Source organism: Peromyscus maniculatus, chromosome 8 (assembly GCF_049852395.1).
Source record: "Peromyscus maniculatus bairdii isolate BWxNUB_F1_BW_parent chromosome 8, HU_Pman_BW_mat_3.1, whole genome shotgun sequence".
Lineage (NCBI taxonomy): Eukaryota > Metazoa > Chordata > Mammalia > Rodentia > Cricetidae > Peromyscus > Peromyscus maniculatus.
The window spans coordinates 4038549-4180591 of NC_134859.1; the positions used below are offsets into that span (position 1 = coordinate 4038549).

At 44.0% G+C, this 142043-nt stretch overlaps 4 protein-coding genes, 1 non-coding gene and 1 pseudogene across 15 annotated transcripts in view; all 6 read left to right on the top strand.

Annotated features, from left to right (window-relative positions):
* The first annotated feature begins 454 nt into the window (after positions 1 to 454).
* On the top strand, positions 455 to 35417 carry Gspt1 (G1 to S phase transition 1). 2 transcript variants are annotated; one of them, XM_006983895.4, is made up of 15 exons: positions 455 to 1332; positions 11371 to 11412; positions 11515 to 11556; positions 12334 to 12561; positions 13862 to 13895; positions 20333 to 20410; positions 23008 to 23188; positions 25333 to 25487; positions 25653 to 25793; positions 27237 to 27330; positions 28607 to 28687; positions 31569 to 31742; positions 32822 to 32911; positions 33336 to 33504; positions 34924 to 35417. In XM_006983895.4, the coding sequence occupies exons 1-15, from the start codon at positions 993 to 995 to the stop codon at positions 34974 to 34976; spliced, it is 1902 nt and encodes a 633-aa protein (XP_006983957.1). In that variant the 5' UTR covers positions 455 to 992; the 3' UTR covers positions 34977 to 35417. The 2 variants fall into 2 exon arrangements, with proteins under 2 accessions (XP_006983957.1, XP_006983958.1); XM_006983896.4 differs by having other exon boundaries at positions 558 to 1332; positions 12337 to 12561.
* An 11803-nt stretch (positions 35418 to 47220) lies between these two features.
* Positions 47221 to 50754, top strand: LOC143274523 (tubulin alpha-1B chain pseudogene; annotated as a pseudogene). Its single transcript, XR_013053156.1, has one exon. The product of XR_013053156.1 is annotated as a tubulin alpha-1B chain pseudogene (transcript).
* Positions 50755 to 54838: 4084 nt separating this feature from the next.
* Rsl1d1 (ribosomal L1 domain containing 1) lies at positions 54839 to 69396 on the top strand. Of its 2 annotated transcripts, XM_076577847.1 has the most exons (9): positions 54874 to 55062; positions 55698 to 55837; positions 57671 to 57806; positions 60114 to 60262; positions 60339 to 60440; positions 62742 to 62835; positions 62917 to 63039; positions 67335 to 67598; positions 68533 to 69396. In XM_076577847.1, the coding sequence occupies exons 1-9, from the start codon at positions 54964 to 54966 to the stop codon at positions 68776 to 68778; spliced, it is 1353 nt and encodes a 450-aa protein (XP_076433962.1). In that variant the 5' UTR covers positions 54874 to 54963; the 3' UTR covers positions 68779 to 69396. The 2 variants fall into 2 exon arrangements, with proteins under 2 accessions (XP_076433963.1, XP_076433962.1); XM_076577848.1 differs by lacking the exon at positions 55698 to 55837 and having other exon boundaries at positions 54839 to 55062.
* Positions 69397 to 86030: 16634 nt separating this feature from the next.
* Zc3h7a (zinc finger CCCH-type containing 7A) lies at positions 86031 to 127734 on the top strand. 7 transcript variants are annotated; one of them, XM_076577850.1, is made up of 24 exons: positions 86063 to 86184; positions 93066 to 93130; positions 98608 to 98709; positions 100025 to 100064; positions 101951 to 102148; positions 104863 to 105021; positions 105236 to 105316; positions 105404 to 105442; positions 107235 to 107268; positions 107477 to 107760; positions 110240 to 110453; positions 111534 to 111598; positions 112134 to 112320; positions 112724 to 112885; positions 113888 to 114084; positions 114874 to 114974; positions 116018 to 116199; positions 117196 to 117272; positions 117995 to 118128; positions 118529 to 118634; positions 121437 to 121545; positions 123484 to 123617; positions 125030 to 125193; positions 126830 to 127734. In XM_076577850.1, the coding sequence occupies exons 3-24, from the start codon at positions 98642 to 98644 to the stop codon at positions 127017 to 127019; spliced, it is 2925 nt and encodes a 974-aa protein (XP_076433965.1). In that variant the 5' UTR covers positions 86063 to 86184; positions 93066 to 93130; positions 98608 to 98641; the 3' UTR covers positions 127020 to 127734. The 7 variants fall into 7 exon arrangements, with proteins under 7 accessions (XP_076433964.1, XP_076433965.1, XP_015857917.1 ...); XM_076577849.1 differs by lacking the exon at positions 93066 to 93130 and having other exon boundaries at positions 86031 to 86184; XM_016002431.3 differs by lacking the exons at positions 86063 to 86184; positions 93066 to 93130 and adding an exon at positions 86293 to 86404.
* On the top strand, positions 94257 to 94428 carry LOC121831942 (U1 spliceosomal RNA). The gene has a single exon (XR_006075534.2). It is a non-coding gene; the product is annotated as a U1 spliceosomal RNA (small nuclear RNA).
* Positions 127735 to 132989: 5255 nt separating the features above from the next.
* Txndc11 (thioredoxin domain containing 11) overlaps positions 132990 to 142043 on the top strand; it is a 70345-nt gene continuing 61291 nt past the window's right edge. Inside the window, exons 1-2 of one of the 2 annotated variants that reach the window (XM_006983900.3) lie at positions 132990 to 133361; positions 138138 to 138354. In XM_006983900.3, coding sequence (XP_006983962.2) covers positions 133114 to 133361; positions 138138 to 138354 — 465 coding nt within the window. In that variant the 5' untranslated portion in view covers positions 132990 to 133113. Of the gene's footprint in view, positions 133362 to 138137; positions 138355 to 142043 lie in introns of those variants that run through there. The other variant, XM_042283526.2, reaches the window with a different exon arrangement.

The window sequence follows — 142043 nt, forward strand, 5'->3', positions numbered from 1 at the left end:
ATTCGTAAATCTCCTGGCAGGGAGGAGGAACGGATGGAAAAAAGTTTAGGTGAGGGCTTTTAATGACTAGTCAAACATAACGTGAGTCATGGAAGTTTCCAGTTAACAATCCCTTCTGCCGTACATTCTGGGGCCATTCCTTTATGAGCCACACTGCAGTTTAAGCTGTAACATCTCACGGTTTTACTGCCTCTTCCACAAATGAATACATAAAAGGAAAGACGCTCCCCGCCGGCTTTGAAATGTAGGGCAAACTCTGGTAGGGGGTGGCGAGAAAAAGAACACAGTACAGAGACTGAGAGACAGAGAAGGCAGAAAGGGTGTTCAAAGTGGGAAAGAAAAAATGTCCCCCTAGGTTAGGCCTGCTGTCCATGTCCTTAGCGGCTGGGCTGGGTCCTCGCCGCGTGCCCCAGCCGAGCACGGCCCGTCCCTGCCCCGTCCCTGCCCCCACCCTGCGACAGATGGGAGCGCCGACCGGCACCAGACCTCCGCCTCCTCGCGCTGCCTGCCGGGACCTCCAGCCGCTTCCGGTGACGCTTGCTCGCTGAACTCCGACTCCCGTCGGCCCTTGAGAAAACCGCAGCCGGCCTGCGCGGGTGCTGTCGGAACCTGTAGTTTAGCTGTCGGCAGGGCTTCGTAGGCGGAAACGCGGGCTAACATAGCCGAGAACTACCGAGGCGAAGGTACGGGTGGTAGCGAGGGGTCAATCCACGCCAAGCGTGGGGTTGGCGGTGAGGCCGGCGGCGGTAGTTGGGGCTGGGTGGGAGGAGATCCTTTCGCACACACGAGGAGGGTTGAGCTGCTGTCGCTGCGGTCGTGAGTGCCCAGTCTGGACTGTAGCTGACGCCCAAGACGCCGAGGAGTGAGTCGTTGGCCGCCGGCCCCTCTGTCTTGCCGTCCTCGCTGGGTCAGCGCGGCCTGCTCCTCCCCGGTCGGCCGCCCCCGCCTCCATTTCCCGCCCTCTCTTCACCACACACACGGCCCCCCCGATCATGGATCCCGGCAGCGGCGGAGGCGGCGGAGGCGGCGGTGGCGGGAGCAGCAGCAGCAGCGACTCCGCTCCCGACTGCTGGGACCAGACGGATATGGAGGCGCCCGGGCCAGGGCCTTGCGGCAGCGGCTCCATAGCTGCGGTGGCCGAGGCCCAGCGTGAGAACCTCAGCGCGGCCTTCAGCCGGCAACTCAACGTCAACGCCAAGCCCTTCGTCCCCAACGTCCACGCCGCAGAATTCGTGCCGTCTTTCCTGCGGGGCCCGGCCCAGCCGCCGCCATCCCCAGCTGGCGCGGCCGGCGGCGACCACGGAGCGAGCAGCAGCGCGGGAGGCCCTTCGGGTAAAGGGCCGGGCTGGATGTTCCCAGGGCACGGGCGGCGGGCTGGGGCCGGAGTTCCGCTGCGGCTTGGGTGGAGAGGACGCGCGGCCCGGCCGGCCCGCACGTGGGCCGCTGACAGCGGCGCCGGCTGGTCTGGGTGGGGCACCTCCAGTCCCGGCGCTGCCCGGCTTGGGGCGCCCGGGCGAGGAGGAGCGGAGACCCGGAGACCCGGCGAGCTCGCCCCTGCGGTTCACCCGCAGACACAGGAACCGTATGGGATCGGGCAGGCCCTTGGCCAGTCAATGCCACGAGGCCCAAAAGTGGGGACTGATGAGGTCTGAAGTCCCGCAGGTGGGAGTGTGAGAGCCTAGGAGTTGGGGGACAAGGCTTGTGTCTTCTCCTGACCCTCAGAGCCGCTCCCGCTGCAGTTTCTACTATTGGAACTGTAATTGCGTTTTAAATATCTGTGGCACCGGCCGACCTGAAGGAATCCCAAGATGCATTGCAGGCTTGCGATCCGCCAGGAACTGTTGGCTGTCAATACAAAGACCTTTTTTCCACTCTTAACGTTTTGAAAACTTAAAAAGCTCAAAAAAATGTCAGATCCCTCAGTAGTAACATGTAGAAGGAAACTTAAATGACTTGTGTGAGGTTTTTAGGTGGTATTCAAGACCTTCCTTCTGAGTGGCACGTTTAGACTTTAATTGCTTTAAAAGTGTTGACCTTATACGGGCTGCTTGCTAGAAAAGCTTAGTTTGTGTTCGTGTGTTGATTGGTAGTCTAGTCTGTTACTTGGGACACTTGACTGTTTCTGATAACTTAATAGTTGTCCCGCACAGTAATTACTAGATAGACTCTCTCTCGTTTCTAGTTTCAGTCTTTAAACATCTAGTTGCAAGCCAGCTGTGTGATTGGTAGCCTGCTTTCAGGTGCTGATTTTGTACCAATGTCCGTTGAGTGAACTTAAGTATGCCTTCCTGCTGGTGCTTATTTGAGAAACTATGGTATTGTCTTAAAGAGAAAAAGGAAAGGGAAGGAAAAAGGCTGACTCTCCTGTAATTATTTAGCAGGGAGGTTGGTGGGCCAGATCGTTTGAGCTCATTTCAAGTGAGAGTATGTTGTTAATTTCTATGTTTTGGGTTCTGGACTAGCCTGGTATGGTGGTACTCCTAGGTATTATAATGGAGGCAGAGGCAGGAGGATGCTTGGAGAAAGCTTAGAGAAAAAATGTCAGGATCACTTAGCCTCTCTCTCCCAGGGTTGGTGGTGCTTGTCTGTAACCCCGGGACTCAGGAGGCTCAGACAGGGAGATCTTTAGGTGAAGACTACTGGAACTATTTGGCAACATCCTTCTCAAAATAATAATAATAAGTAAAAGTTCTCTTGGATTTGAGTTTCTTGGGGAACTTTTGCTTCATTTTGCTCTCCGGGAGTGAAAGGGTGTTTAGGGAAATGCTTTTGTGAGGAACATATAAGCACAGATGACACGTTTGGTGGGGTGGGGTGGGGGTGAACAGTGAACTTTGGGGCTATTTATGCAGGATGAATTTGACATACTTACTGCCCTCCCCAAACCCTGGGGATTTGACTTTTTTATTGACTGGCGTCTCTTTTATTTGTGTGGTTGTTGTATTTCCTTTCAAACAAGGAAACTCAACTTCTTTTTGTTGTTTTGGAAAGAGTTTCTCTGTGTAACAGTCCTGGCTGTCCTGGATCTGGCTCTGTAGACCAGGTGGCCTCAAACTCACAGAGATCCATCTGTCTCTGCCTCTCAAGTGCTGGGATTTTAGGCAAACACCTGGCTTAAAATTTTTTTAATTGTTGTGTGATCGCAACACTTGAGAAACTGAGGTAGGATAATTTCCATGAATTCCAGATTCACCTGGGCTAGATAGAGTAAGAACCTATGCCCGTCAAGGAGAAATAATAATAATATAAACTTTCTTTTTATGGTGTCTGAATATTGCCTAAGTAGAAATCTAGAGCTATGTGGGACTAAAGTTTGGGAACTTTGGCTCGAAAAAATGTTGCCATCAGTGGATCTTGCTTGGGGAAAGCAGAGAAAAAAAACAAAAGGCAGTAGCATCTAGCCTGTAACTCGCTAAGGGGAACCCAAATGTGTTGATGGTGAGGAAATTGTCCATAAGGTATGTGGCCTGTTTCCGTGTTATCAAGACAGTCTGTGGTTGGTGCTTGAACGAGGAGAGCTGTCAAAGGGCTGAGGAGGGCCTAGAACAACCTTCAGGCTGTGCCTGTGGTGACAGCTCTCTCCTTTCTCCTGGAAACAGCATGAGCTGTCTTTTTCCTCTTTGAAATGCAGTGCTGCCTAGACAAGTAGTGGAGGAAGGGGCTTTGGTGCCAAGAGTCTTCACTGTTCCTGGAAAGGCTGTTAGATATGCCTGTCCCCAGCCATCCCGAGTCAGAGCTGGGAACTCGGGGATAACCTTGTTCTCTGAAAATGTGAAAACACCACATTCCTAACAGTGATTAAGTAGAACTCATTTAAGTGTTAGTAAGCATAATCCATTAAGTCCAGTTTTCTGCAGAGCCAAGGAAATGGGGCTAGTGACTATCAATGAAAATAGAGGTCTTAAAAATGACTGGAAAGTTTTTACTTAGGTTTTAGTATATTCTCAAAGTTAAGCAACCATTATCACTTAATGGATTTTTATTTGTATGTTTTGAAGACGAGGTCATGTTGCCTAGGCTGGTCTCCCCATTGCTACACTCCTTCCTCCTCTACCTCCCAAGTGCGAAGATTACAGGCTAGCTCCACCACATGCAAGTTACAATGGTGTACATGATGTCAGGGCTCAAACCCAGGGATTTGTGCATGCTAGGCATACATTCTTACCAGCTGAGCTCCATCCTTAGTCTTGTTTTGGATTTTTTTTAAAGGCAGGTCTCACTATATAGCCCAGGCTATCTTCTCAGTCTTCCTGCCTGAGCCAGAGGCTGTGAAAAGTTACTTGTGCTTGCCACTGTGCCTGCCTGGCTTTCTGATCACTGGACAGTTTCAAAAGGTTCTTCTTTAAGGCTAGAAGATTAGAGAGTATCCCAAATACACATAATGGTTATTTTCTGCAGAATTCATATTTTATTATGTTAACTAGTTCCTGTTTAAGACTGGATCGTCTTTTATTTTTAATGGTGCTGATGGTGAAACCCTGAGCCTCTTGTACATGCTAGGCAAGGACTCGACCATCTAGCCACACATGCCAGCCTAAGAGAGGTAGGTAGTGTGTGGGTGTGTATGTGTTGTACCTGTGTGTGGGGTTCATGGAAACTAGAGGAAGACATCGAGTGTCCTACTTTATCACTCTGTGCCATACTCCTTTGTGATAGGATCTGTTATGAACCGGGAACTAGGCTGGCTGGCAGTTTAACTCCAGTGAGCTCCTGTCTCTGGTCCTCTGGTTTCCCCCAGCACTGAGGTTATATACACCTGTGCCTATAGTAGTACCACACTGCCTTTTTAAAGTGAGTGCTGGGGATTTGAACTCAGTTCTTAAATAGCAAGTTCTCTGACACATCGAGCCATCTGCCCAACCTATGTGGTGTTTTTGTTTTTGGTTTTTTGTTTTGTTTTTGTTTTACAATTTAAATGTCTGCAGGAATGAAGATGTAATGACACTGGTAGGCCTTGTTGGAATATTAAGTAGAGGATAGTAGGAAAACATTGGTGATAAGTATTGTTACTGGAATGTCACAGTGATGGGGATTAGATGTTTGGTGTTTGGTTCATGTTTTCACACATATGGACAGTATGAGGATTTAGGGAGCATTAGCTAGTATTAGGTTGAGTGGCTGTTTAAACTGAGATTTTGACTGGAAACAAACCTTTGGAGCATGCTTTATTTAGTATTGTTAGTATATAGTTTATTGCAATGTTGTACTTTTTATATTTTACTTCTTTGAAATGGTACAACATGATCAGGGCAGGCAAGATGGCTTATTAGGTTTAACAACAACAACAACAACAAGCCTGATGACCTGAGCTTGATTCCTGGAACCCACATAAGTAAGTGGAAAAGAGAGAAACAACTCCACAGAGTTGTCCTCTGACCTTCACACACAAGTTGTGGAATACACACATGCACACACACACACACACACAGTAATAGTGAAACAACAAATTTTGAAAGTAAAATTATTAGGGCAGCTGGGGACATAGCTCAGTGGTAGAACACTTGCCTGGTAATCAAAAGACCCCAAGTTAGAGTTAGATCCTTGACACTAGAGAAACAGTGTTAAATTTTCAAGACAAGTTAGGGAAATACTGTAAAGAACAGCTACAACCTTGATTTGCTTGTCTTTATTTGCCAGGGAAGAAATAATCTTAAAAGTGTTAAAAATAGAATTATCTTTCTGGCTGAAGAGAAAGGAATGAAAAAAGACTCAGTAAACTTTTGGGGTGAGTTAACATAGTAGAGTGGAATTTTTTGCTCAGCTATCCGTTCTAGCAGTGAACAAGCATTTGCCTGTCTACTGAATGTAGGATGCTGGGCAAGGCATTGAAAGGAGGCGCTGGTCGGAACATCAAGGTAATGAATTATGATCTTTGAAAGAGTCTAGAAAGAAGCCAGGTAAGTTTACTGTAGTGGAAGACTACAGAAGAAGTGCAGACATGCAAAGGATGTGGAGGCAAGAGACTGGTGAAGATTCAGGATCCCTCAGTAAATGGTTTCAGTCTTGTTCTCCCAGTCATAAGATGTGTCTGTTTTCTGCCAGGTTTTGTTCTGAGGCAGGATCTTACTGTGTTTCCAGGCTGGACCAGAACTCAACTCTCCTCGCCTCAGCCTTCCAAGTGCTGGGGTTACTTTTAATTTTTCCAGGAATTTGACAAAGTGGAACATTACCTATCTTACTATTTGATTCTTTCTTAACCAAACAGCAGTGGGTTTGGGTACCTAAAAGTTTTGTCCTTTTTCAGTGGATTTTAACTAAGAGCTTGGCAGTAGATATAGTTTATTTATTCATAAAGAGCTTTGTTCTAGTAAACTAGTAAAAGGAACTAGTTACTGTTTCCCACCGTAATTCTTTTTTCAAGGGGAAAGAAAGAAACAGTAAGAATTTCCTAAGCATCTTCCATTACTATAGCTTATTTCCAAAACAGGTTACAACTAGGTGACTGAACGTCATTTCATTTGAAGTGAAGAAAAAAAAAAGTGCATATAACTGAGCAATCTGTGTCCATCTTTGGGTAGTTAATTTTGGTAGTAGGACAATGTTTTCTGTTTTTGTCAATAATAATTTCTATTATTGACACTATCTGGAGTGGCTCTGGCTTATGTTATTTTAATATACTTTTGTTTTTGAAGTAGATGAGACATAAAGTTGTAAATAAGACCTTTTTATGATTACTTGAAAAAATGTAGTAGAGTTTTTTGTTATGCTACAGAAAGTCTTATCAGGTTGATACCAGGCATTGCTTTAATGATATAATCAATATGTTCTTCGAACATTAGGGCTGAAAATGACTCCAGCAGAAACACAGCCTCAGTCTTGGATACGGAAATTGAAGCCTAAGCATGCTAAGTGGTTGTCTGAAGTCACTCCCAGAGTTAATGACACAGTCGAATCTGGAGTCCTGATTTACCAGCTACTAGTTTCTTTCTGCCATACCATGCTGCTTAATAGTGAAGAAGGGAATGCCTATAGCCAGTTTCTATAACCAGCATAATTTTCTGACAGACTAGCCCTGGAATTTGCCTTTCTAATGTTTCCATTCTGAAAGGTTTTGTAATAAGTGCAGGACTCTGAAATGCTTGTTGTAAATTTATGGAGTAGTCACTACAGTTTACCACTTAGTCTCGGCAGTATCAATGCTTGGATACTGCCAGCCCATTTTATAGATGCCAAAATTACAGGTTAAAACACCTTAGCAGGATTATGCCCATGAATAAATGGAGGAACGGGTTCTGGTTTCAAGGCTTATTTTAGTGATAGTGACTGCTAATTACAAGGAAAGGTCCTTATAATTTAACATCAAATAATCTCAGGCAGGTGGTAGTGCATGCCTTTAATCCCAGCACCTGGGAGGCAGAGTCAGGTGGATCTCTGTTAGAGGCCAGCCTGATCTATAGAGGTAGTTCCAGAACAGCCAGAGCTATGTAGTGTGAGACCCTTTCTCACAAAAACAAACAAACAACAACAACAAAAAAAAAATCAAACAGTCTCTAGTTTTCAAAACCAGGCCCATTGGTCTGATTTCCCACATCTCTTGTCTTACTGCTGTAGTTTCAATACTATAACTACCTCTTTCTGCATTCAAGAAATAGTAGATGGCAAATAAATAAATGAATGAATGAATGAATGGAATAGTAGATGGCTTTGAACAGGTTTCTTTGCCTTTGTACCTGTGCCCTTCCCCTCTCCCACCCCTACCGCTTCCTTTCTTCACTTTGAGTCTGTTCATGGTGCCCCAGGCTAGCCTTGAACTCAAGGGTTCATGTGCTCATCCTGCTTCCACATCTGAGTACCTGGGATTTCAGGTCTCATTACTTTACTTTGCATTTGTTTGTTTATAGGGTCTTACTGTGGTAGCTCTTGCTAGCTGTGAACTCATTGTGAATCCCAGACTGGCCTCAAATTCAGTGATTCTCCTGTCTCTCCCTCCTGAGTGACAGTACCAGCTTGCTACAATGTCTAGCTGCATTTCCATGTTTTGAATGTTTGAGAATTAAGACGAACCATGGTGTTTTTCTGTGTTCAGCAGACTTTGTTCTGTTGTCTTTCACTGTTTTCCAATATTGCCTATAGCAGAAAGATCTCTCAACATGCAATTTTGGTGAGATAGGTTGGTCTCCTTGAGGGCTGGAGATGTTTAGTTTCTTATTTAAGGGATACTTCAACCTCCTGAGTAAGGCACTTCCATAACCCTCTATTAGAAAGCTGTCATATCCAAAATGGTTTTTACTGTACTCATTCTTAGTAAAAAATCAAGCCAGGTGGTAGTGGTGCAGTCTAATCCCAGTACTTGAGAGGCAGGGGCAGGCGGATCTCTGAGTTTGAGTCCAGCCTGGTTTACATAGTGAATTTTAGGACAGCCAGGGATACACAGAGAAACCCTGTCTCGGAAACAGAACAAAACAAGAAATTGAGTGAATGCATGGAGTGGGGTAGAAAAAATTCAGGGACCTCAATGAAGCTAGGTCTTGGAGGCACATAACTATAATCCAGGCATGAAGATTGCCACCAACTTCAAAGCTAGCTTGGGCCACTTGATGAGTTTATGGTCAGTCTGAGCTCAAAGTGAGACCCTGTCTTTACAACAAAAACAACAAAAGGCAAGGGCTTGCCATGTAAGACTAACAACCTGAGATTTGAGCCCCAGAACCCATGTTGAAAAGCCAGATGTTAGGGTGTGTATCTGTAATCCCAACATTACTATGCAAAGTGAGAAGCAAAGATGAAAATCACCCCAATCAATAGTCCAGCAGATGTAAGAGAGACCCTGCCCCTCAGTAATGGGTAATGCAAGAATCAACTCTTAAAACATTGTTCTGACCTGCATGCATGTGCATGTTCCCACTATAGCATCTGCTTGTGCATATTCTCTCTCTCTCTCTCTCTCTCTCTCTCTCTCTCTCTCTCTCTCTCTCTCTCTCTCTCTCTCTCTCACACACACACACACACACACACACACACACACACACACACACACAAAATCAACCAATCAGTATATTCATACATACTTGCCCTGGCTTGGTGGCTTAATCTTAAATCCCAAACACTTGGAAGACAGAGGCAGGCAGATCGATCGATCTCCTTGAGTTCAAGGCCAGGCAGAGCTAAGACCCCGCCTCAGGGTCTTAGAGAGAGAGAGAGCGCAAGAGCGCGAGAGCGAGCTAGCTATACAGAGAAACCCTGTCTCGAACCTCCCCCCCCCCAAAAAAAAAAGACAAAAAACCAATGAACATAAAATAAAAACAAATCATTTTTTAAAAGTTAAATGTGCTAGCTGGGTGGTGGCAGTGCACGCCTTTAATCCCAGCACTCAGGAGGCAGAGGCAGACAGATCTCTGAGTTGGAGGCCAGCCTGGGCTACAAAGTGAGTTCCAGGACAGCCAAGGCTACCAAAGAGACCCAAAGAAAACCAACAACAACAACAAAAATTTACTTCATGTGCATGAATTTTCTGTGTGCATGAATGTTTGTTCACCACATTGGTGACTGTCACGTCACCTGGAACGGGGTTTGGTGATGGTTTGGTGTTTGGGTGACTGCCTCACCATGTGACTGCTAGGAATCAAACCCGAGTCCTCTGCAAGAACAAGTGCTCTCACCACTGAGCCATCTTTAGCCTCTTCCTCTTTATTTTTTGAGACAGGGTCTCTCACTGAACCTGGGGCTCACTGATGAGACTGGCTACGCCAGCATTTTCTGGATTATAAGCATGTTCACTACACTGGGCTTTTTATACTTGGGTCTTCATACTTGAGCAGCAAGTGCTTTTCAGACTGAGCCATATCTCCAGACCTAGGGGAATCATTTCAATTTGGGACACAGTTGTTCTACCACTGAACTGCACCTCCAGTGAACAGCTCAGATCACCAGGCTGTGTGGCAAGTGCCTTTCCTACTGGGCCATATTGCCAGCCCTTCTTTTCTGCTTTTCTTTTTCAAGGTCCAGACTGGCCTTGAACTTTGACTCCTCCTACCTCAGCCTCTGGGGTGGCTGGGGATTACAGGTGTGTACTACCACACCTGGCCTTGCTTTTCCATTTTGAAGAACAATTTAAGGGTAAGGAAAAATTACTTACTCACCAGAGAAAGTCAGATAGTGATCTTGGGAAGGAGGCAGTAAATAACAGAGTAGTGGTAGGACCCTAAAACGGAGCTAAATTCCTGGGTTGGAATCCTGCTGGTTTATCAATTAGAGTGTTGAAATGATAGACATACTGAGAGGACTGAATAAGTCAGCAGCTGTCACTTGTCACTTTTCACTCTCAATGGCAACTGCTACCCTCAGCTCAATTCTACCAATTAACACTTACCAAATATCTATTATGGGCAGGCAGGGACCCAGATCACACACATGCAGAGGGCCCAGACTGGTCCCATACAGGCTACCAAATGTGGGTCCAAAGTCGGTGAACTCCTATGAGACCAGTGGTGGCACACGCCTTTGATCTCAGCACTTGGGAATCAGAGGCAGGCAGATCTCTTGAGTTCAAGGCCAGCTGGGTCCTCACAGTGAGTTCCAAGACAGCCAAAGCTGCACAGAGAAACCCTGTATTCAAACAAACAAACAAACTAATAACTTGGAGACAGAGTTTCTCCATGTAACTCTGCCTGTCCCAGAACTAGCTATGTAGACCAGGGTAGCCTTGAACCCAGAGATCAGCATGCCTCTGCCTCCTGGGATCACATCAGTCAAGAATCACCTTTTCTGAATATGTTAATGTTTGTATCCCGGAGGCTTCAAACAATTGCCATTTATCTTAGTATCAAATTACTTGGGGATTTGATAAAACATGGCAATTATAGCCTTTTTGGGTTGGTGGATTATCAGAAGAGAAAGAGAGAAGAGGCATATTGAATAAGTACAATCCAAATAATAATATTTGCTGTGGACTTTGTGTTACATTGATAATATCTGTGAAGGAAAGATTTGGAAAGTAGGACTAACATTTTAATACATTTCCATTATTGAAAGTTGGCTGCTTGTCAATAGAGTTTTTAAATTACCATTTTGTGTAAGTGCAGGGGTGAATATGCTATGGCCCATGTGTGGAGGCCAGAGGACAGCTTTGTAGAATTGGGTCTCTCCTTCCACCTTTCTGTGTGGGCTCAAGGGATTGAACTCAGGTTGTCAGGCTCTTTACCTGCTGAACCACCTTGCTGGTGCCCAGATTTCTTTTCATTGTCTGCAGTTGATAGAATTTTGAAACATAGGCTAAACAGACTTCTGATTTGAAAACCCAAATTAGCTGACATTGTTCTGAGTTGCTGAGGTGTGTGGTATGTTTATTGTAATTCTACTTTTATTATATATCAAAAGCTAAGTAAATAAGATAGAGCTCAATTCCTAATAGAACTTATTTTTCTTAACCAGCACCTGTGGAGGCTTCTCAAGAACAGTCATTATTGTGTGAAGGTAATTTTTTTTTAATATCTAAGTAAGAAAACATTAAGTTGTCTATGATGTGTAAAATTAGATACTTTTTATGAATATGTATTGTTTCAATTTTTCCTCTAGGTTCAAATTCAGCTGTTAGCATGGAACTTTCAGAACCTGTTGGTAAGAATTTCTGACCATATTAATACAGTAATAGGAAACTTCCAGATTTAAGATGCACATGTACATGTTCTGATGACTGAAATGTCTATGCTTACACCACGATTAAATTTTTGATATTAGAATTTTAACACAGCCTAGACCAATTAGTGACTGTGAGTGAAGTCGAGTAGAAGTGCTAGCTAGTTTAAACATAGTGCTTCTTCCCTTGACTTTGTTTCTTGAGGCTGGATCTTTGTAGCCTTAAAACTACTAGCCCTATTGCCTCTATTTTCAGAATGCTGGGATGAAAGGCATATCCCATCATGCCTCGTCTAACATTTCATCAAAATTTCCATCCTTTAAAAAATAACTTTAGTACTCTTAAAAGTTTCCTATTTCCCAGGTGATAATTAAAGTTAATGCCAAAAGTTCTTATTTACACAGGAAACTTATCTCCTAAATTCTTTCACACACCTTATTCTGATTTTTATACTTTCCTTTTCTTCCCCACAGTCAGAACATCGTGATACTGGAATAGGTGCAGTTGGGAATGATGGCTCTCTTGTTTACATGTAGTCTACCCTTAGGAAACGACACCATACTATATAGCTGTGTGTTAGGTATAGGCTCTGGCTCTGCTGTCAGCAGTGAGGCCAGCTTGAAAACCCAGCCATCTTTGCCTGTGTCATAGGTGTCAGAAGAGGGACCTAAGTGACTTGTATTTGCTGCTTTAAGGACTGTTTAAAGTGCAGGCAATTCTATTTTTTCAAGATACTGATTTAAAATACCTTTCTTCAGTAGAAAATGGAGAGACAGAAATGTCCCCAGAAGAATCATGGGAGCACAAAGAAGAAATAAGTGAATCAGAGCCCGGGGGTGGCTCCTCAGGAGATGGAAGGCCACCAGAGGAAAGTACCCAAGAAATGATGGAGGAAGAAGAAGAAATACCAAAACCCAAGTCGGTGGTGGCACCCCCAGGTGCTCCTAAGAAAGAACATGTAAATGTAGTATTCATTGGGCATGTCGGTAAGTTGTCCTCACAAGTCTCATAAACAATGACCAGAGTTATTGGGGACATCAAAGTGTAGAACATCTTGTTTAGCTACTTGGAGATATAAAAGAGTAAAACTGAGTCAAAGTAATGAATTTTAAATATAAAATGCTCTGTCCACATGCACACACAGTGAGAGTTGACTGCAGGGTCACATGTCTTTACATGCTTTGGGTGTTTTTTGTTTGTTTTGAGACAGGGTTTCTCTGTATAGCCCTGGCTGTCCTGGAACTCACAGATCCACCTTCTCTGCCTCTGCCTCTGCCTCCTGAGGGCTAGGACTAAAGGTGTGTACCACCACTCCAAGACGGTTTTATGTTTTTTAACTTGCTTCAGCTGACCCAAAAAAAAAAAAAAAAAAAAACACTAATGCTTTGTTCTTGAAATTTGGGCAGATCAACTGTTTTGAAATGGCATAGAAACTGGAAGAAAATAAGCTTCAGAATGTGTGTAATGGATAATTAGTTTGTATCCAAGAAATGTGCATGTTTTTTTTTCTTTAGTTGATATGTTCCTTTTAATGGGATTAATGTTTTTACTAGTCAGCTTAATTTTGTATGAAATAAGAAATTAGTAATTCAGAGGAAATTCTGGGTGTTTTGCCAAGTAACTGGTTTAGTCAAACAAACAAGACCTTGCTTAATTATATGATTTCTGACTTGTCAAATTGTGAGAAGAAAATATCGAATTCTGTGTTGTCTCTCTACCTTGAAACAGGGACTCACTATGTAGTAATCCAGACTGGCCTTCAGCCCATGTTCTTCCTGCCTCAGCCTCCTGAGTTCTAGGATTGCAGATATACCCCACGAGGCTTGACCTATCTCCCTCTTGATATCACACTTTTTTTAGAGAAGAATAACTTTGAAATTTGTAAAGAAATTCCTATCCTGTTTCTTTAAAGTGAGAGATGCCTTTAATTCCAGCATTCTGTAGGCAGAGGCAGGCAGATCTCTGAGTTCAAGGCTAGCCTGGTCTACAGAGTGAGTTCCAGGACAGCCAGGGCTACACAGAGAAACCTTGTCTCAAACAAAACAAAACAAATTACTTCTTTATCAGGAAAGCATTTCTCAGTCATCATTCCCCTATGGGGAATCTTAGCCTCATTCATTGTACATGGGAGAGGGTCCCTAGAAGTTGATCCTGAAATTCCTATTACAGCTCAGTTGCTTTTGCAAGACTTGACTGTGCATGCTAAAAAAAATCCCTGTAGTTATATTTATATATATTGGTGGTTGTTTTTAACCTATGTTCCCATATTTTTGCTGTTCCTTTTAGATGCGGGCAAGTCAACCATTGGAGGGCAAATAATGTAAGTCTCTTTTATCTAATGGTAGAGTTAATCTGGTTGGATAAATTTCAGACGTTGTAAGTGTTCATTTTGCCAGACAGGGGAGATAAAAATTGGTCAGCACTTCAAGTTAGAAACTTTAATCATAAATCATCTGTGTAGGGAAGGCAGAGGTTGAGTAATTTTTATTGTAGTATAAACATTAGTTTTTAATCACTGTCAGACTCTCATGCAACACTGTATTTCTGAAACAAAGCAAAACGTGGTGTGTGTATGTGCTTGTGTGTATGTGTGTGTGGTGGTGGTGATGATGTTTGCACATGAATAGCTGGAATTAAAGGTGTGTGCCACTACCTGGCTGCTGCTGTGGCTGCTTCTCCTCCTCCTCCTTTTTTAATAATTTTTTTTTTTTTAAATTTTATGTGCATTGGTATTTTACCTACATGTATTGTCTGTGTGAGGGTGTTAGATTCCCTGGATTTGGAGTTGCAGACAGTTGTAAGCTGCCATGTGAGTGCTGGGAATTAAGCTCAGGTCCTTTGAAAGAGCAGGCAGTGCTCTTAACCACCAAGCCATCTCTCCAGACCCCCCCTCCCCCTCTACCCTGTTTTCTTTTTGGCAAGGCATGGTGTTGCGTATCTTTAATTAATCCCAGCACATGGGAGACAGAAGCAGGTGGATCTCTGTGAGTTCAAGGTCAGTCTTGTCTGTATGTAGAGTTGTAGGCTAGCCAGAGTGGTATAATGAGACCTTGTCTGGAAACAACAACAAATTTTTAAAGATGTTGTTTTTGTATGTATATGCATTTTTGTATGAGCAACCATCCATGCAGGTGGTTGGGGAGGCCAGAAGAGGTTACTGAATCTCCTTGGGACTAGAATCACAGGTGGTTTTAAGTTGACTGTCGTGGATGCTGGGAATGGAACTGGGTCCTCAGCAAGAGCAGCAAGTGCTCTTAACTGCTGGTCCATTTCTCCAGGCCTTCTTAAAACTTTATGAAAATATAGAACCCAAGATTACAGAAAATCTTAGTTGGCTTGGAATACACAGATGGTCCCTGGCTGTAACTGGAAGTCATACTTTGAGCTTAGCTCTTTGCCTAGGTGGCCTGATCCTCCTTTATGATGCTGACAGTGACATTGTGATAGCTCCCAGTCACTATCACCAAGCTAAACAGTCCTCTACGGTGTACTGTTGCTAGTGTCAGCTAAATAGTTGTGTTTGTGTATGTGTGTGCACGCATGAGTGTGTCCTTTTGTGTCGGCACTTTAATATTAAGTGGGCTTTGTGTCAACTTGATTTTGCCCGACTTGATCTGAGTTTGTAGAAGGGAGTTAGGCTAAGCGATGACGTTAGGTAGTTTAGGTGTTTTATTATTTTTTATTTTTGAGGAAGCATGTGTGCCAGGGTGGCCTTAAACTCAAGTATGTAGTCTAGGATAGGATGATTCAGAATTCCTGATCCTTCTGCTGTTCTACCTCCAAAATGCCTCAATAAAATTATTTTGGTTTTTGGGGGCAGGATCTCACTGTGTGTGTAGCCCTAGCTGGCCTTGAACTTGTCCTCCTGCTTTTGTTTGCCAAGTGTAGGGATTAAACACCATCATGTCTGGCTAAAAGGTATTTTTGACTGGTGATGGAGTAAGTGAGAATCATGGCAAGGTGCAGTGTATCTATAATTTTCTTGGAGTAATGAAAGCTAGCTTTCTGTTTTGTTTTTGTTTAAGATGTATTTATTTTTTATTTTATATGTGTGTGTGTTTACATAATGTGTATGTGCACTGTGTGCATGCCTCATGTCCACAGAAGTCAAAAGAGAGAGTCATGGTGGTGGCACACGCCTTTAATCCCAGGCACAGGCAGGCATATCTCTGTGAGTTCCAGGCCAGCCTGGTCTACGTTCTGGGACAGCTGGGGATGTTATACAGAGAAACTCTGTCTCAAAAAACAAAAAAAGGAAAAGAGTCATATCACCTGGTACTAGTTACAGATGGTTGTGAGCCACTGTGTGGGTGCCTGGAAATGAACCTGGGTTCTCTGCAAGAACAACAAACATTTTTAACCACTGAGCCAACTCTCTAGCCCCCACCTTCCTGTTTTCATTTGTCCCTAGTGCTGGTGATCCTACCCAGGATCTGTGAATACCAAAGAGCTCTGCCACTGAGCTATATTCCCAAACCCAAAGTTTGATTTTGACTCATGAATGAACTGTTCTTTCGATCCTGAAATGTATGTGGATTTTTTTTTTTTAATTTTGTGGAGCTGAGGACCAAACCCAGGGCCTTGTGCTTGCTAGGCAAGCAGTCTACCACTGAGCTAAATCCCCAACCCCAAAAGGGTATTGGGTCCCCTGAAAGTAGAGTTATTGATGGCTGTGAGCTGGGACTTGAACCTGGGGCCTCTGGAAGAACAGCTAGTGCTCTTAACCACTGAGCCATCTCTCTGGCCCCTGTAGGTGGATTTAATCAAAGGCAAGTAGCCTGGCCATCATTCCAAGATTTTTTTTTTCCCAATCAAAGAAGGGTGGTGGTGTGATAGTGTGTGTATACACTGATTAAGCTTCCTAGTAATGCCTGCTGGTTTTTATTCAATCCAAATCCAAGCCCCCGTCCCTCTCATCTCAAATATTACCTACATAATCACCTACAGTATGATGTTCTTCACAGTCTGAATGTTAAAACAAACAAACAAAAAAGTGAAAAGGTCACCCTAACTACAGCCTATGCATGTGTGTTGGTCTGCACATGTGTTTGCATATATGCAGAGATCCAAGATTGGTATTAGCTTATGCATTGAGGCAAGGGTCTCAATCATACCCAGAGCTCTCTGGTTTGGCTAATCTCACTGGTCATCTTACTCTCAGATTCTGTCCCTGCCTGTGAGGCTGGACCAACTGGCATGGCAGACCTGCCTCTCCCACCTGACAATTACATAGGTTCTGGGGATCTGAACTCCAGTTCTCATATTTGTGTGACAAGTGCTGTAACCACTGAGCCATCTCCCCACCCCCAAATTTTAGCATTTTATACAAGCTACCTACTTGCAAAGACACTGACTGACCTCTAGTAATGCATTCTGGTATTGACAATTTTTTAAAAATCTTTTTGTGTGTGTGTATATGTATTTGTGTGTGTGCGTGGGTGTGGATATGGAGCACATGCATGCCATGTTGTGCTTATAGAGGACAAAGGAAATTCTCAGTCTTCACCTTCCTCCTTGGGTGAGATAGGGTCTCTTGTTGGTTGCTGTGTATACCAGCTAGCTGTCCTTCCACCCCAACTCCCCAGCTTCCCGATCCCTATAAAGGGACGACTGAAGTGAACGATAAGCAGCACTGGTTACCAACGGAAAGGTAACGAGGCATGTCCAAGACTGCCTAGTAGCAGAGCTTTATTAGGAAGAAGAGAGGTGTGAGAGGGATATAAGAGAACCAGGCCTGGGAAGGAGCAGAGAGAAAGATGATGAGGTTGGGGGAGAGAGAGCAGAGCAGAATGGGAGAGAGAGGGAGGGTCTGCATCAGGCTTTTTAAGGGTTCCCTCCCAGTGAGCACGCACAGGTGGGCTTACGGAGCTATATCACACATGCGAGTCATCATAAGACGCAAGACCTTTTGCTTAACTCCTGAACTGCTCATGTGGAGTAAGGGTAGAATTCTAACGATGACAATGACAGACGTGTGTATGCGCTGCTGTGTCTGGGTTCTAGGGATCGGAACTAAGGTTGTTGAGGCTTGTGCAGCAAACCACCTACTGAGCCACCTTCCCAATTTCATACATTTTTATAATTACTTAAAAGTCCTAAAATTGGGATTTCTTCTCAAAATTTGGACCTGTTCGTTCAAAGTTGGTCATCAGAGAACCCAAGGGCATGCTTTTGGGTTGCCTAATTGATAGTCCTCAGTAGTAATCCTGCTATTGTAAATGTCCCTTAAACAGACATCTTCAGTCAGCTGAGAAGGTTCTGCAGTTGCAAGTGGTACACCTATTTGATGGTGTTTTAGACAGTATGCTTTTAATTGATAGGCTGTAGTTAGGGTGGCCTCTTCACTGCTTTGTTTTTTTTTTTTTTACATTCAGACTGTGAAGAACATCATACTGTAGGTGATTATGTAGGTAATATTTGAGATGAGAGGGACGGAGGCTTTGATTTGGATTAAATAAAAGCTAGCACACATTACTAGGGAGTATTCAGACAATAGCCTCACATTGACAAGAGCTATTTTAAAATTATCTCACTTTGAAAAGTCATTTGACAGAACTTCATTGCTTGCGCATTAGAATTTATACACATATAAATTAGGGGATAGGCCGGGCGGTGGTGGCGCACGCCTTTAATCCCAGCACTCGGGAGGCAGAGCCAGGCGGATCTCTGTGAGTTCGAGGCCAGCCTGGGCTACCAAGTGAGTTCCAGGAAAGGTGCAAAGCTACACAAGAGAAACCCTGTCTTGAAAAACCAAAAAAAAAAAATAAAAAAAATAAAAAAAAATAAATTAGGGGATAGATATTACATATAATGATCTTAATATATCCTGAGGAATCTTTAATATGAAAATTTTTTGTCTTACATGTTCATTTGCATGTGGGTACATGTGTGTTGTTCTTACAGAAAGATACCAGAAACAATACAAAGTTCCCACAGTCCCTTTATTCAGTTTAACCCAATGTGAAAATCATACATAAACTATGGTCCAATAATCAAACTGGAAAACCAGGGCTAGGGAGATAAATTGGTGTCAAGAGTACTAACTCAGCAACCATGTGTAAGGTCTTGGGTTGAGTCCTCAGCACTGCTTACAAAAAGAAAAAAATACCAGGTGATGGTGGCGCACACCTTTGATCCCTGCCTACATTCAGGAGGAGGCAGAGATAGGCAGATCTGTGAGTTCATTGCCAGCCTTGGTCTACAGAGTGAGTTTCCAGGAAGCCAGGACTACACATCGAAACCCTTTCTTAGAAAAATAAATAAATAAATAAATAAATAACAACAACAACAGCTTGGCCTTGGTTGGTGTTGGTTGTCGGTTGGTGGTCTGCACGCCGGGTGCAGGGTGCCATCATAACCGTCAAGTTTGCATTGCAACTTCTAACGCCAACAGCACATCTGATCGTCATTTGAAAATTAAACAGCAGATCTTTATTGAATGTCACCAATTTTTCCATTGTTATGTTCTTGAATTATATATAATATACCATTAGTATATCTCCATAGCCCTCAATCTGTAACATTTCCAGTTTTCCTTCCTTTATGGTCTTTGTCATCTTTAAAAAAAACAAATGATTTGCATTTGTGTGTATGTGTTCGTGTGCCTACTTGTATTATATATATGTATTATGTGTATACATGTACTTGAGCAGGCTAGACGAGGATGCTAGCTTTCCTGCAATTGTGGTTACAGATAGTTGTGAGCTCCCATGTGGGTGCTGGGAATCAAACCTGGGTCCTCTGCAAGAGCAGCAGTTGCTCCTAACCACTGAGCCATCTTTCCAGGCCCCCCTTCCCTTTTTAAAAAATGTATGTGTATGGTAATGCCCCAGGAGACGAGAAAAGAGTGTTGGCTCTCCTGGAGTTGGAGTTACAGGTGACTTGAGCTGCCTAATGTGAGTGCTGGGAACTGAACTGAGGTCCTCCTGAAGAAAAGAAAACCTCTTAACTGCTGAGCCATCTCTGACCCCTGGCCTTAGTAATTTAAAGAATGTGAACTGGTTATTTCATATAGTGTTCTGTGGTTTGGACAGGACTGATACTTTCTTGTATCAAGAATATCACAGAAGGGGCTGGAGAGATGTCTCAGAGGTTAAGAGCACTGACTGTTCTTCCAGAGGACCCAGCTTCAATTCCCAGCACCCACATGGCAGCTCACAACTGTCTGTAGCTCCAGCTTAGGGGATCTGGCACTCTCACACAGGCACACATGAGGGCAAAGCACAAATGCACCAAAAATAAAATACAAGAAGAATATCACAGAAGACATAATGTATTTTGTGTCCTGTGGGGATGATGCTATCAACTGTGTTTTACATACTCAATATAATTTACAGAGTATTGATTCGAGCTCAAGTCATTACTTTTGTAAGGTATTGACTGTGTTTTTCACTGTGAAGTACTTTTGTTCTCATCTAATAATTTGAAATGGTACAAATATCCTTTTTATATTATACTAGCTCTACAAATAGCACATTGACTTTAAAAGAGCTGGAGTTTTTGGCTAGTGAGATGACTTGGTGGCAAAGGTCATCAAAGCTAACCACCTGGACTCAGTCCCTGGGACCCACATGATGGAAGAGGAAGACTGCTGCAAATTGTGTGATTTCCACAGAAATAAATGGGTGCAGTTCTTTTTCTCAATAGCCATTTTTCTGTGCTTCAGATTCCCTTCAAGTGCTTGAACAGTTTCCTTACTGTATTGAGTCACTAAAATGTATTCTTCTTTTTTTATTTTTTGTCTTTAACTGTTTTCAGGTATTTGACTGGAATGGTGGACAAAAGGACACTTGAGAAATATGAACGAGAAGCTAAAGAAAAAAACAGAGAAACCTGGTATAGTAAACTTTTATGATACTAGAAGTTACTTTTAAGGAAACACGGAAAAATTCCTCCCAAGTGCTGGAATCAAAGGAAAAACTTTAATGTTTTTGTGGTCTGTTCAAATGCATATTTTCAGCCAGGCTCAGTACTACAAGCTTATGGTCCCAGTACTCTGCATGCTTGACGTCAAGAGTTTGAGGCCAACCTGGGCAACATAGTGAGGCCCTATCTCAATAGAAGTGATTTAAAACAAATTTTTGACAGCTAAAATACTGTATAATAAAGGCAAAGTTTTCTTTTTCTCATATCATAATGTGAGATGATGACTTCCTAACTCACACAAAGAAGATTTGGGCCGGGCAGTGGTGGCGCACGCCTTTAATCCCAGCACTCAGGAGGCAGAGCCAGGTGGATCTCTGTGAGTTCGAGGCCAGCCTGGGCTACCAAGTGAGCTCCAGGAAAGGCGCAAAGCTACACAGAGAAACCCTGTCTCGAAAAACCAAAAAAAACAAAAAAAAAAAAAACAAAGAAGATTTGGGAATCATCTAAACATCTAGTAGTAAGAGAACTGTTTAATAAATTTTAAGACATCCATCTAATTGAGTTGTATAACCATTAAAAGATTCTATTTATATTGCCAGGCAGTTGTGGTGCTCACCTTTAATCTAGCACTCAGAGGCAGAGGCAGGCAGACCCTTGAATTTGAGGCCAGCCTGATCACAGAGTGAGTTCCAGGAGGGTCAGAGCTGCACAGAGAAACTGTCTCGAAAAATCAAAGGGAGGAAAAAAGTTTATATTATGAAATTTATACTAAGCAGGACTAGAACTTAATATTGCAGTGGTGTTTGGAGAAAAAAGAACTATGATTGCACATAGAATATGTAGTCATTATGTCAATAAGTGCTGGAAGAAAAAAGAAAATCATCAATGGTAAGAGAAAAGATCCTCTGTGTCTGTGTTGGTGAGCACACGTGCACACGCATGCGTGAAGGTGCTTCATGGCCTTATTTTGTTTTTTAAAATTATACATTTTGGGAGTGTAGGTGAGTAGTTCAGTGAATGCTTAGCTTGTATGAGAAACTTGGGTTAAGTCCCTGGCACTTGAGAGAAGTTTGCAGCCCTTATCTCACTGCAACACTAATGCTCCTCTTCAGAAAGGACCACGTTTCTGTATTCCATTGTTGTTGTTGAGAAAGAGTCTCTGTAGCTCTGCTTGGCCTGGAACTCAGTATGTAGACCAGGCTGGCTTCAAATTCAGAGATCACCTGCCTCTGATTCCCAAATGCTGGGATTGAAGTGGTGTGCCAGCATGCCTGGCAAATGGGAAGTCTTAATTAGTATTAGACTAAAAAAGATTACAAGCTGTTACTATGGGTGTTTTGAAACAGTTTCTGTAGAATTAAATAATTCTCACACAGTGAAGTGATATCAGAGTTTTTGTTTTGTTTTGTTTGTCGATACAAAGTTTCTCTGTTTAGCCCTGGCTGTCCTGGGACTCACTCTGTAGACCAGGCTAGCCTCAAACTCACAGAGATCTGCCTGCTTCTACCTCCCAAGTGCTGGAATCAAAGGCATATGCCATCACTGGTGCATATCAGTAGTTAATAGTAAGTAACCAGTGTTCCAACATGCTGTGAATGGTGGCCTTGTGGAGAAATAGGCTTTTTTTGAGATGAGGTCTCATTCTGTAGCTCAGATTGGCCTCAAATTTAATTGTAGGTAGTCTTCAAATGATTACAGGTATTAGCTTACAGGTATGAAACATGCTCTGGCTTTAATATCCTGTTTTTTGCAATCATTGTATTCTGTTATATAATTAGAAAAGTGAAATAAGGAGGTGTTGACTTCACTCTATGATACTGGAATTAGTTGTATTAGTTATTTTTCTACTGCTGTGATAAAACACCATGACCAGAAGCAGCTTCTAGAAGGAAGAATTATTTGGGCCTACAGTTCCAGAGGGATACAACAAATCCACATGACTGAGAGGCATAGCAGCAGGCAGTCATGGTGGCTGGAGTAAGCAGGCTGAGAGTGAACCTGAAGTAGTGTAAGGCTTTAAATCCTCCAAGCCAGCCTTAGTGACATACCTCGTCCACAAGGCCACACCTTCTAAGTCTCCAACTGTGGACCAGAATATCCCATGCCCAAGACTTCGGGAGACATTTCATATTCAAAACACAGCATTAATATTATGACTCACCTTTGTTTTTCCTTTTCTCTGTCACCTCTTCTTTTCTTTCTTACAGGATTTTAATGGGTAGCCGGGATGGTCTCAAACATTCACTATCCTCCTGCCTCAGTCTCTGATACTGGAATTAGAGATGTATAATACCACACCCAGCACTTAAGTAGTCTTTCTCCCTATGTGGTCAGTTTCCTTTTATGAATCATGTTGCTTATGGACTAGCCCACTATGTATGTATAGGCTCTGTTTGCATCATAACAATGTATATTTAATTTTCTTGGTTTTATCTTACTAGTCTTCCTTATGACACAGATGAATAGTGGAGATGAAATTGGATGTCACATTTAGTTACATGCTTCTTGGTAGAAGAATATTTTTAATGATAATCATATTTTTTTTTTTTAAAAAAAATATCCTCCAGGTACTTGTCTTGGGCCTTAGACACAAATCAGGAGGAACGAGACAAGGGTAAAACGGTAGAAGTGGGTCGTGCCTATTTTGAAACCGAAAAGAAGCATTTTACAATTCTAGATGCTCCTGGCCATAAGAGTTTTGTCCCAAATATGATTGGTGGTGCCTCTCAAGCTGACTTGGCTGTACTGGTAAGAAAGACATTTGGATTCTGGGCATTTTGTTTTTGTCTGAGCGTATTTATTAATAGCACAGGTGTTCTCTCTTTTCTTTCCCATTGTAAGGCTTGAACCCATGGCCTTTCTATATTGCTGTGCAAGTGCTCTACCACTGATTTGTGAAATAGGGTCTCACCATGTAACTCTGGCTGGCCTGGAATTTGACGTGTAGACCAGGCTCGCCTCAGACTCAGATTTACTGAGTCTGATTTAAGGTGTACTCTACAACCTAACTTTAAAATTCTAATTCACCCTCAGGAAGATGTAGTGCATTATAACACTATACATAGTCATAATATTCATTTATGTCACTCTTATCTCCCAAGAACTCTTTATAGTTTTGTCTCTTCTTCTCCCTGCCCCCACAAGGTTTCTCTGTGTTGTTTTGGAGCCTGTCCTGGACTAGCTCTGTAGACCTCAAACTCACAGAGATCCTGTCTGGCTCTGCCTCCCAAGTGCTGGGATTAAAGGTGTGGGCCACCTGTCTTTTTTTTTTTCTTCTTTTTTTTTTGGTTTTTCGAGACAGGGGTTTCTCTGTGTAGCTTTGCGCCTTTCCTGGAACTCTGTAGTCCAGGCTGGCCGAGTTGCTGGGATTAAAGGCATGCACCACCACCACCACCACCACCACCACCACCACCACCACCACCACCACCACCACCACCCGGGTTTTTTTCTTTTAATGCTGAGCCCACAAAGATTGAAATTAACCCTGTGTATCTCCTTCCCTTTCTTCTTGCTGGGTAGTACATACTGTCGTCAAACTTACTATCCTCTTATCTCAGACTCTTCAATGCTAGGGTTACAAGTATGCATCAGCACACATTCATTTTGATTGTAGTATTAGAGATTAAACCCAGTGCGGGCTGCAGAGATGGCTCAGTGCTTGAGAGGACATACTATTCCTGCATAGAACCTGAGGTTCTCTCAGGTTCCACATCAGGTGGCTCACGATTACCTGTAACTCAAGCTTCAAGGGTATCATGCTTCTGGCTTTAGCAGGCACCTGCACTCACCTCAACTCACCTTCATGCACACACAACAGAGATTGAACCTGGGGCTATGAAACTGTTAAACACATATCTCCTCACATCCTTTATGTGAAAAAAAGGTATTTGAGGCATGTGCCACTACCATCCAGGCCAAAAAGAAGGTATTTGAAATGTTTTAACTGTATGCACATATCCTGGATTTATGGGAGTTGAAGGGTTAGAGAAAACATTGTTTATTTTGATACTTGGCACAGCCCATAGAAACAACTCTACCAGGGCTGGAGAGATGGCTCAGAGATTAAGAACACTGGCTGCTCTTCCAGAGGTCGAGTTCAAGTCCCAGCAACCACATGGTGGCTCCCAACCATCTGTAATGAGATATGGCACCCTCTTCTGTCAAGCAGGCAGAACACATAATAAATAAATCTTTTAAAAAAGAAAGAGAGAGAGAGAGAAGAGAAGAAAAGAAAAGAAAAGAAAAGAAAAGAAAAGAAAAGAAAAGAAAAGAAAAGAAAAGAAAAAGAACTCTATCAGGCCGGGCAGTGGTGGCACACACCTTTAATCCCAGCACTCAGGAGGCAGAGGCAGGCAGTTCTCTGTGAGTTTGAGGCCAGCCTGGGCTACAGAGTGAGTTCCAGGAAAGGCGCAAAGCTACACAGAGAAACCCTGTCTCAAAAATAAAAAAAGAAAGAGAGAGAAAGAGAGAGAGAGAAAGAAAATAAATAACTCTACCAATGAGCCACACCTACTCAAACCCAAACCCTCAAATCTTTAAGCCATTTTGTCATGCTCACTGTATAGTACGTGTGCTTCCATTATCTTGGAAACGTGTGTGTGTGTGTGTGTGTGTGTGTGTGTGTGTGTGTGTGTGTGTGTGTGTGTGTGTGTTGTTTTTTTTGAGACAGGGTTTCTTTGTGTAACAGTCCTGCGGGTCCTGAAACTTGCTATGTAGACCAGGCTGGCCTTGATCTCTCTGAGATCCTGCCTGGCTCTTCCTCCCAAGTGCTGGGATTAAAGGTGTGCACCTCCACTGCCCATTGGAAACTTATAATGTTTTGCTGCTAGATTTGGTGTGTGTGTGTGTGGATCTGAATATATAAGAATAAATTACTTGATTTCTTGGAATAGGTAATCTCGGCCAGGAAAGGAGAGTTTGAAACCGGATTTGAAAAAGGAGGACAGACAAGAGAACATGCAATGTTGGCAAAGACAGCGGGTGTCAAACACTTAATCGTGCTTATTAATAAGATGGATGATCCAACCGTGAACTGGAGTAACGAGAGGTAAGCGTGGATGCTTTCCTGGCTGTTTACAGGCATGTTGGTGAAGAAAAAGGATGTTTTGTTAGTGTTTGCATTGTTTATTCCAGTTTTTCTAAGCTTTCATTTGTTTACTGGTGAAACCTAGTACTCAGTTGGCATAATTGTGTTATTTCTAAATATTCATAGATATGAAGAATGTAAAGAGAAACTAGTACCATTCTTGAAAAAAGTTGGCTTCAATCCAAAAAAGGACATTCATTTTATGCCCTGCTCAGGACTGACGGGAGCAAATCTCAAAGAGCAATCAGATTTCTGTCCTTGGTACATGTGAGTAACCTTTTATTACTTTTTTAAAAGGGGGATGGGCATATCTAAATAGTAACTGAAAGAAATTTTGTCTGTAGTCTTGGTTTTAAAAATACCAGGATCTTTGACTTCTAAAATGCTTGTGTGTGTTTTTTTTTTGTTGTTGTTGTTTTTTTAATATGTGAAATACGACGGGGTGTGTGTTGTATACTTATGTGTGTATTGTGCAAGGGTATGTGTGTTGTATGCTGTGTGTGTAATGTGCATGGGTGTCTGTGGTGTATGCAGTATGTGTAAGAAGATGTGCTTTGCCCATGTTTATGTGTGTACAGGCCAAAGGTGTTTTTGTGAGTTTTTCACTAAGCCTGAAACTACCTGATTTGGCTAGAGTGCCTGGCTAATGAGCCCTGGGATCAGTCTGTCTCCTCCCAGTGCTGGGATTACAGATGCATGGCACCACCTGGCTTTTACATTGGTGCTGGGTGCAGATTCATGCCCTTGTGCTGGCATAGCAGGCAGTGTACTCAGTGAGCCGTTTCCACAGCTCTCTGTATTCTTTGAGTCAAATGAGTTCTTTTTGTTTTTGTTTTGAGACAAGGTTTCTCTGTGTAGCTTTGTGCCTGTCCTGGAACTCACTTTGTAGACCAGGCTGGCCTCGAACTCACAGAGATCCACCTGGCTCTGCCTCCGGAGTGCTGGGATTAAAGCATGCACCACCACCACCTAGGTTCCTATGAGTTCTTTATGGGGGCTTTGGCCTATAACTCAAGTCAATAGATTGCTTGTCTTACAAGCATGAGGATTCTGAGTTCAGTTTCCCAGGAGGGTATGTCACAGTACATACAATTAGGGGACAGAGTTGGGCGTGGTGGTACATGCCTATAATCTCAGCATTTGAGGACTCAGGCAAGAGGTCTGAGTTTGAGACAAGTCAAGAAGACCTAGCAGAATCGTCCTCGTGTGGTTAGTATTATAACGTAGGCTGTACAAGTCACTTTTTTCTAGTCATCACATAAATTTATGGGGAAGTTAGGCCAGCATGGCTCAGCAGGTCAAGGTGCTTGTGCCAAGCCTCATGACTTGAGGTCTTTCTCCAGAGCCCAGACCATTAAAGGAGAGAACTGACTTGTGCAAATTGTCCTCTGACTTCCACATCCATGTACTCACACACACAGACCAACATCCAGTGTGTTTGTAGTTGTTTGTTTCACTGTGTTCTGTTTTGAGACAAGAATCTCACTATGTAGCCTCAGTTAGCCTAGAACTTCTTAACCTCTCCTCTGAACCTCCCAAGTGCTGGGATTACAGGGTGGTGTCACCATATCTGGCCAAGTAAGGTATTCTGTTTTATTTAAGTTTTCTGACATGTTAGTTTCATGAAATGGAAATATATAAATGAAAAAAAATGTGCATATTTTAAAAATTACTGTTAACTTTCTTTAATGGATATTGTTCTGTTCTCAGTGGCTTACCATTTATTCCATATCTGGATAATTTGCCAAACTTCAATAGATCAGTTGATGGACCAATCAGGCTGCCAATTGTCGATAAGTACAAGGTACCTCAAATATTAAAGTTAATGGATTTCAGGGGAGTTGAAATCATTGTGTTTTGTTATAAGTTATAAAAAATGTATTAAGAATAATGTTTATTGTCCTTTTGAGTGCTTGCATATGGAAGATATGATTTACTCAACAAGCTTAACTTGTATATTTTCAGTAAACTAGTCATTTTTTTAGCTGCAGTACTGATACAATGAAAAGGCTGTTCTGAAAATTTTTTTCACCTTACAAATTGTAGATATTGATAAGTAGCCTTGTGCACTAAGTTGTAATAGCACCAATACATGAGGGCTTATGTTGTCAGTGTGCACTTCTTGGGTGTGGTGGTGCATGCTTTTAATCTCAGCACTTGGGAGGCAGAGACAGGTGGATCTTTTAACTCAGAGCCAGCCTTATCTACATAGCAAATTCCAGGCTAGCTAGGGCTACATAGTGAGACCCTGTCTCCAAAAAAAAAAAAAAAAAAAGCACACTTCAAACCCCTACAAAAAAAATCCACTTCATTGGTTTCAATTGGATTTTCCACTTTGTTATTTAGGTACTTTGTTTTGCAATACAGGGTCTTTAACCTAAGGCCTTGTGCAGATCAGGGAAGATGTCTGCCAGTGAGCTCCATCCCAAGCCCTCAACTTAATCTTTTAAACTCTGACAGTACCAATTCATGTAATATTTACCTACTTTTTAAAAGTCTTTTGTCCTTCAATTAGCTCCATTCTAAAGTTTACAAAAAAAATAAGTTTCTAGATCTGTACAAACAATTCAGATCTTCCAACATAAAATTCTGTGGTTATCTGCATGAAGCTTTCTTCTTGAACCTTGGGCATTCTTTGTTATTTACTATAATTGTACCAGGCCTAAGATACAAATTATTATGGGAGTATTTATCACCTCCTCTGTGTTTAAGAATAATCATAAGGGGCTGTTGAGAAGGCTCAGTGGTTGAGAGCACTGACTGCTCTTCGAAAGGACCTGGGTTCAATTCCCAGTAACCACGTGGCAGTTCACAACCATCTGTAACTCTGAGATCTGACACCCTCACACAAATATACATGCAGGGAAGACACCAATGCCCATTAAATAAAAATAAGTAAATTATATATAAAAGCAAAAAGATTAGACTTAAAAAAATATCATAAGCATTCTGCCACTTATTAAACTAAAGACTTTCCTTGATAGATAAATCCTATAGAATTTCACTTGGGGCAGTTCACTTGCCAGCACTAAAAGTCTGTGTGTTTTTTAATTTTTTTTTTTTTTTCTAAATTTCAATAGGATATGGGGACTGTGGTCCTGGGAAAGCTGGAATCTGGATCTATTTGTAAAGGCCAGCAGCTTGTAATGATGCCAAATAAGGTAAGAGTTTATTTAGCATGTGTTCATATGGTCGCTCTTGAAAATATCGGATTCCAAACTTTTCAAAAACTTAGGAATTTCCACTAATTTTTATAAGTAATAATTATTTTATTAGTGCTCAGTGTGAAATATAAGAACACATGAGTTTCTTTTACTCAGTGGCAATGGAAGGGTCAGCTGGTCCTTCAAGCATGTTAGAGCTAGAAAGTGCACTGTGAAAGTTTAAAACTATCAACCTGTCCCATCATTGATATGGGCAAATCAAAGATTTGGAGTGATTGAGGAAGTGCTTTAAAGGTTGACAAAACAGATGATTAAGACAGCGTGGAAGAAAACTCAGGTTCAGCCCTGATGTGTCTCTGTGTCTGTAGTCTGGGTCATTTAGATGCCACAAAATAATATGTCTAAGACTATACATTCAGGAATTTTTAAAAATCTTTTGGGGTTTTGTTTTGTTGTTATTAAACACCACCACCTCAGGCTGAGGACATGGCCGTGGCTAGGCAGGCACTTTTTTATCATAGAGTTAAATCCAAAATTCCCTAAGGTCATTTCTACTAGGTTATATCCAGTTTTGAGGCCTGTTTAGATAACTGAAAAAAAAAAAAATTTAAGTTGGGTGTGGTGGCACATGCCTTTAATCCCAGTACTTGGGAGGCAGAGGCAGGCTGATCTCTGAGTTTGAGGCCAGCCTGGTACACAAAGGGAGTTTTAGGACAGCCAGGGCTACACAAAGAAACTGTCTTGAAAAACCAATAAAGAGGAAAAAAAAAAATATTTAAGGGCTGGCTGGGTTGTTCAGTGGGTAAAATGATTGGCCCTTGCTACAAAGAACCCATGTAATGGTAAAAAGAGACAACTACTCCACAAAATTGTCCTCTGACCTTTTCTTCTCCACCTGGGCTCTGTAGCATTCACCACACACACACACACACACACACTCACCACACACACAATGAAAAACAAAACTCTTCAGTTAGTGGATTTTAAGTTAGATTTTGATGATTTCTACTTTGAGGTATTATACAACTATTCCAAGATACAAGTTGATGTTTTAGTGCTTTCAAGGTAATTACCGTCTGTTAACTCTTGCTTTTATACAAATAATACATGTATTCCTGGGTTTTCAGTGCCCGTACATATCACCTCTCTGTCTTTCCCATGCAGGGCTGTGGTATTTTATCAGTGAAACAAAAGAGTGATGTAAGAGAAGATATCTCCGGCAGTGACATACATACAGTACATATATTAACAATACTGCTGTGCTGACCATTGCAGCACATGACTGTCTAGTTCTTTCCCACAAGGTTATCTTGCACTCATTACACAATGTGCTTTTTTTTTTTTTTTTTTTTGAGACAGGGTTTCTCTATGCAGCTTTGCGCCTTTCCTGGAACTCACTTGGTAGCCCAGGCTGGCCTCGAACTCACAGAGATCCGCCTGGCTCTACTTCCCGAGTTCTGGGATTAAAGGCGGGTGCCACCACCGCCCGGCTCACAATGTGCTTTTAAAAAGAGATTTACCTATTTTTATTTTGTATATATGAATGTTTGGCCACATCTGTGCATCATGTACACCTGGTGCCCTGAGGAGCCAGCAGAGAGTATTAGCTTTCCTGTAACTGGAGTTACATGCAGATAGTTTTGAGAAACCAGTTGGTGCTGGAAATTGTTCCTGGGTCCTTTGTAAAAGCAGCAAGTGCTCTTAACCACTCTACCATCTTTCCAGCCTCAACAATGTGCTTTTAAAATTCAATAAAATAACTTTGAGAAACACATGCTTATTTCAGGATTGACCTGCTGTGGGAAATAAGTTTTTAATTCTGATATTTACATCTAAAGTGTTAAAAATCCAGTATTAAGTTTGGTATTTGTCTTTCTGTCCTGTGGCTAATTAAAGACCCTGAGAAGCAACTCAAGGGAGGGGCTGGGCAGGTGACTCAGCCCTTTAAGAGTACTTGATTCACCCACATCAAGCAGCCCACAATGGGCTCTTTAACTCCAGCTTCAGGGGGACCCTATGCCCTCTTCTGGCCTCCGCAGACATTGCATGCACAGCATTCACACTCAGACATGCATACATAAATAAAAGTAAAATTTTTAAAAGCAAAATCAAGGGGGCTGGAGGGATGGCTCAGTTGTTAAGAGGACCTGTGTTCAGTTCCCAGCACCCACACAGTGGTTCCCAACAAAACCTAACTCCAGTTCTAGGAAATCTGCTGTCAGTTCTGACCTTTGAAGGCACCAATGGGGCATATACATGCATACATACATGCATACATGCATGCAAGCAAGACATCCATCTCAAGGGAATAAGGTTTTCTTTCAGCTCTTAGTTAAGCAGGAGAGTCAAGGCTACAGACTGAGGCAGCAGGTCACAATGCATCCGCAACCAGGAGGAAGGATGAGTGCCAGTGTCAGCTCCCTTTCTCCATTTTATAGTGCGGGTCCCCAGCTCAGGGAATGATCCCACCACAGTAAAGACGGTCTTCCCTCATCAGTTCACTTGGGGTAATTCTATCCAAACATGCCTCACAGGGTGCCTGGGCGTTTGCCTTCCTGAGATTCCAGATTTTGTCAAGTTGACAGGACTAACCATCACAGTGTTGGAATTTTGAAAATGGAGTTTTTATTCTGTATTCTATTTAGAAGTTGTTAGAATGTGATATTACAAGTTGTGACAGTTTCAACTTTGTATCGAGTAGTGGAACACTTGTCTGACATGCACAGGGCCCTGGGATTGAGCCCTTTCCTTTCCCTCTAAATCTTTATTTTGGCTTGGGAATTTGTAGCTTCTTAACAAGTAAACATTGGGGTCATTTTATGTCCTGTATAATTCAGCACATGTTTAGGCAAACCTCCAACTTTGCTTTCTTTTTAAGCACAATGTGGAAGTTCTTGGGATACTTTCTGATGATGTAGAAACAGATTCTGTAGCCCCAGGGGAAAACCTCAAAATCAGACTGAAAGGAATTGAAGAAGAGGAGATTCTTCCAGGATTCATCCTTTGTGATCTTAATAATCTTTGTCATTCTGGACGCACATTTGATGCCCAGGTAAACAAGTCACCACATTCATCTTCTTGGTTGTTAGAAACTAAGTGGTTAGAATTTCAGTGCCTTTGCCCTGAGTATTTATGTATGACATGCCGCATGACCAGTATCAGAGGAATTGAAGTAGTCAAACTCATTTGTACATCAAAACTATATTATCTCACAGTTTCAAGATGCTATAAGAATTTATTAGGTGGGATTTTTGTAAATTCCATTTTATTTTTTGGTTTATTGTTAAAATTTAGAGTATTATTCACTTTGTAAAGGCGACAGTGATAAATCGTCAATAAGTTTAGTTTAAAATGTCTTTGATTTCGACTACAGCATAGTTTGCTATTCCAGAGCCAGTATGTTTCTAGACTTGGGTCACACTTACCTTCTTGGGAGAGTGACAGCAAAACACGGATGCTCCGACAGAACTCTGAGTGTGCTTAAACTGGGACTGGCGAATGGCTCTGTAGTTAAGATTTCTTGCTGCTTTCATAGAGGACCCGGTTTCAGTTCCAAGGATCTGCAGGTTACAACCACCTGTAACTCCAGTTCCAAGGGATTCAGCACCCTCCCTCTGGCCTCCCAAACAGCAAGCATGTGTGCATATGGTACACGTACAAACATCCAAGGAAAACACACATACACATAAAGAAATCTCAGCCCTTTTCCCTGAAAAGTATGACTAAGTTTACTTTTGTTGTTTTTGTGTTTTGTTGTTGTTTTTAATGCCAAGTACATACACTTAATAACTGGGCCTTGGGTATTAAAAAATGGATAAGCTATGTGAAGATCACATCTGGGTAACTGGTGCGAGGTGATTTGTTACATTAGTTCATTGGGTAGTAGAGGGTGAAGACTTCTCAACATCTGCCTGTTGAACTGAGATATAAACCAGGCACTTGCCAGTTTCTAGACAGTGGAATGTTGAAGGGGGAGCTTTGCTACGTAGGGCAACTTGAGCTATCCTTTTAACAAAATAACAAGGTATGACATATTAAAAGTTAGTGATTTCTGTTGCTTCTTGGAATATTATACCTTTAGAGCATTGAAGATAAAGTTGTGGGGGTTTTGTTTTGTTTTTAATTTGACAGATAGTGATTATAGAGCACAAATCCATCATCTGCCCAGGCTATAATGCGGTGCTGCATATTCATACCTGTATCGAGGAAGTCGAAATAACAGTGAGTTTGTTTTTAGGATAACTGGCTTGTTTAATTTTGAAGAATGCTGTATCTTGATAATTTCTGATCAACAATACAGATACATTTACACTTTTTTTTCTCTCTCTTTTTTTTTTTTTTTTTTGGTGATGGGGGTGATGGGTGTGTCATGGTACACGTGGAGTTTGCTCTCTCCTTCCACTTTCCTTTTGCTCTGGCAATTACACTCGGGTCCAGAGACTTATGTGGCAAGTACCTTTACCTGAAAAGCTATCTTGCTACCTGTCTATGTAGCTTAGGCTGGCTTGGAACTCATGATCCTCCTGGCTTGGCTTCTCAAATACTAGGATTACAGGTATTCAGTACATGCCCAGGTTACATTTTATTCTTAGAGTTACTTATATTTAACATTAAATTTTATTTCTTTCCCTCTTTTATTGGCTAGGCCTTAATCTGCTTGGTAGACAAAAAATCAGGAGAAAAAAGTAAGACTCGACCCCGTTTTGTGAAACAAGATCAAGTATGCATTGCGCGTTTGAGGACAGCAGGGACCATCTGTCTGGAGACCTTTAAAGACTTCCCTCAGATGGGACGCTTTACCTTACGAGATGAGGGTAAGAGGTTTTCCCTGTCTTTGATCCAGTCAGGCTTTAGTAGTCAGCATTATCTGAGTACTGTCCAAATTACAGCTGGTTCGAAGAAAATCCAGGTGTTTGTGCTGTAATAGTCAGGTGTGATAAGTATATTGAGTTGAATATATTAAACAACAAATGGAATTACCATATAGTACCAGTAATGCTGCTCTATAGACTTAATTTTAACATGTTATAATAGTACACTTGGAAAAAAAATGAATTTACTAAGACGTTTCTAGAATGAAGGCTTCTATAGTAAATAAGAATACAAGGGCTATACGACTTGTTTGTTTAATATGTAATTCACATCCTTGGGGGCATCCATTTCTACCTACCTTTGATTGATGCAGAATAGCTGTAGTTTTCCTCTAATGGTCTGAACATTCCTTGGTATGAAAACGAACTGATTGGAACATTTCTTTGTGGGCTAACGTTTCTATCTATCTTTTAAAGATGAGGTCTCATGTAGTCCAAGCTATCCTCAAATTTACTGTGTGGCTTATGATGATCTGATGATCCTGAACTTCTGATCCTCCTGCCTCTATTTCCCAAGTGCTGGGAATCAAAGCCAGCAGTACCTCATACATTGGGGCAGCGCTCTACAGGCCTGCTGTTGTTAGAGACTGGGTCCTCTAGTGGAGCCTATATTGGCCTCCAATTCACTGCAATCCTGCTGCCTTGGCCTCCTGAGTACTAGGATTACAAGGGTGAATTCCTGTCTGGCAACTAGAAAACTATTCAGACCTTTGCAGTTCAACAGAAATCCAGATAAATATTTAACATGGTAGTGTTCAATATCATTAAGCCATGGTAGAGAATACAGTATAAAAACTGTTGATTTTTACTTTTTTGTTTTTCGAGACAGGGTTTTTCTGTGTAGCTTTGCTCCTTTCCTGGAACTCACTCTGTAGACCAGGCTGGCCTCGAACTCACAGATATCCGCCTGGCTCTGCCTCCCGAGTGCTGGGATTAAAGGTGTGTGCCACCACCGCCCGGCTGATTTTTTACTTTTTTTCCCCAAGCTTGACTAGGTCATGGTTTCACTTTAAACACCTTATCTTCCAAATTTGTTGATAGTGACATTTGTTATACTTCATAGTTTAACAGGATTTTTTTTTTTTTTGAGGCATCATTTCTATGTAAGGCCCAGCTAGCCTTGAAATCAAGATCCCAAGTGGTAGGATTACAGTCATTTGGACTGTGCCCAGCTCTAAATAATCTTAGTTAGCCATTAGAGCCTGATGAAATCTACTATGGTTTGGGTGAATAAAGCTTTTCAGTCAGGAATTTGCACAAGGACTATATTTTGTTTTGGTTAGTGAGGCTTAATATAGTTTAGAACCTTGCTGTTAACCACTGAAAGGTGTTGTTTTGTCTGTTCCAAAATTTCATTTCTAGGTAAGACCATTGCAATTGGAAAAGTTCTGAAACTGGTTCCAGAGAAAGACTAAGCATTTTCTTGATGACCCTGCACAATACTGTGAGGAATATTGACTGCAAAAGCCTACTTCACACCGCCCTCTCTTCTTTTCTGCCCATCGACAAACCTCTCCCCATATTTTGCAGAGAAACTTCACAGCAGAAGTCCACATTATGTCAGCTTTCTCATATTGAGAGCTCTGCTATGCCACTGTTGAATTTTCCCCAAGATTTTGCCCCCCTTTCAAACTTTGCTTCCCTGGACAGATTTGGCAATAGCTTTGTAAGTGATGTGGACATAATTGCCTACAATAATGAAAACCAACACGAATTTTTTTTTTTTTTTTTTTTTCATTTTCCCCTTAGGCATAGTTAGCCTTTTTCCCCCCCCAGGCAGATCATTCTGAGTGTGCGAGTGTGTGTGCACATGTTAAAAAGACAACTACCATGTTAATAAAATATTCAATTTGAAACCCTTTTCGGTATTTGAATTGCTTTTGAATACTGTTTTTTATCTCAATGTAACATTGTTGCATTATCTTTTTAACTGCCAAGTAATTGAATACATTTTATTACTTGGATTTTTCTAAACGCTCCCTACCCACTCACTTTAAATGGGGCATTTACAAACACTGCTCAAGTTTGAATTAAAGGAAAGAATGTGTTGCTTGATCCCTTATTTTGATGGTTAATGCATACATAAACACCTTTGTGCAACTGTGACACTGCTTTGTGAACTAGGTATATTGGTTATTTTCTGCCAATTTATATCTTAGTATGATTTCTTAAACACAGTAAGTTGTTTGAAAGCAAGCGAACACATTATTGTCACCTTTCTAAGTATAGCTTAATAAAACTGTCCCCTCCAGACAATTCCATTAGCTTGTTACATGAATGGAAGTCACAGTAAAGAAAGCATGCTGAGACTGGCCAACACCCGTTAGTTTTTCTGCGAGTTGCATGCATCTAGTATAAAACCCCATCAGTTACACATGCCAGTGCCACAAGTTACTCACTTTGTCGGTAACTTTAAAGGGTGGAAGAGCCTTGCTTCTTCATGCCAGTTCTCAATCCAGTGACTAAATGAGCACAGAGTCATCACAAACTTCTCACAATAAAATGAACAGTAACAAGTAGAATCAAGCACAGGATAGCTTTTAGCTCAGTTATTTGAGTTTTCTTAAATAGAAGCTGTAAGTTGCTAACCGTGATCCACAGTGCAGCATTGTAGTGTGGTGGATTTAGTTCAAAGGGTAACTACTACAGGTATGCCAGACATTTTTTTGTGAGAATAAATGGGAAGTAGAAGAGACATCCTGTGTTTGTTAGAAGCCTCCTTCAAGATGAATGTGTGCTTCCATTTATGAGATTTGGCCTCTTTTACATTGTGATTTCCAAGATTCTTTTTAACTGTACGTTTATTGGCATGGCTCATTCCTGGATTCTTGCTCCCCAGAAAAGAAAAGCCTAGCCAACTGTATCTCCTCTCCAGTTACAGAACAAAACACAAAAGTCTTTTCTGAACAATGAAATGCCAATCGCAGAGATGAATGAGTTGCTGTCTTATAGACAGGGCCAAGGGAAGCCCTCCAGTTTTGAACTACACATATGGCTATTAAATTGCATGAAATTGAATTTTTATGATGCCTGCAAATATCTGGGCTTTTATCTTTCTGTGACATTTGGGAGCTCTAATGAGATCAAAATGGTTTTTATATTTCCATGCTAATAAAATATTAGCAAATGCTTGAGTCTTTATGAATCTTTAGAACCTTTAAGTTACTGAAATTATTTCCAATGATTTCCCTTTTGAAATTAAACATTTTTAAAAACAATTATGTCTGCTGTTAAAACACTTACACTGTTAAGATTGTTATGTGCATGTTTCCAGGATTCTTAAGTGAAATGGCTTAGGCAGCACTTGTGAAAGACCCACCTCTACAAGATAACATAAGTACAAAGGTTATTGTAAATTATTTTCATTGGAATTCTATCACATCAACAGAATTAACACCATACATTTTAGGACCTCGAAATTTGAAAAACCTATCTCTAATTAGACTTCACCCATTTTAAAATAGTTTTTATATGTCATTTGAATGAGATAAATTGTCTAAACTTGGAATGTGTGCAGATGTTGGATTTTTAAAGAGCAATACAGTTGTGTGCTATCATTCAGTCTTTTGCAAGTGTAAACTTTTTATGTGGTTGACAATGCAAAATAGGATAACTACACATTCTGGATATTAAAGATCTTATGTTTTTTCAACTATATTTAACATAGGCATGTAGCATCATGATTTGGTGCCCCCCATTTTACATTAATGATCACCACACAACTTTTATGCTAGGTTATTTAGTTTAATCTTTTAAGTGAGCATACATAATTTTAAGTGATGGCATTTAAAAATATCTTAACTGTCATCTTTTTCTGTGAAAGAGAAAAATAACAGCATTTTTTTGTTTATACATAATTTGCTACCTAGTGTGTGTGTGGGAGTCTATATAAATCCAAACCACAAGAAGTTGGGTTGAGTGTATACTGCTGAAATTCAATGACAAATAACTGTTTGTAAATGATTAAACACATATTTCCCCCTTGTTTTTAATTAAAAATCTTGAAGTACACGATAATTACATGTAAAAACTTTGTAAACTGAAGTACAAGCTATTCAGTGTAACAAGATAATTCATCATGTCTGCTATTTATGAGAACCACTTAGATCTACTTTACAGTGTGCGACTTTGAAAGTTATATGGTTGAACAATTCCTGTCATCAGTTGAAGTGCTGCAAGCATTTTGGCTTATACTTGGAACCAGATGCAGTTTTATAACTTACGAATCCAAGATGAACATTTGGGGGGGGGGGTCAGCTCTAGTCCCTTTTTCATCTCCAGGAACACTAGTAATTGCTCCATGATCTTGGATGACTGTTTACACATGACAGCACTCTAGCACCTTTTGCTCACTGGCATGCTCTTCCTCACTGCTGCTTTATGAATGATAACTTCATTGCCTTGGGTAGATCTTTAGGTAGTCAAGGGACAAAGCTGTAGCTTTCACTGTTAGAAACGTCCAACCTTTATACCATTTGTGAAAATTCCGGTTACAGTACTATATCTTGGACTGTAGAATGAGTAGATGTTATATTCATTGTTGGCCTACCTTACTAGAATAAACTGCAACTAATCCTCTCACAGATCTATATGTAAAGTAGATAGAGAGCAATCAAGTGGATTTGGGGAATGGTTACCTTGAAATACTGTATTGATTTCTTCCAGCTAATTTTTCAGTGATTCTAACAGATGCCATCTGATTATTCATGATCTTGTTTCTTTAGAAATCTTGTCATGGCAGCAACTTGGTAAATAGGTATAATTACATATGCACAATTCATGATTTAATAGGTTTAAATTTAGCTATTGGCTAAATTAGATCTTAGTGTGTAGAATAGAAAGTGTTATTTTCCAGTAGTAATTCAGTGGGTTGCATCTGAACCAATTTATTGCCAGAATTCAGATAGGGTAGATTTGATACTTGATGGGTTTAGTTCTGGGATATTCTTAATATTTAGAATCCTAGAACTCAATGAGTCTTCCCTTCAATAAATATACTTCTCACATACCTCTAATCCTATGCTTCCTTGAAACAATAATATGCTAGCCAAGTTATTTACTAAGGATTATCATGAGGGCGTGGAAGTATGGGGGTAGAGATTTAAAACTTGTTTTCCGGTGCAAGGGAAAAGTAAATAGTCACTAAGCCTGATTAGGCAGAAAACATGGTTTTCTTAAAGCAGTTCCAGAAGAGTATTGCTTTTTTTCTGCCTTGTCACACATGCCACTGTGCCCTTTAAATCTTGACCTGGAAACCTCAGGTTTGTGGACTGCATGGGTGGACGGCTTTTTGTGCTTCCTGAGGCACCCACCCCTCTGCTAGGCACATTAGCTTAGTGCTTCAGAAGTCAGCCTGAGTCCTTGCTACCTCCTTTCCTGCTGCCCGGGGAAGAGTGTCTGTGCTGGAGCTAGAGCTCTGGCCCTCCTCAGGTCATGGTCTTCACCCCCATTTCTCCCACATGTATTAGGTGACACTAAGCTCTGAGCCTGCGAGTCTGCATTTGAAGGGACGTGTTGGGCTCAGAAACGTACACACTTCTTAACTAGTTTCTCCTGTTTGTATTAAAGGAAATGAGGATCTCTCAGGCTGGGACTTAGTGACTAATTTTTACTGAACTGGTTAATACCTAGAGCCCATTTTAAAAGATAATAAGATGAATGAGAACTGGCTAGGTTTGATGGGTTATTAGCCTAATTCCAAAGCATGAATGAGTGTTCTAGGTAGGAAGGAAACCCTCTTCTTATGATTTGTAGCTACCTACTGTGCCTGATTTGGTGCCTGTGTGAGGATTAAGCCCTTAGTCTGCTCTTGCAATTACTCAAATGACTGAAGTTTAATAATTTTGTTTTGTAACTAAAAATTGTCATCTTCCCTTTTGATGTGCTTGTCTCTCTGTTTATAATCACCTGCTGTACTCTGTGCTACTTTCTCTATGATATTTTTGTATCAAGTATTGGAAATATCTAACAGACTTATTGGATGGACCTAACAGGCTGTTATCTCAGAATTTAAAAAAAACGTTTGTTTGGTGTGTGAGGCTTTTGTATGGTTATATGACAACCTTACAGAACAAAAATAGCCCTCCAGGAAGGGTTAGAAAAGATACTTGATAATAAATAACATCACATTGTGTGGTTTTATGTGAATACAATTGGAGAAATATCAGTGATTATTCTGTCCAAGCTATGAACCTCTACAAATTCAGGATTTTTAATAAAGATCAAGAGACCAAATGCATGTGCCCTTCTTTATTGTGCAGGGTGAGTAATTTAGCAGACCTAGCATACACAGTGGTTAACTAAATGACAACAGTATGTTTCTTTGTACACTCATCTTTGGTGAGGGAAGGTTGAGACAGGTACTCACTATGTAGAAAAAACTAGCCTCAAACTTGTAGTGATCGTACAGCTTCTGTTTCCTGATTTTTGTGGGATTATAGGTAGGTATCACCATAGTCCAGTTCATACATATAGTTCCTTTCATGAGACACGGTGAGGTCCTGCTTTAGCTGTCTTTACACAAAAGGTCAGAATTTTGGTCATGAGTCTAGCATTAAACTAGTCTTAGCTTAAACAAAATTTGTGAGCAAGAATGTGGTAAAGCAGGGCTCTTCAAAGTTCTACACAGGGGCTAGAGAGACTGCTCATTAAGAGCACTTGTTTGTTTCCACCAAGTCAGTCTGCTTACAACTGCCTAATGTCAGCTCCAGAGGATCTGACGCCTCTGGCCGCCTCAGGCATGTATCTCTCTCACACACACAAAGTATTAGACAGTTCTAAAAGGGGGCTGGGGAGATGGCTCATTGATTATGAGCACTCTCTGCTGTTCCAAAGGTCCTGAGTTCAATTCCCAGCACCCACATGGCAACTCACAACTGCCTGAAGCCCTCTTCTGGCGTGCAGATGTATATGCTGACAAAGTACCCATATGAATGAATGAATAAATAAATCTTTATTTAAAAAGTTCTAAAGAAACCATGTTTGTGACATTTCCCAACAATTACTCCATTTTTCTTTTTGTTTTGGGGACATGGTCTCATTATGTACCCCCAGCTGGAATGGAATTTGCTGTGGAGAGCAGGCTGGACTTGAACTTAGGAAGATTTGTCTAGCTCAGTCTCCCAAGTGATTGATTGGACTTTTACCTTGTTTTCAAAGACAGTATCATGTACTCTGGCCTGGCCTGGAACTTCAAGTCCTCCTGCCTCCACTTCCTAAATGCTGGGATTACAGGCAAGTACTACTGGTATTCAAGGGATCAAACTCGACATGCTAAAAACACTGCCCAATGAGCTGTAGCTCTTTTTCCATCCTGTGGGTTTCTGTTCAATGACTAGGATTCCAACAGTCCACCAATACATAGAACTGATTCCTTGTTAACAAGAATTCTCTTACTTTGATTAATTTTGTCTTTGGGCACCACACAGGAACTGTATGTAGTGGGCACAAGACTTGCAGTGGAGTGTTTTAGAGCAAGTTGTTTCTGGAACTTAAAAGGAAAATCAGTTTTAGCATCTTTGGTTTTGTGAAAAATCCATCTTTTTAAATTTATTTATTGGTTTTTCAAGACAGGGTTTCTGTGTGAAGCAGTCTTGGCTACCCTGCAACTCACTTTGTAGACCAGGCTGGCCAGACCATACCAAGCTCCCACAAGCAGGACCCAAGGTGGCTGTTGTGGGACTGAGGCTCTGAACAAGCAGAGCAGACACAAGAGGTTCTTCAGAGCAAGTTTTTTACTGGACAGCACAAGAGAAACTGACCGGTCAGGGACAGCAGTACAGACTCGGGCTGACTGGGTCCCCATACGTTCAGTTCAGCATCCATGAGTCAAGATTCCAGGATTAGGGGTCAGGGGTTTTCCCCTGTGTTCCCTCATTGTCAACACACAATTCATTTGTTCTTTCTGTTGTTAGCAACAGTGTAATGTTTTTAGAGAACTAAGCATGCATAACAGACTTTCTGTGGTTTAAGGAGCAGGTAGGTCAGCTGTTGGAAAGTTCCCAGCTCTCCTAGGACTTTGGGAACTTGAACTTTGTTTCACCCTAAAAGTAAAAAGGAGTCTGAAGTAAAAATGGCAGTACTTAGGACAAGGTGCTTTTGCCTGCTCCCAACATGGCTATTAGCTCAGATGACTTCTACACTATCTGTATAACTGAGACCACACCAGATCCTCCCCTAGGCCCCTAAGATGACACATGTAGCCCATCTCTAGAACCCATCTTCATGGAAGAAGTGAAATGTGCTTTGAGAAGAGTTTCAAATTATGCTTCCTGCCGGGCGGTGGTGACGCACACCTTTAATCCCAGCACTCAGGAGGCAGAGGCAGGCGGATCTCTGTGAGTTCGAGGCCAGCCTGGTCTCCAAAGCTAGTTCCAGGAAAGGCGCAAAACTACACAGAGAAACCCTGTCTTGAAAAACAAAACAAAAATCCTGTGCACATGGGATTGTGTTACACCAGGAAACTTTTTTCCAAATGGTACTGTATTCAAATATGCCTAAAGTAAATGGACTGGTGCCAGTCTCTAGAAGTTTGAACACATACTGGCTACTGAGTCACAAACTAGATTTCCTTCTTGCCTCCTATGGATCACGACTCTGTTGACCCTAGTGTTTGCAGAGACTCCACATCAAACTGCTACCGAGGAGTAGCTTACTAGGTTGCAGTCATGTAGCTTGTTTAAATTGGCCTGCTTTTCTGAATAATTCAGCAAAATATAACTTGTCTTTTTCTCTTTTCTAAGTACACTTCTTTCAACACTTGGGATTTTTCTCCAACATTTGCAACTTCCTAATTTTTTGTTTTTGTTTGTTTTTTGAAACAGGGTTTCTATGTAACAGCCCTCGCTGTCCTGGAACTCCCTTTGTAGACCAGGCTGGTCTCCCAAATTCAGAGTTCAGACTACCTCTGCCTCCCAAGTGCTGGGGTTAAAGGTGTGCACTACCATGCCGAGCTTACTTTTTTTTTAAAAAAAAAAAAAACTTCTTTATGTGTATGAGTGATGAGTGTATGCCCATGGTCAAAGAATCATCTCATTCAATCTTTAGAAAGAACCAACTTTAGATTCTTCCTAGTATTTAGTGAGACCTGGACACTGAAACACTTGAAATGACTTTAAAGTCTGCTTTCTATGTTTACCATGAAGGAAATGGTATTAACAAAAGCTGCCAGATTGTTGTATATAGAAATGCCTACTGCAGTGCTGGGCTGGGCGTGGTGGCTCGGGCCCTTAATCCCAGCACTCAGGAGGCAGAGGCAGGCAGATCTGAGTTTGAGGCCAGTCTAGTCAACAGAGTGAGTTATAGGATGTCCAGGTCTACACAGAGAACTCTGTTTCAAAAAACAAGAGATAGATAGATGGGGGGTTGTGGGGGCAGCACTGTAGCTGAACGAGTCACTGCAACCCTAATTTCAGTTTGTGTATGAGGCTGAGGTAATTGGATTGTTGAAACAAGTTCTCTGTAGCTTGGGCTAGCCTCAGCCTCCCAAATACATACAACAGACACATACCACCACACAGAGTTCCTCCAAACCCACCATAACTGCACTGATGTCTTCCCCAGATATTTTACCGTCTGTATTCTGCAGTGTGGACTAGGCATTACCACAACTCTACCAGGGTTACATCCTAGTCCATGCATTTTTACGAATAATTTGTGTACTTCACAAGCACAAAACCTGAGTTCAGATCCCAGGCACCTATATAAACACCGAGGCAGGGCGGTGGTGGCGCACGCCTTTATTCCTAGCACTCAGGAGGCAGAGGCAGGTGGGTCTCTGTGAGTTTGAGGCCATCCTGTTCTACAGAGGGAGACCCAGGACAGGCACCAAAACTACACGGAGAAACCCTGTCTCAAACACACACACACACAACAAAAAACAAACAAACAAAAAAACCACTGAACATGCATGCAACTCTATTATCACTATAGTATTCTTTTTGTTTTTTAAGACATGGTTTCTCTTTGTAGTCCTAGCTGTCCTAGAACTCACTGTAGACCAGGCTAGCCTTGAACTCAAAGATCCGTCTGCAATTAAGGGTGTGTGTCAACACCGCCCGGCGATAGGATTTTTAATATGTGTAATTTGGAATTCAATTACTATCTTAATTTTAAAACTTCATTATTTTCTTTTTAAATTGCGTTTTATATGAGGAGCTTGATAAACATATCATGGCACAAATGTAAAGGTGAGAGGACCACTTGCTAGCAAGTCAGTTTTCTTCTCCTAAGTGGGAAAAAAGTCAAGCCATAAAACAGGTAGTGGGTGCACTGCCATATCACTGGTCCAAACTCCATTACTTTTTCTTTTTTCAGTTTATCGGGACAGGATTTCTGTGTAGTCCAGGCTGTCCTGGAACTCCTATGTAGACAAGGCTGACCTCGAACTCAGATTCACCTGGCTCTGCCTCCTGAGTAGTGGGATTAAAGGTGTGTGCCGCCACCATCCAGCTCCAAACTTAATTATTTTCAATGGCAGAAATAATACCATATTATATGCATAAAGAGTTTGTGTAGTATCTCGTGCTTGATAGGTTTTATTTTTTGTTTTTTTGCATTTGTTTTTTGTTTTGGTTTCTTGAGACAGAGTCTCACTATGTAGCTCTGGAACTCACTATGGAGACCAGGCTAGACTCGAACTCAGAGATCTACCTGCCCCTGCCTTCTACGTGCTGGAATTAACCACATGTGCCACCACATCCAGCTATGTTTTTGGTTTTTTAAGGGTAAGTCTTATGTCTTATTTGTTTACGCAGTGATCCTCCTGCCTCCACCTACCAAGTGCTGGGATTAAATAAAAAATTCTGAAAGAAAAGGTAGAAGAAACATCAACTGAAGAAAATGTTATGACTAGTTATGAGTCCACAAGCCTTTAATTCCAGGCACTCCAGAGGCAGGCAAATCTCTTGAGTTTGAGGCCAACCATGTCTATACAGTGAGTTCCAGGCCAGCTAGGGCAAGACACTATCTTGAGAGAAGGTGGGAGGAAGAGGAGGTAGGAAGGAGGGAGACGGACAGAGTAAGAACGAGAATGGATTGTAGGCTGTGGTTGTGAAGGGCCAGGTTCCTCCCTCGTCCCCACTGCAGCCATCTAGGCCTGACTCAGTATTGACCCCCACCCCCTCCACTTACATTACCCTTCCTATGGGAAAATCCCTTAGAAAATGACCAAACCCAGTCCCAGGAGCTTGAGGTCAAGATGCTCCAGGTAACTGCAGCTTTTTGCTTCTATTAAACTCCTTGCTTGCTCTACATCTGCAGCTGCCAACCAGGGTACATTTTTGCCTTTAAAAGCTCCCTGCAGAGGCCAGGCATAGTGGGGAAATGCCTTTAATCACAGCACTCAGGAAGCAGAGCCAAGCAAATTTCTGAGTTCAAGACCGGCCTGGGGCTGGAAAGATGGCTCAACGGTTAAGAGAACTGGCTGCCCTTCCAGAGGTTCTGAGTTCAATTCCCAGCAACCACATGGTGGTTCACAACCATCTGTAACGAGATCTGCTGCCCCCTTCTGGTTTGCAGGCATACATGCAGACAAAACACTGTATACATAATAAATAAATCTTAAAAACAAAAAACAGGCCGGGCGGTGGTGGCGCACGCCTTTAATCCCAGCACTTGGGAGGCAGAGGCAGGCGGATCGCTGTGAGTTCGAGGCCAGCCTGGGCTACCAAGTGAGCTCCAGGAAAGGCGCAAAACTATGCAGAGAAACCCTGTCTCGAAAAAACCAAAAAAAAAACAAAAAAACAAAAAACAAAAAACAAACAAAAAAAGAGCCTGGTCTACAACGTGAATTCCAAGACCGTCAGGGCTACACAAAGAAACACTGTCTCAAAAACACAAAACAAAACAAGTAAAAATAAAAGCTGCCTGCAGAAAGCAGTTGGGGTTGCTGGTGAGAACTGTTTCTCTGCAAACAGCTGATGGCTGACTTAATAATGATTCTCAAATTCAGACTCAAGTTTTTGACAAGTGGTCCTTGGGGTCTTTGCCCCCATGAAAGCTCAGATGGTAAAGTGACTGCCTATCAAGGAAGAGGCCTTGGTTATATTCTAGAATCAAAAACAAATAAATGAATAAATTTATTTAGTCTTCAATGAAGTGCTTCCCTAAGATTACTTTGAGTTAATTTAAAAACATGAATAAATTTTATGTTTTTAGTTTGTCCTAAAATATTAACCAGTGGGGGGCGGGGGTGGGGGTGGGGGTGGGGGTAACGGACTTCCCTTAATAATTCAAAAAGTTACACCACAACAAGAACAACAACAAAAAAAAGCAGTAAATCTCTGCAGATTATTGCTCAGATTTCAAAATAGTTCTCTTGGGGCTGGAGAGATGGTTCAGCAGTTAAGAGGACTGGCAGCTCTTCCAGAGGTCCTGAGTTCAAGCAGATGGTGGCTCATAACCATCTCTAGTGGGATCTGATGACCTCTTTTGGCATAAAGTCATACATGCAGACAGGGATTCATAGACATTAAATAAGTCTTATTTTTTTAAAAAAGAAAAAGCCGTGTGGTGGTGGTGGCGGCGGCGGCGCACGACTTTAATCCCAGCACTTGGGAGGCAGAGGCAGGCGGATCTCTGTGAGTTCGAGGCCAGCCTGGGCTACCAAGTGAGTTCCAGGAAAGGCGCAAAGCTACACAGAGAAACCCTGTCTCGGAAAACAAAAAATAAATGAATGAATGAATGAATGAAAAGAAAAAAATAGTTCTCCTGAGAGTTGGTGGTACCATACCCCTCTAGTCTAAGTACTCAGGAGGCAGAGGCAGGGGGATCTCAGAGTGGATTCCAGGACAGCAAGGGCTACAAAGAGAAACTGTCTCAAAAAAAACAAAACCAAACCACCACCACCACCACCACCACCCCTCCTAACAGGCATAAAAATTTTAAGGATTAAAAAGTTCCTTGGGGGCCGGGCAGTGGTGGTGCACACCTTTATTCCCAGCACTTGGGAGGGAGAGGCAGGCAGATCTCTGTGAGTTCAAGGGCAAGCTGGTCTACAAAGAGTTCCAGGACCTCCAGGAAGGTTACACAGAAACCTGTCCTGGAGGGGGAATTCCTTGAAACCATGAGAATAGTTTCAAATTCAACAGATCTCTGGACACAGCGCCATCAGCCCATACCCTAGTAGTTGGAAGGTAGAAACAGGAAGATCAGTAGTTCCAAGTTAGCCTCAGATAATCCACACCAGATTCTGAGGCAGCCTGCATTACATGAAACCCTGTCTTAACAACTGGGACCCCAACACAAAAATAGAACCAGATTGTGAGGGGCCAGGAAAAACAAGTATTTTAAAGAATTTCACTACAGAAATACCAAAATTTTAAAACCACTGCCACACAAGGATTAAGACCCAAGAGAAAGGGCTGGAGAGATGGCTCAGAGGTTAAGAGCACCAACTGCTCTTCCAGAGGTCCTGAGTTCAATTCCCAGCATCCACATGGTGGCTCACAACCATCTGTAATGAGATCTGGTACCCTCTTCCAGCCTGTAGGCATACATGCAGGCAGAACACTGTATACATAATAAATAAATAAATATTAAAAAAAAAAAAAAAAGACCTGAGAGAAAAACAAACAAAAAAAGCCCTGAGAGTACAGGCTGGGCTGTTACAGAGTTTGAGACAGCAGGAAAGGACCACAGACTCAATCCAGAGTATAATTAGATGAGTTTATTTAAATTGCTAGCAGGTTGACAGCCTTAAAGCCAAATCAAAGGCATACCACCCAAAACAGATTGAAGGAAGGGTTTTTAAAAGGCAACACCACAATTACTTAATTCTTCTGCGGATTTGTAGCTCAAATGTAAAGGCCCACTATGCTCTTAAAGGGGATGGGAAGTACATTCTAATAAGTTCAGACCAGCTGGCATAGAGTCCAGTATTACAGGCTTGGCTATAAAGGGAAGCTGGATAATTCTAAGTGGAAGAGATTTACCAAGTACCTGTTCCTTGGGAATCTCTGGTAGGGTAGTAGTTGAGACAATAGAGAGACTGACTGACCCCCTACACCCATATAAAAGGGAGGCCTGGGACTTAGACAAAGCTAACAATCTCTTCCCAGGCTGGGGTGTGTATAATTTATCCACTTATGCAGTAACTTCAAGGTCTTGAGCTCAGGGGCATCATCAGGGTATAAAACTTGAAGTCCATTCTGCAGCAGGGTTGAGACTGAGTCCGTTACTGTAGCCCCTTGATTGTGATTGTGGGTTGATTTACTACCATGGGTGGAGTGGCCTAAGAAGGGAGGACAGAGAAAGGAGACAACCAGTCCCTGGTAGAGGCAGCCAGTTCCTTCCAGGACCTACAGGATTGGCTAGGTGGGATGGTACCCTTTTCCGTCGAGTGAATTCTATACCAGGACTGTTTCTTAGTTTTCTTAAATTTAAGCACAAATCCCCAGGTCGGGCCTGGAAGCCAGTATTTTGAGCTCAATTCATTCCAGGTCATGATCTTTAAAGTGAAGGGGTTGCAGGTCCCAGGTCTGCAACCCTGAGGATATACCTGTTGACTGGAGATAAACTGGTCTTCATGTCCGCCCTGGTGAGACTCAGTCTCACAGCCTGGGATAGAGCAATGATAATCTCTTTTCCATGTATGACAATAAATGAATAAATGAAAGAATGAATGAAAGACCCTGTCTCGAAAAACCAAAAAAAAAAAAAAAAAAAGAAAAGAAAAAAAAGAATGAATGAAAGAATAAATAAATAAATAAATAAATAAAATTATGACATAAATTTATGACAATAAAACACAGGCTGGGCATGCATAAAATGGTGAAGACCAGAAGGATGTTTCTAGCATTTTGGTCCCACACCCTGGGTGAACTGCACATAAGTTCAATGTTATCCAAGAAATCACACAGGTCGCATCTAAACACAGGTTGGGAGGTGGCATTCTGGAAAACACCTCTTACTTTCCTATCTGCAGTTGGAGACAGTTCCCAATCCCAAACTTCAACACTTTTAGTTGGCCACATATGGGAGTGACCTACCAAGATCTCCAACCTTACTATCAGTCTGAGTTCAAGGTGAGATGAGCCGCTTAGAGGACACTTGGAGTTTGTATTACCTTCCATTTGTCACCTTTCTTGTGGCTGGTTGTGTCCACCTTAGATGGGAGTGTGGATCCAAGCTGCAGTCCCCACTACCTTGACGCGGCGCCCCCCCCCCCCCTGTCAGGATCCCAGGATAGTCCCTTCTAGGAAGGTCCTGGAGTCTTGCCAGGTAAGTGGCAGACCCACACCAAGTCCCCAGGTTGGAAAGCTGTGTGCTGGTTCAGTCAAGGGTGGTGCAGGCCATGGGCGTGATAGATGACTCTGAGTGTCTCTAGTTGTCTGCTATGGTGCCTGTAAGGACTTGAGGAAGGGATGATTAGACAGTTCAATAATCTGTGGCCTTCCCTTGACAGGAATAAGGAGGTGGTTGGCCAAACATTTCAAATGGGGTCAGCTTGTCATGGTAGGGGCTGGATCTGATCCTAAAACAGTTGGGAGAAATTCTGTCCACCCCTTTGCCAGTTTCTCCCCACAATTTAATTACTGTTTCTTTAATAGTTCCGTTATTTCTTTCTACCTATCCTAAACTCTGTGACCTATAGACACAGTATAATTTCCATGTATTCCCATAGTTTTAGCTACTCCTTGAGAAACTTTGGCCATGAAGGCCAGGCCTTTATCGGACCTCAAAAAGTAGGGAAGGCTGAATCGGGGAATGATCTCCATTAGTAACCACATTAGCTGTTACTGAGCTGCTGAGAAAGTCTTCTTACCTGAAAAAGGAGCTATGAAAACTAGCAAATAGCCTTGTTGCGTTACTTACCTGTTGGAACGGTGTCTGCTTCTGTCACCCTCACTTTCTAACCTGTAGCTACCATGTATGAGTGCATCTCCAGCCAAGTTGGTCAGGGCGGTGTCCAGATCAGCAATGCCTGTCGGGAACTCTACTGCTTGGACCTAGGCATCCAGCCTAACAACCAGAGGCCAAGTGACAAGACCACTGGGAGGAGATGACTCCTTCAACTCCTTCAGTGAGACAGGCGCTGGCAAGCATGTACTCCAGCAGGCAGTGTTCGTAGCCCTGGAGCCCACAGTTATTGATGAAGTTCGCACTGGTACCTACTGCCAGCTCTCCCAACCCTGAGCAGCTCATCACAGGCAAGGAAGATGCTTGCGGCCATTACACCAGTGGCAAGGAGAGAATTGACCTTGTTGTCTTGGACCGAATTCGCTTACTGGCTGACCAGTGCACTGGTCTTCGGGGCTTCTTCGTTTTCCAGTTTGGGCGAGGGAACTGGCTCTGGGTTCACCTCCCTGCGGATGGAGCGGCTCTCTGTTGATTACAGAAAGAAGTCCAAGCTGGAGTTCTCTATCTCCCCAGCCCCCGAGGTTTCCACTGCTGTGGCTGAACCTTACAATTTCATCCTCACCACCCACACCACCCTGGAGCCCTCTGATTGTGCCTTCATGGTAGACAAGGTCATCTATGGCATCTGTCCTAGAAACCTCGACATTGAGCACCCCACGTCTACTAATCTTAACCATTTTATTAGCTAGTCAGCTTGTGTCTTCCATCATTGCTTCCCTCAGATTTGATGGAGCCCTGAATGTTGATCTGACAGAATTCCAGAAACCTGGTGCCATACCCTGTCATCCACTTCCCTCTGGCCACATATACCCCTACCATCTCTGCTGAGAAAGCCTACCACGAGCAGTTTTCTATAGCAGACATCACCAATGTCTGCTTTGAGCCAACCAACTAGATGGTGAAATGTGACCCTTGCCATGGTAAATACATAGCTTGCTGCCTGCTGTACCATGGTCACGTGGTTCCCAAAGATGTCAATGCTGCTATTGCCACCAGCAAGACCAAGGGCAGCATCCAGTTTGTAGATGCCTCACTGCCTTCAAGAAACATGACACATTCTTATGCTTGGGTCCCCCTGCCATTTTCTTTTCTTTCCTCCCCAACCCCGTTTTTCAAGACAGGGTTTCTCTTTGTAGACCATCCTGTCCTGAAATTCAGAGAGATCTGTCTGCTTCTGCCTCTTGAATACCGGGAATAAAGGTGTGTGTCACCACCACCTGGTTGTTTTCAAATATTTCTGTTTCTTGACTCTTTTTCCTCCTAATCCACAATGCAAGATTTCTTTATGGCTCTGTTTTTGCTCTATACTACTTGCAAATTTATCTATTTCCAGAGCTGTCACCCTCCCTATGACGATGACTGCTAAGTTCCTTTTGTTTTCCTCAGAAACATTTTTTTTTAAGATTTAATTTATTTATTATGTATATAGTGTTCTGTCTGCACGTATGCGTGCAGACCAGAAGAGGGCACCAGATCTCGTTACAGATGGTTGGGAGCCACCATGTGGTTGCTGGGAATTGAACTCAGGACCTCTGGAAGAACAACCAGATGCTCTTAACTGCTAAGCCATCTCTCCAGCCCCCTCAGAAACATTTTTCTCCACATCCCAGAATTACTTAAGATATCACTGGAACTTTAAACTTGAAATAGTAAAAACGAATATTTTAAAAATTATTTTTATTGCATTTTCTTATGTGTGTGCATTCATGTGGGCACACCCGTGCCACAGCTCATGTGCTAGAGCTCACACGTGGCAATCAGAGGACAACCTGCAGGAATCTGGTTTCTCCTTTCATGATATGGGTTCCTTGGGTCACAGAGGTTTCCAGGCTTGATGGCCATTATTTGTACCTGCTGAGTCACCACCTCACCAGTAAAAAGAATCCATTCAGACAATCTCCAAATCTGTTCCCTTTAATTTTCATTTTCGAATTTTATTAATACCATCCATTTGTCCAGCAATTGAGGCTCAGGAATTTGAGAATAATCTAGGTTTCCATCTATCTCCAAGGTTTTATTTTCTTTTGTTTTGAGATGGGTTTTGTGTAGCTCTAATTGGCCTTAAACATTCCAGGTAGCTGAGGCTTACCTTGAAATTCCCAATTCTATAATTCCAAGTGCTGATATTAGTGATGTGAGCCACGAAACCCACACAGCAAACTATTATTCATCGCATTTAGGAGTGAAGTGAAAAAAGCTAGATATAATTCTCATATTTGTCTTAGCAGTACCCAATCCTGAGAAGGAAATACAAGAAGAGAAGCAGGTTGAGGAGATGAGAATGAGTTTGTGGTAAAACCTGGTGAATGTGAGATGTGAAGATTCAAAGTCACACTTACAAGGAGGACCTCTAAATGCTTGAGAGCTCTATCTGACTGTTGTTTTCTTTTTTAAAAAATTTAACATGATTGCTTTTCTCAATTTTAGAGAAGATGTTTAAATAGTTCTGTTGAAACTTTTCATAGTTTTGTGTATCATTCAACTTTTTTCTTGCAGCACTGAGACCCATTTGAAAGGCTGGGCCCCAAGGCCGTTTGGTTTGGCTCTGGGTGAACAGAAGGGACTTGCAGCCGAGTGGTAGTGGTTTCACTTGTGGCCTAGCTCTGGGGTGTCGCCAGTGTTTGCTGCCTCCATTTTGAAGGCTATTTGAGCTTCAGACGCCTGCTGTCTAATTTTTAGAGAATAAGATTGTTCCTTGCATTTCGGAGTATTATGTGACCTATTTTTGCAGAAGGTACTGTTACATTAAGTGCATCTGTGTATCCTGGTTTAAAAAAAATGTAATCTTTTTTGAAATAAACCTTCATATTCTGTATAGTTGCTAAAAAAAAAAAAAGATTCAAAGTCACACAGCTGAATACATAAGTGGGCTTAAAACCAAAAGGACTGTAAACTACGGACTGTAAACTTCTATCAAATAGCTATTGATAGAGAACAAATCACTCTGGTGGGACAGCTAAAATTAACAAAAACTCACTCCGTTTTTGTAAAGAAGCAGGGAACAGCACAGCTGGATGGTTCTGGCTTGGAGTCTCTCATATGTCTGCCAAGAAAGCTCTACTTCTAACTTCAAGTGTGTGTTTACTAGCTGGTGGCCAAAGCAGCCTCACAACATGGCATCCGGTTTCCCTTTCCCGAGGGCTGCCTTGCACAGGAATGAATAAGGGAGTTATAAAGAGAAAAACTACACACAAGAGTGTGTAGTGATCAGGGGTCTAGTTTCAGAAACGACACCAAGAGCATTGCTCTGTGGCTCAGATGGCCTAGAACTCACTGCCATTCTCTTGCCCCAGGATAACAAGTACCATGTCAGGCTTGACAGCCTACCATCACCTTTTCAATACTGCATTAGAGAACCAATTCGGGGGCTGGAGAGATGGCTCAGAGGTTAAGAGCACCGACTGCTCTTCCAGAGGTCCTGAGTTCAATTCCCAGCAACCACATGGTGGCTCACAACCATCTGTAATGAGATCTGGCGCCTCTTCTGTATACATAATAAAGGGGAAAGAGTGTCAGCTCTTTCCCCTTCAATACCACAGTTAGATTAACTTTATTAAAGCATAATCCACCACTTTTCCTTTGCTATTAGTATTCTTATGATTTCTCTCAAGTGAAACCATAGTTGGATAACTAGTTACTTTGTCAGTTTTTAAAGCCTCATATCCCATCCCTCCATTTTGCAATTCTCTGGCTTTAGTCACTTACTGTTTCCAAACATCTTCATGCCATTTCCTTGGCTCAAAAGTATGGTGCATGAGGCTGGAGATGGCCCAGCAGTTGAGTGTATTGGCTGCTCTTCCAGAAGACCTGGGTTTGATTCCCAGCACCCACATGGTAGTTTACAACCATCTGTAATTCTAGTTCTAGATCCAACACCCTAGAGGCTCCACCAGCACTGCACACATGTGGTCCACAGCAAAACACCCATACACGTAAAATAAAATAAATCTCTTAAAAAAAAAAAAAAAAGGTCTGGTTCTCAAACTTGCATTCAGGCAGCAGAACACTTTATACCACCAATGAATGCTCTTTAGAGTGTATTAGGAAGCCTGGTTAGCTCAAGCGCAATGTACAATTCACTACAATATGCTAAAAGTCCATCTTATACTAGATTCTAAAACAGACAAGTAGAAGTAGATGCAAATGACTTTTTTTCAAAATGTCTTCTACAAGTTGACTTAAGACAAGATCCTTATTAGACACTAGCAGAACATTATTCTTTCATAGAAGGAGTGCTTCTGGAAAACAACTGACAATGCAGAACATTCGACTCCCATTTCTTCAGCTCTCAAAAAATGTAGCTGTGCTGGTACAGAGTGGTGGTAGGGGAACTCAGTCAACTCTTGTAATCCTAGCATCTGGGACGTAGAGGAGAAGGATTGCGCCGAGTTTCAGGATAACCTGAGCTAAACAGCAAGATCTTGACTGAAAAAATAAAGTAAGTGGAGCGTGTTGGCGAATGCCTTTAACCTCAACACTTGAGAGGCTGAGGCAAGAGAATCTCTGTGAGTTCTAGGCCAGCCTAATCTACAGAGAAAGTTCCAGGACATCCAGAACTGCATAATAGAGAGACCCTGTCTCAAAAAACCGAAACAAAACAAAATAAAAACTCATGGTATTATTCAGAGCTTCCGGTGCAAGGACAACCTCAAAAGATACTATAAGGCAAGGTAAGAACAAAGGGTAGGCTCGGCAACTACTCTTTTTTTTTTTTTTTTTTTTTTTTTTTTTTTCGGAGACAGGGTTTCTCTGTGCAGCTTTGGAGCCTGTCCTGGAACTCACTGTGTAGATCTGGTTAGCCTCGAACTCCCGGAGATCCGCCTGGCTCTGCCTCCCTTGTGGCTGGGAGTGGGCGTGCGCCACCACCGCCCTGCTCAACTACTCTTAGTTTAAAAAGAAACCTCAATTGTATCTATTCGTAAAGAGGAAAAAAAAAAAATAAAGTATGCTTCCGACGGTCCTGGAAGGTTCTAGGAGGTGGTGTCCTCCGCGAGAGGGAGAGAAGTAGAGAGGAGACACTCCGGAGTACTCCCCTCCGCGTCATGCCGCCTTGACACCAACTGGCAGTCCAGGGGCTTACCTGAGCCGACGCTTCGGAGGCCGACTCCTCTTTCCGTCCCTCACACGCCTGGGATTCGCGGCTCCTCAGTGTTGCACCGGAACACCACCAATTGGGGAAAACGACGCCCGAAGCCACAACGGGGCGGAGGAGCCACGGCTTCCTGCTCTTCAGGGGACCGCACGGGGTTGAGGACAGGGCTCTCTCCCGCTGTCCTCCGTGGAAGAGCGACACGGCTTGCATAGACCTGGCGCCTTAGGAGAGCCGGACGGAAGGAGCGGCGCAGGCTCGGGGACGACTCCCGCCCCGCCGGCGTCCTCACCAAAGACTACCCGGGAAGGAAGCCCGTGTGTCGAATAGCGCGTCCTTCAGGAAATGACGCAAGATCCCGCCCTTGTTGGCCCTACCCCTTGGTTTCCGGTTCCGGGGCTCTGGCCTGCGCGTGCGCAGGTATTCCTAGCTCCTGGGGTCTGCACGAGGCAGTCATGGAGGCCTCACCGTTCTCCTCTTCCCCGGACTTGGCCGACACGGCGACCGCCGTGCGAGCGACCCCGGCCGATCTGGAACATCTGGACAAAGAGCAGGCGAGTGATTTGGGCGTCAGCCATCCGGAAGCAGAGTAGTTAGGGCCCGCGTGAGGCACAGGGTGCGGAGCGAGAGGCCTGGAAATCCAGAGCGGCCCGAGGCTGGGCGGGCGCCCCGGAGCCCGAAGAAGGTCTCCGAAAAGGCACCGCGGCGGGTGTGCTTCCCTCAGGCCTATGGCCTGTTTGCTTCCTGTTGAAAGGGGGCTCCTCTGCGCTCAATTCTGCAGGATTACGGGACATTTGTACGTGCACGTGTGAAAAGTAGCGTGCTCAGGGCCGGGCACATGATGCTCAATAACTCCTCCGAGCACTGTGCGCTTTTCCTGATTGTTCCTTCTCGTGGAGGGCAGAAGGAAGCATCGGTTATAGCCTGTTCTCTTTAAGTAGAAAGGACATCTTATGAACAGATTCCAGAAGCAGGGACTTGGGTGTTTTTCGTGGATTCTTAAATTGCACTGAGTACAAATTCTAAGAGCCCAATATGCTGATTGATATTTGCCCAGTAAAAAGAGGAGCAAAGGAAACAAATATGTTTGTGTGTGTGTATGTGTGTGTTATACACACACATACACACACACACACTTGGGAGCAACGGTTGACCTAAATTGAGAAAATTGACTTATTTCTGTCTGCAGATTAGAAAGGCAGTGGAAGTTCTGTTTGCACACTCCAAGTCAAGAAAAAAGAATAATGAGTTACTTTTGAATGAGAATGAGAATTTGTTTCTAATGGTGATACTATGGAAAATTCCAGAGAAAGAACTGCGGGTCCGAGTGTAAGTTCTAATTTATCTGCTTAGATCTTTTTGGCTTTTCTTCCTTTTGGGAGGGTGGGGGGTCTCATTACAAAGGCTTGCCTGGCCCTCAAAGGAATAGATTTGCCTCTGCCTCTTGAATGCTGGGGTTAAAGGTGTCCACCACATGCCAGCCTTGTATGTGAATGTGTACCACATATGTTCAGTGCTTGCAGAGGCCAAAAGAAGGTGTCAGATCACCTGGAACTGGAGAGACAAGTTTTGAGCAGCCCAGTGTGAGTACAGGAAACTGAAATCAGATCATCTGGGAAAGCAGCAAATGCACTTAACTGCTGAGTGCCCTCAAACCTGCTTGGGAGCCCTGTCTCCTTTACCTCCCTATATTGTTTTATAAGATATTTAAGTTGCATTTAATTGGGGGAAGGTTGGGTTAGTGAGATGCACACATGTGGAGGTCAGAGAATAAATATAAATTCTCCTACCATGTTGGTCCTGGAATTGAGCTCTGGTTGTCAGGCTTGGCATCAAGCATGTGTCTTTACCCACTGATTCATCCGGCCTGCCCATATGTATTTATATTCTTAGCTATGTTGGGTCAGATTCCTCTGATGTAGAGTTGGTAGATTTAGAAGGAAAAAGAATACAAATAAGCATGTTAGTGTAAGTTGGTCCTGAACAAGATTTGAGAGCCTTTTACTGAGAAAAAATAATTTGTGGCCACTCTGAAACTTGTTACTTGACGAAGTGTTGATATAGATTGTGTGATAACCTGCTTGCTGTGCTTATCAAAGCAGTATGTAGGAGTATAGCTTGTTTTTCTCCAAATATGAGGGCTCAGGGAGGTTTAGAAAAGAAAGACATTTTTGATTCCCAAATATTTATGTGTGTACAGGAGCCTGTGGGAATCAGAAGAGGATCAGATCCCCTGGAACTGAAGTTACAGATGGTTATAAACGGCTGTGTGGGTGCTGGGAACCGAACTTGGGTCCTCTGGGCCATTCCTCCAGCCCCCACATTGCTTTAACACATAGGTCCGTAAACATGTTTTCAGGTATATGAGCATGGAGGCGAGAGGACTTCCTTGGGAGCGTCATCCACCCCCTTTTTAGGCAGGTCATTTGCTTGGAGCTCACCAACTAGGTGGACTAGTTGACCACTGAGCCCCGTGGATCCTCCTGTAATCATTCACCTTCCCTGAGATAACTAGTGCTCATCACCAGGCTTCTCCTTGATGTGGTTCAGGGGATGAACATGGATCCTTGTTTGTACAGTAAATACTTTAAGCTATCTCCCTGGGGGGTGGAACCAAGGTCTTTGCTGTGCTAGGTAACTGCTCTACCAGTGAGCTATATTCCCAGCCCTCTATTTGCATCCTTTATTCCCATATCTTTGCTCAATTTTTCACATTGGCGATTTCTGTCACTTAGGGGAGGTCCTTTTTTCTCTGTTCATCCCCTACCTGTCTTAAATTGACTTTGGGGGGACGGGGAACGGATAGTTTTGGCATTCCTTCCTCTGTCTCTTAAAGCTTGGATTATGGGCATACCATCACCACACCTAACTTGCTTTTATTCAGAGCAATATTTGCTAAGTGGGGAAAAAAATGAAAGTGTCGCTGACAGAGTGGCTCAGGTAAAGATGCGTGACACCAGGCCTAGTGACCAGAGTTCAAATCTCTTGGTGCACATGGGGGAAGGAGCGAACCGGTTGCAGAAAGTTGTCCTCCAAACCCACATATGTTCAGCCACATCCCCCACTCCCCAAACATTATTTTAAATGAAAATGTGTATGTTTTGGATAATACACATTCTCTGAAATAATGCTTTGTTCCTTGTCTTTTGTCATGTTTTACAGGGCTTTGCCTCATAGTATTCTATCAGATTCGTCAGAAGTCTGTTTGTTTACCAAAGATGACTGTGAATCACCTGAACAGACAGAATGTTTCTATAAAAAGCTTTTGAAAAAGCATGGAGTTAATAGCATCTCTCAGGTAGGAATACTGTTACTACTTTGAAGTCCTTCCAGAGATCTAATTGAAATGAAATATGATACACTGCTATAATTTATGGGGTTTTTTTTTTAGGTCTGTTTTTTTTATTGTAGTTTATTTCTTTATGGCTATGTGTGTGTTTGTAAGCTTACATATATGTACCGTGTGGATGCAGGTATACTTGGAGGCCAGAAGAGGGTATCCAATCCCCTGGAGCTAGAGTTACAAGTGGTTGTGAGCTGCCTGATGGATGCTGGGAAATAAAACCCAAGTCCGTCAAAAAGCGACAAGTGCTCTTAACTTCTGAGCCATCTCTCCAGCCCGTTTTCTCTTTTTAATCTAATTGTCATGGTTTTTGGTTGGCTGTATTACATTTTGCTTATGATGAAGGGGCTATTCAGATTTGTGGCTGAAAAGCTAAATGCATATCAGATTTTATATCTTTTTGGTTTTTTCAAGACAGGGTTTCTCTGTAGTTTTGGTGCCTATCCTAGATCTTGTTCTGTAGACCAGGCTGGCCTCAAACTCACAGAGATCCGCCTGGCTCTGCTTCCCAAGTGCTAGGATTAAAGGCATGTGCCACCACCGCCCGGCCAGATTTTATTTCTTAATTTTAATTGTCTTGAGTGCAGTAGCTAAGGAGGGTGGGGGCAAAGTGGGGGGTATGGAATTCCTGCAACCAGAGTTGCAGAAGGTTATTTCCATAGGTGCTGGACATTGGATTTGCGTCCTCTATAAGAGCAGTCAGAGCTCTGAACCTCTGAGCCATCTGTAGTCCCATTGCACATTATTTAGAAAGATAATTGTGTCAATCCTTCCATACTTGTAGAGCATCATGTATCTGCCTCTGGCTCTGTTTGTGATTATGTGTTTTATTACTCTCTGGTTCTCTTTTATTTTTTCCTGGTAGTAGGAATTGAATCCAGATTCTTACATATGCTAGGCTAATGCTCTATCCCAAACTTGCAGTGTAGATCAAACTGGCCTCCAACACAGAGATCCTCATTCATTAGAGGGATTAAATAATTCCAGGCTAGTATTAAAGGTATGCACCAGGTGCTGCCTCCCCACCCCCACCCCAAATACATTTGCTTTTTAAAAATGTGTCTGGTTGTTTTGTCTGCATGTGTCTGTGCACCTGACAAGTGCATATACCCACGGGGGACAGAGCAGAGTTTTGGATTCCCTGGAGTTGGAGGGAGGTTCACATGGCTGTCAGCCACTGTTTGGGTACCGAGAATCAAACCAAGGTCATTGTCAGAGCAGCCAATGCTCTTTGACCAATAAGCCATCTCTCCAGCCCCTGTTTTACTTTGTTTTGAGGTAGCATCTTGCTCAATTGCCAAGTCAGCCTCAAAGTTAACATTCTCCAACCTGAGACTCCTAAGAAACAGGTTATGTCATCTCTTTCTCGGTCTGGCCTACATACTGGGGTTTTGTTCTGTGTAGTTGGAGATTTTTGCTCATTTTGGGGGGCCCATCATCCAGATCCTAAATAAATCACACGGAAGCTTATTCTTGATTATGAATACCTGGCCTTAGCTTGGCCTAGTTTCTAACCAGCTTTCCTTGTTTTAAATTATCCCGTCTACCCTTTTCCTGTTCTCTAACTTCTGTAAATGTTACTCTTACTGTGTGGCTTGCTATGTAGCTGGGTGGCTGACTCCTCCATCTTAGATCTTCTCCCAGTTTTCTGTATATGCTCTCCTCTATATATGTGTGTGTATCTGTGTGTCTGTGTGTGTGTGTGTGTGTGTGTGTGTGTGTGTGTGTGTGTGTGTGTGTGTTATATCTTCTGTATATACTCTCTCCCTGCCAGACCCACCTGTCCTTTCTCCTGTCTTGCTATTGGCCAGTTCTTAGACCCACAGGTGTTTTACACAGGCACAGTAACACAGCTTCACAGAGTTAAACAAATGCAACATAAACAAAAGTAACACCATATCGAGCAGTGGTGGCGCATGCCTTTGATACCACCACTTGGAAGGAGAGGCAGGCGGATCTCTGAGTTCAAAGCCAGCCTGGTCTATAAAGCAAGTTCCAGGACAGCCAGGACTGTTACACAGAGAAATCCTGTCTCAAAAAAACAAACCAAAAAAAAAAAAAGGTAGCACGCCTTGAAATACTGTACTCTAGTCCCGGGTCCCCAGCATTTGGCAGTGTCTTGCACATTTGAGGTGCTCAGGGATTCACTAAACTGAGAGGGGTGTGGCTCTACAACCAACCTGAATGGGAAGTGTTAAATATTTCTTCTCTTGTTTCAAGTTCTTAATGTTTTATGGTTTTGTTCTTGTTTCTCTTTTCTAGATTATCCCTTTTAAAACTTTAAAAACAGAATATAAAGCCTATGAAGCCAAGCTCCGCCTCCTAGGTAGCTTTGATGTCTTCATTACTGATGAAAGAATTAGACGGCACTTGCCCACACACATAGGAAGGCATTTCTATCAGAGAAAGAAGTAAGTTTATTTGTAGTGACTGGACTTGAGTGGTATGGGGTTTTGTGTGTGGTGTTCTGATATCTGTGTTTTATAGAGTTCCAGTACCTGTAAACCTTCTGGCCAAGAATCTGTCCAAAGAGATTGACCGCTGTATCACAGGGACTGTCTTAAACATCTCCAAACATGGTTCTTGCAGGTAACAAGAAGAACATCTGTGTGTACCTTTTGAAACTTTACATGTCATGGTAACTGAATCCATTTATTTCTTTAAAGGGTGGTGTTAATGAAACCAGGTCCTTCTATTAAAACCTTAAGAAATGCCAGATGGTGATGGTGCATAGCTTTGGGTGGATCTCTGAGTTCTAAGACAGACAGAGGCAGGCAGACACACACACACACACACACACACACACACACACACACACACACACACACACACGGCTCCTAAGAAAAATTCTTTCAGAAGTAACTTTAACAAGTTCGTTGTCATCATTGTCTGATTTTCCTGGGTAGATAGATGTGAACAAATATGTATAAATATGTATTCACCCCAGGTGGGACACCAACCATAGAACAAAGAAATGATTCTGCGAGTCTGTCTTGATAAGCAGCTTAGAGCTGCGCTGGTGACATTAAGTGCCGAAACTTGTCTGGCTCTGCACTGCTGGGGTCCAGCTATAGGCAACTCCTTGGAAATTGTCTGCTGCTTACATAGCCTTAGGGAGAGCCCCGTCTGTCACACACCTATGCAGACTTGTTGGAGGCATGTTTCAGCTGGCAGGAAGTAGCTACATCCCTTTATTTCATTCTCACCCAGGGTCCTGAACTAGGTACAGCCTTACATCTAGGCTAAGGAAAAGACATTTGGAGTCAACAGGACAGTACAGGTTTAAGGCACCTGGCGTGGGAACTTGTTTTTGATCCCCGGCACTCGGTAGAAGGAGAGAACTAAGACCTGCATGTTGTCTTCTGATCTCCAACAACACACAACACACACACAAGATAAAATTACCTCTAGGGGACTCAATGTCTTAGGGCTAAAAGTTCACATGCATACACACACACACACACACACACACGTAATTTAAAATAAGCCAGGCATAGTGGCACATTCCTCTAATCCTAGCACTGGGAAGGCAGAGGCGGGTATATCTCTGAGTCGGAGGCAAACTTGGTCTACATGAGAATTCCAGGTCAGCTAAGGCTATATACTGAAACCCTATCTCAATAAAATGTAATAAAATGCTGTTGTCATAGGGTCTCAGTATATAATTTTTCTAGCCTAGAACTCATAGAGATCCTCTGGCCTCTACACTGAACGTTGGGATTAAAAGCATGCCTCCCCCCCCCCCCCAAAAAAAGGTATTTGTGCTACTGTGCCCAGATTTTTTATTTTTTTTATTTTTTTTATTTTTGGTTTTTCGAGACAGGGTTTCTCTGTGTAGCTTTGCGCCTTTCCTGGAACTCACTCTGTGACCCAGGCTGGCCTCTAACTCACAGAGATCTGCCTGACTCTGCCTCCCGAGTGCTGGGATTAAAGGTGTGTGCCACCACCGCCCGGCCAGATTTAAAAAAAAAAAAAAAAAAAAATTAAGTAAGGATAGTGATTGCTTTCCAGCCGTACATCATCATCAATGACTGTCAGTGTGTACCTCCTGCCTACAAGAGGGGAGCCCCTTGATTGGTTGAGTAAAGTAACTAAGAAGAGTTCTCATTGGGTCTGGCCTCCTACTCCTTCCTTGGTTATAGGCTGATGTCAGAGTCACAAAGAAGGTTGGAGATAGCAAGTATAGTGGCTCACATGGTCCTACCACAGATGCTGAGCCAAGAGGGCCTGTGTTGCATAGTGAGTTTGAGTTTCTTGAATTATTTATGTTCTCTCTGCTTGGCACAGTGGCTTCCTGTCTTCTTCCCCTACACCAACAACTGTGCACATGCACAGTGGACAGGCCGCTAGTAGCTGACTAGAGGGAAAAGGAGCTAGAAAGAGCTGCTGCTGACACGCCACAAAATGCCACTACAGTGAACTCGGGTGAGGGAGTGGGCTGGCAGGCTGGCCCAGTGCTACAGGAGCCTCCTGAGCTTCCCAGTCATTGTCTGTTCCTGTCCCTTAGCTGCCTGGATGGGCTTGATCTTTGATAAATAAAGTATGTTATTCGTGAGAGGTGAGAACTCTTTACTGGAGAAGGACCCGTGTAGATTGGCATGAGCACTATGAGGTAGCAATGACCCTTTTGGATGATTCTGCTCAGAACAGCTTTGATGACCAGCATTGTGGATGTCAGGGCAGTTTCTGGGGTAATTTCTCTTAATGTACTGAGTTAGTTCACTGAGATAGAACTCCCACCCTCGGGTTCCATGGCTGGAGCTCAGGTTGTCAGGCCTGTGTGGCAAGTTTCTTTACGTCCCAAGCAATCTCATTGTTCCACCTGTGTGATTCTTTCACGGAATGGAGTTTTAAAATCAAAGTTAACAGTTGTTATTCATTAACCTCTAGTACTGTACGTGTTGGTCACACTGGAATGGAGACTCAGCACGTCATTGACAACATCCTGGCTGTCTCAGAAATGCTTTCAGAAAAATTACCAGAGGTACAGTATGGCAAGCATAAGTCTTTAACGTTTAAAAGAAACAGCAATGTATGTGTAGATGACAGGATTTCTTTGTTTCAGAAATGGCAGAGTGTGAAACTCTTGTTCCTGAAAACTGAGAAGTCAGTTTCCCTTCCCATCTTTTCCTCGTTTGTCACGTGTCAGGGGGAAAAGATCCTGACCTTCCGTGGCGTGAGGAGAAAGGTTAGTATAAGTTAAAATATTGGGTGGGCATAACAATCAAAGTATTATATAAACCAGGTGGTGGTGGGGCATGCCTTTGGGAGGAAAAGGGAGGCGAGTCTATGAGTTTGAGGCTAGTCTGGTCTAGAGAGCAAGTTCCAGGATAGCCAGGACTGCACAGAGAAACCCTGTCTCAGAAAACATAACAACAATAACAACAATGAAATGTAGCCAAGAGAGCACATAGCAAGTTCAGTCTTGTTCTGCCATAGTGAGTTCAGTTGTGCTATGTTACAAGACTCAGTCTTATTTTATAAGACTCAGTTTTAAATCAATTTAAGACCATAGCTCAGTGGTAAGGCATGTGCTTGGCAGGTGGGTTCTCTCGGGGAAAGTTTATTTATGTGCATTGATCTTTTGCCTGCGTGTACATCTTTGAGAGTGTCAGATCACCTGGAATTAGAGTTACAGTTGAGAGCTGCCCTGTAGGTGCTAGGAATTGAACCTAGGTCCTCTGGAAGAGCACTAAGCCATCTCTTTTTTTGTTAGTTTGGTTTGGTTTTTGGAGACAGGGTTTCTCTGTGTAGCCCCCCAGCTATCCTGGAACTTGCTCTCTAGACCAGGCTGTCCTTGAACTCAAAGAGATCCACTTGCTTCTGCCTCTGCCTCTGCCCCTGCCAGGGTGTTGGGATTAAAGGCTTGTGCCGCCACCACCCAGCTGACCACACATCATGAATGTGTTTTGAATATCTTCCCTCGTTGTTCTTTTATCTTAATTTTTTTTTTTTTTTTTTTTTTTTTATGGCTGGAGAGACAGCCGTGGGTGCTGGGAACCGAACTCTTATATTTTTGGTTGTGAGCCTAGCCTTTAACAGCTGAGCCATCTCTCCAGCCCCTTTTATCTTAATTTTTGAGACAAGATCTTATGGTAAAGGTCACTGATTGGCGAGACGAGCTGGCCAAGAGCTCCAAGTGTCTTCCTGTCTGTTCATTCACCCACCTACAATTAAGATTACAGGTGTCAATCATAGCACCCAGTTTTCTATATGGATCCTTGTGCTTGCATGGTACCCTTTGCCAACTCAGCCATCTCCCCCAGCCCCCAACTTAATTTTGATGTATGGGTTTAGTACTGCAGATGCTGTTTCCAAAACAGCATCTCCTCCCCTCCCCTCCCCTCCTCCTCTCCTCTGGAAAGGATGGAAAGTTGATGTGGAGATTAATATTGTTTTAGAATAGTATTTGTGAACTCTTTCCACTGTGTTAATTGCTTCTACTGAGTTTTTAGTTTTGGTGTTGTTTCATGTCTTTGTTCATAGAAGTTACGTGTTGTCTTAGTGTTCTGCTGCTGTGAAGACACACCACAATCATGGCAACTTTTTTTTTTAAGATTTATTTATTTATTCATTCATTCATTCATTCATTTATATGGTTACTCTGTCAGCATGTACATCTATACACCAGAAGAGGGCATCAGGCAGTTGTGAGATGGCATGTGGGTGCTGGGAATTGAACTCAGGACCTTTGGAACAGAAGTGAGTGCTCATAACCACTGAGCCATCTCCCCAGCCACCCCATGCAACTCTTAAAACATTTAATTTGGGCTGGCTTTACAGTTCAGAGGTTTAAATGTCTATTATCTGCATGGCGGGGATCATGGCAGCATGCAGGCAGACATGGTGCTAGAGGGGTTGAGAGGTCTGCCTCCAGATCCCACCTGCAGCAGCAAGAGAGACGCTGGGCTTGGTGTGGGCTTTTTGTTTCTTTGTTGTTGGGGGAGGGGTTGTTTGTTTTGTTTTTTGAGACAGTTTTTCTGTGTAGCCTTGGAGCCTGCCCTGGAACTCCCTCTATAGACCAGGCTGGCCTCAAACTCACAGACATCCGCCTAACATTCTACCTAACAAGTGCTGGGATTAAAGGCGTGCACCACCACTGCCCTGCTGGCTTGAGCTTTTGAAACTTCAAAGCCGACTCCCAGTGATACACTTCCTCCAACAAGGCCCTATGTTCTAAACCTTTTGAATAGGGCCATGCCCTAAGGACTGAGTATTTAAAATAGAAGAGCCTCTTATTTCAAACCACCATACATAGTTCATTCTTTTCTACGTTGTCTGTTGTGGGACATTTGATCACACTGTGAACCCCCAATTTGCATTTGTGTTCATTAAAATCAACCTTGGGTCAAGAGGCCAAGTTAGCAACTAGTTGATGAAAGTAATCATAGAGAATCCTAGGGTGTCTGTGAGACGGTAGAGACACAGGAAGTAGTAGCGAGGGACTTAGTGGAGTGTGGGTTCCTTTGGAGGAGTGGAAGGACACACGCTCTCAGAGATGCCACCTGCAAAGAGAGGTCAGCTAGTTGCTATTCAACCTCAGATTTCACCTCAGTCTTTAACTCTCTTACTGATAAATAGAACAATAGAGGTTTAATTAAAAGCTGTATTTGGCGGGAGCGACATAGCCTAAAGAATTCTTGCCAGACTGAGGGCTAAGCAGCTGGCAGCTGCCAGAGAAGCAGGCTGGTAACTTCAGAGCCGCATTTGCTGGGTAAAACAGCAGCACGTTTGTATTTTTGGTTTTGGTTGTTGGTTTGTTTTTTAGTTTTTTGAGACAGGGTTTCTCTGTAGCTTTGGAGCCTGTCCTGGATCTCTGGAGACTAGGCTGCCCTCAAACTCACAGAGATCCACCTGGCTCTGCCTCCCAAGTGCTAGGATTAAAGGTTTGTGTCACTACCACCCAGCTAAAATTTCTATTGGCCCTTTGTTTGTTTGTCTGTTTATTGCTTTTTTTATACAGGGTCTCACTATGTAGACCAGACTGACCTTGAACTCAGAGATCTATCTGCCTGTGGTGGTGTTGGGATTAACGGTGTGACCACCTTGCCTGGGTCCTCATCTAGCTTTCTAACTTTTTTAAAACTTGAAAGTGCAGTCTAACAATATCAAGAGCAAGCCTTTTGATACTACAGCTGGTTGTCTCCTTAGTCAGCTGGCAGTGAAATAGTAACAAGTTACCTCACACTTGCTTGGGCATCTGCTAAATGCTTTAGCACTCCCAACCTGGTGACAGAGCTGTGGGAGCTTCGATAGCAGCAGCTGGGTGAATCAGCTCTACAGATAGCCTTTCTTCCTCCTTCCTGCATGCTCTTTATTATCTTGGTTGCTATTAGAACCTAGTACTAAAATTAGGGTTGGGCTTCCCATAGCCACTGAAGGACGATTCCAACTGGCAATTAGAAAATTCCAGTTCTTTATCACTGCAGTTGACAGTCTATAAAGAAACAGGCCGGGCTTTTAATCCCAGCCTTGAAGGTAGAGCCAGGTGGATCTCTGAGTTCAAGGCCAGCCCGATCTATATAGTGAGTTCCCAGACAGTCAGGGGTACGCAGAAACCCTGTCTGGAAACAAAAACCACAAGTAAGAAGGTACAGATAAAGGTACACGAGTAATTGGCATTTTACCTGTGTGGCAGAAGCCTTGAAAGTACAGAAAGATGGATCCAATGGGCTCTGGCCAGTCAGCCTAGTGTAGCCAGATCGTGAAGTCCCAGATCCCAACAAGAAAGTAGGTGGCAAGCTGGGTGGTGGTGGGGGCACATGCTCTGAGTTCAAGTACAGCCAGGGCTACACAGAAACCCTATATCAAAAAACCAAAAAAAGAAGAAAGTGGTGGCTCCCGAAGAGCCGCCGTTGACCTGTGGTGTATACTTACTTAAAAGATAGATGGGTCAGTAATAATTCAGACCGGGCCAGGGCTAGTGGGCATGGGTTCTGCTTCCTTAGTGTAAGTACTAGGGTTTAATTTCTCTCCTTTACCCTTCATCCCTCATTGGCATGCAAGCATTTTGATGATGGGTATTGAACTGTCCCCAATTCTTTCTTTTTGTTTGAGATAGAGTCTAAGTCTTAACTTTAGTATGGAGGTAGACCAAATTGGCCTTTGAATTTGCCATCATCCTGCCTCAGCCTCCCAGGTAGCCAGGATTACAAAGCGTGTGCTAACATTCTGATGTTACTGTTTCAGGTTTCAACTACTGTGTGTGTGCATGGACAGCTAAAAGTCGAGGTAGACAGCCAGTTGTGGTAGAGCATGTCAGTAATGTTATTATGTGGCAGGTATGTAGGAGAGGTTTAAGTTAAAGACCAAGCAGCTTGGGCTCCACATTGAAACACCTGTTACCCCCAAACAAGTAGAACTGGGGTTTAAGTGCTTGGAAATGGGGCATTCTGTTTGCATGGGGAAAGGATGCAGCTTCTCAGTCTGTCATCTGTTTTCTGTGGATGTTTTTCCTGCTCATCTGTTACCTGGTATTGGTAGGAACTAAAGAAAAAAATGAAGCATGAAAAAGAAAAGCTGAAGAAGAAAAACAAAATGTCAAAGAAAAAATCCAAGGAGGCTGCATCTCTTCTAACTCAAGATGACTTAGCACGTGAAGCCAGCAGCGCTCCCGTGGAGGCCCCAAGATCCCAGAAGAAAAAGACCAGCAAAGGAAAAGCGCAACCCGAAGGGACGGACGAATGTGACGAAACAATTCCACAACTGGTACCAATAGGAGAAACGCCAGACAAAGACAATGTGGAGGTATTTTTGTGGGTATTAGTAGCTAGTATGCATCAGGCAAAAAGTGCTAAGTGATGGAAGTTTTAGAGTTAATCAGGAAGGCAGATACTGATTTACTTTATCCTGGAGTATCTTGAGTAATGTAAAAGGCCTGTGTTACTTTATTACAGGGTATCTTCTAGAAGTATATCTCACATATGTGGGTATTCATTGTACCAGGTACATAAAGTGGTCAATCCATGGGGCCCCTCAGTGTGCTCCGAACACATATAAGTACAGGGTGTGTCTGCTGCTGGCACAGTACAGCATACTGGTTTAAGGTTTTTGTTTTTGAGACAGGGTCTTGCTATGTTAGCCCAGGCTTACCTCCAAAGTATTAGGATTACAGATTTGTGTCACCATACCAGGCAACTTTAAAAAAAAAAAAAAAAAAAGCAGCCAAGAGGTAGTAGGGCATGCCTTTGATCCCAGCACTCAGGAGGCAGAGGCAGACAGATCTCTGTGTGTTGGAGGCCAGCCTGGTCTACAGAGTGAGTTCCAGAACAGGCTCCAAAGCTACACAGAGAAACCCTGTCTCAAAAAAACAAAAAGTAGGGAGGGGTATATTCTAAAATAAAAACTGGTCAGGCGTTGCTGGTGTGCTTTTAATTCCAGCACTCAGGACGCAGAGTTCAAGACCAGCTAGAACTGCACAGAGAAATTTTATCTCAGAAACAAACAGAAAACTGTATGTGCCTGTAATTCAGGCTGAAGCAGAAGCTGACCCCAGCCTGGATTGCATAATGAGTTCCAGCCAGGGGAGACCCTGTCTCCAAAAGAAAAAGACAGAAAACAGATATCTGACAATAGAAAGGACATTCCTCATTTCACCATTCCGAAGTTACACTTACAAGGTTACAGTCAGAATTGTGGCTCCTTAAGTTTGATTGTGAAATCTTGTTCTTTGTTGTTCTAGATGCAAGAAAATGTCACAGGGAACAAATCTCCAAAAAAGAGACCTGATCCAAATATACTTCAGGGCAAGAAAAGGAAGGCCCTACCATCTACAGGGACCCCAGAAGCTTTAGGGTCTGGGACCCCTGGGAAGAAGACAAAAAGAGATTTGCGGGAAATCAGAAAGCCAGAGGCCAAGTTCTTTACTCCCAGGAAATCTTCCAACACACCCAAAAACAAAAAACCCCAAGTGGCCCACTCAAACTAAAATCAGGTTCCTTGGCCTGAAGGAACCATCAGGGTTACCCTACGAGCTTTTCAGGAATACTTAGACAAGGTGTGGTGACACCCACTGTGGGACGTAGAGATAGGCAGGACTGTGTGGGTCGAGGCCAGCCAGAACTAGGTGGTGAGACCTCGTCTCAACAGACAGACAAACTTGGCCAAGACTGGGTATGCACAGCTACATCCCTAATACTCAAGCCAAGGCCAGAGAGGCATGAGCTTGAAGGAAGCCTGGAGTTCAGCAAGAATCTGTCTTGAAAGGCCAAACTTCATTCCTGGGCTTGGCGGTATAACACTCTCCTAACATATGCACGGTCCTGTCTTCAATACCCAGAACTGTCAAAAATGACCATACACCACATAACAAAAGGTCCTCTGGTCCCGACCCCACTGCAGCCTTTTTTTCAACAGTGAGTCCTAGACTCAATATTTTTGTAAAGTTTCCAGAGATGATTCTGAATTAATGTTTCTGTTTGTAAAAACTAGGGGTTTGAGGCAAAGAAAAAAATCTACTTTTTATTGTTCAGTGTATTTGCTGATAAGAGTGCTTCTGTATGTTTGTGATTTTCTAATTAAAGTATAATATCTGCTTGTGGGTAAATGGCATTGTTGTGGTGTTTCGCATCTCACCTGACTAACTTGAAGACATAGCAGCATCTTTCCATCTGCATGGGAGAATTTAGTCACTTAGACTGTTAAACTAGCTTATGCAGACATTCTAAATAACCAGTAAGGGGATTGATAAGAATCAGGTACAACAGGGCTGAAGAGATGGTGTTCAGAGGTCAGGAACACTGGCCACTCTTCAGAGGACCCAGGTTCAATTCCTAGCATGATGCCTCACAATTGTAACTCCAGTTCCAGGGATCTGAGGCCTTCCGGCCCCAGGCACCGGCACAGAAATGGTGCCCAGATGTGTGTGTGTGTGTATATATATATGCAGGCAAAACACCCAAACGTGAAGAAAAATCTTTTGAGAAGTCAACTACAAAACTACAAATTGGAGCTGAGAGGTTTCTTGTGTGTCCTAGATGGTTGTCTGGTTAGTTTTAATAATGAGCTAGCACGTACGTTAAAGGGTTTTATAAACTACCTCTGTGTAGTATTGCATGGTTTAATCTTGGGAGTCCAAGGCAGGTAACCAGCCTTACTTCACAGGAGAGGCTGTCAAAAGAATATAGATGCACTTGCAAGGGCACTAAATGAATTCTGTGATTGGATTATATATCTTTTTTTTTTTTTTTAAAGATTTATTTATTTATTATGTATACAGCGTTCTGTCTGCACACACCCCTGCAGGCCAGAAGAGGGCACCAGATCTCACTACAGATGGTTGTGAGGCACCATGTGGTTGCTGGGAATTGAACTCAGGACCTCTGGAAGAAAAGTCGGTGCTCTTAACTACTGAGCCATCTCTCCTGCCCCTGGATTATATATCTTAAGCTCCCTGTTTTCACCCATTTAAGGCATGTGCTGCCACCACCTGGCAAAATGAAATATTTTTAATTAAAAGAAAAGTTCTGTTGAGTCAGGCATGGTAACACACACCTTTAATGCCAGAGGCAGCAGATCTCTGAGTTCAAAGCCAATGTGGTCTATGGAGCGAGTTCCAGGACAAGCAGGGCTACACAGAAAGGAGAAAAGCCCTTCAAGCATGTAATTGTGAGTGGGTGGGTGGGTGGGTCATATTAAAAGAGTTAAAGCTCCATTTAAATATTTACTATTTGACAAAATTTCTAGTTAATGGTAACAAGGACTGGAGAAGGAGCGACAGAGGGGAGGGAGCTCAGTGGTAGACTGGTTAGCATCCACAACACCTTGTGTTGAAATGGTCCTAGTTAAACAGCCTTCTGTGATGACACAAGCCTGGAAACCCAGCACCCAGCATGGTCTGGCCGAATTGGGAGCTGCCGGATGATTGCTGTGCTCAGACAGGCCTGGGAAATGCTGAGCTAGGGTGTGTGGGCTGCAAGTCGCCTATGCTTAGTAATAACATCCTGGGCTGGGAATCCTGATGCCAACATTTGATTCCAGCACTCAAGATGTGGAGGAAGGAGGAGCTCTGTGAGTTCCAGCACAGCCTGGTCTACAAAGCAAGTTCTAGGACATCCAGCGCTACAGAGAGAGACCCTGTCTTAAAAAAATATATTCAGGGGGCTGGAGAGATGGCTCAGAGGTTAAGAGCACTGACTGCTCTTCCAGAGTTCCTGAGTTCAATTCCCAGCAACCACATGGTGGCTCACAACCATCTGTAATCAGATCTGGCGCCCTCCTCTGTATACAAAATAAATAAATAAATCTTTAAAAAAAAAAAAATTCAGCTGGGCGGTGGTGGCGCACGCCTTTAATCCCAGCACTCGGGAGGCAGAGGCAGGCGGATCTTTGTGAGTTCGAGGCCAGCCTGGGCTACCAAGTGAGTTCCAGGAAAGGCGCAAAGCTACACAGAGAAACCCTGTCTCGAAAAACCAAAAAAAAAAAAAAAAAAAAATTCTAGGTGTGGTGGTTCCTTTAGCCCTTAGTCCCAGCCCTGAGACAGGCAGTTGGATCTTTGTGAGTTTGAGGCCAGCCTGCAGCCTGCTCTACAGAGTGAGTTCCAGGACAGCCAACCAGGCTACACAGTGAAACCCTGTCTCCACAAAACAAAACAAAACAAAAAAAAGTCACAATTGTAACATCTTTAACAAATCCTCAGCAGGTGAAGACAAGCATAAAAGCCGTCATTGTAAACCCTTCCAATTTTAGCCTTACCTTTTACACAAGACAATCCAGCGAGGGCTCTGTGTGTGCACTCCTTCAGGACTTCCTTCCGAACAACTGAGGCATTCACATTAGTGGATGAATGAAGGAAATACTGTGTTGCATGAGCCCCCTCCCCCACCATGAGAGTCCATGTTGCTTCAATTCTTCAATCAAGGGCCTAATGCATAAAAATGAGGCACAGGCACGCTGACTCTCCACACTGCCTCTTGAAAATCCTCGCTGCTGTGGAAGAACAAGTCCTGGCATTTGCTGGCTTATTTAAGAGCTACCGTTGTGCCAGGTGAGAAAAGTCATTTGTTTCCTTACACTATCTGCACTGCTAGGGTTACCTGAAGGTGCCTTGAGATACCTGCTGAACTCCACAGCTTTATGCATCTATGCATATGAAGTTACAATTGGCACTTCTGCATGAGAAGAGGATTCTTACTCATATCCCCAGGCTATTTTTCTGAAGATTCTGGATTTCTGGGGACTGAGAGATGGCTCAGCGGTCAAGAACACTTGTTCTTGTAGAGGACTCGGGTTCTATTCCCAACCCCCACATGGCTGCTCACAACACAACCTTTCCTCCTCTGCTGCTGCCTCCTCCCCATTCCCTCCCTCCCCCCCTCCCTCTTCCTCCCTCCTCCCTCCCCTGCTCCTCCTCTTTATTGGTAGTGCTTAGAGGGTTTTGTTTCTGTTTTTTGTTGGTTTTATTTGTTTGCTTTGAGAAGGTGTTTCACTGTGTACCAAGTCTGCCCTGGAATTCAAACGCCTCCTGCCTCAGTTTCCGAGTTCTGGGTTTACAGGCGCATACTGTCACTTCAGCCTAGTTCACATGAATCTTTGAAGTTCACTTCTTGGATGAAGTCTAACTATAAAAACACTTCAGGGAGAAGCAGTTCCTACTTATTTCAGTGCCCTGAGTCTAGTGCTCTGTTCTCCGGAGCCTTTCCAGGTGTCTCAAAATGACCTGCTAACACCTAGAAACAATATCTTTTTTTTTTTTCTTCATGAGACAAGATCTCACCATGTAACTCTGGTTGTCCTAGAACTCTATATGTAGTTCAGGCTGCCTCACAGAAATTCCTGTCTTTGCCTCAGGAGTACAGGGATGAAAGGCCTGTGCCAACACCCTGACTACATGATACCTTTTTTTTTTACCACTGAGAACCACAGTGGAGCTGTGGGTGTAGCTCAGGAATAGAGGGCTTCCCTACAATGTATGAAGCCCACCACCCACCCTTCTCACTATAAGATTTGAGACAGGGTTTCACTGTGTAGCTCAGGCTGGCCTCGAAGTCACAGAGATCCACCTGCTTCTGCCTCCCAAGCACTGGGATTAAAGGCATGCACCACCATGGCCTGGCTAAGTCTGGCCTTCTTGAAAGGAACTCTTCTTTGAGACAGGGTCTCTCTACATTAGCCTTGGCTATCCTGGTACTCACTATATAGACCACGCCATCATTGAACTCACAGAGACCTACCTGCCTCTGCCTCCCGAGCTCTGGGATTAAAGGTGTACTCCACTATGCCCAGCCTAAAATACTGGTTTTTTTAAGATTTACATACTATTTTATGTGTGTAAGTGTTTTTGCCTGCATGCATGTGAATCATATGCATGCCTGGTGCCCTTGTATAGAGGGAATTAAATCCACTGAGACTGGACTTACAGAGGGCTGTGAGCCACAATGTGGATGCTGAGAATTGAACCTGGATCCCCAGTGCGAGCAACAAGTGCTTTTAACCGCTGAGATCTCCAGCCCTTGAAAGACACTCTTAGTGCCTTAGAAGCACATTCTCACTGAATAAGCATTGGTCCTGAGCTCACTAGAAGCTTGAACTTGCTGGGAATTCTGAATCTTCCTGCCTCAGCCCCCCAAGTACTGGGTTACAAGCATACCCCAACCACACAGCTCTAAATAAACTTGAGCTGTTTCTGACCTGTAATCTTTTCCCCTTCAATCACTGCAGGAAAATAGCCACAATGCACCAACCTCTTCAAATGGATGATACTAGCAGCATCCCAAGCAGGGAGGAGGGGCCTGTTCGTCGTTGTCTGTCCCTCTCTGAGTGTTCCTGGTGGCACACACTCGTCTTCATCATGGGAGTGCTGACTATGATTCTGGGACTCGTTCTCATTATGTACAGATCCTACCACGAGGTGGCTTTCGCTGTGGGAATATGCATGATAGTTGCAAGCTTTACTGCTGTTGTCCTCAGCCATGTGCCAGTCGCGTCTGACACCGAGAACTTGGCGGAAGGACCAGCAGCAGGAAGGAGGGCAGAGAGTCACTTATACTCCTCCCAGACTTTGGTATTGGCCACCACCAGACTGTAACTAACTGAGCTTGATATCCTAAGTCCCTTCAACTTTTAAATCTGAACACTAAATAGGAATAAAAATCGCCTTTTAATAGGTGGTTTCCTAATAAAGCACATAAGCAAAAATACCCAGAGGTAAGAGCCTTTGTCTGATTTTGTTCCTGTTCTCTGTGGCACAATAGATTCCCTCTGAGGAACTGTCAGCAGCTGACCTCCCACTCTTTTATTCTCTCCCTGCCATCACTGAAGGCCTAGCTTCTCTTCCTGGCTCTTAACATTGACTCCTGCAACTTGAAGCATATGCAAAGGAGACCCAGACAAGTTACTCAAGATTGGTACCTTCTACATCTAAATACAATCCTGGACTGACAAGATGGCTCCACCTGAGATTGACACCCTCAGGAACCACACGGTAGAAGGAGAAAACCAACCCTGTTGTCTGACCTCCACACCCATGCCAGTGCCGTGTCCACGCACACATAGAAATAATGGGTCTTTCAATCCTATCCAAATCTCTCATGCCCTCTTCCCTGTACTATTTCTTCCCACTGGGACCCACTTCCATAGTGTTAGGTATCCTGAGACATATCTATAAGACTCAAGAACATTCCGCACCCCGCACTCTGAGGATCCGGACTCTGTTGCCCTGTCTCTGTCCATGCGCTCACCGAATCTGTTTCTGCTGTGATGGGGTTATCCAGGCCCTGCTGTTCCCCAGCCTTACTTTTGTCTGGTTCCACGGGGGATTCCCCTTTAGAACCACCACAGCCCCACCCCTTCCACTCTTGCTAGTTCCTCATCCCCTTCTCTGTCCCACTGAAAGTTTCCTAAGCCCTGCTTTTACTTCATGTCTTTGTGTGCTGTGTGATGCAGTTTCATGATGGCTACTTGCATGAGCACCGTGATTTACCAGAGGCCACAATACTGCACACACACATGCCCCTGCAACCCTAGGTCTTCATAGGGCCTTTCCACACCCATAATGATCTGTTTGTTTTAGTTTCTCAAGACAAGGTTTCTCTATAACAGCACTGGCTGTCCTGGAAATCACTCTGTAGACCAGGCTGGTCTCAAATTCAGAGATCCACTTACCTCTGCCTCCTGAGTGTTGGAATTAAAGGCATGCGCTGCCACTGTCCAGCTCTTTTTTTTTTTTTTTTAAATTTATGTGCACCAGTGTTTTGCCTGAGTGTATGTCTGTGGGAGGGTCCCCTGAAACTAGACTTACAGACATTGTGAGCTGCTGTTGTGGCCAAGACACGAGACCCCCGAGCAAGACCACCACAGAGCCAATATCTGATGCAAAACACACAGGGGTTTATCATAACAAGCAAGCCCAGGCTTGGTCCACATCCAACACACTGGCTAGCCAGGTGAAGGAGGATGGCCCTGAGCTCTCAGGGTAAGGGGTTTTTTAAGGGAAAAACCATGAGCAGGGTGGTACAAGCCATATGATTGGGTGAGGGTGTATAACCTTTGAATTTACTGGTTGGGGGTTACAATGATCATTTTGGGGCAGGCCCGAACAAGTCCCAGGCTTTGTCCTTGAGCTGCCATGGAGGCTGGCTGGCCTTGCACATTCACATTGACCCATGCACATAGCTCTAAGTTGGTGAGGGGTTCCAGACAGTAAACAACTGGCTGAACCTTGAGCAGTCAGAGTACGTGCAGAAAGGGAGCTACTTTTTGCTCACGGCCCTCCCAGAAACTGTTTGCTTAAGTCTCAGGAAACTGAAATTGAGGCCTGATCTCTGAGAGAAGACCGACAGCCTGTTATGGCGTCTGCTTGGTCCTTTCACTACCATGTGGGTGCTGGGAATTGAACCTGGGTCCTCTGGAAGAGCAGTCTCTCCAACCCCTCACTGCCCAGCTCTTTAATGGTTTGTTAACGGACCAATTTAAAAGATTCTGAATATATTTTTGGTGTCTTTTTTTTTTTTTTTTGAAACAGGATTTTTGTTTGCTTTTTTTTTTTTTGTATTTTGTGGGTTTTTTTGTGGGGGAGCAGGTTCAAGACAGGGTTCTCTGTGTAGCCCTGGTTGTCCTGGAACTCATTATGTAGACTAGGTTAGCCTTGAACCCAAAGATCCACCTGCCTCTGCCTCTGGAGTGCTGGGTTCAAAGGCGTGCACCACCACCTCCCTGCTCCAAATAGATTTTTATACAGAGGGCATCACAGCTCAGCAATCCAAATCCATTTTCCCACTCAGTACAAAGCGTGCAGATTTCCCACTGCTGCAGCGTGCAGGTGCACTCACTGGATGGGACAGTGAGTCTGTAAGATGTTACAAGCTCAAGCTGGTAGTGCATGTTGGACCCGGCCTCCCCTCCACCACTCCATTCATCTGACAATGCAGTAAATACATTTGGGGAAGAGTTTCAATGTGCAATGTGCTCACAGGAAGAACCCCGTGCAGAGTCTCCCAGTCTTTAGAGCTCTGAGGGCATCAAGTTAGCATTTTTGAGAAAATGACTTTTTTTTTTTTTTTTTTTTTTTGGAGACAGGGTTTCTCTGTGTAGCTTTGCGCCTTTCCTGGATCTCGCTCTGTAGACCAGGCTGGCTTCAAACTCACAAAGATCTGCCTACCTCTGCCTCCCAAGTGCTGGGATTAAAGGCATGCGCCACCACCGCACGGCCGAAAATGACTATCTTAATGACTGAAGAATATAAAATTGGAATGGCACTGCATAAGAAGTGGACATGGTGGTACACTCCAGTAATCCCAGCACTTGGAAAAATGAAGCAGTAGGCTGAGAAATCCAGGTTATTCTTGGGTTTGTAGCAAACTAGAGACAAACTTGGGATGCATAAGACCCTGTCTCAACAATGGGGGACTGGAGAAATGGCTGAGCTGTCAGGAGCTCTTACTGCTCTTCCAGACCAGAGTTCAGTCTCCAACACCCATGCAGGTGAACCAGAACCTGCTCCACCCAGCATGGCTCCAGAGACGGGCCTTCGTGGGTCGTGGAGGGAATACAGAACAGACAAACACCTAGACACACAGGAAAGGTAGGTTCAGGTAGTCTGGACTCTCGGATGGAGGAGCCTTAGTGCCCCAGAAACTCAGCATGTTGATTGCATACAGATGAACAAGAAGGCAGGTTTAGTAAATCTTGGTAGGATTGCACTCTGTAGGGGAGCACTCTTCAGGCTGTAAATACCCAAGGGTTACACTCTGGTAGACACTCTCTACACACAACTATCAACATCAGCACATGGAGCAGAGGAAGGCTTTGCCATCTCTCTGAGACTCACAGCCCCAGGGGAGGGGCTTTTTGTCATTTTCCCATGAGATGGAGGGTCCTTGACATGGCTGGCTCATCTCAACAGACACTTTAACTCTGGACTTCACTCACCCAGAACTCCTCCATTTCCCATAACAATTACATGTAGTTCTTGCTGCAGGAGCTCTGATGACCTCTTCTGGCCTCCACTGATAGCCCCACACATGTGCATACACACATATATGCACACACATACACATAAATAAAATAGTTTAGGGCCAGAGAGATGGCTCCGCAGCTAAGAGTGATTGTTGCTCCTCCCAAGGATCATCTGTTCTCAGCAACCATGTGGTGGGAGTTCACAATCACTTGTAACCTCAGCTTCAGGGGATCCAGTGCCCTCTTCTGGCTCCTGTGGGCAGCCACACTTACACATAGAGACACATACCTATGGGAAAAAATCAATACGGAGCTAGAGAGATGACTTAGTGGTTAAAAACATTTGCTGATCTTGCAAAGGACCCAGGTTCAATTCCCAGCACCCATGTCTCATAACTGTCTGTAACTCAGTTCCAGATGATCCCACACCCTCTTCTGACCTCCTTGGGCACATGGCACACTTACATATATGCAGGCAAAATACTCATAAAATCTTCTAAAACATCACTATGAGCTAGCCAGTTGGTTCAGTGGGTAAAAGTGAAAGTCATTGCCTCACAAGCCTGATGACCTGAGTTTGTTACCCAGAAACAACCAAAAAGCTGGCTGAGGATGTGGCTCAGCGGCAGGGCACTTGTCTGGTATGTGGACCCTAAGTTCAACTCCCAGAACAAGTAATGGGGGGAAATAGTCTTATGGGCTAGCATTATCTGCATTTGGGAAGCTGAGGCAGAAGGATTGTGAGTTTGAAGGCAAACTGAGGTACATACCTGGACTGTCTGTAAATAAATAATATATCAGAAGCTACCAGCAAGCTCCTGGAAGACTCTGTAAGAAAGCTCTCAGAGTTTAATAGGGAAACATTTTTTAACATTTTGATGTTGAACTTGTTTAGTTCACTTCTTTTCTTGAAATTCTCCTTTCCTATGTCCTGAACTTTACATTTGATCTGTAATATTCTACTTAGGTCTTCTGCCTTCAAGAGCTACCCTACCTCTCTTTCTTCCTTGAGGGTCTCATGTAGCTTATGTTGGTCTCAAATTTTAAGCAGCTAAGGATTATTTTGAATTCCTGATCCTTAAGCCTCTACCCCTCAAATGCTAGCATTACAGGTGTATACCACCATGTCTGTTTTTCTGTGGTTCTGGGAATTAAACCCAGTGCTTCCTGGAAACTACGCAAGCTCTTGATGGAGACATATTCTCAGGCACTTTTTTTTTTTTTTTGAGATAGTGCATCCATATGTTTCTTAGGATGGTGTAGCATTTATTATCCTCCTGCCTTGGCCTCCAGAGTTCTGGGATTATAGGCCCAAGTCACAAACATTAGCAAGAATAAATTCTTGTTCTGGAACTGGTCATACAGGTCTATGAACCCACCTACTCAAGAGGTCTGAGTCAGGAAGTCTTATGCTATAGACTGAGTTTAAAGCCATCCTGGGTAACTTAGTGAGCTCCATTAGGAAAAAAAAAGCAGCCAGGCAGTGGTGGTGCAGGCCCGTAAGTAATTCCAGCACTCAGGAGGCAGAGGAAGGCAGATCTATGTGAGTTTGAGGCCAGCCTGGTCTACAAAGTGAGTAACAGGACATTTAGGACTACACAGATAAATCTGTCACACAAAAAAGTACATAGTGATGATAAACTTAATTCAATAGTTAGATACATTTCTATTGGCTTTGAAAAATAAATTTATAAACTCAAATTCCATTTGCTTTTGGGATACCATCTCACAAGGACTCTAATTTGCAGTAAGGCTCATTAAGGAAGGGAATGGCTCAGTTGCCTTTAGTCTACTGGCTATGGGTGGTTTAGGACTTCTGTTGGTTTTTTCTGTGTCAAACACACAGATTGCAAGCCCAGCACCACTTTGAGATCTTTGGCAGCAGTTAACTCTGCAAATCACACACGATTGATCCTGTATGATAATGAGTATTCAGAGATGGGTAATGTCTGGGGGATGCTCAACAACCTAAGACAGAGTGCCTGTGTGGCCTGGGCAGGCGTCTCCATGATGGGTAAGGTGACCTGCTGATGTCCCACACAACCTAAGTCAGAAGCTCATTTTTTAGTAAAAGGGGGATCTGTAGGGCCTTGGCCCCCATTTTGGGTAACTGTTGCCTTGCTTGCTGACCTTGACCTTGATATCCTCCCTATGCTAATTCCCTGCCAGGTTCCACCCTCCTGAATGCTTAAGGAAAGTTCCTTGTCTGTGTATCCTGCATATTGGGCGTTAACAGCTTAGATGCAAGATTGTAAAACATTGGTAGTGAACTTCTGCTCTCTGGGGTTCTCCCATTGTGCTGTAAGCCTGTATTCAAGACCTCCTCCCTCCTTCAATAAATGGCATTTGGCCTTAAAAAAATAATAATAAAGTGATTGTTCCTTTCTTTGTAAAAAAAAAAAAAAGAATTTATACTGTATCAAGCTGATAATAGAAAAATAAATAAAAATGAAAAAAAAAAGTGCATAGTGCTCAAATTCAGGTCCCAGAACCCATTAGGATGCCTCACAACCGCCCTTGTCTCCAGCTATGGGGACTTGACACTTGTGACGTCCACTGATACTTGCGTTCACATGCACATAACCTACCTCTCCCAACAATTAAAAAGATTTATTCCTTCACTATTCTTTGTAAATTGTGTGATGAATCATAGCAACCCAGATTTTGCTTTCTGAAATTGTGTTTTTAAGAAAAATCTAACTCTGTGGGCATTAACAGCTTAGATGCAAGATTGTAAAACATCGGTAGCAGAACTTCTGCCCTCCGGGGTGCTCCCATTGTGCTGTAAGCCTGTATTTAAGACCTCCTCCCTCCTTCAATAAATGGCATTCGGCATTTAAAAAAAAATGTATTTCTGTTAGAACTTTTATGAAAAAAAATATTCTTGTCAAATTCTAAAAATTATATAAACAAATCTTGATTTTTTTTTTTTTAACTGAGTGTGGTGTAGTGCACCTGTAGTCCCAGCACTCGGGAGGCAGAGGCTGGGGAATCTCTGTGAGTTTGAGGCCAGCCTGATCTACAGATTGAGTTCCAGACTGGTCAAAGCAACAGAGAGTGACCCTGTCTCAGGAAAATAAAACATATTTAGAAGGGGTTCTGTGGGAACCCACAGAGGTTTCCTAGTGAGATCTGAGCTTGCTTTACCAGCAGGGCTGCAGAAGAGGATGATTGGACCACGGGCCTGGGTACCAGGTGTTTGGAAGGGTCTACACTTGGTTTATCTAGCAGGGGGAGGTAGGTCTTTTGCCTCACCCCTAGGCATTGTTATAGAAAGCCCTTTTGAATAAAGTTCTGGGCTGGAGGATAAGGAGCTAGGCCCTCATGAGGCTCTCCTGTGTTTCTGTTTCTCTCCCCTCTACATTTCTTTCTTTCTTTCTTTCTTTCTTTCTTTCTTTCTTTCTTTCTTTCTTTCTTTCTTTCTTTCTTTCTTTCTTTCTTTCTTCCTTCCTTCCTTCCTTCCTTCCTTCCTTCCTTCCTTCCTTCCTTTCTTTCTTTCTTTCTTTCTTTCTTTCTTTCTTTCTTTCTTTCTTTTAAGATTTATTTATTATGTATACAGTGTTCTGCCTGCACATATCCCTGCAGGCCAGAAGAGGGCACCAGATCTCATTACAGGTGGTTGTGAGCCACCATGTGGTTGCTGAGATTGAACTCAGGACCTCTGGAAGAACAGCCAGTGCTCTTAACCGCTGACCCACCTCTCCAGCCCTCCCCTCTACATTTCTAGAGGGGTTGCTTATCCCTCACTCCTCAAGAGTACCCTGGGGAAAAAGTGGGGGCTGGTCCCCCACAGGGTTCTGTGCATAAATCATCTCCTTGGTGTCTAAAGGTGTTTTTCTGCTCACAATTCTATCAGCTCTTCATCTACTTAATGTCATCAGGAAGCCAGTACTTTCTTAAGCCACTCTCGTTTCCTAACCGTGGAGATAGGTCTCCACTGGAAAGGCTGCTTTTGTTTGTAAGCAGTCTGAACTGTGCTCAGCTTGTCTTCCTGGAAGGGTTCTCCCTGTGACATCTCCATCTCCTTTCTTGTGGTCATTGTCCCCTGGCTTTTCTCAGATCCTACCCCTCTTTGGTGTGCTTCCTCATGGGCTTTCCACTTCTCATACTGACCTCAATTTTTTAAGATTTTTTTAAATACTTTTTTGAGTTTAGTTTTTTGAGACAAGGTTCCTCAAAAAAAAAAAAAAGATATACATGGCTTACCTAGAACTCTATTTGTAGATGAGACTGACTGTCTCTGCCTCCTGAGTCCTGGGATTAATGGCATGGGCCACCACCACCCATCAATTATTATTAATTATGCATAGGTGTATGTATCTACATGTTAGTATGTATGTTGCAGGTGAGTGCAGGCACCTGTGGTATCTAGATGTATCAGATTCCTTGGAGCTGGTGTTAATGACAGCATGAGCCTCCTAACAGATGCTGGGAACTGAACTCGGGTCCTTAGGAAGAGAATCAAGTGCCACTAACTGCTGAACTATCTCTTCAGCCCCTCACACTGATTTAGGTTTGGAGCCTGTCCTGGAACTTGCTCTGTAGACCAGGCTGGCCTCTGCCTCCTAAGTGCTGGGATTAAAGGCATGTGCCACTACTGCCTGGCTCACACTGATCTCTTAACCACAGATATGTTATTAATAATTGCTTGATTTCTTTGGACAAGGTCCTGGGTTCCAATCCCATAGCAGCTTTTTAAAAATTGCTTGAAGGGGCTGGAGAGATGGCTCAGAGGTTAAGAGCACTGACTGTTCTTCCAGAGGTCCTGAGTTCAATTCCCAGCAACCACATGGTGGTTCACAACCATCTGTAATCAGATCTGGTGCCCTCTTCTGGCCTGCAGTCATACATGCTGTATACATAATAAATAAATACATCTTAAATAAATAAATAAATAAATAAATAAATAAATAAATAAATAAATAAATAAATAAAAATTGCTTGAAGCTGGGTGTGGTGATGCAGTCATCTTGAAAGACCCTAACCCTTCAGGCTTACACCCCCAAGCCCCAGGAAATGAGAAACTAAAAATCTTGTTCCAAGGGTAAGCTGACTCAATCATTATTCAACCACCCCTGCAACAATGTAACAATGTAAAAAGATTTCTGTTAAGAGATGTGCTCAGCTGTGACTGGGATAGTTGCAAGTGTTCCAGGAAGGACCACTGTGACCTTTGTGTAAACTCCACTCCTGCCCTGATACCCCCCTTGAGGTTTTGGGAAGAATGTGCATGCGGATGTGACTGTACCCACTCTGTGATCACCCTGTGATCAGGCCATGAAATTGTATGGGAATTGTAATCTTGTGGCTTTTGTGGGTTTTTCCTTTAAAAGTACCCATGTGATTGCAATAGGCGCGACTCTTGCTCTTTGGAGCTGAGTTAGCCCGACTGTACAGCCGCATTAATAAACACCTCTTGCTGTTGCATCAACTGGATCGGAGTCTGGGTTCTTGGGGAGCCCACTCGAGACCCTAAACTTTGGGGTCTAACAATCTGTAATTCCAGAACTAGAGAGGCACAGGGACAGGAGGATTGCCACAAGTTTGAGACCTGCCAGCTGCATATCAAGATCCTATTTCAAAAGACAGAAAGCGACCTGGCATGGTAGCACATGTCTTTGATTCCAGCACATGGAAGTCAGAAGCAGGGACTGCTGTGTGTTTGAGACTAGTCTGTCCAGGCCAAGCAGGGCTACACAGTGAACAGTGCTAAACAAACAAAACACCAGAAAAGGGTGAGGAATGGCTTAGCACTCAAGTGCATGTGCTGCTCTTGCAGAGGACCCAGGTTCGATTCCTACCCACACGGCAGCTTACAACCACAAACATTTCTAGAAGGTCTAATGCCCTCTTCTGGCTTTCATGGGCAGTGCACACATGTGCTACACAAACATACATGCAGGCAAAAACATCCATACATATAAAATCTTTTTTTTTTTTCTTTTTCGAGACAGGGTTTCTCTGTGTAGCTCTGGCTGTCCTAGAACTTGCTTTGTAGACCAAGCTGGCCTCAACCTCATAGAGGTCTGCCTGTCTCTGCCTCCGAGTGCTGGGACTAAAGGTATCTGCCACCACTACCTGGCTAGGACTGTTTTGTTTTTTTTTTTAAATGCATTGACTAACAGTTTGTATTTGGTTTCAGGTATAAATTGATGTTCAGGCTGTCAGCATGAAACTCATAGAGATCATATGATAGTATGATAGTATGTGCCTCAGGCTTATGCAAGGTACCAGAGGATAGAAGACACAATAAGGGCTGGCTATGGTGGTGCATGCTTTTAATCCTGGCACTTGGGAAGCAAGGACATAAAACAGTTTCTCAGCAAATGCACCTGTCTGGTGCAGCACCCAGGGAAGAAACAAAACTTTCCACCACTATTATAGAAGCCAAAGGAAGTAGAAACTCTTAGATCACATAGTATTTCCCAAAGCAAGAGAAGGTCCATCCATGCTCAGCTCCCCTTCCCCCTTGCTCCATGCAGTATATGATGATAGGTTCCCAAATATATCTACTCTATCCCCAGGAAACTGTGACTATAGCTACCTCCCTGGAGAATCACTGGGAATCTACATGTGATTGAGGACCACCTTGGACTGTCCATCTGGTACAAATGCAGAAAGCAGGGCTCCCATGAGGGAGATCTAGAAGCAGGGGAGTCAGGAAGGATGGTGATGGAGACCTCAGTCAGAGATAAAGAAGGGGAAAGAGATGATGGCTCTGGAGATAAAGGGCATGACCCGGAAGTACAAGCAGCCTCTAGCAGCTGAAAAGGGGCAAAGGCTCGTCCTTTCCTCTCTCTCTCTCTCTCTCTCTCTCTCTCTCTCTCTCTCTCTCTCTCTCTCTCTCTCTCTTTGGTTTTTCAAACAGGGTTTCTCTGTGTAGCTTTGGCTGTCCTGGAACTCACTCTGCAGACCAGGCTGACCTTGAACTCACAGAGATCTGCCTGTCTCTGCCTCTCAAGTGCTGGCATTAAAGGTGTGTGCCACCACTGCCCAGCAGGTCAAGGGCTCTTTACTAGAGTTTCCATAAGAAACAGGTCTTGGCTGGGGGAGGAGGGGCGGCGCACGCCTTTAATCCCAGCACTCAGGAGGCAGAGGCAGGTGGATCTCTGTGAGTTCGAGGCCAGCCTGGTCTACACAGCGAGGTCCAGGATAGACTCCAAAGCTACACAGAGAAACCCTGTCTTGAAAAAACAAACAAAAACAAAAACAAAAAAGAAAGAAAAAGGAACAAGTCTTGTCAGCATTCTACTTGAGCCCAGTGGGACACCCACTGCAGACTCTGGTCCTCTAGAACTCTAAGACAAGTTTATGTTTTAAGCCAACAAAAATGTACTCCTTTGCTACAGTAACAATGTAAAGTCATACAATCTCATCAAGTTTCTGTGGTACACCAGCTCCTGGGCTTTGCCCTAGCACTCTGGGGCCAGTCAGCATGCATCTCCAGTCTTCTAATGTAAATTCTTCCCTCTTCCCTGTGGCCCTATACCTGCGTATCTCCAGCCTCATAGCCAACAAGTCCTGAAACTCCCGACCTCCCTCCTCACCCCCTGCTGCTATTATAAGTGCATGCCACCACACCCGGTTTTGGTGCTGGGAATCAAACCCAAGGCTTTGTGCGTGCTAGGAAAGCACTTTGCCAACTGAGCTCCATCCTCAGTCCCTTTCACTTTTCTGCTTGTCCCTTCTATATACCATTATCTGCACAAGAGTGTAAAGAAACTTTCTAATACTGTAAATTAGACCCCGGAATTCCCATCTCAGAGAAGGAATTTCAAATTTCATGTAGTGGCTCACCCTCTTTGAGCTTTCTATACACACCCACACACACCTTTGGTCTTCCTGTCCCTCAGCTACCCAAGCCCAGCTTCAGGAGCTTTGCTTCCTCGTGCCTGGAGCACCTCCCTCCTACTTTGGTGTCACTTCTCGGAATCCTTCCCAGATTGTTTGCTTTGAAGCAGCGCTCTCTCACTCTCCTGCTCTATTGTGTGTGTGGTGTGTGTGTGTGTGTGTGTGTGTGTGTGTGTGTGTGTGTGTGTGTGTCTGTCTGTCTGTCTGTCTGTCTTTGCAGGCTTGTGGATCCACACTGCCATTCCGCATCCCCTGTCGCAGGGATCTGCCTTACACACTGCTGTGCCTGGGCACAATGCAGGCCCCTGAGGGCGTCTCGTCACTGAAACACAGGTGAATACAGTGAAATCTAAGTTGAAACCTGAAGGCCACGGAGAACGAGGCTGACTATGGAGTCCGAGATCCGTGCCTACCATTCTTTTGTAAGACCAGTGCATCTTGTTTTCCAGATGATACAAGTAGTGACTGTGTGTCGAGTATAGCACAACTGATGAGAATAAGTTCCGGGGAGAGTGACACCCCCAGCACCTGAACGGGTTTAGATCACCTCCCAGGGTCCCGACGCCTGCCATTCACTTGAAGGGACACGGACATATGGTTGTTTTCAAGGTGATGCCAACAGTGACAGGGCGCAGAGCAGGACACAAGGGACAAATTACTGCAGGGAACAGAGTGCGGAGGGAGTGACACCCTGGCGCCCAGGTGAATCTAGGTCGCCTCCCAGTCCCACTCTGGTGCCTGAGCCGCCAGGGAGAGGCCGAGGACACTGGGCTCGCGGCCGCAGGGCCGCTCACCCCCATCCTTGTAGCCGCGCCGGCACCCGCCCATCGCCGCCGCTTCCGCAGCCCCGTAGTCCCGACGTGGCGCCTCCATCCCGGGTCTGACGCTGGCGGCGCAGCCAATGGCGGCGTCTGCGGGGCGGCGCGCGAGGCCTCCGGCCGCCAGAGGGCGCCGCCCCGAGCGTCGCGGGCGGGCAGCCGCCGTGGGTCGCCCAGGAAAGCTGCGAGACAGAGGGCGACAGCGGGTGAGCGCAGGTCCGGCTGTCGCCTCCGATCCCCGCGCAGCCCGCGTCCCGGGTGCTGCCCCGCAGGTGAGGGGAGGGGACGCGCGGGGATCCTGGGGGAGGCGCGCGCCGAGCGCGGCCCCCGCCTGGTGCTCACGCGCGGCCGTTAACGGACTCCGGGCGGGGGAGGGGCGCGGGCCCCGGAAGCCGGGCGGCCGGCTGCACGGGGAGCCTCCCGAGTCGCAAGCGCGGGGCGCGCGCCCCCGCCACCCGGATAGCTTGGCCGACGTCCGCGCAGTCGCTTTGGGTGGTTTTACATTTCGTTATTTCCGGGTGCTAGGTGGTCGCGGGGGACCCGGGGTAAAAGCTGTCTCGGTTTGGGGGCGCGCACGATGCCTGCCGAGTGCGCGCTCGCCCGTTTCGGGTTCATCCCTGCGGGGTTTGCCCGCGGTGCACCCCGCGTATGGGTGGCGACCGGTTTCCGGTGTTGAGCAGAGGTGCGGGGACTGCACGGGGGTTCTCGGGGGTTCTCTCCCCACCCCTGAAGAATAGAGACCTGTCAGTTCCCATTAGAGGGAATTTCCGGTCAAGGGGTGGTCCGCGCAGGGGTGTGGTCAGGCTGGAAGGTCCTCGCTAGGCCCAAGGGGCGGTGCCTGTGCTCTGATTGGGTGAATTTATTCCGGGGTTGGGCGCTTTCGGTCCCCAGATTTTAAGGATCAAAGAGGGTAAAGGTGTGGGGTATTGACGACTGAGGGAGTCTGGTGAAACTGGACCTGCGCTGTCCGCCAAGGTGGTCCTGGTGACGTGGGGCCTAGGAACATCGAATGTGGCTAGACTTTTGAGTTACTCTTCTGGTTTGTTTTTCTTCTTCTCTTCTTCCTTCCTCTTTTCTTCTGTCTTTTCTTTTTTTCGAGACAGGGTTTCTTTGTGTATCTCTGGCTGTCCTGGAACTCACTGTAGCTCAAGCTGGCCTCGAGCTCAGAGATCCACCTGCCTCTGCCTCCCGAGTGCTGGGACTAAAGGCGTGCGCCACCACAGCCCGGCTCTGGTGTCAATTTTAAAGTGTGATTTGGGAGAAAAAAAGAACAAAAAAGATCTCCTTGCCAAGCTCTTACTTAAATCAGCATATATTTAGTAGTGTGTTAATTGAGAGGATACCTGTTGTGGCCATGTTAGAATAAAAACAATCTGGTCTGGTTTTTTGTTTTGTTTTGTTTTACTTTATTAGTATGGCCACTTGGTAATTTAAAATGGCTTGTACGGCTAGCATCATATTTCGATTGGACAGCGCTCAACAGGAGCGTCCGGATGGGGGAGGGGCTGGGAGCCACTGCCATCTGCTCTTCCTGATTCTCTGGAAGTGGCTGCCTTTCCAGGACGACCTCAAGGGATCGAAGGGTCTTTTCACCCTCAGTTAAACTGAGCGGAGCTGCTCTGTGTTGTGTGTGGTAAGGTTGGGATGGTATTCTTCATCTGTGCCCCAAATCAAGTGCTTGGACAGTTTTCTCTGTTGAAGCTCAGGGTGAGCTTCAGTTGAGAATCAGATTGCGTTATTGAAGTTGAATATTGTCAATATTTAGAGGAGGTGTTGTGCAAAGAGCCAGTTGATTTAGTGTCCTCCAGATGAACTGGGACACTCCTTCCTTGCTCCCAGTTCCTGTGAGTTTTGGTTGGGGTTATGTTCTGACGACACTCTCTTCCCTCCTCACTCCCAGATCTACTGGCAACAATGTTCATGCGCCAGCCAGCTGTAAGGCCTTGAGTTGTTAATAGTGACTGAGTTTGAAACCTGCTGATTTGGGTGTGTTAAATCCATTTGTAAGTGAAGAAATCTGTTGTTAGACTGTCAGCTGTGGCAGTAGTTTGAATAGGTAGTTAAGAAAGAAAGAAAGAAAAACTCTGCTCTGTTGTCACAAATACTTGAAAATGGGTTTTCTAGACAGAATACCATGTGAGGAAGCTTTTGTCTTGTAGATAACACCTGATTGTGTTTTGTTCCAGCAAACCACACTTTTCTCCATTATCCTCAAGTGTGGGGTGCTGTGGTCGCAGCCACTTGTCACAGTGAAGTGGGAGGGAGGGGGGCAGCAGGGGGAGGCTCATCTCAAACAGTAGACCCCAAAAGTCATCCAAGCAAAGTTCGGAGAAAAGTTGTTTGTGTGTGTGTGTGTGTGTGTGTGTGTGTGTGTGTTTGAAACACCACCCACCGTGTCAGCTGGGCACCAAACTGGGGTCATCAGGCTTGACAGTGGTGACTTGACGTGCTGCACTGTCTTGCCACCCTCTCATGGCTTTCTAAGTGATTTCATTGATACATATTTTTTAAATAATGAGGTATTCAACCTTTCCAGGTTTTGCTCCCAAAAAAAATTTGTAAATTTACTTTTTAATTCTCCAAGTTCAGCAATGTGTTGTCAGTTTATTTAGTAAGATCATGAAGCTTCTGAGCCATGGTGAGAGGCGAAAGTTCTGTTTCACAAGCAAGAGAGGATGTGACTTTGGAGCTGGGGGTTGCTTGGGCATGTCTCGTGAGAAGGCAAGAGATGTCAGCTCTTGAGCAGTAGGGCCTCCTGGGGATCTGAGGCACATCACGGCTGTGGTGACTCGGGCAGATTATTTCAGATTATTGAATAATTGAATTATTGAATTCAATTCAATAATTGAATTGAATAATTCAGATTATTGAATAATCCCAGGTTTGTACATGAAGACGCAGGGTTCCCTGTGATCTGCTCTGCTTGACTGGAGGCTGCTTCCCAAGTTTGCAGAATCTGGAATCTCTTGGCCGTTTCAAAGTGAACAGTTCCCATGGGGGAAGGGAGGACTTAGCCCAAAAAAGGAGTTACCTTCCTGGTGCTGTTTCCCATAGCCTCCTCCAGTTTTCAGAAAGTGAGATGCTGTCTCAGGGAGAGAGAAGCTGACTCAGGAAGAGAGAACTTGTGGCAGGAAAGAGAGAAACCTTTTCAGGAAAGGGAGTAGCCTTTTCAGGGAATGGAGAAGCTGTTTAGCAGGGTTTCTCCACCTGGACTGCAGCAGGCAGGGTGTGGCATTTTACCCTCTTGCCCAGGGCTGGAGAAGTGTTTGCAGAATCAGCTAGTGTACACTGTTTCAAGAAAGATTCACAGCCGGGTGGTGGTGGTGGTGGTGGTGGTGGTGGTGGTGGTGGTGGTGGTTGTGGTGGTTGTGGTGCACGCCATTAATCCCAGCACTCAGGAGGCATAGCCAGGCGGATCTCTACAGACACCACAACTAAACAGAGAAACTGTCTCAAAAAAAAAAAAAAAAAAAACAGGTTGAGGATTTAGCTCAGTGGTAGAGTGCTTGGGTGGGTGGGGGAACCACGGGGAACCAAACAAACAAACAAACAAAAAGAAAGGTTCCCAGTAACACTACTTGAACCATTTGGTAGGTTTTTTGCTTTTTTTCTCTCAAGACAGGGTTTTCTCTGTATAACCATGGCTGTCCTGAAACTTGCTCTGTAGACCAGCCTGGCCTCGAACTGAAAGAGATCTGCCTGCCTTTGCCTGCTGAGTGCTGGGATTAAAGGCGTGCGCCACTGCCAGTGGATAATTTTTTAAAGCAAAATTACAATAATACTAGACTGCTTTTTCTTGCACCCCTTTAAAAAATATCTTTTATTTATATTTTGACAATTTCATATACGTATATCTTGTATCTTGATCATATTTACACCCGGAATGCTTTGCCAGTCCCATAATGGTAGTTGAATCAGGGCCAGCTGGTGGTCCATTTGTTATCTTGGAAAGGTTGCATCACTTGAAGTTTTTTTTTTTTTTAAGATTTATTTATTTATTATGTATACAGCATGTATGACTGCAGGCCAGAAGAGGGCACCAGATCTCATTACAGATGGTTGTGAGCCACCATGTGGTTGCTGGGAATTGAACTCAGGACCTCTGGAAGAGCAGGCAGTGCTCTTAACCTCTGAGCCATCTCTCCAGCCCAAGATTTATTTATTTTATGTATGTGGTGCTCTATCTGTATGTATGTCTGCAGGCCAGAAGAGGGCTTCATACCCCATTATAGATGGCTATGAGCCACCATGTGCTTGCTGGAACTTGAACTCAGGACCTCTGGAAGAGCTGCCAATGCTCTTAACCTCTGAGCCATCTCTCCAGCGCCCCCACATGAAGTATTTGTGTCTGAATATGTTCTGGCCAAGCATATCCATGGAGGTTTTCTTCTTGGGCATGTTTCCTAACCCCTCAGCTTGAGTGAAGATGCTTTAAATGATTGCTATGAGCTTGCCTGTGTGTACACATGTGTGCACAAGCATGTTCATTCTATTCCTCTTGGATGACCATGAAGTGTCCACCTGTGTCTGAGCCCAGGCCACCTGAGAGAGGTGCTGGTCCTCCTCCAGCAGCCTGGGGTACTTGGTGCAGAATAGTGAACTTTCCAGGCATCAGGCTAGCTTTGGAATCTAGCTCTGTGGTCTGGGTCCATTCTCTGTCCAGGGTCCCATCTTTGTACCCACCTAGGACCTGTCTCTTAGTTCATCAAGGTCAAATGACTCACTACAGGTGAAGCTCTCAGCACAGCCCATGGCACCAGAGGGTGGCAGCTGCTGGTTCTGTCTCAGTATGTTATAGTAACATCTCACTTTTCGTGGGATCTGTTCATGGGAGCTGGTTTCTCCCCATGCTGTGAAAGGTGAAAGGCCATGAATTTCACCATACTGGCTTTGTACTAGACTGAAGGACAATGCCTTTCACCTCGCAGACACTGACTGAACAGGGAATTAGAATGGGGATTCAGTGTGCTTTCTCCCTCCTCATACAACTTCTGGACAGTAACAAAATTTTTAAACAGCTGATCTCTGAAAGAGGATATTCTAGCTTGTTAGAGTTTAGGTAATTAAACTAATTCCTACTTAACTGAGTTTTCTGTTTGGATGTGTACTGCTAAAAGCCTTCCTCCATTCATTCATTTCTTCTAACCGAGGAGAAGTGTGGATGTTGGAATGTATTGCCATAATCCTTGGGGTGTCCCCTATGGTTTCGGGTTCTTTGTGGCTGTCTGTTTTCTTCTCACTCTAGTGCTTTCATCCCTGTCTTGCTCCTCACATGTGACTGCACCAGTCATTTCCTGCTTGGCCACCCCCACCCCCAGGTTTCTCTGTGGAACCCTGGCTGTCTAGGTTAACTCCTTCTGTAGACCGAGCCTGCCTCTGCCTCCCAGCCCGCCTCTGCCTCCCAGCCCGCCTCTGCCTCCAAGCCCGCCTCTGCCTCCCAGCCTGCCTCTGCCTCCCAGTCTGCCTCTGCCTCCCAGCCTGCCTCTGCCTCCCAGCCTGCCTCCCAGCCTGCCTCTGCCTCCCAGCCTGCCTCTGCCTCCCAGCCTGCCTCTGCCTCCCAGCCTGCCTCTGCCTCCCAGCCTGCCTCTGCCTCCCAGCCTGCCTCTGCCTCCCAACCTGCCTCTGCCTCCCAGCCACTGGGATCTAAAGGTGTGCGCCACCACCGCCCAGCTCCCTCCCTTCCCTTGCTTCATTTGTTTGCTTGTTTCCTTGATTGTTTGTCTTGAGACAGGGTCTCCTTCTGTAGCCCAGGCTAGCCTGGAGATCTCCATCTTTCTGCCTGCCTCCTTTGTGCTGGGGTTCAGATGTGTGCCACCATGTCCGGCTCATTCTACGTTGTCTTGAGATCAGTTGTACAGAGTTCTAATGTAACTGATCTTGGGACTTTTCATGAAACAGTCTTTTTACACTTGACTGCTCGGTTCCTCTTCATCCAACTATTTAGTGAACTAGTTCCTTATGTTGTTCATGTAGTCAGGACCAAGAGACAAGGTCCCTGTTAAAGTGACCAATAGAGGTCAAGGTAGGCATTGTGGCAATTTAAGGTGATAAGGGAAGGTCCCAAAATGTGTCTTTTAAGCCAAGACTCCAGGATGAAAAGGAGCCAGCTCTGTGGAGGACGAGGATGTACACTGTGGGCAGAGAAAACAGCAAGCACGATGCCTATGCGTACAGAGTGCTTAGGCAGTCTCACAGCCCCAGAGCCTGTGTGGCCTGGAGGAGGAATGGTGTGAGGGAGGGGAAGGAAGGCCCCTTTAGTGCACTGCAAGGAAGCAAGGGTTTCGTCTAAAAGCCTTGGGAAGGCACTGATGGCTTCCACACAGAAGCACAGTGACGCAGTTGGGGTTCTTCCTGACTTGAACCCCTGATGCTCTTGTCTCCAGAATAGCTAGGATTACAGGAGTGTGTTGCTACTCCCAACTCCTTCCGTTCAGTGTCCTGTGGGAAGAGGCTAGGGAGAGGACAGTAAAAGCACTGGGCTGGGCACGGGCTTGGGAGGAGGTCTTACAGGCCTGGGATACTCTGTGTGTGTTCTGATGTTCTGATGCTGCCATTAGTGGCATTTGAGAGTTGGTAGGATATGGAATTGTGAAAGAAAGAACAGTCTACACTTTGGTTGCTGCCTTGAGGAACTGGCTAGGTTTGGGAAGAGAATATACAGTTAATAGGGCCAATTAATTTAATTACCTCAGCAGTTAAGAGCATTTGCTGCTCTTGCAGAGGACCCAGATTTGGTTCTCAGCATCCACTTGGTGGTGTACAACTGTCTGTAACTCCAGTTCCAGGGAGGGGATCCAGTGCCCTCTTCTGACCCCCAAGAGCACCAAGCATGCACATAGTGCATGTACATAGATGCAGGCAAAACACTTATGCACATAATTTTTTTTGTTTTTGTTTTTGTTTTTTTCGAGACGGTTTCTCTGTGTAGCTTTGCGCCTTTCCTGAATCTTGCTCTGTAGACCAGGCTGGCCTCGAACTCACAAGGCCTCTGCCTCCCAAGTGCTGGGATTAAAGGTGTGTGACACCACTGCCCAGATCCTAGAATTTTCTTTATGAAAAAGATGACTGTTGGTGTGTTAGTGTGGACTAGATGGAGTTTTTATTAAATGTTTGGGTAGTGTTACTCGGCATACACATTCCCTTTACTCTACAGAGATGAGAGATGCTGACACGAACTTGCAAGGTTGTTAACAGCAGGCTGTGCACACCAGGGCTTGGGTAAGTTGTGGTACAACTTAATCATGGAACGTTGTGTATGGTATGTGTAGATAAATGTAGAACATGCTGAGATTTGTTACTTAGTGCAAAAGGCCAAGTGCAGAACATGCTAATAGCCTTAGTTTGAACAACAAAAAAAAAACATGCACAATTTTTTTTGTTTCTGTTTTTCAAGACAGGGTTTCTCTGTGTCCTAGAACTCACTCATAGACTAGTCTAGCCTCAAACTCAGAGATCCGCCTGCCTCTGCCTCTTAAGTGCTGGGATTAAAGGTGTGCGCCACCACTGCCTGGACACAGAATGGTTTTTATTTGAAAAGATAATTATAGACTCACAGGAAATCACAAGGGGAGAACATAGAGTCCCGTGAACCTTTTACACTTCTTCTGGTGACAAGCACAAGCAGGAAAAGGCTGAGGGTAAGACTGTTTGCCATACATACTGTGCTGACTTCTCATTAGCACTTATTTGTGTACACATGTGGCATTCTGTGCTGTTTTGTCTAGAGGTGCTGCTTCATAACCAGCACCTAAGTTGAGACAAAGAACTTTTTTGTTTTTTCTGTGAGACAGGGTTTCATGTAGTCCAGCTAGCCTTGAACTCACTGTGTAACTAAGGATGGCCTGAAGCTTTTGATCTTTCTGCCTCGTCCTGGATGTTGGGATTATAGGTGTGTGCCACAGGCCTGGTTCAGATCAAGGGTTTTCTGTAGGGTATCTTTGGCAGGACATACAAGATTGGAGGCAGTGATTAGCTGCCTTTGGGGAAGGCAGATGGGACAGTATTTGGGGAAGGAGACATTCCTTTGTACTAGCCTAGTACCATGTAAACAACCTAAGACACCTGTGTGACACCCAAGTGGAACTGTCAGTCAGAGAGCCATCAGTAGTCGGGGGCCTAGCTGGTGTCATTTATGTCTGGGCATTGCTAGAGGTCCTCTGGGGAAGACAATGGAGAGATCTGGAAGAGTCCAGATGAAGCTCGAGGGCTTGCCCAAGGGGAGACGAGTGAAGATAGTGGCCGTGAGAGAAGGTGAGGAGAAGTGTCACGGAGTGACACAGGAAGTGCATGCAGCCTTTGCTCTGCGGGAGAGAAGTGACTGTTGGATTTGCTTTAGAGAATTTTCATACTGACCTGGCAGGTGAGATAGCATCAACAAGAAGGTGTGTCTCCGAGGCAATGCTCATCTGTTGCCCTTGGGGTGTGCTGACTCTTTTTTTTTTTTTTTTAATTTTCCCAGATGCAAGAAACCCAGCTGCATAATTTGTGGTAGTGGGGATTGCATTTGTGTCTCCTTGAGAAAGAAAAAAATATTCTCTGCTGGAGATGGTGGTACACGCCTTTAATCCCAGCCCTGGGGAGGCAGAGGCAGGCGGATCTCTGTGAGTTCAAGGCCAACCTGGTCTACAGAGTGAGCTCCAGGACAGGCTCCAAAGCTACACAGAGAAACCCTATCTCAAAAAACCAACCAACCAACCAACCAACCAACCAACAAACAAACAAACTGAGGCCAGACTTTGACAGGATTGAAGAGCAAGGTGAGCTGGGGTGTGGTGGGCAGGCAGTTGTCACAGTGCTGTCTAGTATTCAGGGACTCTGGGGTTTAGTCCCCAGCACTGCAGATAAATACCTAATAAAACCACAAACCAAAATAAGGGTGAACTAAAATAGTCTTCTTCCTTTAAACATGGAGGTGGGAGGTGGGGTCCTTTTCTAAGCAAAATGAAATCTGTGACGGAACAGTGTCTGCATGCAGGAGAGAATGGCTGGGCCAGTAGTCTATCTTTCCAAGGAACTCACTGAGATCCACCTGCCTCTGCTTTCTGAGTGCTGGGATTAAAGGCGTGCGCCACTATGTCCAGCTACCTAATACTGACACACACATCCCATCCTGGACTCCACAGTGAGACCCTTTCTCAAAGGAAAGGGCGTGGGGGAGATAATGCTATGCACGCTGCTGAAGGACTTCGGAATGAACTGTAATTTATGTCAAGCCACCCGTGTGTGTGTGTGTGTGTGTGTGTGTGTGTGTGTGTGTGTGTGTGTGTGTGTGTGTAGTGTGTTCAGATGATGCCTTCAGGAATGGTTTTTCCTGTCATAGTTTTCTGGGATCAAACTCAAATTGTTAGCAGTGGTAGCCAGTTTCTTTACCCACGGAACCATCTCATTGTCCCTGTGGCTTACTTTAAATTTGTCACATAAAGTGAGTTGGTGTTAAGATAGGAAAGGCAGGTTGCTAAAGATAGACAGATGTAATAAATATTGAAAAATATTATTTGGAGAATCTAGGTAGAAACCCTGTATCGGGGGTGGGGAGGGTGAGGGAGGGAGGAGAGATTTTGAGAAAAACTGAAAACATGATTGAAAATGAAATGCTGTTGCACTGTTGCTTAGATTTATTTTATGTGTGTGAGTATTTTTCTGGCATGTTTATTTGCCATGTGAGTGCCTGGTGCCCATGGAGGTCAGAAGACAGTGTCCGATTCCCTGGAACTGGAGTTACAGACAATTGTGAGCTGCCACGTGGGTTTGCTTAACCGCTGAGCCGTCTCTCTAGCCCCTCCCACTGTCTTTAAGTATTGCCTGGTACACTGAACTCGTGGCTGTTTGGGGATGAGTTGAGGGGTGTGTTTCTGTGGTAGAGCATGCCTGCCCGCCAGGCCTGCCGAATGCATGTGAAGCCCCTGGTCCAGTTCCCCAGCATGACAAACAAACAACTTTTTGAGCACAATTATAATTATAATTCCCGAATTTAGGAAGGGGAAGCAGGAGGATCAAGAGTTCATGACCGGCCTGCACTACATCTAGAGTTCACTCCAGACAGGCCTGCGAGGGTCAGACTTTATCTCAAAAAGACAAGACAATGACAACTGAGGCTCTGGCCACAGTTTTCAAGAGGATTTTTAATTTCTTTCCTTTTTTTTTTTTTTTTTTTCCGAGACAGGTTTCTCAGTGTAGCCCTGGTTATCCTGGAGCTCACTCTGTAGACCAGGCTGACCTTAAACTCACAAAGATCCACCTGTCTCTGCCTCCTGAGGGCTGGGATTAAAGGTGTGCACCACCATGTCCACCATATTTCCTTCTAATCATATGCTTGAATATTTAGCTCTTTGCCCTGTGCCCTTTGTAAGAAGTCAGAGTTCAAGGTGTTCTAGCACTTTCTAGGGAAATAGCTATATATAAATATATATAAAGCTATAAAGTCTAATTATCATTAGCCAGAAGCCAAATCTCCATCCCCCTGAAGAGACAGGGTCTCTCTGTAGCTCTAGCTGTCCTGGAACTCGCTCTGTAGACCAGGCTGGCCGCACAGAGATCCACCTGCCTCTGCCTCCAAGTGCTAGGATTAAATAGGATCAAAGGCATATGCCACTACTGCCCAGTGCAACAACTCTTCTTCTTTTTTTTTTTTTAAATCAAAGATTTATTTATTTATTTTGTATATAATATTCTGTCTGCAGGCCAGAAGAGGGCACCAGATCTCATTGTAGATGGTTGTGAGAATTGAACTCAGGACCTCTGGAAGAGCAGCTAGTGTTCTTAACCTTTGAGCCATCTCTTCAGCCTTCAGCAAGTGTTCTTAATATGAACCATCTCACCTGCTTCTTGACTAAACTATTTTAAAAGCTGTTTAAGAATTCCAGAAATTTTACTTCATTAAGGCCATTTTACTTGAGTGTCAGGAACTTAAAAAACAAAACTTTTTGCTTTATTGTGTATGGGTGTTTTGCCTACACACAGGTATAGGCACCACTTGCATGCTTGGTGCCTGAAGAGGCTATCAGCCCTTGGGACAGGAGTTTGTGAGACACCATGTGGGTGATAGGACTTGAGCCTAGGTCCTTTGGAAGAACAGCCAGTCCTCTTAACCACTGAGCCATCTTTCTAGCCCCCAGTGTCATGGATTTTTTAAAAACTCATTCTGTAAATTTTCAAAGACATGAAAGTGAATTCCTGTACTTAGCACCCACAGTTAATCAACATTCTGCCTTTTCATTCTGATTCTCCTCTTATAAGTTGGAGGAATATGTGATTTTTATTTATTTATTTTTAGTTTTTTGAGACATGGTGTAGCCTGGCTGTCCTGGAACTGGCTCTGTGATTAAAGATATATGCTACCATGCCTGGGGAATATTTGAAAGCAAGTGGTAGATGTCTTTTCTGAGTGCTGCCGCTACAGTATCAAATACAAATTCTTAACACTTGACAGTGTTGGAAAGACCAAAAAGATGCATGCCAGTCAGCCTCTGGGCATCCAGTCCTGTGTATCCTTAAATGACATTACAGTGGCAAGCAGTAGTGAAACCAGAACATTTCAGCCGCCTGCTTGAGGTGTCTCCAGGTCTGAACACATGAGCTTCATTGTAGGTCTCAGTTCTCAGCCTAGGGTGATTCAATGCCCCTTTCCCTGCTGGCCCCTGAGGACGTTTGCTACTATCTGGAGATCTCTTTGATTGTCACACCTGGTAACAAGAGAGACTGCTAATCTCTAGCAGGGAGAACACTCTATAATGAGCAGCTATCAGACACTGAAACCAGGAATCTGGAGTGGGCATCAGGGAATCCATATTTTATAATTGTATGTGTGTGGGTGTTTTGCCCATGTATGTCTGTGTACCACATGCATGTAGTGTCTGAGAGGGACTAGAAAAAGGTGTTGGATTCCTTGGAACTGGAGTCACAGATGGTTGGGAACTGTCAATGTGCGTGCTGGGAATTGAGTCCTGGAAGAGCGGCCAGTTCTCTCACCCTCCGGGCATCTCACCAGCACCGGAAATCTGTCCTTTATCTCAGTCCCTTTTCAGGGCTTCCGTTTAACTTGCTGCGAACTGCTCAGTGAAGGTTGGTCAGAGGGATGGATAGCAGTGGCATGAAGTCACTGTGTTTAGATCTGTCTGTACTGTTGTAAGGTTAGCTCAGAAGCTCTTGCCCTGCTTACTAGGATGTCAGATTCCCTCCGAGGCAGGGGAGGTAAAGTTTTCCCGTGTGGAGATCTTCCAGAAGCTGAGCATGGCTAAGACTGTTCTTGCTGCCGCTCACACACGCAGGTTGATGAGGAAGAGACAAAGCCTGTGTCAAGAAGGGGTGCCTTTGCATGTGGACTGTGAGGAGGGGCACGGGATCAGCAGGGTCACGCACCCTGACCAGTCTGAAAATAGCGTGCTGTGGACAAACACCACAGGAACCCCAAAGAAAGACCTAACGGCTCCTCAGTGTCCAGGGCCTTTGGAAATGGGTGTGTTCTAGCCCGAGTGAGGGCCTAGAGTTATGGATTTGTTTGCTTGTTTTTTATTTTTCAAGACAGTTTTTCTGTGTAGCCTTGGCTGTCCTAGAACTCACTCTGTAGACCAGGCTGGCCTCAAACTCACAGAGATCTGCCTGCCTCTGCCTCCCGAGTGCTTAGAATTATGGGTGTTTTAGTGGGAAATCCAGAATTGCTGGTGGGTGCAGTAATTTTATGCCTTGTTTCTTTACAGATTGCTCAGTTAGCAAGTGGATGTGCGGGGTAACATGTCCAGTGTGTCTGAGGAGAGAAGGAAAAGGCAGCACAACATTAAGGAAGGTCTCCAGTTCATCCAGTAAGAACTTGACGCTTGATGGCCCTCTAGTGTGCCTTTCGGATGGCCTCTCCTGAATTATGTGTGGAGTCCACACATGTGGAAAGTCAGAGATCTCTTGGTGTTTTCTGTTGTGAGATCTCACACTGTAGCCCAAGAAAGCCTTAAACTCCTAACAGTCCTCCTGCTTCAACCTCACAAGCACTGGATTATAAGCATGAAGCATCCCCCATACCTAGAAGCCTGAGAATTGTCATAGTGTTCAGGTTGGGTTGGAAGTGACATTTTCATTCCAGCATTTTTTTTCCTTATTCTTTTTTGTTGTTGTTGTTTTTCAAGACAAGGTTTCTCTGTGTGGCCCTGCCTGTCCTGGAACTCACTCTATAGACCAGGCTGGCCTCACACTCAGAGATCTGCCTGACTCTGCCTCCCAAGTGCTGGGATTAAAGGTGTGTACCACCTTTTGGATATTCTTTGGTTTTTTTTTTTTTTTTGAGCTGAGGATTGAACCCAGGGCCTTGGGCTTGCTAGGCAAGTACTCTACCACTGAGCTAAATCCCCAACCCATAGATATTCGTATATTCTTCTTATTGTTGGTTTTTAGGGCTAAAGCCCTTATGTTGCAGCCCTTTCCCTCAAATTTGACTGAAGAATTGGGATGTGTTCCTATAAGAAGCATTCTGGTGAATTAAACATCTGGAATGAACATCTGTAGCACAGAATACTTTTGCTGTCAGGCCATGCTGTTAGGGACAGTACCAGTGGCAGACAGTTTTTGCTTGGGGACATATCCAGGCAGAAGGGTCTCTTTGTTCTTTCTGGGGAGGAGACACTGATCAGCAATAAATCGGATCAGAAAGTGTCAATTTTTAATCTTTTTGGTATTTGAAGAATTAGGTCTTTTTTGAAATGGAGTAGATTTGAAAGAGAAGTATTGTACTTAAGGAAACAGTAGTTGCCATGGTAGCCCATACCTGAAATGCCTCAGCACTTGTAATTCCTGCACTCAGAAGCAAGAAGAGAGTATTATTGGGTCTTTGAGCTCCCATGTGGGTATTGGGAACTGAATCAGGGTTCTCTGCAAGAGCAGCCAGTGCTTTTAACCACTGAACCATCTCTCCAGCCCCTAAAAAGTGCAGTTTAAGATAACTTCTGGCTGACAAATGCTGATAAGGAGCCTGTCATGGTGGAGCACTCTTGTAATCCTGACACGTGGGATGTGGAGGCAGGCTGACCTCAGTGCGCACCATGTCAGTCAGGGACACTGTCTCAGAACAAATGAACACCACTTGTAGTAGATCTTGGTAATTACAATAGATTTGTTTCTTCTTCTCAGGTCTCCGCTGTCATATCCAGGGACCCAGGAGCAATATGCGGTAATGACTTTGGGAAGGGTTGTGGCTAGTCACAGTAGCTCAATAACTATAATCTGCAACATGATTTGGCAAACCCTGGCCTTGTGTATCACACCTGACCTGACCAGCTGCCCTCTTTCACAAATAAAGCTTTATTAGAATACTGTAGCCACAGCCATTTGTTTATGTATTCTCTGTGGTACTTTCGTGACACAGGACAGAATTTAAATGTCCCACAGTGCTTTAAATGCTCACTTTTTGGCATTTATAGAAGAAGCTTGCTAGCCTGTTCTATATAGGACAGCCTTTGGGGCATTTTTGGACACTTGTCTTGCATTTTCTTTCCTATGTTAGTATAGTCTGAGTTAGTATGGATTTTGAACCCTCTGCCAATTAACTACTATTTTATTTTATTGATTGATTGATTGATTAGTTTTTTGAGACAGGATTTATCTGTGTAACAGTCCTGGCTGTCCTGGAACTTGCTTTGTAGACCAGGCTGGCCATGAACTCACTGAAATCCACCTGCCTCTGCCTCCCAAGTGCTGGGATTAAAGGCGTGCACCAACATTGCCCAGCTAACTACTGTTTTGTCAAAAATAAGTGGAGTGGAATTGAACAGAGAATGTGGGTGTCATCGTTTTCAGTTTTGATAAGTCCTGACAGCAGTGAAGGAGGGTTGTTTAGAGAGCGGGAGGGAAGACTGGGATGAACTGGCCAGACGTAGGAAGAAGAAGGCCACTCCTTTGGACCTTGGACTACAGCACTGTGGCTTGGAATCTCTGAAGGTGTGTGTTTCCAAGTGTCCACATTCCTCCTTCCCTGTGTTCAGTTCCTCATCTTCCTCTCCTCTCCACACTGAGGAGAGTCTTAAAGTATTTGAGCTGAAATACCTGGAGAAACCCTTTTGTTTTTCCGTATGTGGAACTGGGGCCCACAGACATTCAGTGGCATATCACAAGCCACGTCAGGCGTTAATGCCTGCTTTGTTCCTTAGCAATGTAGTCAGTTTAAATGTGTGTGTATTAGGACCAAAAAAGTTATCTGATCTTATGATAGAAAAGGTACATATCAACAAATGGGTGTAATCACTCAGTAAGCAAATTACTTAGCCTCATCCCCTAAATCAGGAAATGATCTAAGCACATAGCTTATAAAAGAAGAAATACAGGGCCAGAGAGATGGCTACACATGTAAAGGCACCAGGCACCAAGCCTAATGCCTTGAAGTTTTTCCATGGGTCCTGCATGATGGAAGGAGAGATCTGGCTCCCCCAAATTCTTTGACCCCCACACATGCACGGTGGCTTGTTTAAAACCACTCCTCCCCTTTTCCCAGTCCCCCACAAATAACAATGTTTTAAAAGAAGAAATGTAAATGACCCATAAAAATGTGGAAAGTGACGGAGCTGGTAAAGACGTGCAAATACTAAAGGTACTTACTGTGCATGTGCATGCTTACCTGCACATGCTCCCTAGTGTGCTGTGCAGCAGCAATGGGAGCATTTATTGCTGTTGCCGTGTCAGAAATCCTCGCCAAAGGCTTAAACTAAAGCGGGGGTTGGTAGCTCATGCCTGTACTCTCAGCTCTTGGAAAGCAGAGGCAGGAGGATGGCAGCAGATTTGAAGCCATAAATATTATTGTCCTCTCTTGACTGAGGACTTGCACCAAGTGTCTTATTACCTGCACAGAATCAGAGACACACACATACACTTACAAAGTGCTTTTAACCGTTTTCTCTTGCAGAAGTAGGCAGGATGAACTTGCTAGCAAGGCAGCAGTGGCAGCTGTCTTACAGAAGTTCTGCCCTGCTGTCCAGCAGTGCTTTCTGAAGTTTTAGGCATTGTCATGGTATTTACTTCTGTCTTACCTTGTTCTGGCTTCAAGAGGTAATTTTCTCTTTTTAGGTGTATTTGAACGCTCTCGTGAGAAATCTTTTTAATGAAGGAAATGATATTTATCGGGAATGTGATTGGAGTAGCTCTCTAAGTCAGTACTCAGAAGCTTTGAGTATAGCTGATTATGCAAAGTCTGAAGAAATTTTAATTCCTAAAGAAATCATTGAAAAACTTCATATAAATCGTATTGCCTGCTATTCTAATATGGTGAGTTGGGAGTTTTAAAATTAATTCTAGAGCATTTTCTTCAGTGATGTAGTACATTAATAAAGAGTCATTTTCCTGAGTGTTGTCCTGAACTAGATGTGGAAGCTAGCAGCTGTGCTTTCAAGACCGTGGCATGACACTGGGCATCTGCCACTGAGCTGCGCCTGGCCCGCTAGTGCCGTCCACGTGTACTCGGGGTGGCTGGGCTTGCTTTCTTTCTTTCTTTTTAAAAGATTTATTTATTGATTATGTATACAGTGTTCTGTTTGTATGTATGTCTGCACACCAGAAGAGGGCACCAGATCTCATTGTAGATGGTTGTGAGCCACCATGTGGTTGCTGGGAATTGAACTCAGGACCTCTAGAAGAGCAGTCAGTGCTCTTAACCTCTGAGCCATCTCTCTAGCCCTGACGTTGCTTTCTATAATGTATTCCTGATCAATAAGCTATTTGGAAGTTACATTATACTTTTAAAATTGACATGTCAATCAGCATTGGAGATTTGTCGGGTATCATGTAGTGTTTAGTGATGTGTGTGTGTGTGTTCGTGTGTGTATACACTGTACAGTGTTCAAATAAGGGTAAGAGCAAGGGCAGTCCCTTCCTTTTCTTCTATTTTTTAAATTTTCTTTTTACAAAGAATAGTTGTTATAGCTCTGTAGTCTTGGAGGGCTTCCAGGTGCCAGCCAAGAGCAATATCTTGCAAGATAAGTTTGCAGTATTTTTTTTTCATTTTTTAAAATTATTTATTAAATTTAATTTTACATATCAGCCACGGATTCCCTTGTTCTCCCCCCTCCTACCCAAATTTACAGTATTTTTGTTTTATTTATTTATTTATTTATTTATTTATTTATTTATTTATTTATTTACTTAGTGGATTTTTTTTGTGTTTTTTGTTTGTTTGTTTTTGTTTTTTGAGACAGGGTTTCTCTGTGTAGTTTTGGTGCCTGTCCTGGAACTCACTCTGTAACCCAGGCTGGCCTCGAACTCACAGAGATCTGCCTGCCTCTGCTTCCTGAGTGCTGGGATTAAAGGTGTGAGCCACCACTGCCCGGCTTTTACTTAGTTTTTTTTAAAGATGAGGTTTTTCTGTGTAGCCTTGGCTGTCTTGGAACTCACTCTGTAGACCAGATTGGCCTCGAACTCAGAGATGAATCAGTCTCTGCCTCCCAAGTACTGGGATTAAAGGCGAGTGCCACCACCACCTGGCTGTTTTTTTGTTTTTTTGTTTTTTGTTTTTGTTTTTAATATTTATTTATTATGTATACAGTGTCCTGTCTGCATGTGTCCCTGCAGGCCAGAAGAGGGCACCAGATCTCATTACAGGAGGTTGTGAGCCACCATGTGGTTGCTGGGAATTGAACTCAGGACCTCTTAACCGCTGAGCTATCTCTCCAGTCCCCTGGCTGTTTTTGTTTGTTTGTTTGTTTTTAAAGATATGTTTTATTTCTCACAGGGCTCAGGATGGAATCTAGGGCCTACACATGCTAGGCAAGCACTCCTCCATTGAGCTCTCACCAGCCCTTTCTAAGTTTGATTTAAATATAGCACACTGCCAGCCAATGGTAGTGCACACCTTTAATCCCAGTACTTGAGAGGCAGAGGCAGGTGGATCTCTGTGAGTTTCAGGCCAGCCTGGTCTACAGAGGTCCAAGACAGCCAGGGATACACAGAGAAACCTTGTCTCAAAAAACCAAAAGGAGGGGCTGGAGAGATGGCTCAGCGGTTAAGAGCACTGACTGCTCTTCTAGAGGTCCTGAGTTCAATTCCCAGCAACCACATGGTGGCTCACAACCATCTGTAATGAGATCTGGTACCCTCTTCTGTACACATAATAAATAAATAAATCTTTAAAAAAAAAAAAAACCAAAAGGAAAAAAAAAGTGTATGTATATATACTTTTATATATATGTATATGTGTATGTATATATATATACACACATGTATACATATACATACACACATATATACACATACATACATACATATATGGAAATTGAACTCAGGACCTCTGAAAGAGCAGCCCGTGCTCTAAACTGCTGAGCCATCTCTCCAGCCCCCAAAATATATTTTTTAGATTTATTTTATTTTACACTTTACCAGCATGCATGTATGTGCACCACGTGTATACAGAGTGTTTGAGTGTTTTGCCTGTGTTTCTGTGCAGCCAGAAGAGGATGTTTGAGTGTTTTGCCTGTGTTTCTGTGCAGCCAGAAGAGGAGGTCAGATCCCCTGGGATTGGAGTTATAGGCAATTGTGAGCTCCCATGTCGATGCTGGGAATTGAACCCCGGGTCCTCTGGAAGAGTGGCCAGTGCTCTTAAGTGCTGACCCATCTTCTCAGGCTCCACATTTGACATTTTTAATGGATTTAAAAAGCAGTGATGACAGTGAGGAGGAGAATAGGGTGATTATGATGCTGGAGCACCAGCCATATCCTGGAAGCTTTCTTCCTCGGAGATCTAGGGCTCTGTGACCAAGTACTCACATTGTCTGATATAAGATAGGGAGTATATAGATATTCCTGATGATTTCCTACTTTTATATATGTGGAGTATCCTAACAAAATCACTCAAATGAAAAATATCATTGTGAACTTTGAGTTGAGAATCATAGAATGGAGTCACACATTTGTTTTTGTGTATGAAACAGGCATCAGAGTGAGATATTAATCATGTGATTCTGGCTTTCTCTTTTGGCCTTTCCCACCAGGGTTTCCATGATAAAGTTTTAGAAGATTGTAATGCTGTCCTCAGTATTAATACCAGTAACTGCAAGGCTCTATATCGGAAGTCTAAGGCTTTGAGTGACTTAGGACGTTACAGAGAGGCCTATGATGCTGTAGCAAAATGCTCCTTAGCAGTGCCTCAGGTATGGAATGGATACTTTAGTTCACTTGTTTGCATCTGAAGTATTGAACTGCTCTCATATGTCTCCATGGTGTGTGAAAGAATCGAGTGCTCATGCAGCCTCCAGCCTGCCCCACTTCAGTATGACAGCTGTCAGTCAAGTGTCTAGATGGAAATAAAACAGCCCTGTTTTCTTGTTTCACTGCAGATATATTTATGAATGTTGCCTTTTTTAGGATGAACATGTAATAAAACTAACCCAAGAATTAGCTCAGAAATTGGGATTTAAAATAAGGAAAGCATATGTTAGAGCTGAGGTAAGTCAAACTTCTCAGGGTTTTTTCATTTTGTTTTATAATCTTGAGTCAGTTCTGTTTTGAAATTGCATTTTCATTTTATTTCAGCTCTCACTGAAACCAGTTCCTGGAGATGGGGCTGCCAAGGTAGGGTTATTATCTGTGCAAAAATCATGCTTCTGAGAAAAGGAGGGTTGGAAGTCTTAGCAACTGTGCATTTTATAGTTTTAGTGTGTGTGTCTTTGATGCCTCAGACTTGAAACTGGCCATGTCAAATTTAGTCTTAGCCAGCACTACCTGCAGGCTATTGGAGCCTGTGACAGGGTGTGAACTGATGCTCAGTTTTCTGTGAGAATCATGGATCCAGGCCAGATACTAGCTTTGAGAGACATTGGGGTTTAAAAAATAACAACAGCCAAAGGCCAGAGGGAGGTTCAGCAGTTAAGAGCACTGCCGCTCTTGCAGCTGACCTGGGCCCAGGCTTAGTTCCCAGCACCCATATCGTAGTGTACAACCATCAGCAACTCCAGTTCCAGGGAAGGTCCTGTGACCTTCCGGGGCACTAAGCACACATGTGCTATACATACATATACACAATAACATGAAATGAATAAATCTAATTTTTAAAATTTGAAAAAAAAAAACAAACTTTGTCAGTAATGGCTATAGATTCCTTAGTCTCAGGTCTTAGAAGGCAGAGGCAGGAGCATCTCTGTGAGTTCAAGACCAACCTGGTCTACATAGAATTCCAGGCCGGCCAGGACTACATGGTAAAACCCTGTCTCTCTCTCCCTATCTTTTTTTTTTTTCTTTTTTGAGACAGGGTTTCTCTGGGTAGCTTTGGAGCCTGTCCTGGAAAAAGATTTATTTATTTATTATGTATACAATGTTCTGTCTGCATGTATGCCTGCAGGCCAGAAGAGGGCACCAGATCTCATTACAGGAGGTTGTGAATGTTCTGTCTGCCTGTATGCCTGCAGGCCAGAAGAGGGCACCAGATCTCATTACAGGAGGTTGTGAGCCACTATGGGGTTGCTGGGAATTGAACTCAGGACCTCTGGAAGAGCAGCCAGTGCTCTTAACCACCGAGCCATCTCTCCAGCCCCTTCTCTCTCTTTTTTTTAAACTTGAAAGCCTTGTGGTTGATGGGATGGCACTAGCCATTGTGAGAGGCTGGTGGATGGGGACTAGATTAGTCTCTAGTCTCCTCTAACTAGCCTTTGAGAAATGTGTGTCTGCTAGAAGTACACAATGTTTCCCAGTGTGGCTGTGCAGTCTTGTGATCCCAGGAAAGTGAGACGAATAAGGACAACACAGATCCGTCTTCAAAAGAAAGTAAAAAAAAAAAAAAAAAAAAAACCAGCTTTGATGATGCCTGGTAATCCCAGATATGGAGGCAGGAAGACTAGAAGTTCAAGGTCATTCTCAGCTACATTCTGCGTTTGAGATCAGCCTGTGCTGCATGAGATTGTTTCAAAAGAAGAAGAAACAGGGCATGGTGGTGCACACCTTTAATCCCAGCACTGGGGAGGCAGAGGCAGGTGGATCTCTGTGAGTTTCAGTCCAGCTAGGGCTGCAGAGTGAGATCCTATCTCAAAACAACAAACCAAAAGAGTAGGAGATAAGTGGTTTGAATGTTCTTTTGATTTCTAGTATCATCAAATGTCTTTGCAAATCTGCATCACTCTTTTTTTTTTGTTGTTGTTTAGTTTTCATGACAGGGTTTCTTTGTGTAGTTTTGAAGCCTGTCCTGAAACTTGCTTTGCAGACCAGGCTGGCCTCAAACTCACAGAGATCCGCCTGCCTCTGCCTCCCAAGTGCTGGGATTAAAGGCGAGTGCCACCACTGCCTGGCTTACATCACCCTTTAAGATGAGTTTTTCAGACTGCTTTAGAGTTTAGAATCCTGAAAACATGATCACTGTTGCTTTAATTTCCAGGCTGTGAACTATTCCGTGGAAGATATTGAGCCAGGTATGTTTTTACCTGTCATCTTAACCTTCTGAAGTATGCCTGCTAGTTTGCCCGTTTTACACTGTTTATTATATCGTATTGTCAGGTGAGATTGCTGTGTGATGAAAGCAAGACTGTGACTGCTTTTATGTCCTTGGTTATTGGCTGTTAGCAGTCTTATTTTGTAATACAGTGGCTTGGAGTGAGCAAATTTCTATGTCTGTTACAGATTTATTAACCCCAAGGCAAGAAGTGCTTCCAGTTGTCTCCCTTCCTACATCCAGTTTTCCTCATGATATTGGGAGTGAGCTGGCCTCAGTTCCTATTATGCCTGTAACTTCTGTTTTGCAACTGCAAGTGGATGAGAGCCCACTGCCATCCACAGTGTTTGCAAATGGAGGGAAGGGCCCCTTCACACTGCCAGACGCCTTTGTAGATGATGGAGACATTGTCCTTGGGGATGACATAGACGATCTCCTTGATTCAGCCCCAGAAACAAATGATGCTGTCATGGTGAGTTTCACTATTTAGTTTCCCTTTTAAAGAATGTGGGTGATGGCGGTGGTGGTGGTGGCGGCGGTGGTGATGGTGGCGGTGGTGGTGGTGGTGTGTGTGACATATGTGCAGGTGCCTGTGGAGGCCAGGAGAGGGCGTCAGATCCTGTGGAGCTGGAGTTATAGGCAGTTGTAAGCCGCCCCATGTGGATGCTGGAAATAGAACTCAGGTCTTTTGGAAGAGAAATGATCTTAACTGCTGAGCCATCTCTCCTGCTCAGTTTAGTTTCTCCTCTCTCTTTCTTTTCAAATTTTTATTTATGTTTATGCTTTTAACAAAGGTTCCAGGGATTGAATTCATGTCCTCTTGCTTACAAGGCAAGCACTTTACCCATGAAACCATCTCCCCAGCCCTACTTTGTCTTCTCAAGGACATAGTTACCTCCTGTTTAAAGTATAATGCAACATGGTAGATAACTTGTGTTGCTTCTAGGATTCACTTTTGCTTTCTGACCTTGACATTTTCTTTGCTTCTTCTGAGGAGATAACAGATAACTGGATAACATGGTCATTGCTGAAATACAAGAAAGGAGTGTGCTGTCTAGAAGTGATCAATGTTTCTGGAATGGAAAGGTTAAGCATAACATTCTGATAGAGAATAGGCGTTCGAGGGTTTAGGAGATGGCTGCATCCGAGGGTTTAGGAGATGGCTGCATCCGAGGGTTTAGGAGATGGCTCAGGGAGTAAAGAGCTTGTCATGAAAGCAGAAGGACCCGGGGGAACAAAAAGCCAGGTGTGGTAGCACCAACTTGTAATCACAGAGCTGCGGAGGTGGACATGGAGGATCCCTGGGGCTCACTGGCCAGCTAGCATAGCCTCGTCTGTGAGCCCCAGGTCCCAAAAGACAAGGTAGGCGAGTTCCTCAGCAATGATATGTAAGGTTGAGCTTTGGTTTCTGGCTTCATGGATATACTCAGGAAAGCTCCCCCACCCCAACCCCCAATTAAAAAAATAAATCTTTAGCCAGGTGGCACATGCCTTTAATCCCAATACTTGTGAGGTAGAGGCAGGAAGATCTCTGTGAGTTTCAGGATAACCTGGTCTATATTAGTAGTTCCAGTCCAGCTAGATCTACATAATGAGACCCTTTCTCAAAACACATACATACACTCTCTCACTCACTCACTCACTCACTCACTAAACTTGTGTGGCTATCAGATAATACATACATAATAACACACATACTCACTCTCAACTAAATATATGTGTATACATGGATATACACACACACCAGATAATACATATAAAAGAGCACACATATTTGTGTGTATGTATGTATATATGTGTACACACACACACATACACACACACACACACACACACACACACACTTGTATGAGCTAGAGAAATGGAGAAATGGCTCTTCCAGAGGGCCCAGGTTTGAGTCCTAGCACCCACATGGCAGCTCACAACTGTTTATAACATCAATTCCAGGGGATCTGATGGCCTCTCTGGCCTCTGCAGACACTGCACACATACAGTAAACACATACAAATACATACACATACAAATTACTTCCTTAAAAACATTAAACCTTATAACAAGAAATCCACGGAGTCTGTTTAAAGGGCAAAGAATTTATTAAGGGGAAAAACTCACATACAGGACAGAATTGACACAGGTTCTGGAACACTGTTCCTGTCACCTGGATCAGTCCCTCATCCAAGTCCCACGATGGAGATGGAGCCTAGAGAGAGCTGCCTGCGTGCATCTCAGGTCTTAAGGATCACTGAGAGGCCATGCACCACTACCCGGCAACCCCATCCCTCTTTTATAGCAAATTTAATAAGTTTAAAAATAAATACAAAATAGATAAAAGTGTGAGTTCAGGGCTAAGAATGTAGCTCATGATTTTCTAGCATGCATGAAGCCCTGGGTTACACCCTCAGTACTGTGTGGTGGCACACACCTGTAATCCTACCATTTGGGAAGCAGAGGCAAGAGGATCAGAAGTTCAGGGTCATCTATAGGGACATAATCGATTTACATGAGACTGTGTCTTTAAAAGTGTCTCAGCGAGGCATGGTGGCGCACGCCTTTAATCCCAGCACTCAGGAAGGACGGATCTCTGTGAATTGGAGGCCAACCTGGTCTACAAAGCAAGTTCCAGGACAGCCAGGCTGTTACACAAAGAAAACCTGTCTGAAAAAAAAAAACAGAAAAAAAAAAGTCTCCACCAAGACTCAGTCTTGTAGCTGTCAGCCGGATTTCCGAGGATCCCGTCCATGCTGGCGGGTGGATGTAGCGTGGTGGGCGGGGAGGAGGGCCTGCACAGACTGCTGCTCTCGGTTGCTGTGGTGGACTCTCCTTTGGTGCAAGCCCTCTGGTCAGTACCGTTCCTTAGTCTGGGGTCTGTCTGTTTTCATATGCTGGTGGTAAAAGCAGGACGCTAAGCTGATGAGGAGAGGCCCATGAATTTCTTCATTTCTTCTCTTCAGCCCTCCTCCACCCTGGGCAGAGGCTCCCTCCCGACAGCCGGTGTGGCTCCTAGCTTGCCCTTCAGGACAGGAGCGACCCTGCTCGGCACGCTGCCTGTCGGTGCGAGGTACGCTCCTCCGTCCTCCTTTGCAGAGTTGTATTCACCTCTGACCTCAACCTTGGGAGACTTCTGTTCGTCTCTAAATTCATTTTCAGTGACTGAGTCCAAACGAGGTAAGACTTTCTCCTAAATTATAAACAGCTACAGTCAATTTTCTAAAAATGAAAATGTATATGGCAATTTTATAAAGCCTTTTTAGGTGGTAGTTTCTTCACTTGTCCTCATTATGGCTAAAGTATAACGAGGGAGCCCTTAGTTTGCATGTGGCTTCACTTACCTGACATCCTGAGAGTCAGAAGCAAGGGCATGAGGTCGGCTTGGATGTGGTACTGGTTTTAGATGGCACGATTGGCTAAGCTGGTGTTTGTTGTTTGGGGGTAAATGTCTTCAAGTGTATTCTGCTGTAAAAGTCTGTCCCATTTAAAGGATGTGAACTGGCAAACATTAAAACTAGCCTCACATCTGGGTTCAGGATGATAACATTTAGACATGGCTGAGACTTCATCTGTGGAGCTCGGCAACCTATGCCCTCATTTTATCATAGAGTACTGAGATCTTAGTCTGGTCAGTTCTAGGCTGAATAATTGGTTTTGGGTTTTTCGTTTTGGTTTTGTTTTTTGTTAGTTTGCTTTTGTTTTTCTGGGGTACTCGAGATGGAATCCGAGGCCTACACACACTATGTAAAGTGCTCTACTACTGAGCTGTACCCCTGGGCCCTTACTACATACTATAAATAGTGGAAAAAGTCTTCATATTTTTTGGAGATACTGATAAGTAGTTAAAGGGTAAAAGTCTAAATTTCAGAGATTTCCAGTGAGAAGATGGGGTAGAGAATGGCAGGGGAAGCAACTGAATGTAGACCCGGATGAGGCAGCCCTGAGCTTCTGCTGCTCATGTCAGAGAGGAGGAGGCGCCTTTCTCAGCTCGAGTGTGGGTTTCATTTCCTTAGGTTTGTTTTAGTCCCAATCAGTAGACTATGCTCCTGGCATAGATAATTCTCCATCATGGCTAAGGGTTGCTTAGGCCCTGGCTTCTAGAAGGGAGACCGTCAGCCCTCTTGTCAGTAGTGAGTAAGAAAGCTTCTAGGGTTGGGATGGGAAAGCTGTGGGAGCCACAGGGAGTCAGCTGCAGAGCCCTTGTGTGCTGATTGATGTAGAGTGAAAAGGTCTGTTGAAGTCTTTTTATTATTTTAGATCTGTCCACCTCAACTGCTAGAGAGGGAACAACGCTTAACAACAGTAATTCCTCCCTTTTACTTGTAAGTCTCACTTCCTCTTTTGTGAATACATCGCTTAAATTGAACATAGGCTGTGCTTAAGTAACTGAATTATGTGAATGAAAAATGAAAGGCTTCCTTGAATTTTCTGTGTGCTGTGGGGAATAGTATTAGAAAACTCATCCAGAGCATCCATTAATACATGTTTTGAGTATGTGACTCGATCTGTCGGAGCAAATTAATCACCATTACAGATAGTGCCAGCTTTATGTAGTGTAGCTTAGTAGAGCAAGGAGACAGAGCAGAGTGTGTAAGATTTGTGTCCTGTGGAAGCAAACCAGTTGTGTGTTAGTAACAGCTCATAGAGGATCCCTAAAGGGGCCCCGAGTCCAAAGAGAAAAACACAGAAACTGACAGTTTGTCATGGAGAAGCACCCTGGGACGGAATGGCACCAGCCTCACCCTACTCTCCACAGGAGCCCAGTTCCTTCTTTAGTGATAGTACAATATTTGTTGCCTGTTTTCGTTTTGTTTTGTTTTGTTTTTTTTTTTTTTTGTTTTCTTACTCTTTTTGCAGATGAATGGACCAGGAAGTTTGTTTCCCTCTGAAAATTTCCTGGGAATTGCAAGTCAGCCTAGAAATGACTTTGGAAACTTATTTGGGAGTGTGATTGCTAAACCATTTTCGTCAGGGACTCCTAGGCACCCCCTCGAAGGAACCCATGAGCTGAGACAAGCTTGCCAGATCTGCTTTGTAAAATCAGGTCAGCACCGAACCTAGTGGGCAGCAGGCTATGTGCTGTGGAGCTGGTGACTGGACGGGAACAGCCCTGGCTCTGGTGGCCGTCCATTGGGGCATGTCAGGAGGCAAGCAGTGAAAGAAGCAGGCGGGGTCTGGTCCAAAAGTGATTCAGATTGTTGCTGCTTCTGGTTTCTAAGCCATAGAGTTCCTGTCTGGATCATTTCCCTAGAAAGGTGCCAGCAGGGCTGCTGCTGAGTAGAACACTGGACTTCCTGACAGAGGCCTGAGGCTACTCAAGCAGCCTGTCAGTTGAGATTTGGGGCCCGTGGTAGTCAGTGTCCATCTGCCCTGACTGCTAATAAACTGCCTGTAAACTGAAAGGTATCTGTTCTGCCTGTGAGCAATCTCTCTTATGTCTTTTTTAGGCCCGAAGTTAATGGATTTCACTTACCATGCTAATCTAGATCATAAATGTAAAAAAGATATTTTAATTGGTAGGATAAAAAATGTTGAAGATAAATCATGGAAAAAAATACGCCCAAGACCAACAAAAACAAATTATGAAGGACCGTATTATATATGTAAAGGTATGTATTGTCATTTCTTAATTGGTGTATGTTGTATGACTAACCAACTTTTGGAAAGTCTCTGTGCTGACCACCAGGCCTTGTCCTTTGTACCTCCTGGCTGCATTTGTGTCAATACTTCCTGTTGTTAAAGATAGTTAGGCTAGGAGAAAAACAGTACCTTGAATCGGTCAGTTCATATTTTCTGCTATTTTTGCTGTTTTTGTTTTGTTTTTTAACATCTCCTGTATATTTCATAGTTTGTAGAGACAAGACCTAGATTGGGTTTTAGAGAACTGCTGCCTCTGAGAATCACAGCATGGAATAGAGCTCTGAATGTGCTTCTGAGAGAACTTGCATTCTCCTTTTGGTTTAAGCTTCATCTGAATGAGCTTTGAAAGCCACTAAGGAAAAAAGAAAGAAAGAAAGAAAGAAAACCACTAAGATAATTTATTATTTTTTGTAGTTTTCATTTTATTTATTAATTTTATGTATACGAGTGTTTTGCCTGAATATATGTCTGTGCACTACATAAGCTCAGGGCCTGCAGAGTCCAGAAGAGCATCCCATCCCCTTGGAATTGCAGTTACAGAAGGTGGTGAACCACCATATGGGTTCTGGGGATGGAACCTGGGTCCTCTGGAAGAGCAGTCAGTGCTCTTAACCACGGAGCCATCTGACCAGCCTGATTTTTTTTTCATGAGAGTATTCATTGTTCAAAATGACGTTTTCATACATATGTGACAAGTACTTTGGTCATATTCACCCCTGTTACCATCTCATGTCCCACTTTCCCCACAGAATGACTTTTAACTTGATTGGAGTATGTGCGAACGTTGAAGTGTCCTCTCCCTTTGCAGTCAAAAACATTTCGGCTTGAAGACTGAGTCTCACCTGGTCCTGCATAGGGATGATTGTTCTTGCTTGAAGCTCTTTGAATTATTAGAGATTTTCAGATGATGTAACTGTGCTTGCCGTTCATTGGCCCTGGAACAGGTGTCTCTGACTCTCCTGCCTTTCCAGATGTTGCTGCAGAGGATGAATGTCGATATTCTGGCCACTGTACATTCGCTTATTGCCAAGAAGAGATAGATGTGTGGACTCTGGAAAGAAAAGGGGCGTTCAGTCGAGAAGCTTTCTTTGGGGGCAATGGAAAGATCAGCCTTACTGTGGTCAAACTTCTTCAAGAGCATCTTGGAGAGTTTACATTCCTTTGTGAGGTGATTTCTCCATGACTCATTTTCTACTGTAAAATTTGGTGATGGTGGGAGAGTGGAAATCCTTAGAGATCACTTGCCCAGCATGGGTTTTAAAAAAATTGTGCCCAGGTGCTGTGGCACATGTCTTTAACCCCAGCACTTGGGAGGCAGAAGCAGACAGATCTCTATGGGTTCAAGGCCAGCCTGGTCTACATAGCGAGCTCCAGGTCAGCCAGGGCTACTTAGTGAGACTCTTGTCTCAAGAAAAAACAAAACAAATTGTGTTCAGGTATGGTGGCATACACCTTTAGCCAAGCACTCTTGGAAGCGAAGGCAGGTAGATCTCTGAGTTTTAGGCTAGTCTTGTCTACATAGTGAGTTTTAGGCCAGCCAGGGCTGCACAGTGAAGCCCTTTCAAGAGAACAAAAATCTGTAAAAATTTCTGACTTGTAAGCCTTATTGTAGAAAGTGCTCAGCAGACCTTGTCACGATGTAAAGTGTTCACTCAGTAACCGGTAGGCCACTGTACTACAATTATATGAAAAAAGAGAAGAAATCTGGGCCTGGTGGTGCATGCCTGTAATCTCAGTGCTCAGGAGTTTGAGGCAGGAGGATCACTATAAATTCAAGGCCAGTCTGGGCTATACAGAGATGATGTCTCAAAACAACCAGAGCAGAATAAATGGTAGTAAGGTTTCATGCTGACTGTCGATTGGCACAAATTATAAATGCATACATGTATAAGGGTACTGAAACTAAGGCAGTATTCTGGGCACATTTGTGTGATAATCTCTTTTCTCTTTATTTCAGAAATGTTTTGATCATAAACCTCGAATGATAAGTAAAAGAAATAAAGATAATTCCACTGCTTGTTCTCACCCGGTTACAAAGCATGAATTTGAGGACAATAAGTATGTTGGTGATTTCTAGTTTTTATAGTGACAAGAAAACAGATTTTCTTAGATCCAGTAAAGTTGGTAGTAGACTAGGTATAGGGGTGCACACAGTTAACAAAGCAGAGGAAACAAAGTAGGTCAGCTAGGGCTCCACAATGAGACCACACAGCCTCCAAAAAAAAAAAAGAAAGAAAGAAAGAAAGAAAGACAGAGAGAGAGAGAGAGAGAGAGAGAGAGAGAGAGAGAGAGAGAAAGAAAGAGAAAGAAAGAAAGAAAGAGAGAGAGAGAGAGAAAGGAAAAACAAAGGCAATAGAAGGCATTCTTCTGACCTTTCTGTTCTTTTGAGAAGTAAGAACTATTTTAAAATGTCTTTTATCTGGGTGTTATGGCACATGCCTATAATCTCAGCACTCAGGAGGCAGAGGCAGGAGGATCAGAAGTTTGAGTCTAGCCTGGCCTACATAGCAGGGTAGGACAGCTGATCCTAATGAGAAACCAGTCTCAAAAAGCAAAACAATGAAGCCGTGAGATGACTCAGCAAATCAGTGAAGCTGTGCGATGACTCAGCAGGCAAAGGCACTTTTTACCAAGTCTTTTGGCCTGAGTTTCATCTCCAGGACCCACAAGGGAGAAAAAAAACAGAACCTGTTCCAAGTTGTCCTCTGACCTCAAATGGTACACCATAGAGCATGTACACACACACACACACACACACACACACACACACACACACACACACACATTAAATAAATGTAATAGAAAAGACAAAAAAGTTTTTAAAAAAATGCTTTTTTGCCTGTTTGTATGAGAATTAAGTACTGAATTACTTGAATTGCTAGATTGATTATTTAATATAGAAAAGCATATTTTGTGACGAACATTTAGATTTCTCTTAAACTGTAATTGTAACATTAATAGTGCACAAAATTTTTTTCTGACACTAATTTTAATAAAATGACTTTTCTGAATAGAACTTGACATTGTATATGTATGTGTATATGCATAGTTTTTCAAAGTTGGCAGAGCAGTATTAAAATGTCACGTTTTTTTTGTCTTAGGTGCCTTGTCCACATTTTAAGAGAGACCACAGTAAAATATTCCAAAATACGTTCTTTTCATAGTCAGTGTCAGCTTGATCTGTGTCGGCATGAGGTCCGTTATGGCTGCTTAAGGGAAGATGAGTGCTTCTATGCCCATAGTCTTATTGAATTGAAAGTCTGGATAATGCAGAGTGAAAGAGGTGGGTCTGTGCTGGCTTGTCACTGTGGCTGTGTGGGGAGTCAGGAGTGACAGAACGGTAGCAAGGAGAGCGCCCTTCTCAGCCGTCCGTCTGTCCGTCCGTCCATCCGTCCCACAGCAGTGGGCAGAGGCACTTGTTGCCAACCTGATGAGCTCATGTGGTGAGCAGAGAGAACGGGCTCCTGCACCTTGTCCTCTGACCTCCACTGTGTACACAGACACACAGTCAATACATTACCTGTAATAAAAATGTAAGTGCGCTGTTACACAGAGGAACCATGTCTTGAAAAACTTAAAAAAAAAAAAAAAAAAAAAGTAAGAGTGAGGTTCTGTCCCTCTAATCCAGCCGTGGGTTGGATGTAAGGCTGTGTGCACGCTAGGCAAGCTCTCTCCTGCTGAGTCTCATCTCCAGTCCTTCTGACTGTTTCTGTCACGACGTTGTTGGGCTAACCTTGAACTCCCTTTGTAGCCCAAGCTGACCTTAAATTTGGAATCCTCCAGCCTCAGCTTCCTGAGTAGCTGAGATTATAGGACTGGAGCCACCATGCTTGGCTACTGTAATGTTTTTTTAGGAGTTACCTATTTTGAAGCCAGGCTGTGGTGACGCACACCTTTAATCCCAGCACTCTGGGGGCAGAGGCAGGCGGATCTCTGTGAGTTTCAGGACAGCCTGGTCTAGGAAGTGAAGTTCCAGGCCAGCCAGGGCTGTTACACAGAGAAACCCTGTCTGGAAACAAAACAAAACAAAACAAGTTCCCTATTTTGGATGTGGTTTCATGAAGTTAATTATTGGTATGTATATACAGCATGGATTTTAAGAGTGGGGAAAGGATTCTTCAGAAGACATAAAGAACTGTGTTTGTAAATACTCTATTTTGAAAAATGTGATTGATCAGGCTGCCTGAGAACTGGGGAGTTAAGGTTCTCTTATTCTGACTGACACCAGGTGGGTGGCTTACTGTGATGTGTTCTTAAGAGAAGCTTGTACATTCCCTAGGTATCTCCCATGATGTTATTGCTCAAGAATCCGAACAATATTGGAGAAGTTTGGAAGCAAGCATGCCTGGAGCTCAGGTATTCCCCCTTGTGTCCTTGTGAGTTCAGTGTCTTTCTGGAGTCACCTCGTTGGTGCCCGGTTGACAAAGGTTCAGGTCCTGCTTGCAGTCCTTATTTGTTCAACTGAGTAACTCTTCTGTGAAAAAATATTTGCATTTTATTTGATCACCATAAAAAAGAAAATGGCATCCTGTAATATCTGCTAATGACATAGGATACTGTTTTCCTTTTTAGCTTACTTGGGGAAACAGTGGGTCTTGGGCTTTGGCAATTCTTGAATAAGAGAGATAGATGGGTTATGTTGTGGAGTTTTGTGTCCTCCTTGGTTTGACTTATTAGTCCATCATTCTCCTCGACCCACCCAAAGCCATTCAGTTCCAGTAGTCAGTTCCAAAACTAGCTTTTTTGTTTTTGCTTGTTTTGTTTTGTTTGTTTGTGTGTTTTTCAAGACAGGGTTTCTCCATGTAACAGTTGCTCTGGCTGTCCTGGAACTCCCTCTGTAGACCAGGCTGGTCTTGAACTCAGAGATCCACCTGCCTCTGGCTCCTGAGTTCTGGAATTAAAGGTGTGCACCACTGCTGCCTGGCCCAAAAGTTTAGATTAATTACCGGCATATATTTATTTGTCAAGTTATAGAGCCAGACAACTAACTAAGCTCTGGTGGTAGAAAATGCATGGGCTTTTGATGTGCTGTTCTTAGAAAAGTGGTTTCTGTTATAATTGGTCTTTCATTGTTTAAGGTACTTGGCAATCAGATAATGCCTGGATTACTTAATATGGAGATAAAGTTTGTCTGTGCTCAGTGTCTGAGAAACGGCCAAGTCATTGAACCAGACAAGAACAGGAAGTACTGCAGTGCCAAGGCACAGCACTCGTAAGTACGTGTGGACGGACGGATGGACAGATGCCTGTGTGGACGCCTGGCAGTCCCTGCACGCCAGAGGGATGGCCGTGCATGTGAGAAAAGAGACCGGGACCTGGAAAGTCAGGAGTTAGATGTGATGACCAAGGGAAAGGGAAGAGGTTTTGAGGATACAGTAGCTTTCATACGTGTTTGCTTTTACCACTTTTTTTTTTTTAACCACTTTTTTGTTTAGAATTCATAGTGAATGCTGATAAATGTCAAGAAAAAGTGAAACAGTAGACCTGTGAGGCATCTCTTAGAAGGGCTGAGAAGAAATCTCTGGTCCTTTTTGGGTGTACATGCTGCGCCTCTCCTTTTATGTTATGTCTTTTGCCCAAGTGTTGTTTTTTCTGAACTCCATCTTTTTTAGGTGGACCAAAGAACGCCGTGCAATGAGAGCGATGTCTTTTGAACGTAAGAAGTGGATGAACATCCGTCCTCTCCCTACAAAGAAACAAATGCCTTTACAGTTTGATGTACATACGTAATTTTTAAGTCACTTTTTTAAATTAGGCTTTTCCAATTATTAGAAAGTAGTACTAATTAAGATTGAAGCTCAGAGACTTTGCTTCTTGTTAGTGTAATGAAATTGAAGCTGTTTGTTTTTTTGTTTGCCCTTTGGTGTATGTGTGTGACTCTAACAGTTTTCATATTGATTGGTACTTCATAGGTTACTTGGACAGAGTATAAAGATAACCAGAGTTGAGGAAAAGTTAATTTTTCAAAGAATTTATCTATGGGAGGGAATGAGGATTTCCTTTTATTTTGTCTCAGTTTGAGGTAAAGGGCCTTTTGTATTGTCTTTCATTTTTCTTTTCTTTTGGCAGGGAGGCAGGGTTTTTCAAGACAGTTTCTCTGTGTAACAGCTCTGGCTGTCCTGGAACTCATTCTGTAGATCAGGCTGGCTTCGAACTCACAGAGATCTACCTGCCTCTGCCTCTGGGTGTGGGGTTAAAGGCATACACCACCACTACCCTGCTCATTTTTCTTATATTTCTTCGTTGTTTCACTGCAACAAGGGATGCAAGCTAAGAGACACTACAGATAGAAGACTTGCTAAGGTGGTCCAGAAGAAAATGTCAGTGGTAGTGCCCACGATGTTCTCCACACCTCTTGGGAAGAGAACACCAGGCCAGTGTAGCAGAAGGAGAGCATTTCACTCATGCAGAGGCACCCCTTGTTTTGGGAGGGCCTTAAATGGCCATGGCAAGAACAATAACCAGGCAGGTCACTTGTTGTCTGTGGACTTTGCTTTTCACAGGACAGTGTGTGGAGAGAGTCCACAGGTATCACACTGTGTGACCTAACAGAAAAGGACAGTGGAGTATTGACAGGCAGTACACTCTGCCCCCAGGATGAAAGCATGACAGATTGTCTCCTCAGGGAAGCAAGGCATGTGGTCGCCTTGCAGTGAGCTGCCCTCTGAATGACCAAGAAAAGTGGAGGAATTTTGCATTACCTGTGTTCCTTATAGCTTTGTAAACTTAGTCACAAGGCCAATCTTTGCAAGGCAGTGATCTGGCTGTTTGTCTAAAGTGGAATTAGATGGATTTTATATGAAAAAGAAAGAGATTTATTGGAGCCTTGGTATCAAAGGATAAGGATGTATGTGTACCAGAGACTTGGCTGAAACATGCAACTGGGCTAGGTTGTAGCTTAGTGGTGGAGTACTTGTCTAGTATGTATGAGGTCCTGAATTCAGTCCCCAGGACTTCCTAAACAGATTGATGGTTCTTACTGCAGTTTCTGAGGCAGCTGCCCAGGACTGTTGCTGTTCCTTCAATCTTGGGTGTGGTGAGCTCTGTCACATCACATTTCAGTAGCTATTGCCTCTTTTTTCCCCCAGTCATGTTAGATGTTGCTTAGAGACCCTTTTCCTAGAATGGATAATCGTGTGTGTGTGTGTGTGTGTGTGTGTGTGTGTGTGTGTGTGTGTGTGTGTGTGTGTGTGTGTGTTTGTGTGTGTGTTGTAGAGAATGTGGGGAAGTAGAAAATAATCTTTCAAAAGAGCCCTGTCACATTACTTGGCTTCATTTGCTCATCTGATAAATTGGGTTCCTTATGCCGTAGAGACAGTCATATCTGATGGGAGTCTTTGAAACCCAGCATAGTGCCTGGTCTTGTCCTTCATACTGTGGGTAAGCCATGCATGGCAGCTCACCTGTTAACTCCAGCACCCAGAATGCAGAGGTAGGAAAGTGAATATAGAGGCAGGAGAGTCACCACAAGTTTAAGGCCAGCTTGGTGTACATAGTAAGCAAATTCCATGTCAGCCAGGGCTACATAAACAGACCCTGTCTCAAAGTCTCAAATAAGAGGGGGGAAAATGTATCCTAGCCAATGATTACACTGACTTATTGAATAGGTTGTTGACCTCTGGTAGGTTTTCATGTGGGATTATTGGTTTTCATCCCAGGAGAAATGTTGGGGGTTTTGCAAAAGCAGATGCTGAACATTTACTGTTCTGTAAGATAAGTAGGAAGGGCCAGTTCCTGGTGAAGAGCAAACGGTAACCAAGTTAGCAATTAAGGTCTGTGCTGCATCACAACCAGCCAGCTGGCCAGACCTGGGATGAGCTTGTCCTTGGAGGCTAGTGACTCCCGGGTCTCTTCTGATGATTGCTGTCCCTTCATTTTCTCTCCAGTGCCCCCCCCCCATTTCCGCTGCTAATTAAAATTCCATATAACCAGACGACTGCTGTTTGAAAACCTCTTAACTCCCTGGCCTGTTGGTGTCGCTGTCTTCAAATACAGTGTCTAATGAGTTGTGGCTAAGATTAGCTACCAGTGTAGGGTCATTAGCATTTGAGTCTGGAAGTTTCCTGGCAGTGTCTAGTAACCTGGAGCAAGCTACAGTCTCCTTCTCTTCCCAGTACTGACTTGGAGGCATCCTGAATTTTATAGGAAGAAAGCAACAGCCACCTGACAGGGAGGGCATCATTTGTCCTCTGCAGAGATGAAATCCCCAGTATGTGACTTTGTAGGAAATCTGTACTACTTAATTCTGCGCTTCACTTTCTTTGGGAAACTGAAATAGAAATGTTTGCTGTCACTATCCCAAGTATTCTGGGCTCACGTCTCCATTTGAATGGGATTAGAGTTTGTACTGCTAAGGTTAGCACTGATAACAAGAGGTTACTTTGTTTAAGTGTAAAAATTAGTTATACTAAGCAATGCTGTCTTACGTGTGTGTGTGTGTGTGTGTGTGTGTGTGTGTGTGTGTGTGTGTGTGTGTGTGTGTTTATACATATACATATCTATCTATCTATTTTCACACAGCTATGCAACCATATTGCTTCTGGAAAAAAGTGTCAGTATGTTGGCAACTGTTCCTTTGCTCACAGTCCTGAAGAACGTGAAGTGTGGACTTACATGAAGGATAATAGAAGTAAGTTCATGCTCTCTTCTGTGACCTTTGACCTCTGTGACGTGTGGCTCCTCGTGCGCACCGACAGTGGTGTGCAGGGGCTTGGAGGCCGCTCGAGCGCTGCTGCTGCTGCTGCTGCTGCTGCTGGCTGCAAATGTGAACACGGCCTCCTTGGTTGGGAAGCTGACTTCTGATGTGGGTTTGGTTAGGCCATTTTTGGGTGTGAATCTGTAGTTCCTCATCCTTGGTGTAATAGGCATCCTCCTTACAAGTGGCCCAGGCTAGCTCAGTTCCTGTGACTTTAAACAAGGTCACTTCGGTGGTGGCCCATCAGGTAGACGGGAGTTTGAGAGGGGCTTCAGACAACCTTTCAGTTTTGAACCTAAACAGTTTTACGACAGAAATTTTAGTAAAACAACAACAATAAAAACCACTAATAGAAATGCATGCCTCCAGTCTCTCTATTACAAGAATCACTTGGAATTAAGGCTGACCTGCCATGTGATTTGTGTGGAGGGGACACCCTCTTATGTCCTACTTGAAGTAGCCCTTGCTGAGGCTTTTCCTGCTCTGTCTTCCTGACTCCTGCCGCCATGCTCTGAAGGAAGAAGCATCTCCAGTTTTGTGCCTCATCTCTGCTTGATGATTGAATGCTGGGAAACTTCAAGGCTTGGTTTAGACTAGCTCCCAGAACTGATTCTCATCTGCACAGCCTTCCTTCCCTGAGAACCTCTGACCCTGTCATGACTAGGGGAGATGTGCTGCTGACTTCTAACAGGCAGAGTCCAGGGATGCTACTAAATACTCTGAAATGGACTAGAAGTGATTGTTCAGCCAGAAAGGAGCAGAGCCGCCTTTGGAAACCCTGGCCTTGGGCTTGACAGTAGTGTAGACACGCCTGTTCTTACCCAGAAACCAGCCTGTGACCACTGCCCAGGCCCTGGTGATACTGGCCACTGCGCCCTGGCATGCTGATGCTCTAGAGCTGTGGCTTGACTGGAGGGCTCCCAGCAGGGTTGAGCCCTGCTCTAGTGGGGTTTCCCATCTTTCTCAATGACCGGGATGTGTCTCATCCGCAACCCTTCTCTTCCTGCGAGGCACCTCTTGTGGTTACAGCACTGGCAGTTTGCGTAGCATAGGGTGACCTGAAGTAATGCTGAGGCCCTTTGCACACAGCCTTGTGACGTTCCTGAGTTTTAAACACTCCCAGAGTGTCTTGCAGGTTCAGGGAGGAGTTAATAATGAAGTTAGTTTTGCAGTATTAAGTCCTGAAAATTGATCCTTCTGCATGAGAGTATCTGCTGCTTAGACTGGACTTGTCCTCTCTCAGCTCTAATACAATTCTGTTTTTCAATTTTGCTTTTTTTTTTTTTTTTTTTTTTTGAGACAGGGTTTCTCTGTGTAGCTTTGTGCCTTTCCTGGAACTCACAGAGATCCGCCTGGCTCTGTCTCCTGAGTGCTGGGATTAAGGCATGAGCCACCACCGCCCGGCTTTTTTTTTTTTTTTTTTGAGACAGGATTTTTTCTCTGTGTAGCCCTGGCTGTCCTAGAACTTGCTCTGTAGGTCAGGGTGGCCTCAAACTCAGAGATCTGCTTGCTTCTTCCTCCCAAGTACTGGCATTAAAGGCATGTGCCACCACGGCACATCTGTTTTGAAAATGTGCTGGGTGATAGGGAATACATATGCTTGAGTGTGTATTTGTTTTGTTTTCAAGACAGAGTTTCTCTGTGTATATGCCTGGCTGTCCTGGAACTCACTCTCTAGACCAGGCTGGCCTCAAACAAAGATTTGCCTGCCTCCCAAGTGCTGGGATTAAAGGCGTGTGCTACCACTGCCCGGCTTTGTGTGTGTGTGTGTGTGTGTGTGTGTGTGTGTGTGTGTGTGTGTGTGTGTGTGTATATATATGTATTTGAATGGCATTTTATGGTTGTTGCTGAACACAATTCCTTTTTCCTTAGTACATGATATAGAGCAATTTTATGAACTCTGGCTGAAGAATCAAAAAAGTGAAAAAAGTGATGATGTAGCCAGTCACTCTAACAAAGAAAATGGGAAACAGATCCACATGCCCACAGATTATGCTGAAATTACTGTAAGTATCATTGTTAACTCACTTGTGCTTCGGGGCTGCTCCTCCAAAGCCTGGCCCTGTCCCCTGCAGCCTGTCTCCCTCTGGTGTCTTCTTTCTTCTGTGCTTTTTTGCCATTGGCTTAAATCTTATGTGCTAAAACATTCTTGCTTGAATTCTTAGTTTGAAAAACATAAAGAAGCTTGGTTGGATGTAGCCCCATTGGTAGAGTCCTTGCCTAGCATACATAATACCCTGGGTTCAGTCCCCAGCACCATGTAAACTGGGTGTGGTGCAACATGCCTGTAATCCTAGCACTCTTGGGAAGTGGAAGCAGAAGTATCAGAAGTCCACAGCCATCTTGGGCTACCTAGCCGATTAGAGGCCATCCATAAGAACCTATCTCAAAAAACAAAATTGCTACACATGGATGTACACACCTTTAATCTCAGCACTTGGGAGGCAGAGGCAGGTGATCTCTTGAATTCAAGGCCAGCCTGGTTTATATAGGAAGTTCCTGGTCAGCCAGGACTCCACAGGGAGACCTGTGCAAAAAGTAAAGAAAACATGAATGGCTTAAGTCTACCATTCCAAGTTAACTGCTGTTAATGCTTTGTGTCTGTAAACTAAATGAAGGCACTACAGATAAGTTAGAAGTATGTCTTTTCTTCCCAGAGGACCCAGATCCAGTGGGTGTATTTCTCTGTATGTTTATATATCAGTGATGTGACACCCCCCCCCTTTTTTTTTTAATGAAAGGCAGGGGTTCACTCTGTAGTCAGGCTGACTTTGAATTTGAGCAGTCTTCTTGACTCAGTCTCCAGACCACTGGGATTCTAGGCGCGAGCCACCACTCGCAGCCGGCGGTTGTTCTTCCTCTGTCGCTGGCCTGGCCTGTCTCCACCTGGCAGCAGTGTGTGTGTTCTGCTGTCCTTGGTTGTTGCTCCCTTTGTTGTGTCTCACCCACGTCCATCACCACGGCAGGGCGGCTTTTGTGACTCTCTCACAGTGCTAAACCTCTCTGATGTGTAGCTCTGTCCTTGCAGGGCCAGCAGATTTACTTTCTGGGTGCCTGGTGCAAGTCTGGGAGAGTAGGGGCTGATGTGTAGAATTGCTGCTGGTCATTCTAGAGCTGGCCCACTCTGACCTTAAGCAGATTCTGCTTTCCTCAGGGTGTAACTTCTGTCCAGAATGCACAACTGCCTCTCGGATGGCTTTGTTTGTCCAGAACTTAATTAGATGAGCAGGCTCCATCTACTCATTTGCTTCTGTGTGCTGCTTTATGTCCCCATGCTGTAGTTGGTCCTGTGCTGACACCACCTCTGATTTGGGTTTTATGTCCCTTGCTGGGCTTCCCTGGAGTGGAGCCTGGCTTGAGCTCAGGCCTCATTGGGAGGTGCAGGCTCTCAGGCAGCACATCTTCCTGCACGCTTTAGGTGGACTTCCACTGCTGGATGTGTGGGAAGAACTGTAACAGTGAGAAGCAATGGCAAGGCCACATCTCCTCTGAAAAGCACAAAGAGAAGGTTTTCCACACTGAAGATGACCAGTACTGCTGGCAGCACCGCTTCCCCACCGGGAACTTCAGTATTTGTGAGAGGTACGTAGGCCCCTGCAGCTTCTCCCTGCGAAAACAGCTGACCGCATGGGACTTCGGAGGGCACTGTGTCTGCAGACAGAATAAGATGTAGGTGTAGTCTTGTTATAGTGCTCTGCCCTGGGAGGCCCTGGAAGGATATGCAGGTGTACCTGTCCAAACTCACCCTTACCATCTTTGGATTCTCAGCTCTGATTCTCTGATCTTTTGTCGCAATCTTTGCTCACAATAAATGGTCATCAGAGGTTGCCTTTGGAGGGATGGCTCAGCAGTTAGGAGCACCTGCTGCTCTTGGATAGGACCCAGGCATGCTTCTCAATAACCACATCAAGTGGTTCACAATCACCTGAACTTCAGTCCCAAGGGATCTAACTTGCTCTTCTGGTCTCTGCAGGCACTTACATGCATAATGGTATGCATACATTCTCAGGCATACATACACATACACCTAAAAGTAAAAATAAGTATTAAGGGAATAGCATAACTATATCACTCCTTTGTCTTAATTTTTTAAATTAATTTTAAATGAAATTTTAAATGAAAAGTGGATGTGGGGACTCACGCCTATAATTCTAGCAGCAGGAAGCCATGGCAGGGAAATCACTGCAATTTTAGGTTAGCCTGGGCTACAGAGTATCTCAATGAAAAAAATTAAGTGAAAAATTTTATGATTTTTGAATAGCTATTTTTTTAAATTACGGTTTGGCAGTTGGGCATGGTGGTGCATGCCTTTAATCCCAGCACCTGGGAGGCAGAGCCAGGCGGATCTCGGTGAGTTTGAGGCCAGCCTGGTCAGTGAGTTCCAGGACAGTCAGGTTTTGAAACTCTGTCTCAAAAACAACAAACAACAAAAAAGATTTTCTTATTTTGTATTTTATTTATTCTTTTACATACCTCATCCCAAACCCAAGGCTTGGAAGATGGTCCAGCAGGTATGAGGATTGCTTACTGCCCAAGCGTGAGGACCTGAGTTCAAACCCCCAGAACATGGAACCTGCTTACTGCCAGCCTAGCTTAGGTTCAGTGAGAGACCCTTGAAGGGAACTAGGTGGAGATTGGTAGATTAGGTCACCCAGGGGTCCCCCTGCTGTCCACACCCCCAGCCCTAGTCCATGCTTTCTGATGAATACTTTTAAGGAAGTTTGCAGGACTTATTTCCCTGCTGTATATCTTGTGCCTATACAAGATTTATTTCACAGGTTTAAGCTTCCTAACTGGGTCTGGGATGCAACTCAATGATTAAAAAGAACATGTGCTTAGTAGGGAGGAGGCCCCGTATTTTATCCCCAGCAGCAAAAAAATGGGGAAAATGATAACTTTTGTGACTGCAGCAGGTGTGTGCAGGTAGGTCCTGCAGCTAGGGAAGAATGTGTTTTCAAGAATTATGACACTTGGGCTGGAGAGATGGCTCAGAGGTTAAGAGCACTGGCTGCTTTTCCAGAGGTCCTGAGTTCAATTCCCAGCAACCACATGGTGGCTCACAACCATCTATAATGAGATCTGGTGCCCTCTTCTGATCTGCAGGCAAACACACAGCCAGAACACTGTATACATAATAAATAAATAAATATCTTTAAAAAAAAGAATTATGACACTTTCTAATTGCCTCACGGATGCTAATTGTGCTGCCTCCTAACAGGTATATGAATGGGTCCTGCACAGAAGGAAGCAGCTGTAAATTTGCACATGGAAATGCTGAACTTCATGAATGGAAAGAAAGAAGAAAGGCCCTAGAGATGAAACTCAACAAAGCTCGAAAAGATCACTTAATTGCCCCAAATGATAATGACTTTGGAAAATATAGTTTTTTGTTTAAAGATTTAAACTAACACGCTGGCTTTCATGTAACCCAATCAGAGCACTGACCAGAACAATTGGAAGTGTTGAAAAGCACGTAGCAGAGGAGCCGCAGGTTTTCTGCTTGATTGGCATCTATGGTTCCTCCTGAGCAGCAACCCACAGTAGATAGGAAAATGGCTGTTTGACAGGCCTGGCCCAGCTCTCACGGAGCCACTGCCTCAGATGGCGAAGTGACTTGCTGCTGGTTGCTGTCTGTTGGACAGACTTTTGGATGAGGTGTGTTGGGGAAGAAGGTAAGGTTTACATCTAGGATGACTCTCTGAGTTGGTCCATCAGATAAAAACCATGACCATGAGAGAATAAATGTACACTGGGATCAGAATACATAATGGATCAAATTCTTTACATGTTTAGTGGAACGAATTTATTTAATATAATAAAGTTTGCTACTTATCTGTATGTAGGTTGCTAAAAAGGATTTTAACTCAGATTTTTAAGCCAAATAACCATTTAACACTAGTATCTGTTAAATGGGGTATTTTCTGTACTTGTATGTTTCACTGGTAAGGGAGCCAATGATCATGTACATCAAGAATATTTTGAAAATAATCAATTGACACAAATTTTATTTCTCGGTCTTTTGCTGTTTAAACAATGATTTTTGAAAGATTAAACTTGTACTGTTGGTATTGTCTAGTGTATGGACCAATATTGCCTGTAATAAAAGATTTTATATAGAAATGACTTTCATAGTTTTGGTGTGTTTTTTTCTCTATAAAGAATTGTTGGAACAGGGTTTTACAGAGGTTTTGTTTTTATTTTTGTTTTTTTGGTGTGTGGTGTGCTGTGGCTTGGGCCCAGTACTTTTTAGTTTAATATAATTTTATTTTTTTAGTTCAGTCTAGTCTAGCTTTGAACTCCTGATCTTCCTGCCTCCCAAGTGCTAGAGTTCTGATGACAGGCATGTGCCACCAAGCCTGGGTTTGCAAGTGAGTTGGGTTTTACTTTTAATTCATTATTAAAATGTATGTGTGTACATGATATGTGTGGGTCCACATATGCCACAGTGTGTGTAGGACAACCCTGCAATTGGTTCTCTCCTCCTATCTTTATGGGGTTCTGTTGATTGAACCCAGTTGCTGGACTTGGGTAGCAAGTTTCTTTTTGTTGTTATTGTTTTTTGGTTTTTAAGACAGGGTCTCCCTGTGTAGCCTTGGCTGTCCTGGAACTATGTAGACCGGGCTGGCCTTGAACTCACAGTGATCTGCCCGCCTCTGCCTCCCAAATGCTGGGATTAAAGGTGTGTGCCACCACTGCCCCACTTGTTGGCTTATTTCTTATTTAGTTTTTCCAGGGAGAGTAAGATACACCAAGAGGTTGTCCCTGCTGCTGCTGCTGCATCGTAAAGATGAAAGGATTGTAGTAGGGACAGAGCTGTGAAGCAGAGCGCCTGCCTCCACATACACTATCATTCTCAGCTCCATACACTCATTTAAACTTGGGAATCAAGACTAGGAAACAAGTTTGAGGTTTTAAGCATACCAATGACTTTTTTGTCCCTCAAACTTCCCTTCATCTTCTTGCCCCACCTGCTCAGTATTTGCATCTTTCCAGAGAAGTCTATTTCTGCCTCAATCAGCCCATTTCATGCTCTGGCTTGCAGCCACAGCCTGGATCTCCATATCACAACACTGAGACTATTCATGTTGTGGGTAGATCATACCTCATCCTACTGAACAGAGAAAGTAATGTGTGTGTGTGTGGAGTGATGGCCCCTCCCAGTCCCCTAATGACAGTTTGGGAAGCTGTAATAATTGATATGTCAGTTAGGACTTGGTTGTCCATGGGGTAGTTTTTATTTTTAAAGTAATTTTATGTGTACGGGTATTTTGCCTGCATGTATGTGTACCACATACATACCCAATGCCCATGGAGGTCAGATACCCTGGGATGAGCTGTAGACCTTTGTGAGCCTCTTGTACGTGCTAAGAATAGAACCTGAGTTCTGGAGAAACAGCCAGTGCTCTTAACCACTGAGCCATCTCTCCAGCCCCCCATCAGGTGGTTTTCATATTAACATTTGATTTTTTTTTTTTCCTGAAACGGGACCTCCCTTTGTAACGCTGGCTGGACTCGAACTCATTATGTAGATCAGGCTTGTCTCACCAGAGATCCTCCTGCCTCTTGACGGTGCTAGGACTAAAGGTATACACCATCATGCTTGGCAGCATTTGACTTTAATTAAAAATTTTCGGTATTGGGGAGGGAACTAAAGGCCTCAAACATGCTGGACTAGTTACACTTGCCCACCACATTTACAAAAGGTTTGAATTATATGTATGTATATGTGGGTGTGTTCATGAATGTTTAGTACCCTGGGAGGGCAATGAATGACCTGGAGTTAAAGGTAGTTGTGAACTACCTGTATTGGGAACCAAACTTGGGTTTTCTGCAAGAGCAGTACACACTTTTAACTACTGAGCCATGTCTCCAATATCAACCAGGACCTTTTTTATTTTGAAATAGGGCCTTGCTAAATTGCCCAGGCTGCTTTGAACTCTGTGTAGTTCTAGAACATGTGGTCCCCTTGTCTTTTCTCTGGAGTAGTTGGGATCACAGTTGTGTGCCACCAGGCCTGGCTTAGAAAATTACTGATACACTATTCATAATATAAACCTCACTTTTTGGGGAAAAAAAATTAAGAAAATTCACTTTCTAGGCTGGCCTCAGCATTTTTAGTGTTGGCATGATAGGTGTGAGGTAGACACAATTTTGTAATATTTTACTTACCTAAAAACCACACCTTTTACCCAGTATTTTCCAAGTCTACTAACCCTCTTTGCCTCCAAAGCTGTAATCACGAAACTGCTTTTTGTCTCTGTGAAATTTGCCCATCAAACATGTTTCATAGAAATGAAATCATACTGATGGCTGGGTTCTTTCGTTGGATGTAATTATTTTACCATTTATCTGTACTTAGGGTTTCTATTGCTGTGATAACACCAATAAAAGCTACTTGGAGAGGAAAAAGGTGTTTTGCTTACACTTTCCCATCACAATCCATCATTGAAGGAAGTCAGGGTAGGAGCCTGGAAACAAGAACTGAAGCAGAAGCCAAACAAGAGTGCGGCTTATTGGTCGTTGGTTTGTGTTCTTATAGAACCCAAGACCATCTGCTTAGGGTAGCACCACTTTTGTGGGTTCTCGTACATCAGGCTTTTCAACAGCTGGATCTTACGGAGACAAGTTCTCAATTGAAGATCCCTTCTCTCAGATGACTCTAAGTTGTGTCAAGTTAATAAAAACAAACAAAAACAAAAACCCCACAACTTATCAGAACAGCACTTCATCCCTTTTTGCGGCCAAATAGTATTTTATTGTGTGACAGACTACATTTTGTTTTTTCATCTACCAGCTAATGGACACGTGGGTTGTTTCCACTGCTTGGTTATTGTGCCTGTGCACATTAGTGTGAACTTGTGTGCCTCCAGGTTTGTTGGCTGCAGTAAGCTCCCCATCTGTCCTGGAGTAGTCTGAGGTGGTTGCAGGTTAGTCCCTCCTATCCTCAGGGACTCCTACACTGTGCTTTAGGTGCTGAGTGGCAAGGCTTGCTCCATTCTCCTCAGTCCTTTTTTCTTCAAGGCTGCTTGTCCTCTGGGGACCTATTGCATAACACTCACTGTTGAGACTTAGGTCCAGGGATTGTGATCAATTGAGAAATGAAAGGGCGATATTCCCCAAGCAAGTGGTACAGCTTACAAACATCCTTTTAGCTCGAGACTGGGATCCAGGCTTCTTATGTTTGTTGTCAGAGATGAATGCCAACCTGTGAAAAGCTCATCTTAGGGTCATGATACAATGTCTCCATGAGTTGGACATAGAGGCTGAGGCAGGAGGATAGCTAAATTTTGGCCAGCCTACGCTACAAAGTGAAACTGTCTCAGAAAAACAAAGGGGCTGGGAAGGTGGCTCAGCATGTAAGATACTTGCCATACAGCTGTGTGTGGACTTGGGGTTGGAGCCCCAGTACCCACAAAAAGGGACCACACTGTGGCCATCTTTTGTAACCCCAGCAATGGGGAGGCAGAGGTAGGCAGATCCCTGGAGCTTGCTGGCCAGCATAGTTGAATTACTGAGTACCTGGGTCATAAATCTGGTAGACGGCATGGGTACGTTCTCACCTCAATATCTGCCTCTTAGCCATGGTTTAGTCTGTGTGTATGTGTTCATATTTGTGCACATGAGGGAGCTAGAGATCTCCTCTACCATTCCCTGTCTCTGCCTTATTTCTTTTTGTTTTTTTGAGACAGGGTTTCTCTGTGTAGTTTTGGTGCTTATCCTGGAACTCACTCTGTGGACCAGGCTGGCCTCGAACTCAGAGATCTGCCAGGTTCTGCCTCCTGAATGCTGGGATTAAAGGCGCGAGCCACCACCGTCTGGCTTCTGCCTTATTTCTTTAAAGCAGGGTCTCACCTTGAACTTGTAGCTAGCTGGATCTCCCCAACAGCTAACAGAAGCAGCAAACCTCATGATTTTGTCTCTGCCCTCCAGAGTACTGGGTTACAGGTGTGTGCAAGACCAGCCCTGGCTTGTTATGTGGTTGTTGGGATCTGAATTCAGGTCCTAATGTTTGCCCAGCACAGCACTCTTAACTACTGAGCTCTCTCTGGCCCTCAGTTTTTGTTTTTTTGTATACATCATATGGCCATAATATTTTTCTCTTTTGGTTGAGGCAAGGTCTCATGCCATATTCCAGGTCTCAAACTCGAGGCAACCCTCTGCTACTGCCTTCACGTGCTGGGCTTTCAGATACGAGCCATTACACCCAACTTCTCTCAAAATTTTGTTTGTCCTGTATTGCTACCAGGGGATTACAGTAGATTGCTAGGTTCCTCAGTTGAAGCCGGTTTTGGGTCAGAATTTCTCACAACTTCCTGACCTCGGTGAAGTGAGTTTTCTAAGCCTGTCTTTCCACCAGGAAACGGAGTGTGGGTGGTAGGACTGCAGTCAGGAGAGGCAGTACCCGGACACTGTGTGATGGCTAAAGAAAGCTCTATTTTGTAGTAGGCAACTATTCTAAATTCCTAAAAGATAAGCTCCCGGCAAATCTGATTCCTTGTCCCCTTCCTCAGAATTGTAAACTGCCAAGGTAATTAGCTGCTTGCTTTGGCTTTTGTAAACTCGCCTATTTGCAATGTAACAGGGAGAGGGACAGCTATCTGAGTGGAGTGAAGCAGTTTCCCATTCAGCTACACATTACAGAAAAACGCGATAATTGTGGTCTCCACTTAAAAATACCCTTCCTCTAGCCCCTTCTACGGAACGGCGGCACGACTTCGATTTGGCGTTAAGGCTGTCGTTCTGCTAGCAGCAATGAATAAACTCGTTTAATTATAATTTGGATGAGTCTGTGGTCTTTTCCCGGTGGATTTGAACTCTGGAATGTAACTAAAATGGACTCCTTACTTTCTATGAGTCGCCTCATCTAATCCTGAGAGCGGAAGCGCTATTACTACCCATTACTCTGGTGCAGGTAGGTCTCCGTCTCTTTCCTGCCTTCTCCCCACTCCCACCCCCCTTTCTGAAAAACAGAGACAACAAATTGCACCTATGCTCTGCAGGGTCTGTAGGTCAGAGCACTGGCGACAATCACGGCTCCGAAACTTGAGGGAGAGAAGAGTAGAACCCCAACAGTACGCCGAACAACTGACGAACGGAAGGACCGGCTAGGACACATCGCCAACTAGCATCCGGAACGAGGGTGCAGCGCCTGCGCAGTCGCAGGATGGGGGGCGGGGCCGAGCGTGAGTGACTGCAAACTGCGCAGTCCGTACAAGAGGGGAGGGACCTGTGAAAGGATGACGCGGCCGCGAGTGCTGCGAGCAGTCGCGCAGACTCCGTAGGCGCGGGGGCGTGGTCCCAAGGGGCGTGGCTTTCAGGGGGAGCGTGCATTTGCGCAGACTCTGGGGTGGTGGGCGGGGCGCCCCTGAAGTGTCGCTGACGTGGAGGGTCCGGGTTAGCCGGCGCCGCTGCTTGCGAGGTCCGAGAGCGACGTGCGGGGCCGGGTCCCCGGGCCCGAGGCGGCGGCAGCGGTGGTATAAAGCCGGCGACGGGGAGCATGTAATGTCGGAATGCGGAGGCCGCGGCGGCGGCGGGAGCAGCAGCAGCGACGACGCCGAGGACGAGGGTGGCGGCGGCGGCCCCAAGGGCTCCGGCTCCCTCAGCCCGGCCGGGGCGGCGGCGTCCTCGGAGGGCCGGCTGCGCCGCGGGTTGCGCGGCGCCTCGCTCATGGCGCGCCGGCGGCCGGAGCTGCTGTGCGGGGCCGTGGCGCTTGGCTGCGCCCTGCTCTTCGCCCTCAAGTTCACCTGCAGGTGAGGCTGCCGGGACTCGGGCTCCATGGCCAGAGCTCCGCCAGCCCGGCAGCGCGGGGTCAGCCCGGGGCCTCCGGGGTCGGAGGTCGGATGTCTCCCGCGGGGAAGTGGGCCTCCCCCTGTGGGCCGCAGCCCCCCGCTGTCCCTGTTCCGAGTGGAGAGCTTTCTGGGTGCTGCCCCTTGACAGTTTTGTACCGAGGGTGTTTGGCCGTGTTTCTGAGCTCCTTTTCTGGGGGTGCACATGGCAATTCTTTCCCACATTATACTCTGTTTTTCCATCAATTCCATTTCCCTTAATGCTTGCGGTGTGGTGATTTGCAAGCCATTTAGGAGTCTTAATCACTTTTGGGAATCCAGGCATGCATTTGATGTACTGACAGTGAGCACTTTGTACTCAGCAGTTGTTAATGCTGAAGACAGAAATCCCTGTTCCCTCGTGTATTTTCATTGAGGTGATATACAGTAAACAAACACTTCAGAGACCTTAGTAAGTGCTATGCAGGGAATAGAAGGTTGAGGGTAGGAAGGGCAGAAAGACTTTCATTAGGAGTTTACACAAGGAAAGGAAGGGGCCAATGCTGGAATATCTGGGGCAAGAGTGTCTACTACAGAGCAGTTAAGTGCAAAGATCTGGAATCTGGACAAGGTTGGCCTTTTTTTGAAACTTGGGAAAGGCTGGAGTTTAGTGTAGGAAGAGTGGAAGCTAGTGTGCCTCTTTTTAGGAAATGCATAAATGCAAAGTTTATATTTCAGTTACGCTTCTCAGATCATCGTTGGAGATTTCAGTTTATACACTCTCTTGTCACCTGTCATATCCTCTTGGCACTTTTGTCCAGAGGGAGATTTATCTGGGTCCATAGTGAATGCAACAAACACAATGTGAGGTTCCTGTGGTCACGATGGGTCAAAGGATTGGTGGCTTTAGTGGAAAGGGACTAAGTTTTTAATGTTTGCCTTGTGCGAGCTGCTGTGCTCCTGCTGGGATTAAAGGTCTCCATGCCCGACCTGGAGGCGGAATTTTTTTATCTTGAGCAACCACATATTTTATTGTCTTCACAAGGAAAATGTAGAAGTATTTTACAAGGTAGACTTTTGCAAGTTGGCACTTGGATTCAAATTAAGAAAACAGCCCTTTTCCCACTTCAAGGAGCTTACTCACTCCAGTTTGTCCAGCTGTGGAAACAGTGTTTGATCTGAGACAACAGCATATCACTTTCGTGATCTTTAATGAGAACAGAGACTTAGGAAGAATAAACAGGGTCTTTTTTAAAAATTTAATTTTATTCATAGTCCAGGTCTGAAATAAATTACTGCCTTCTTTAGTATCTTGCTTAGCTGAGTTCAGAGCAGATGCGATATAAGAAGGTGGATTTGGAGTTGAACCACAATGAATTATTGTGCATTTCTGGGTATCTAATCCTTGCCCACATCTATTTATGGACATTCAGTCTCCATGCATTTATTTTGCTTGCTTTCCTTGTACCCTGACTTGAAGGAGAAATGTGTATATGCATAAGGAATAAAGCCGAATGAATGTAGAGCTGCCTTTCAGAAGGGAGGTTTAAGGTATACATTTCATATAAGAATTGAATTTGGTTTTTTTTTGTTTTTTGTTTTTTTGTTTTTTCAAGACAGGGTTCCTCTGTGTAGCTTTGCGCCTTTCCTGGATCTTGCTCTGTAGACCAGGCTGGCCTCGAACTCACAAAGATCCGCCAGGCTCTGCCTCCCAAGTGCTGAGATTAAAGGCGTGCACCAGCCACCACTGCCCCGCTAAGAATTGAATTTGTAAGCTGGCTTCAGAACTCATAGTGGAAGGAGAGAACAGACCATGTGAATGCCTACACTCACGAACATCTTGCACAGATTTTTTTTAAAAAAACAGGCCGTTATTATTCACAACCAACTTTTTTTTGTATCTACTGTGTAAGCTTAAAAGCTATAGGAAATCTCTGATTTACATATAATTTTTGAAAAATGTAAAGCACATTTTGAGAGATACATGAAAACGTTAGAGGGACTGTGATAGAGCAGAGGGCCATGTTTCTCTTTCCTGATTGATTTTTTTGTTTAGTTTGTGTTTTATCTGGCTTTTAACTTTAAGAACTCTTCCATCAGTAAAAAATAATAAGTTGATGTCACATGTACTTCCCTCAGATTGTATTATTTTATGTTTAGCATACAGTTTTTCTTCTTTTCTTTGTTTTTGGACTGGATCTCATGTAGTTCAGGATGATTTCAAACTGCTTTACCCCTTAAGTGCTGGGATTTCAGGTGTGTATAACCATGCTGGGCTTTAAAAAAAAATCTAAATTATGTGTATGTGTATATAAGAGTGTATCTGTGGATGTGTGCACATGAGAGCAAGTGCCCACAGAGACCAGAGGCATTGGAGACCCTGGAACCTGAGTTATAGGCAGTCCTGAGCCACCCAACATGGGTGCTGGGAAGTGAACTGGGTCCTCTGCACGAGCAGTGCCCACTCTTAACAACCTCCTGGCTTTGTGTTTGAGAACAGGGTCTTACTTTAACCCAGGCTGGCCTGAAGCTTACTGTCCTCCTGCTTAGCCATCTGAATGCTGGAATTGTAAGTGTGTGCCATCATGTCCAATTCATCACTTAATGGATCATGCATTTGAATGGTAGGAATATCCACGAATGAGCAGCCTTTAGAATCTCTTCAGAATGTACCACTTTTTCTCCACAGGACCCTCTCCACCACTGTGTATGGCTATCTATCTGCTTGTCATTCAGGCCTTAGCTTGAGAGTTGCTTGATGACCACCTTGTCAGAAGCTGCTGTGTCTGTATCTCCATACTGAGTTCTCCCACAACAGTGCTGTTTTGTGTAGCTTTTATCACTGATTGTTTATAGACCTGTTTGTTTGCCATCTTCCTCCTCCAGGAAGAAAGCTCCTTGGCAGCAGCCTCTGCCTGGGTCAGAAGCACAAGAACAGTTGCTCAGGCAGAGTTTTGAAGTTGTGCAAGGGATTGCAGTTTTCAGGTTAGGAAAGTATTCTCCACAGGCAGAAAGCTCTGCAGAGACCACGATGGGGAAATGTTTCACTATGTAAGCTTGTTCCTTTGAACTCTTTTTTTCCCCCTTCTGTTTTGGCATTCTATTATGGCCTCTAATATCTAGCTTTTTTTTTTCACTTTGCATAATTGTTTTGAGATTCAATCAGGTTAGTATTAGGTTTTTTGTTTGCCTTTTCAAAAAAGATTTATTTATTTTTATTTTATTTGTATGAGTGTTTTCCTGAATGTATATAAGAGCACCGTGTGTACATGGTACATGCAGAGGCCAAAAGAAGGCATTGGATTCCTGGGACTGGAGTTACAGATGGCTGTAAGCCAGCATGTGGGTACTGGGAACTGAGTCTGGGTCTTTTACAAGAGCAGCTAGTACTCTTCATCATGGCGCCATCTCTCCAGCCCCTTCTTGTATTTTTGAAGTTACTACTACTGCAACATTTATTTATTTATGTGGGGAATGTATGGTTGTCAGAGAACAACAATTTCCTAGAAATTGGTTCTGTCCTACCATGTGAATATCTGGAATTGAACCCAGATCCTCATCCTTGGTGATAGGCACCTTTACCTGATAAGCCATCTTGCTGGCCCTTGTCTTGTATTTTCCCTCAACTTAAGTAATATTTAATTGTAAGAATATTCACTTGATGAATCATGCCAACCTTAATGCTTACTACTGACATTCATTTATTTGGTTTTTGAAATAAGGTATCCTTCCTTGTGTAGCCCGGGCTGGCACTAGATCCTGCCTCTGCTTTCTGAGTGCCGGCCTCTGTGTCTTTATATTCTAAAAAGTATCTCTTTTAGGGGTTTATTTGACAGTCACTTCTTAGTTGAATGGCTTAATCTTTTATAATTAATTGTGGTTATCAGTATAGTTGAGTTTTCTTGCTACTTGTTTTCATTTGTCCCTTCTGTGTTTTATTCATATTCTTTGGTCTTTTACTTTCTTTTGGGTTATTGTATTGTTTTAGGGCACTGTGCTCAGGGCTTTATGCTCCGGCATTGTACACATGCACCTGATGGGAGAGTTGTGGCCCCTCTGACTGTGGGGAACCTTTCTAGTTTAGGCTCTTGCTTTGCTCTTCATCTTTCTTACCACTGAATTATTATTTGTATTCGAAGTCTTGTTGCTTTTCCCTGGATGCTTTGCATAGGTATAGGCCAACTCCACTTAACCAATGCTGTTTTCTAAGAGTGGAGACAGCTGTAAATGTGGGCATTAGGGAGCACACCAGTGGCTTGTGTGGGGAGTCAGACTGCAAAGAGGGGAGACTGTAGATCATGCCGTTCTTCACTGCTCTCTTAGCCCACACCTGCAGGCACAATACCCAACATCTGCATTGTCCCAGTCAGGTGTTACCTAGCACAGAGTATTGCTTTTTGTTTTAGTACAGTGACTTTCAAACTCTTATTTTCTTATTCAAAAGAGGCCTTTAATAAAAACAAAAACAAACAAACAAAAAAAAACCCAAAAAACCAAAATGGGTGGTGATGGTACACTCCTTTAATCCCAGCACTTGGAAGGCAGAGGCAGGAGGATCTTTGAGTTCAAAGTTAGCCTGGTCTACAGAGTAAGTTCCAGGACGGCCAAGGATACACAGGGAAACCCAGTCTTGGACCCCCTTTTCCCTAAAACAAAACCCAATCCAAAACAAAGCAGAATTCTTCTCTGTCCTTCCACACAAAGCTGTAATGGAAGAAGAACATAAGCTGAGAAATCTTGTTTGTGTTTACTTTTTTTTAGTCGAGCAAAAGATGTGATAATACCAGCAAAGCCGCCTGTCAGCTTTTTCTCCTCGAGGTCTCCAGTCCTTGACCTCTTCCAGGGGCAGCTGGACTATGCCGAGCATGTTCGCCGGGATTCCGAGGTAGTGCTGCTGTTCTTCTATGCCCCATGGTGTGGCCAGTCCATCGCTGCCAGGGCAGAAATTGAGCAGGCAGCCAGCCGGCTTTCAGATCAGGTAATACACCCCTTCTACCAAAGAGTCAAGTCTGTGTATCAGAGAGGATGGTCCCTCAGAGGTATTGTGCCAGACTGGCAGTGATGGCTAGGTGAACTCTGGAGACTGTCAGGTACAGAGCCTATGAAGAAGCAAGAAGGGTCCTGTCATGATGGTCAGAGTGGCAAGAATGGGAACCAGTTCTTTGGCTTCAGAAGGAGTATGTGCTCACCCACGATAGCAGGCTGCGTGTTACAGCGCTGAAGACGGTAGAGGCAAGACCAAGAATCTTAGCTCTCTCATGACCAGCTTATGTGGCTTGTTATCTCTCTGTTGTAAGTGGTATACAGGCCATGGTGCAAATGTGGAGGTTAGAGGAAAACTTTGAGGAGTCAGTTCTCTTGTCTACTTTGTAGTCAGCTACTTAAATATTTCTACAGGAAAAATTTATGTATAAAAAAAAATAACAGTTGTTGTGTGTGGTGGCACATACCTTTAATCCCAGCACTCAGGAGGATGAAGCAGGCAGATCCCTGAGTTCCAGGCCTATCTGGTCTACAGAACAAGTTCCAGGACAGCCAGGGCTACACAGAGAAACCATGTCTTGAAAAACAGACACACAAACAAAAAAGACTAAAGGTACTTTTCACCAAGCCTGATGACCTGAGTTCAGCTCTTTGGGAATCAGTTCTCTCCTGCCTTTCTATTGTTTCTAGGGATTAAACACAAGTCACCAAGTTTTGTGGCAAAGTGCCTTTATCTGCTCATCCATCTCACTGGCCCTATGGTTAATTAAAAAAAAGAAAAGAAAAGTGTGTGTTTTTACACACACAGAGAGATATATAAAATGTTATGTATATGAGTGTTTTGTCTGCATGTATGTATGTGTACCACACATGTTTACCTGGTGCCTTTGGAGGTCAAAAGATGGTGTCATATCTCCTATAACTAGAGTTACAGATTGATAGCTGTGAGCCACCAAATGGGTGCTGGGAACTGAACCCCCATCCTCTGAAAGGGCATCGAGTATTCCTAACTGTTGAGTCAGTTGCCAGCGCAGTTAATTTTTGAGATAGTGTGTTATGTGGTGAAGACTGGTCTTGAATTCCTGATACTTCTGCCTCTTCTCCCAAGTGCTAGGATTAGAGGTGTGTACCACTCCACACAGACCTGAAAATGACTATTTTATGATGCCCCTTTTCTGCCTGTGAGTCAACTCATATTTGAGAAAACTTCCCTATGCATATAATTTCCAAGTAACTTGTGTACTAATTGTAGCAGAGGTAGTGGGAAAATGGAAAAGTAACTTGTAGCTAAATCTTAAGTATTTTAATGCCGGAGGTCGTGGCGCACGCCTTTAAGGAGGCAGAGCCAGCCGGATCTCTGTGAGTTCAAGGCCAGCCTGGTCTACAGAGCAAGATCCAGGACAGGCACCAAAACTACACAGAGAAACCCTGTCTTGAAAAACCAAAACAAACAAACAAACAAACAAAACTTAGCATATTTTAGTTGTGAGTACATGGGCAAAGCATTATGCTTTATGCAGAGCCACTGTGAACGGGACAGTTCCAGATGTGGTCTGCGGTAAGAAGTGATGAGCTGGTGGCTCAGAGCCCATGGTGAAGTGATGAGTGACTGTCCACAATAGGAAGCAGCTCCTGAAGTTCTGAACTAGATAGTTTTCTGCCTCAGTTTATATAGTAGTCCCATTTCTGAGAAATTCCATGAACATAACAGTCATACCTTGGGTTCACATGTAAGATGGGCTTAGACTGTGGGTTTGGAATGTAGTGAACCAGACATTCCAGCATCAGTGCAGGCATTTCAAACCACTGTGAGATAACAAGCTGGCTCTTACATGTGCAGAACAGTTTTGAGCATTGCAGGCCGTCTCTCAGGACCTTTGCCTAATCATTGTAGCAAGCAAAAAGCACTCCATAGATTCCCGAGGGCCTGTGCTGTTGGAGAAGCATGATTTGAGCTAACACAGGTGAGCCCCTGAGCTGCAGAATTCATTCAGAACTCTCAGCTGTTTTTCTTAGAAACAGGAACTACTACAAATGGTGCCTAGGTATCCTGTCTAGGTTCACAAAGCCTTTCAAAACTATTTTATACCTTAAAGTATACCATGTACATTCCTTCTAGTGTTCATATTTCTAGAGAAGAATCACTACTTGGAGGTAGTGACAGGAGTGTCTGGAGTTCAGTGCCATCCTCAAATACATAGTGAGTTTGAGGCCAGCCCAAGCTACATGAGACCCTCTCCAAAAAAAAAAAAAAAAGACTGTGTGTATGTGTATATATGTATAAATTATGTTTGTGGTATGTGAATATGCGCGCGCGCACACACACACACACACACACACACACACACACATATAGCTGACAAGATGGCTTAGTGAGTAAAGACACTTAGTTTCAAGCCTGATAATCTGAAAATTGAAAGTCATATCATGCCGGGCAGTGGTGATGCATGCCTTTAATCCTAGCACTTGTTAGGCAGAGACAGGCAGATCTCTGAGTTCAAGGCCAGCCTGGTCTACAGAGCAAGTTCCAGGACAGGCTTCGAAGCTACAGAGAAACCTTGTCTCAAAAAATAAATAAATAAATAAATAAAAATAAAAAAATAAAAAAAGTCATTATATCATATATCATATCAACTTTTCAGGGAGGGAACAGGAATTCCAAGGGAGTCCTGGGCAAGCATGTAGTATATAAGCATGAAAGAAAGCACCACTTTCCTAGTTACTCCCCAGTTCTTTGAATCTGAGAACAAAGGTCGTCTCCCAGGTAGGAAGCAAAGGGGAAATCGACTGTGGTTCATGCTAAAGTAGTGTTGTTTGTGGCTGGTTTAAGCAATGTGCCTTGAATAATGGAATAGTAACAGTAGTATTCTGTGAGCTGTGTACCATGCTCATCTTTACAACAGTCCTTCATGCTTTTTTTTAGCCTTGGCTTTTTTTTTTTTTTTTTTTTTGGAGCTGAGGACCCAACCCTTGCCACTGAGCTAAATCCTCTACCACTGAGCTAAATCCTCCACCCCTGCCTTGACTTTTTTTAAGCAGGGCCTCTGGCTTGCAGGGGCTTAGCAGTCTGTTAAGGTCCCACAGTGACATACAGTAGGGATTGTGGTACCCACAGTGACCAAACCTGTTCTTTTCAGTTCCTTCTAAATTGAGAGTTTATGGGTCTGTGTGCACAGTAGGGAAAAGAGACTGAATTTATTCTTAGAAACAGGCAAAAATCATTTGAGCCATTTTGCTTAGTCAAATTAGCAAGATGGTAGGTTGTACCCTATTTTTAAGTAAAGAAAATGAGACATCAACCATAGGTAATGATTATTGCTTTTTCTCCCTTAGAAATGGACTAAGGGGCCAGAGAGATGAGTCAGTGGTTAAGGGAGCTTGCTGTTCTTCAGAGGACTGGAGTTTGGTCCCAGGACCCATGTCAGGCAGGTCACAATTGCCTGTACTGGCCTACAGGGTACAGGGACACACACAGCATACACGTACACAAACATAAATATATACATAAAAGCTAAAAGTTTAAAAAAAAGAAAAAAGAAATAGATCCTAAAATCTCTGAAGAGTCCCCACTAAGTTTGAGCACTTGTACTCTACTTGTAGGCAGAAAGCAATTTCGTTGGTGCACACCTTTAATCCCAGCACTGGGGAGGCAGAGGCAGGTGAATCTCTGTGAGTTCAAGGCCT

Coding starts and splice junctions, on each gene's coding strand:
- Gspt1 (XM_006983895.4), top strand. CDS start 993: ATGGATCCCGGCAGCGGCGGAGGCGGCGGAGGCGGCGGTGGCGGGAGC. Junction 12,562..13,861: donor AGTATTCATTGGGCATGTCG/GTAAGTTGTCCT, acceptor TGTTCCTTTTAG/ATGCGGGCAAGTCAACCATT. Junction 20,411..23,007: donor GAAAAAAACAGAGAAACCTG/GTATAGTAAACT, acceptor AATATCCTCCAG/GTACTTGTCTTGGGCCTTAG.
- Rsl1d1 (XM_076577847.1), top strand. CDS start 54,964: ATGGAGGCCTCACCGTTCTCCTCTTCCCCGGACTTGGCCGACACGGCG. Junction 55,063..55,697: donor AACATCTGGACAAAGAGCAG/GCGAGTGATTTG, acceptor TTCTGTCTGCAG/ATTAGAAAGGCAGTGGAAGT. Junction 60,441..62,741: donor TCCAAACATGGTTCTTGCAG/GTAACAAGAAGA, acceptor ATTAACCTCTAG/TACTGTACGTGTTGGTCACA.
- Zc3h7a (XM_076577849.1), top strand. CDS start 98,642: ATGTCCAGTGTGTCTGAGGAGAGAAGGAAAAGGCAGCACAACATTAAG. Junction 105,022..105,235: donor GCTCCTTAGCAGTGCCTCAG/GTATGGAATGGA, acceptor TGCCTTTTTTAG/GATGAACATGTAATAAAACT. Junction 114,085..114,873: donor AGTTTACATTCCTTTGTGAG/GTGATTTCTCCA, acceptor TCTTTATTTCAG/AAATGTTTTGATCATAAACC.